Genomic DNA, 128,586 nt, shown 5'->3' on the forward strand with positions numbered 1-128,586 from the left:
TCTGCCCTGCAGGTAGGGCGTTCGAATTGTACCTGCTGCCCCTATTGTATGATCGTAAAAGGCGACTAAATTTAGGATCTGATCTTTTCTCTTCTTCCTAACTGACTTTATCTTTCCTAATGCCTCCCTTGGCACCACCTCTCTTTCGGCCTTGAGTTGAGCGCTCGCCCATGTGAGGAAGGCTCTGGGTTCTGTACCCTGGCCGAGACACACCAAAGTCTATGAAAGTGGTAGTTTCTTCTCCTGCTTAGCGCTCAGCATAACGGGGGTGGGACGACTGGTATACCCGTTGTTAGTATAATGTGACTGGGTGGGGTGTGTTGCTTGGTGTCTTCGGCGGCATGCTTCAGTGATATAGCACTATAAAAAGGGCAACAGTTCCACTATACAAGAAAACACAAAACGAATATACCGCAGTTTTCCCACACACGACCTCGCACAACATACACGCAACACACCGCATACATAAGAGGCCGTCCTTATAAGATCATAGCTGTTAATATGACGTTAATTAATCAAAGTTCAACAATTAATTTTGCATTCCCTCCCTTTCTTTATTCTCATAGATAAGAAACTTTCTTGTATGCCGATAATTTCTGATAAGGAAACGTTCTTTCCACGTTCTTTGATAAAACGTTAACAGTTTTTTTTATTATAAATGCTATTTTATGTAACAATTTAACTTGTTTATCGTCAAATCACAATTCTAACCACATGCCGAAATTTACCTGCTGGCTAGCTTTTGAAGGTTGCTAGTTTGTATGAGAAACAAATATCACTAAATATTACTTCATAGTTGTTTGTCAATCTTACATCGAAATCATAAACTTGGGAATGCTTTTAAGAAATATTGATATTTATAATTCAATGTCATGTGCACACTACAACGTATTGGCAGCTCACACGTAAAATAAATGCAACGGTGTCTGACCGAATTACCCGAATTTCGTCATTTTTGGTCATTTTGAACACAAAGATTGCCGTCTGTATTGTAAATGAAATTGGACGTCTAACAGTCGCTAAAACAGATGTTTAGCTTGAAACCAGACGCAAAAGGCTGTGTGTATTTAAAATCTAAAGATTGATTTATATCTGTGATTATTTTTCAGTTAAATTTAGGATAACAACATAGAATGATCCCTTCATATATAATCCTGCATAGCTTTGAAAATTTCTGAGTTAGTTCCCTCGCGGGTAGGTATCAATCTTTACGTCATTATTTTGTGAGCGTAATTCACGTCGTTTTCTCCGAAAAGTATGACGTTACGCTCGAAAAAAACCCACTTAATGTCACACTCAATACCTACCCGCAATTCTGTAATATGCAAATACAGAATATGTCTATGACAAGACATCAAATCCCGATTTCCCGAACAAACATGGGTAAAGAATAGAGTTTTATGTTACAAAAAGAGAAACAGCTTAATCGATGATAACCTGGTCGGTGTTAAAACAACGTATTAAGATGATAAATCAACTTCAACACAACGGAAACTGATTATTGGCTTAAATAATGCTACTTTTATAACCGATACAAGAAAGATTTCGATGAGAAAGTAGGTTTTATCGTCATTTAATACAAAACATTTTCCATAAGCGCTGTAGGAAGCATAAAAATGAAATAAAAGTAATACATACAAATTGAGATTTCAATGGTCAATAGATGCAATAAGATGCAAATTTGTGTAAAGAAGACGTTTAAAAAACCCAAATAGGGATAGAAACTAATTACTCACGATATGAATATTAAGAATTTAAATAACATGCTTATAATGAAAACAAGAGGCCCATGGGCCTTAACGGTCATCTGACCCATGGCACAAAACAACAAAGTCACAGTATAAAGTAGTGGTAAACAATTAATATAAACAATACAAGGAACTCCTTAGTTGAATATGTAAGTTTCTGAAATAGGTAAATGTCATTTGTTGAACAAACTTGGTTGCCCTTCATCCATATATGGTTGTAACCCATTCAAGGATTAATATAAGGAGTCAGATTTTAAAGCCAAATTTCAGCAAAGCTCCCAGTTTGGACCTCCGCTGTACTATCCCCATGGGTCTTAGCCTGGTCCTTTATAAAATATGATTGTCCTCACCTAAAGTTCCCCCTTCTGAATCAATTAAAACCCCTTAAGACCAATTTTCATTGAGATCTGGAATGAACCCGAACACAGGAAGTGGGCTAGCAGCCATCTTGAAATACCAAAATTTTTACGAAAATGTTTGCATGTTGTTCGGCATCAATTAAAACCCCTATTGACCAATTTTCATTAAGATCAGAGACTGAAACCTTAAAACAGGAAGTGGGCCAGCGGCCATCTTGGAATACAATAATCTTTACGAAAATGTTTGCACGTTGTTCGGCATCAATTAAAACCCCTATAGACCAATTTTCATTGAGATCAGAGAGTGAAACCTGAAAACAGGAAGTGGGCCAGCTAAAATTAAGAAAATTTGCCCTTTTGGGGCCCCACCCCTCAGCCCCTAGGGGTCGGACCAGGTTCATTTATATAAAATATGATTGTCCTTCCACAATGATGTTTAACACCAAATATAAATGAAATCCATCCAAGGATGAAGGAGGAGTAGGATTTTAAAGCTTAAATTAAGAAAATTTGCCCTTTTGGGGCCCCACCCCTCAGCCCCTAGGGGTCGGACAAGGTTCATTTATATAAAATATGATTGTCCTTCCACAATGATGTTTAACACCAAATATAAATGAAATCCATCCAAGGATGAAGGAGGAGTAGGATTTTAAAGCTTAAAATAAGAAAGTTTGCCCTTTTGGTGCCCCACCACTCAGCCCCTAAGGGTCGGACCAGGCTCATTTATATAAAATATGATTGTCCTTGCCCAATGATGTTTCACACTTAATATAAATGAAATCCATCCAAGGATGAAGGAGGAGTAGGATTTTAAAGCTTAAAATAAGATAATTTGCCCTTTTGGGGCCCCACCCCTCAGCCCCTAGGGGTCAGACCTATCTCAAATATATAAAATATGAATGTCCTTACCTAATGATGTTTCACACTAAATATGGATGAAATCCATCCAAGGATGAAAGAGGAGTAGGAATTTAAAGCTAAAATAAGAAAATTTGCCCTTTTGGGGCCCCACTCCTCAGCCCCTAGGGGTCGGACCAGGCTCATTTATATAAAATATGATTGTCCTTCTCCAATGATGTTTCAAACCAAATATGGATGAAATCCATCCAAGGATGAAGGAGGAGTAGGATTTTAAAGCTAAAATTAAGAAAATTTGCCCTTTTGGGGCCCCGCCCCTCTGACCCTTGGGGTCGGACCAGGCTCATTTATATAAAATATTATTGTCCTTCTCCAATGATGTTTCAAACCAAATATGGATGAAATCCATCCAAGGATGAAGGAGGAGTAGGAATTTAAAGCTAAAATAAGAAAATTTGCCCTTTTGGGGCCCCACTCCTCAGCCCCTAGGGGTCGGACCAGGCTCATTTATATAAAATATGATTGTCCTTCCCAATGATGTTTCACACAATGGATGAAATCCATCCAAGGATGAAGGAGGAGTAGGATTTTAAAGCTAAAATTAAGAAAATTTGCCCTTTTGGGGCCCCACCCTCTGCCCTAGGGGTCGGACCAGGCTCATTTATATAAAATATGATTGTCCTTCCCTAATGAAGTTTCACACCAAATATGGATGAAATTCATCCAAGGATGAAGGAGGAGTAGGATTTTAAAGCTAAAATTAAGAAAATTTGCCCTTTTGAGGTCCAGCCCCCCTGACCCTAGGGGTCGGACCAAGCTCATTTATATAAAATATGATTGTCCTTCCCTAATGAAGTTTCACACCAAATATGAATGTAATCCATCCAAGGATGAAGGAGGAGTAGGAATTTAAAGCTAAAATAAGAAAATTTGCCCTTTTGGGGCCCCACCCCTCAGCCCCTAGGGGTCGGACCAGGCTCATTTATATAAAATATGATTGTCCTTTCCTAATTAAAATTTCCACCAAATATGGATGAAATCCATCCAAGGATGAAGGAGGAGTAGGATTTTAAAGCTAAAATTAAGAAAATTTGCCCTTTTGAGGCCCAGCCCCTCTGACCCTAGGGGTCGGACCAAGCTCATTTATATAAAATATGATTGTCCTACCCTAATGATGTTTCACACTAAATATGGATGAAATCCATCCAAGGATGAAGGAGGAGGAGGATTTCAAAGCTTAAAATAAGAAAATTTGCCCTTTTGGTGCCCCACCCCTCAGCCCCTAGGGGTCGGACCAGGCTCATTTATATAAAATATGATTGTCCTTCCCCAATGATGTTTCAAACCAAATATGGATGAAATCCATCAAAGAATGAAGGAGGAGTAGGCTTTTGTATAAATAGTCTTACGCACGACGCAAGGCGGACGGCGCACGGCGCACGACGACGGACGAAACGCGATGACAATAGGTCATCCTGACCTTCGATCAGATGACCTAAAAACAAATATTCTTCTAATGATTGATTGACTTATAGAAGTGTTTTGGTGTAAAAGTCTATGGGACATTTATTTATAACTTGATTTCAAATGAATATATACTTAAACATTTTTTTATCTATCTAATAATGAAAACACCTAGCTTCGATGACTTAGCTATGTTCGATAAAACACCCGGCAATATGTCTTTTATAATTTATAGATTTTGTTTGTTTGTTTGTTTGATTTATTAACGTCCTATTAACAGCTATGGTTATGTAAGTACGGCCTCCCATGTATGCGGTGTGTTGCGTGTATGTTGTGCGAGGTGAGTGTACTGGGAGACTGTGGTATGTTCGTGTTGTGTCTTCTTGTATAGTGGAACTGTTGCCCTTTTTATAGTGCTATATCACTGAAGCATGCCGTCGAAGACACCAAGCAACACACCCCACCCGGTCACATTATATTGACAACGGGCGAACCAGTCGTCCCACTCCCTGTATGCTGAACGCTAAGCAGGAGCAGAAACTACCACTTTTATAGAATTTGGTGTGTCTCGGCCAGGGGACAGAACCCAGAGCCTTCCTCACAGGGGCGAACGCTCAACTCAAGGCCAAAAGTGAGGCGGTGCCAAGGGAGGCATTAGGAAAGATAAAGTCAGTTAGGAATAATCAACGGAATATTTCTATTCATAGATTTGATACTTTAAATGGTAAACTTGGGAGTTCAACACTTCCGACAATTTTGATTACTTACATTTTAAATTTCAAATGTTTCTTAATAATTATTTATAATATATATTTACGTTACTTTGAAAAATTGTACATTGCTCCTTTTACAACGATGTAACTTAAGAACAATTTCGAATATATAGTTAAGAATGTTATCAACCGGAGGATTTCCCTATGAAGTATGGGAAGGGATACATTCTAGTTCAAGACGTGAATGTTGATTCCTATAGTTTCATCGTCAACATAAGCATTACCAAGAGGACAATGATACTATGGAATATCATTTTCTCGGCAAAGTCGAGACCAGCCAAAATCTTACACTGGGGTTGAGATATCCCTGTCCATTTAACAGGTCGGTGTAAGATTCTTATAAGACTGAAGGTCTTAAAGGACACAGTCGGATGTTATAGTAACCACTACCAAACCCACATATTGTATCGAATAAGTGAAAATTGAATGTTATGGAAATAACAGCGCTAATTTTACTTTTGTTTATTTTTTATTCATGTAGTTTACTCTCGAATCTTTCGTCTCCTATCCGCATTTGGGAAGAAATAAATTGTATTTCCGTAAGCGATATTCCGTTTTGGTCGGCTGATTATACTGGATGCTGGTAGGGAGAGTGTATTATTGGAACACCACTCAATAATTTAGTTGTTTTACATTTGTTCCAAAAGGAAGAATGTAAAGGTTAAAAATTCCGACGCTTGAAATATACGATCGACAGCAACTACCAACGCATTATCAAAAGGAATGGGAGTAAATAAATATCAAGTAAAATTACTGTGTTTCCTCCAAATCACTTGAACGTTTACAACTTCGAGATATAATTGAGCTTCTGCCAGATAAATATTTACCTTCATCGGTATCAGAAGACAGTTTGAACCGTTAGGCCATTTAATGAGCTAACTGCAATGCATCATACGCATGGTGAATTTTACCCACAATCCTCCGTATAAATCCAAAATGGCCCAGGAAAACTGCTGTGAGTGAGCAGGACAGAATGTAGAAAATAGGGTTTTATTATATTTTCACGTGTTACCTGTGAAGTGATTAGCACTTCATGGCACGAAGGGATGCGCCCTTATTAATCTTATGGGAAAATCCATCTTCATTAGAAAAAAAGTAACCGGAAGAAAATGGTATCAATTTGAAGCAAATGAACTTTCCACTACATCCAACTACGAATTAACAAGGCTACCAGTATAATGGGTCTCGTAAGGACACATCTGAGGTAATTTGATGGAATTACTTCTAAACAATTGTTTAAAGCGCTTGTTCGCCCATACTTAGAATACACCTTAAGTGAATTGAGTCGCCTTTAAGTGAAAGACCATGGAATAATTGAAAGGTTTCCAAATGCCAACCAGTACAGTAACCTGATACTAGGGACATATTACAAAATATACAGAAATAATCCTACAATACCAGACAATATAAACAAGTGTTCAGAAAATTTCTGTTTTAACAGTTTTTACAAAACAAATATTACATACAGTCATGTACACATTTCCATACTAATCGCGTTGGACGAGTCATTAAGATGTCCAAACCAATTACAACAATCTCTCTATCTGTAGGTCGCAATGTCGAGTACCGTGTGGGCAGTTGTCACCTACTGAACGCTTGTTGGTGGTTTTTTTCTCCAAGCACTTCCACTTTTCTCCACTTTCCATAAATAACCGACACTGTCCATTCCGAAATGAATGCACCTCTTCATTACATCAAAATTGCCACCCACAGCATCCATCTACATTTCATATTTTAATTTACACCTGGCATCCACGCCCATGCGCATGTCTTGTATATACAAATAATTGTTACCACTCTTCATACGATGTATAAATCGTATTATATAATCTTCTTTTGAATGGACAATCATGTACAGGATGTGCCTCTCGACAATCGTATTGTCTTCATCCTCTGGTAGACAGAGGTAATTACTGATGCTGAAAGGCTAGTGTTAACAAGCGACATATATATATCACATAGAGGCATGCTTTTTTTCGTAGAATGTTTATTACATCTTTGTTTGATGTTTTTATATCGGTCATGTTTGGCCTTTTTCTATCGATACTCAACCTTAATATCAATTGTCAATGTGATCAGGGATTACATAATTATATATATTCAACATCCTTATATATGATAATTGAGCCTGAATTATGTGTTAATTTGTTTGCATAATATATGTTATGTTACTTTGATACTTTGGCCTTATTAAAGATGCTCCACCGCCGACAAAGCATAAATGATATTCATCAGTTGAACAATAATTGGTGTTTGATCATGTATATATATGTCTAATTAACACAAAATATAATAATTCGCTCATTGGTTAATCTGTTTAGGTTTCGTTTTATTTTAAACAAATATTAATGCAACTTACACTGTAACTAATTACACATTCTAGGGAGTGTTCCCAGGAAATCCCGGTCTGTGACATTGTTAGTGGAACTGAATAGTATTTTAACCTTCCCATTAATTATCGCGGGCCCAATTATCCCCGATGTACTAATAGGATTATAACAGTGAGCGTCGTAAACTAATTAGATTAACAACCGTTACGAAATACCAACTGGCGTCAGTGTGTTTACCACGGTCGCGATAAGGGTTAATACTATCAATCAGTCGGAATCTATTTTGAAAAATTCATGATTTTAGAACGTACTGCACGTGTGATCTAGCCAATGTGTCGATAAAAAGTCGTGATACCAACACGATCCCTGGTGAATTAAATACCACGGTTTTCCACAAAGGTAACATATTTCAAATAACAATATTTCTAAGCTTAGGTAAAGAAGGCTGTAACACAACCGGAGAAAAACTAACGACCTGCTTTCAGATACTGTAATAGTGGTAGTTTCTACCACTGCTTAGCACTTATCATACAGGAAATGGGACGAAGTGGGACGACTGGTTCGCCCGACTTCAGTACCTGCTGTCCCTGTTGCATGATCGTAAAATGCGACCAAATAAAGGATTTTTTTTCTCTAATTAGTTGAATTCTTCTTACATCTCCCTTGACACCGTCTCACTTTTGGTCTTCATTTGAACGCTCGCCCTTGAAGGCTCTGGGTTCTTTCCCGTTGTCGATTTCCTCATCAGATGTAATTTGTAAAACAAATTTGAGCTATCAATTTCATATATATTTGATCAATAACTTGTTAATTGGTAGCAATGTATGTCACTTCGATCAGACTTCAGTAAATTATTTTACGGTTGTATGGACCAGAATGTGTTTTAATATTTTTATATATATATATTGCACGACGGTTGTATTAATTTCGCGATTTGAATCTATAAATTCGAAGAAAAATGTTCTATTGCAGTTTTTTTTATTGCTTGGTGTCTTCGGCGGCATGCTTCAGTGATATAGCACTATAAAAAGGGCAACAGTTCCACTATACATGAAGACACAACACGAACATACCGCAGTCTCCCAGTACACTCACCTCGCACAACATACACGCAACACACCGCATACATGGGAGGCCGTGCTTACATGACCATAGCTGTTAATAGGACGTTAATAAATCAAACAAACAAACAAACAATTTTTATTAAAACTACTAGGATTTTTATATAAATTTTGCTTGAATAAATGCTTTTTATTAACAATTCATCAATTCATACGGTTAAAAACCACGAAAAAAACTGATATCAGAGTGTGTCAAGGTGATTAATTTTCGTACAAAATAAACATCGCGATATTTAAATCACAGCCAAAATAAAGGATTGACATGATTTTACGCTCTTATTTCTATGTAGATTAAGTCTTTTGTTCAACTGTTTTCAGGTAAGAGAACACGTATAAGATATTCATTGTCTTTAGAATGTATACAATGATATGGAAACAATAATAATTAATATATGTTCGTATACAAATACAATACAGTTAGTTACTGGTTGAACTTACATGTGCTACATAATCAACTCAGAGAAAGACAAATAATGAAGTGGAAAAACGAAAATACATAATATTATTTAAGTACAATGTACATTCTGTTCTGTAATAAAAGCGTAATAAATAATGAAGAGAAGAATGTGAAAAGTTAAAGTTATGTGAAACCTATATTCGTTACAAGGCGTTATAACTTCATTTAGGCTTATTACTCGTTGCATTATCGGAAAAGGCGACTAAATCTGGGATTTTACCTTTTCTCTTCCTTTCTGAAATCAATCACACCGCCTCGCATTAAATCATCCAAAGCGCTTGCCTCTGTGAGGAAGGCTCTGCTTCCTTACTATAGGCCCTGCAGGTAGGGCGTTAGAATAGTACCTGCTGCCCCTATTGCATGATCGTAAAAGGCGACTAAATTTAGGATTTTATCTTTTTTTCTTCCTTTCACCCCTGTGATGAAGGCTGTGGGTTCTGTACCTTGGCCGAGACACACCAAAGTCTATAAAAGTGGTATTTTCTGCCCGTGCTTAGCGCTCAGCAGACATGGAGTGAGACGACTGGGTCGCTCGTTGTCAGTATAATGTGACCGGGTGGGGTGTGTCGCTTGGTGTCTTCGGCGGCATGCTTCAGTGATATAGCACTATAAAAAGGGCAACAGTTCCACTATACAGGAAGACACACAACAATAACATACCGCAGTCTCCCAAAACACGCACCTCGTACTTCACACACGCTACACACTGCATATATGGGGGCCGTCCTTACATGACCATAGCTGTGAAAAGACGTTTAAATAATCAAACAAACAAAAATCTTCTTAACTGACTTTTTCCTTCCTAAAGTCTCCCTTGACACCGCCTCATTTTTTTCCTTTTGTTGAGCGCTCGCTCATGAGAGGTAGGCTCTGGGATCTGACCTTGGTCGAGACATACCAAAGTCTATTAAAGTGGTAGTTTCTACTCCTGCTTAGCGTTAAGCATTCAGGGAGTAGGACGACTTGTTCGCCCGTTGTCAGTATAATTTGACCAGTGATATACAGTCATGGGACATGCGTATTCGTCACTGTTGTTTGATGAAATTCAACCACATTTGGCATACTTATAGAGAATTGTCTACTTTTTCAGCTCATATTTTTTGCATAATTATCCGTTACCTACCTTTTGAAAAAAAAAATCCAGCTTTTTATTACAGAGCAAAACATTTTCGTTGATATTTCAGTGAGAACAAAGAAGGAAATGACGTCATAAAAATTAAGCGTTGCACCAAAATAATGATATTTTGAAAACGAAGCATCGGAAAATTTTGCAATATATTATGAGCTGAAAGTGTAAACAATTATGTATACGTATGCCAAATTTGGTGAAAATCTATATATAAATGAGATCAGAAAATTTCAAAGAAAAAAATAACAAATACATATAAAAGATAGGGTAAAAACAACCATGACGAATACTTTGTCCAATGACTGTGGCACTATACAAAGGGTAACAGTTCAACATACCGCAGTCTCCAAAAACAAGCACCTCGCACTTCACACGCGCTGCACGCTACATACATGGGAGGCCGTCCTTACATGACCAATCAACAAAGTTCAGCTTAAAGGGAGTGGAACGACTGGGTTGAACGTTGTCAGTAGAGTATAACCGGGAAATGTGTGACGTTCGGTGTCTCTGGCGTCAAATACGGTAAAAGTTTCTCTATTGGACGGACATACCGTAGTATCTCATAACATAATTCACACAACACATGCACACATTACAGACCGTTCTTAAATGATGACCTCAGACGTCAAACCGAAATTTACCAACCATGCAGCGAATGTATTAATGATTTATGGTCACAACACCGCTATATATCATTAAATCTGTATGTCCAATGTCAATGATCTACATCACCAAAAAATGTATGATTCAAGGGTATATTTCACTGTCGAGTGGCGGAGTGACAGTACTACCGCGTTACACAGTACTTAACACGACACCGGGAACCATCAATCGATCCGCTATGAAAAGAAACATTCAATTAATTTTCTATAAATTGATCAGGAAGTGATACGATATGAACGGCAATCTAATAACTTTTGCAACTTTTCAAAAGTATCTCGTAATACATATACATTTTCAAAAAGATAACGTTAGGAATGCTGTTCCTGTGATCGCGTACCTATAAATAGATATTTGAACAATAAGATCTTAAATGTCTTTTGTACAGTTAATTCGCTAACAAAGCCAGTGAATTGTAGAAAAAAATAGTTATAGTAAACAATAGTTATTGAAAACAATAGTTATTGAAAACAAGTTATTGTTTTTACGAGTTTACTTTGCTCGCGAAAGAAATAAGTTGGTTTGCAGAAATTACACTAGCGTCATCGTAAAAATGATATTCCCAGTGCATTTATAAACTTCGTGGATCTATGACTTAAATTTTCGGTCTGTGATTATCACAGTCTATCGTAAATGTTTCTGTTCATGGCTAAATACCAAACATGTGCTCGAATTTTATGCGTCATGGTCCACTGAAATGTATCTATCTCGGGGCGTTAACGAAATACTTAACGGACCAACTAATTTACGAACATATTTACACTCAAACAACTTAGCTTCGTTTTAATTAATGAGTTGGTAAATAGTTATAAACATAAACACTGCAACAGATGTGTGCGGCAATATAATAGATAATAAATCAAATGAAACCACATCGCTACCATGTGTGTGTTCTGCGGTGCGTGCACACACGTGCGGTATAGGGCATATGAACAAAGATAACACTATCTTTAAAGCCTGGCAGTGAAGGTGTGTAATCTATACAACATGCCTAGCTGATATTCCCATATTTAAGTGACCAGTTGTTACGAACGGTCGCATCCTTTATTCTCTAATCACAATATTCATCAACGTTATCGCCATTCTCCGTAAACAAAACGGACACCACCTCCCGGCTATCAAATCCGATTAGCAGCAAGTAGGATATACTCAGTCATGGTATGCTAAACACAGTACGCACTGCATCCACTGTCAAACAGTCGGTGGTCAGTGCTAAACTGACCAGTCAGAAGCTGACCAGCAGCAGGGATTCCGAAACTATAGCCGCCAGTTTTCAACACTTGATGCTATTCACAATACGAATATGTAGATATGTGTGTATGTATATATTATTCAAACAGACAAATCGCCACCAGTATATTGGCGTTACAAGCTTTGTAGGGGAAATCACTAGATCTCTCTCTCTCTTATCGCTGTATACGACTTGTATGTATGAGATGCGGCGTTTAGAGGGAAGAGTTCTTGACTTGTGGTGGTCATACAGCCAGTTGAATCAATAGTGAGCTTTTCTATCATGCATCGCTCCTTTTCTAGGACTGAAATTAGCGCCGTAAACAGGGTAACTCTATTCGATTCCAACCTATTGATTTGTTGGTATATATCCATATAGAGGACCTAAGCGAAAAGACAGCGGAACACAGGCCAAACTCAAAAGGCGCGTCCGAAGCGACAAACAAGGCACAACTCTACAGGGCGCGTCCGAATCGACGTTTCTAGAAGATCAACACGGGTTGCTTTTTTTCTTTCTCTCTATCCAACATCCGAAACTTAGTGTTGGAAGTGAGTGTGTACGCCGTAGCTAGCGGGGGAGACCGAGAGAGAACTCATCACTAGTGTAAAATCAATGGCAAATCTTTGTCTAGCTGAGACTGTAGTGCACACATGAAATGGGAAATCTGTTTGCATTTAGTTGTCTATCAAAACTATTTTTCACGCACTATGCAGCCTGTTGAAATACCATCTGACAAATTTTCTGAATTGGAAAGCTTGCACTGAAAGATCAACATGTGCCTCCACATACGCATGCGCAAATGATGCGAGTAATTGAGGGGAATGGAAAGATGGCGGTGACATACAGATTCCTAGCTTACTTTGTATATTCAACATGTGTGATGTGCCGACTAAGCTACAACAGATAGATAGTAGCCAAGTTACAGCTGGCGGAGTCGATGTAAACTCGAATTTCAGTAGGTATGTCGGTTGTCATTGAATTGCCTTGGCTCGCCTGGACATATACCAGTCTGTATAGAGTTTGTGAAGAAACGAAGAAGAAACGTGGAAACGTTCTACTGAAGGAATATATAACCAGAAGTCTGTTCCAAGGACCAGCGCTCGATCATTGTTCTACAACAAGTTGTGTTCGTCATCAAAATAAGTTTTTCTTGTACAAGTTAATTTCCGGAAAGGGATTAAAAAGAATTTCCACACCAGTTTTTCCGTTCGGATAACTGCATGAGTGTCCAAACCAGGTATCACGTCTGCATTTTAATGCTTTTCTTAAATTTTCAACCATTTTTCTCATCTTTTTCTGAACTATGACATTGTGTCATGTTGCAGGCTCGCTATCTGAAAAGCCGAGTTCACCACACAAAGATTCGTATAGCCCTCGCAGTATTCTTACAACCTGTATTGTTCTGCTGATGTTTTTCGTTAACGGGTGTAAAAGTATTCTCCATTCGGGATCCAAATTACACATACACACTTCCGATAAACCGTTTGAGATCAGTAAGAATGGAGATATACCTCCATTCGTTAACCGGTCGCAGTGCCTTTATATCAATTCAAAATTCAGTGAAAATATTTGCAATATTAGTAAACCGTCAATCAGAACGAAGGAATTACGGAATTATCATTTAAAGTTCTGCTCGGATTATACAGTATTTTCGGTGATTCCTAACACGGATATATCCCGGGAGATTGAGGATACTGGGTGTCTTAGTTATCTCCGGAAAATTATACTATTGGATCTGGAGATAGAAAAAATGTATGAGGAATTTAAGCAAATAATGTTTAAGTTTGACTGTTCCCGGACGAAATATTCGGTGAAGTGGACGTGTATTGATTGCGAGGTAAGTACTATCATTGTTTGATTTTATATATATACATGCATGGTTAGTTTACAGGTAAATCGGGGTTTTCTGACACCGCTCGGCACATATATATGTGACAAGTAGTTATATGTGGTGCAGGAAATAGGGGCTATCTAGTAATACAGTCAGTTTAATTATATATTTACCAGGGCTAAAATACTATACTGGTGTGTGTCAGATGAAATGGTCGAGTTAATGGTAGTGAATAACAAATTATCTCTATCTCTAATAATAATGATATAATATTATCTTCTAGACAAACTACCCAACCGCAAAATTCACACATGCAGTTGGTCGCGTTTTCAGAACACGTATACTCGAAGATAATACCAAAATATAGAGAAGTAAGTACGGATGGACACACGTTTATACGTATGTGTGTAAACTAAGAAAAATCTTTACATATGTAAACATGCGTATATGGAACACACATATATGTACATAAATGTTAGACACATGTGTATGTGTCTGTAGGCAAGACAGGCGTGTATGTATGTGCAGGCAAGACACATGACTGCTGTAGACAAGACACATTTGTAAGTCCATGTAGGCTAGACATATGTGTATAAACGCGTCATGTTGAAAAGACACGTGTATGTACCTATAGAAACGTGTTGAAAAGACACATGTATGAACGTGAAAAGAAGACTCGTGTCTATATATAGACACATAAGTCTTTTATTTCAAGATATTCAATATGGAGTTTATGCTATATTTACTGTAATATCACCGTATCACATTGGATGGTATCGGTATATTACACATATACATATATATATGGACACACTTTATATATAGCTATCATTTGCTTCGAATAAAAGAAATATGACGTCATCTCGGCATTGAAATATAGCTATTTATGAAGTAATAACTGGTTCTACGCAAGTTTTTATGTATTTGATTTTAGAAATGTCAGCCGTATGCCGTGTCTATTATTCAAACAGAATCCGACAGACCATTATATTCTGGTACTAACAAATTCAATCTCTTGAGTTTCTGTAACGAAGTGCATCTGAACGCTGTAACATCTGGAGGAAGATGCATTCCTCTTATAGCTACAGCTGAAGTTTTCAAACACTGGCAAACAGCACAAAACCATCACGCACACGTACACACATATACAATCCGCTCATAGAGCACGATTTAACTTCTAAAGTAGCAGGCTGTATCTTAAGTAGGGAGGAAGGAAACCATTTAGCGACCTCTCCTACACATACCTAACACTAGAGACTGTAAACATACGAGGTGCGTCCCTGAATACCTCCCCATCACTTGATAACGACTGGACAGGGATATAGATCGTCTGTCAGCAGATCGATGTGTCTTCAATAATGATGATGATTAAGGAGAGGTTATTTACTTCTGTCAAATATGTTTATATTTTAAAAGGCAATTGTGGGTAAGGAATAAAATGCATTTTAATATTTTTTTTATTATTTTCGTATGAACACAAAAGTAGTGGTGTGATGACGTCATCATTAAACCGTCTGACGTCACGGTTATGTATTGTCTGACTTTCAATGACTGGGTGTTATATTTTATTTATTGCAAACATTATATAGGATGTTTCATGTACAATACTGGATATAAGTATGATGGCTGCCAAAACATTGACTTTGTGACTAAAGTCAATAGAAGTTGTAGTTTCTACTCTGATTAGCGCTGAAGCTCACTTAGTGTAGGACTGATTTCCCCGTTGTCAATATAATGTGACCGGGTGGGGTGTCTTGCTTGGTGTCTTCGGCAGCATCCGTCATTATATAGCACTATAAAAATGCAATAGTTCCACTATACAAGAGAGCACAACACGAATATACTGCAGTCTCCCAAAACACGCACCACACACTACATACACACTACACACCGCATACATGGGAGGCCGTCCTTACATAACCGTGGTTATTAATATAGGACGATGATTTAATCAAACAAATAAACAAACTATTCATTTATAACAAACGGAGAACCATGGGATAGCAGATCTGTGATGACGTCATATAATTTATGACGTATATTGAACATTATTGGCTGTGCTATATTTACTGTCAAAACTTTCTGTGATGCGCAATCTACACCAGCAGACCTTAACTTGCCTACATAACGAACGGCGATTCGACTCAGTGATTAAAGGATGCAGTTTGTTTGTGTCTGAGGGAAATGATGACGTCACAATTGCCCGACGACCATCTCTTTGATCCGTGTTGTTACTAAAAATGCACGAACGGGTTAATCGAGAATCTGTAGTGGAAAATTATTCACAATACTCGTACGTTGTTTCCCCGCCAATTAAAAGAGTACATGCGTGAAGCATTTGCTAATTCTGTATTACGTACCGGAAACTATTGACAGCTCGTGCATGAACAGATTCCATCTCCTCACGAGGGGAGTTCTGATTCGCAGTAATTGTAGCTACGGCCTGGGAAATACTAAGGTATCGGTTTGCCGCTGTTCTTCCTTCACAACTGCGAATTTTGTTGTTAATATTCATACATTCTGCCTGCAAATGCAAGTTCATTATTTTGAAAGGGACCACCAAAAACGTTATTTTATATCGAGATTTATATGTAATAGTTCCAAATGATACCTTTATTTACAATATCGAAAACTCCTCTGTACATCGAGAACCCACTTATGATGGCCACACTACAGAGCCTTGGCAGCGGGAGCACCAAATGTTTGGGATCATATTTTGTTAGACATTCCATTCGTGTGTTTCAACAACACCGACCGACCTTCACATTGCCCACTGTAAGTTCGTGTATATAAAACTTGGAGAGAGCGCTAATGAACATCTAGCCTGGCAGGATGTATGTATACTAAAGGATAGTATTGTACGTTGCAATGTTTATTCACCAGGTGGGCTTTTTGGGCCCAAAGTAAAACCCAGACTTGCCACACGCATCTAGTAACGTCTAGAGAGAAAACTTTGTCTTACGTCATCAACAATGTTAGTTACTACAGGATGTAAAATGCAGTGATGGGAAAAACCTGACTTTTAGAGAGAAAAAACATCGACCATTTTCAAGTACCTAGCAACTACCTCACATTAACCTTGAGCTCACGATAAAAGAACATAATGTATCTTTGTCAATCAAATCACTGGCCAATAGTATCTAGAATATTGAAAAAATCACTAAAATTTGGTTTGATTATTTTGTCTCTACTACATGTACGATCCTAAGATTCAAAATAGGTGGAGATAATCTAGTGGAGAATTTTGCTGAGAAAGTTTTATCAACACCTGAGGGTCTGGTACCCACTCTACTGATATCGATGTAGTCCGATTTCTGACTTCGTGACCTTGGTGGCCAATCGATACACCCCAACACAGGATTTAGTGGTTCAGTTAACCCCTTCAGACAAAATGTCGGAGACGTTAACCAATGGGCCATTGAATGTTGGTCATTAATTTACAGCACCAAATACCAAAGTACATATTATAATTAGCGAATGTATATAAAGTTTCATAATTTAGATTTTATATCTCCGTCTGAAGCAATTCATTTTAATTTGGGGAAAGTAAAGAAATATGAATTTCTAAAATTGTACATGTAGTTTCTGTTAGACAAAACCCATTTATCGGACGCGATATTGATTGCATTGTAGAATCTTTCTATATTTAGGATATTAAAACTCTAAATAAAGCGCAGCTATATATAAGTCTGGCCTCCAAGCTGTCGCATCAAGCAACTTGTGAAATTTAGAGTGGGGGACAATAACGTCCGGTGTATTGTAGATGTTGTAATAAAGCCTCGCCCTACTGGACACTTTGTTTGGTGTTTAGTGGGCTATAAATGGTGAATGGTTCGTGCATTACATCATTGATTTTAACCGAAGGCTGCTGAGCTATGTTTTTTCCAGTAGAATCAGTGGGTCAGCAGAGGCAGGTAGACGTCACAGTTCATTCCAAATTATTGATATATTAAATATATCCTGTATCCTCAGGGCCAAGTGGTTAGGGTGTCTGTTATTCTATCGCTCGCCCTCCACCTATGGGTTGCGATTTTACATAGGTATAGTAAGAAGTCTTCAGTCACTGGTGTAGTTTGGTGAATGTTTTACTGGAACTTTGAATCCATCCAACCAGCAAGACACCTTCTTTATGATCCGACAAGGCTTTACTCACAAGAATCAAAAACCATGTGGAGGGTGACTATTTACCGGTTTTCTATCTCGACCATTAAAACGATTAAAAATGGTTAGTGACACTATGGTAGGTTTATATATATAAGAAAAACTGAAGTAAGTCTCGGAGTCATCTGGCTAAATTAGACAATATGACAATCAAGCAACAACCAAGCAACCAAAACGGCGAACCAGCAACAAACAAACAAGAACTTAACAAACATTATACAATTCTATGTATATTCTGTTCTTCGCCTTTTGTTCTATTGAAAGAAAAATATGCATCATCAGCAGTGAATAAAAGGAAAGTATTACTGCCAAAAGTTGTTTTAAAGGTTCTGTTGGTTTCTAGAATGTCAAAGCTATCAATAAAATCAAGTTGTAAAATGCTATTGTATATATTACATATTTGGTCTATATTTTATGTCTTGTTCAGGTTTCAATATTAGAAGTAGCTAAAGATATCATATGGTAAGTATAACGAGTCTCAAAGGCAAATACAGTATATATAGGAAGTGGTAGCTATTTTGTTGTCTAGAATCTGGGCATATCGGATACTTCTGCAATATAGAACCTCGTGAAGTCTTAATTAATGTTATCATTATGACTTTTTTCTGTTACAGTTTAAAACAAAGACCACTTTGTCGGTAGTTAAATATATTTATACGAAATCAAGAACCACCCATCCAAGGTTTTCTTTTTTTTCTTTATGTGATGATCAATACACCATGGTATTAATTAAAGGGCGACGCTCTCTTGGTGTTTTTTTTGTTCGTAATTTCTGGTGACCGCTGTTAACCTCTAGTATAAATGTACCCCACTATCAACTAGACAAAGTCACGAGACGCTGAGTATACAACCACAAGTTTCATTAGAGATTCTCCATCTCCATATCACTATCTGGTGCTCGAGCCGACATATTTATACAGTTGATGAATAAGAGGAAATCGTTCCGCTATTCAGCCACAGATTCTATAAATGAATGGACACTAAAATCGATTTTTTCTGTATACATGTGAAAGTGGTCCCCAGTGTCAACCTCAGAGATAGTTTGTCAGGAAAACTTAGAAATCAGTGTTTGTAGTCTCCGGGGTCAAACTAGGGGTTTTGTCAGGAAAACTTAGAAATCAGTGTTTGTAGTCTCCGAGGTCAAACTAGGGGTTTTGTCAGAAAACTTAGAAATCAGTGTTTGTAGTCTCCGAGGTCAAATTCAGGGGGTTGTCAGTGAAACTTAGAAATGAGTGTTTGTAGTCTCCGGATCATACTCGGGGTTTTGTCAGGAAAACTTAGAAATCAGTGTTTGTAGTCTCCGAGGTCAAACTAGGGGGTTGTCAGTGAAACTTAGAAATGAGTGTTTGTAGTCTCCGGATCATACTCGGGGGTTGTCAGAGAAACTAAGAAATCAGAGTTTGTAGTCTCCGAGGTCAAACTCAGGGGTTGTCAGGGAAATTTAGAAATCAGAGTTTGTAGTCTCCGAGGTCAAACAAGGGGGTGTGGGGTGTGGGAAGGGTGTCAGGAAAACATAACAATTAGAAATCAGTGTTTGTAGTCTCCGAGGTCAAATTCAGGGGTTGTCAGGAAAACTTAGAAATCAGTGTTTATAGTCTCCGAGGTCAAATTCAGGGTTGTCAGGAAAATTTAGAAATCAGCGTTTGTAGTGTCCGGGATCAAAATAGGGGGTTTGTCAGGAAAATTTCGAAATGAGTGTTTATAGTCTCCGAGGTCAAATTCAGGGATTGTCAGGAAAATTTAGAAATCAGCGTTTGTAGTGTCCGGGATCAAAATAGGGGGTTTGTCAGGAAAACTTCGAAATGAGTGTTTGTAGTCTCCGGATCATACTCGGGGGTTGTCAAAGAAATTAAGAAACCAGATCTTGTAGTCTCCGAGGTCAAACTAGGGGGTGTGGGGTGTGGGGTGTGGGGAGGGTGTCAGGAAAACATAACAGTTAGAAATCAGTGTTTGTAGTCTCCGAGGTCAAACTAGGGGAGGTTGTCAGGAAAACTTGGAAATCAGTGTTTGTAGTGTCCGAGGTCAAACTAGGGGAAGGGGTCAGGAAAACTTAGAAATCAGTGTTTGTATTCTCCGAGGTCAAACTAGGGGAAGGGGGTCAGAAAAACTTAGAAAACGGTGTTTGTAGTGTCCGGGGTCAAACTAGGGGAGGTTGTCAGGAAAACTTAGAAATCAGTGTTTGTAGTCTCCGGGGTCAAACTAGGGGAGGTTGTCAGGAAAACTTGGAAATCAGTGTTTGTAGTGTCCGAGGTCAAACTAGGGGAAGGGGTCAGGAAAACTTAGAAATCAGTGTTTGTATTCTCCGAGGTCAAACTAGGGGAAGGGGGTCAGAAAAACTTAGAAAACGGTGTTTGTAGTCTACGAGGTCAAACTATGGGGGGGGGGGGGGTGTTCAGGAAAACTTAGAAATCAGTATAACAAACTACGAGGTCAAACTATGGGGCGGGGGGGGGGGGGGTTCAGGAAAACTTTGAAATCAGTATACAAACGAGTCAAACTATGGGGGGGGGGGGGTTTGTTCGAAAATAGAAATCAGTATTTGTAGTCTCGTGGTCAACTATGGGGGGGGGGGGTTCAGGAAAACTTAGAAATCAGTATAACAAACTACGAGGTCAAACTATGGGGGGGGGGGGGGTTCAGGAAAACTTAGAAATCAGTATTTGTAGTCTCCGGGTCATACTCGGGGTTTTTCAGGAAAACTAAGAAATAAGTGATTGTATTCTCCGAGGTCAAACTATGGAGGTTATCAGTAAACCTTAGAAATCAGTGTTTTTGTCTCAGAGGTCAAACTAGGGGGGGGGGGGGCAGGAAAACTTAGAAATCAAGTGTTTGATTGTCTCCGAGGTCAAACTCTTAGTTAGTTTGTGATAAAAATAGATTTTAAAGATACAGATACAGGGAGAAACAAGTAATTGGAATGCGAAAAGTGTCGTGCATAAAGAAAATACGAAGTTACGAAATGGCTGAAATGAGAAAAATTATGCAAAAGAAAATAGCTTAACGCAAATAAAAGGTGAAGAAATAATTTTTTTTTAAAGACGTAATCCTATTGTGAATTCCGATTGTTTCCTTGTGTGTGTGTGTGGGGGGGGGATATCTATAGACTCTCCGATCAATGGACGACCATATCACTGTGTGGCTTATCACTAATGCCATCTGTTGCCCTGCGTGTAGTAGTGAGTAGGGATACACATCCCCGAGGGTATGGCATTCATAATCACATAAACCATCTCTCTTCCGTTTGGCGCATTGAATCAGGGTTTGTTTTGTTACTTAGTATATTTATTTGTTTTGTATAATGAGTCAAGTAGGTGAAACGTATAACGGGGTAATTGGGGAAGGTCAGTATGGGTGAAAAGGGCTAATTTATGTCAAATATACATGTAAAGATGTATATCGCTCCCTGAAGGGTTGTTTTGTTTTATTAGATTAAACGTCCTATATTGACAGCTTCCACCATTAAGAGACGACCTGTCTGTTATGTGCGTTTTGGGAGGATGTGCTTCATATAGGCAAAGAGGAGCTCTTGTTTTTTTATAGTGCTATCTCACTGAAGCATGTCGCGTAGAGAACGACACAAATGTACTTTCCCTTGGGATCTTCTGCTGAAACAAAACCAAATGCTGTACAAATAGTATTTACACGTTCAATGATTTCATTTTATTTCATATGTATAAGTAAATATTTCACAAATAACAATATGCACATTATGCATTGTTATCTCAAAAGTGAAAAATCGGTTGTATTTGACGCACAGGAGATAATGTAAACAGAATGAGCTCGAAATGGTTTTAGTTTCATTACAAAAATAATTCGGGAAAAACTCCCACAGTTCATAGTTTTACTAACAGGTATTACAAAACACCAACAAAAATCCTTCATTGTTTTGTAATAAAAGCTAGCTGAATGTAAAATATGTAAAATTATGTTTGATATACGCCAAATGTTGATTTAGAAATATATTTTAAGTGCTCAGTATTGCCAATCTTCGATGATGAAAAACCAGGGTCCATCCTTGAACATAGAAAGGAAAGGGTCGAAAGATGGGGTCATGTATTTGTACAATTTATTGATGGAAACATTCAGAGAAAGGGTCGAAAGATGGGGTCATGTATTTGTACAATTTATTGATGGAAACATTCAGAGAGAGAGAAAGGTGTAACAATTCCCAGGTTCACCATTATACCTACATTTTGGGTCTGTAATTGACTCTCACCGTGAAAGAATAGAAAATCGTCACAAAATTTGGCTTGATATTTTTTTTTGTCTCCGCTACATACGTGTACCTGTTCCTCGGCTATTTCTGATGTGGGATGATCTTGTAATAGAATTCTGCTGAGATGTCTTATCACAAAACTTCTGGTCTGGTCTTGCTCCTGACACAAACGCGCTGATTCAGATGTACTCTATGGTGGAGGTCGTTCGTTATGAATAATTAATTCAGTATCGCCCTACCAATCACATCTGTGACATTTGACACAGATTCTATAACGATAGGTTATCAGTGTTTAGGGAGATACCTGATTTATCTAGCTGTTTCACGATATGGTGGCATTTGTAAAATGTCCCGATAACAAATGGAGTTTTTTTGATTATTTAATTCGTGGATCTTGGAACGTACGCTCGCTCTGCTCAAAATAAAAATATTAATATGTAGTTTGACATACTGAAGCCATGATATTTTATTTAGATTTGTAAGCTTACTAAAACGTATTTGTTCATCCATAATCTTACAAAAATATGTATCTCTAAGCCTTCGTGTTCTTCTGTAAGCCTACAGAAATAGTAGGTCATATGCACGCCTACACAATATTTGTAACTCTGTAAAACTACAAAATTTAGTTGCTCATTCAAATGTAAGCATAAAGAAGTTGTAGGTCATATGCGATCCTCTTTACACTTCATATGTCATATCAATAGTTCATCAATAGGTCAAAGTTACCTTTGTATAAAATAATTGCCAAATTGTGGTCTTTTTGACGACCGAATATCATTTACTTACACTAATACTATTTCTGCAGGCGTCACATTAACAGGTGTGCATGTATAATTTAACAAAGGATCATTGTGTGTTTTTTGATGGCGAGAGTCGGTGGATGCCAAACAATGGGATATAGCTGTAACAATATACGTGTATTATATATCATGTGTATGCAGATGCTGCACGATGTAACAGATGGTTTAACTATAAGTTTACATAGATCGGATTTCTTTCGCACCTAGAACGGTACCTAGAGTTTAGTCGTGTAATGTACAGTCTGAGTTAGTTTAAATGTATATGTGTATTCGGATCGAGCTTCCAGATTGATAGCTGATAAATGCATACTTGTCTTCATCACGTGACCTTGACTTTAGTGTCGGCAGCCTAAGCACCTGCCAAAATAGCTATCACACTAATAAATGTCGATGGTGTGATTTTATCTCATATTTGCCTGCCTCCCTCTCAAAATATATTTTTTCTTAAAAATTAAATAATATTGGCTTTAGGATCACGAAACACCCGTTCCAAAAATCATAGACCTGTTAAAGTCCAAAACCAAAACAGTTTTTATTTTAGACTTAGTCAATCATAGATACCAGTAACCTGTAACGTCATTTTGATTGGATAATAAGCAAAAAACTAAATTAAGATTGTTTCATGATTCAGAAGCCTGATTTTGAGTTTGAACCTAGCCAATCAAAATTGACGATGATTGGCTAAAGCTTAAGATTGTAAACTGTTTAATGGTCTTGTGGCAAACTGTTGCATGGTTTGGACCCAGGAAAGAATCGAATTGCGTGAACTGTAACCAACTGTGTAATGTCTCTGAACCAAACTACAAATGTATAATAATTATGATCCTTTGTAGTCTATAAGTTAGTGCTTAGGTTCAGAGGGACCTGAACAAGTAGGTATGTAAGAGGAAGGACAGCCAATGAACTTCTGTTATTTTCGACCCCGAACAAGAATGTTGCCATGGCAGCTATGACGGCCATTGTGTCAATCATATTTCAGTAGAACACATATTTCAAACTTCTTCTCAAGTTCCAACAGTTAGATTGACCTAAACTTGTCTGGAATTTTTTGAGCAGGTGTTGTTATTTTTATGGGGGTTGGTTCAAAGTCCTAGATTACCAACACAGCCGCCATATTGAAAACAACATATTTTGAATGCCTTACCGCTCAAATTTGCACGATATGATTAGGTATCTTTGCTTTTCATAATTTCAAAACTGTCAATAGCATTGCTAGTACCAGTATAATTGATATGGACGAGGTAGTCAGATGACCGATAACGACCCCAGGCCTCTTGTGAAATGCTAGCCTACAAACTTCCCGAACTTTCAGACGAAGTCGTACAGATGTAGAGCAGAATGTAGCCCAAGAATTTGTTTGAAACTATATAGTTTATGTTTAGTTGATGGTTTACATTTCTGACGGCCATTGAGATATGCTACAGAGGAAATGTGCCGCTTCATTAAATAGGTAGAGATTCTGGCTACGATAACATCGGGTCAAGTTGTGATTAGAAGACACACCGTGTAGCAAGATCCTGGTCAGATTTCAACCATGTGTACGATCTCTGGTCAGAATCACCCCGTGCGTACACGTGAAACGAACTTTGGTCAGATTCACGCCGTGCATAATTGGGTATCGAATCTTGGTCAGGAACACGCCGTCCGAATCACGCCGTGCGTACAAGTGAATCGAACTATAGTCAGAATCACGCAGTACGTACAAGTGTATCGAACTAAGGTCAGAATCACGCCGTGCTTACACTTGTATCGAACTTTGTTCGGTATCACTTTGTGCGTACATGACGTGCGTCGAACTGTACAGTACTGAATATTCATTTTCGTTTGCAATGCATTTGATATGTACATGTATCTTATTGTGAACATCTGTCAACCAAAGATCATACTTCCTTCTTTAAATCATATTATAATGATATTTATTTAGGAGTAGCTTTTTCAGCCAAGGTATATGTAAATAAATTATACATTAATATATGTTCAGTTTATCCAATGTAAATACTTTATATCCTATCTAGACTATTATCCAATGAATGTATAAAATGATAAGTATATCTTATATCAATGCGATTCAATAAATATAGTACATTTTACGTTTAGTACGTAATGAAATGAAATAAATCATTATACTACATGTATACAAACTACATTGTATAAATGAACGCATGTCCAGTCTAAGTATCGACTGATTGGCTACTGAAATTAAATAAAATAAATCATCATACTGCATGTATACAAACTACACTGTATAAATGCACGCGTGTCCAGTCTAAGTATCGACTGATCATGACTATGTGGCTACTACTACATCAGCTGGCGTAATTGTAAGATGACCGGAGCTGGACATCTATTCGCCAGTTGCCGGACACATAATTGATGCTATAAATAACAGGTTTACAAGGATTGTGTCTCCACCCGCTTTATTGATACTTGACAAACAATTCATTAATCGCTAAATAACCATGAAAGCCACGTCTATTCGTATGATGGCGTCTTATTGCCCCCGATAGTCATTGTTCGCTAGGCAATTTACATGGAAATTACTTGTCTTTACCACTGCTAATAAGCCAGCTGCCTGGTCGGCTATAACACCATCGTGTATTACTTGTTCGTTACTGGTAAATGAATAGTAACGGATACAACGCATACGTGGTTCCCTGATAGAAGCTGGTGGCTATAATATTGTAAATCTTAGGAAGATGTAACATATCCCATTTAGAGATAATTGTTTAAAATATATGTTGGATTTATCATTTACCAAAATACAGCGGGTTGTTTGGTGGGTCTGGTGATTAGTACATGTTGTACTTATTGCACAACAAGACAACATATTGTATATATTGTAATTGTCTATCGCATGTATTCCAGAGACCTTTGGGTTCATGGATTGCGTTCTATCCCGCCCCATATATATCGGTCCTCATTCTGAGGAAGTGGATCTATCTGTGGTGGTATATTCTTATGTTTATATTCCAAACAATATAAGAATTAACCAAGAACACAAAGTCAGATTAGCCCAGACTGGTTCGTTTATCAGATTCCATAGAAACTTTGATATGAATGATCTAATTCCTTCTAGTGTGCCTAAAAAGAAGTGTCATGAACACAACCAAATATTAAAGAGAATTAGATGACCGCTAACATGATTACAACGTGAAAACTCAAAATTCGTGACACAGACTGGGAAAGCCAGGCGAACTACTTTTAGCAGAGGATCCACAATATAGACAGGGAAATAACGGACGGCGAGTCACCCGACGTCATCCCTTCTGATTGTATGGATCAATATAAATTTGTGTATAGCGCTTCCTTTCCGACGAGTCGAAGTTGTCGGCAATTTCTATATCTCACACAATGGCAACGAGTAGGGAAGCAAGCAGCGCTGTCCAAAGACGGCATTACTACGAGAGGCGGAAGTTTTTTTCTGATAATACGCGTTGTTTAGCTCTGTCACTGGGGAGCTTGTCAGGGACCTGACGAGTTAGATCATTGTCACTGGGAAGCTTGTCATGAACCTGACGAGTCCAACAGGAGACAATCAGAACATTGTAGGAATATTCTATCGTCTTGATTATTTCTTTTATCCTGAGGTCTATTGGAAAGAAATCTATACATTTATATTGCCTTGCACAAGTAGTAGTCTTTTCGTCCTATATGTACATGTAAAACGAGATCAGGCGTAAAATTTACCATAGGAATTATTGGGGCCGTGCCCAATGTTTCATCAATTCAGGCCGAATTCATCTCAAACATATCAGCATGCGTTTTATCTCAACAATGATCAGAAGAGAGGCATGCTGTTATTGCCAAGTCTTCCCATCGGCTTCGCTAAACAATGGCAGAGGGATGCGATTAGCGTGATTGTGTGTCAGAGACAGGCTGACAGTGCTTTTAACGGGCAAAATTGATGGACAGATTGATTTTGAACGACTTGACATTGCGAGCAACTTCGGGGAATCAAATCGTTGGATATTGGGATTTTAACAGCGTATTCATGTGTGGCCTTATGTTCTACGATAACTAGGTCAATTCCCGACGTTAATCATCCATATAACTGAAACTTGCATGGTCAGGGGAAGTGACGTCTACCAAGTTTCAAAATATACAAATTGCACCCAGATGTGACGTCACATTACCCATGGTTCTGATAGGAAAACTCTTCTTATATGTATGATTGGTTGTGTATTTCCCTGCTTTTGACGTTCACAATGCATTGTTGTTTTGCGATAATAGAACGCAATTAGACTCCAATTATGTAAATCTGTTAGGACTACTGCGTTTCGGCTACTTTGAACCCACAGCTCAAAATTATAGAACAAATGAAAAGCACTAGTCACCTATAGAAAGCTATCCTATTTCATTAGTCGTTAAAGACATTAATTATATACTATCGTGACGATATAACTGGTCCTAATAAATGGAAAGTGTTGTCATATAGAAGATAAAATCAGAGAATAACTTAACACAACATTAACTCATTGACCCCTGATAATCATTGACCTCTGATAATCATTGACCTCTGATAATCATTGACCTCTGATAATCATTGACCCTTGATAATCATTGACTTCTGATAATCATTGACCTCTGATAATCATTGACCCTTGATAATCATTGACCCCTGATAATCATTGACCTCTGATAATCATTGACCCTTGATAATCATTGACCTCTGATAATCATTGACCTCTGATAATCATTGACCCTTGATAATCATTGACCTCTGATAATCATTGACCCTTGATAATCATTGACCTCTGATAATCATTGGCCTCTGATAATCATTGACCTCTGATAATCATTGACCCCTGATAATCAATAATGAACTCTTCTAGCCTTTGAAGTAGTAAAGTTCAAAAATGTGTTCAGGGATCAGTGAGTTAAAATGCTTGTATGGACTGATCCGAACTACGCAGATATTGTTGACCATGGCGTATTTCATGAAAAGTTTGTTGTAAAAGTTTCAATCAAACGTATTCCGTTTCCCCAAATGTTTTTTTTATCAAACTTTGATAAAAAAAAACATTGATGGTATCCCAAGTATCTTTTGTTACATATTCAACACATGCACAGCATACTTCTTAAATATTATCCGGATTAATAGATATACCACTGCATGGTATCCCCAGATGTTCTTAACACACTTTACAACTGTGTGTACGGCAAGTGATTTAACAGTTAAAATAACAACATTCTGTGCTGTAGCCACGCTTTGATGTTATATATCATCTAATGCTCAAGATAATTGATATATTTATATGTAGATTAAGAACACATTAGTCATCATCATTAGTTCAAAAAATAATAAAATTCGTTTTCCGCGTTTTCTTTGAAGTATATGTCATTTATGTGCGGTTAAATACTACGAATACTACTATTAATGGATTGATATCATTTATCGGTGAAATCAGGTAAGCATTATAAACTAAACTCTTATCATCATGATAACAAAATATACAGTTCGTAACAATAAGGATAATTTAGGGGTTTACACTCACACGTACTATCCAAGGCCTTATTTAGGGTTTCAGTGCATGACTGGATGCGGTGTTATTAATTGTCGTTTGAACCGTCTGGATTAGAAATTAGGAAGTTTTACTTATTTTGAACATTGATCTTTTTCTCTCGATATACAACAATTAAGTTGAAATTAATATATTCAAACAAATGAAAAATAGAGTTGGTATGAAAATCCGTACATTGTAAATACAATAATACAAGATAAACAATGTGTGTACATTTGTAAGCTTCGACTGGCAAAAAAGACAGACCAACGTGTTCCTGAAGAGGTCACGTTCATGTTTCCTGGCAACAGGTTTGCGGCCACCCTCGAGAACAAAAGGACACAACGTAATGATATAGGAATCAGTCCATGGGATCAATCATAACCCCCACTTTAGTTTTCAATACAAAAATATGACGAGAGAGAAAAGAAAGAAATCGCCAAGAAGATAGGCCTTTCTTATAATAAATAGACCCAAAGTTCAGACTTCGTATGGTTTAACCCATGGGTTCGATTGAGTGTTTTTGGTATCATTTAAAAACACAATATAAACAAATATTTTTTGTTAGTTTTTCTTCGCGGCTATTGATTGATAAAAATGTTTGAGTATGCAATGATTCTAAACGGTAGGTTTGTTACTGGAAACACAAATATGTATTGCATGGCTTAAAGATGATCACCTGTTCGATGATGGCATGACGCTGAAATTTATAGACCAATTTACATATTTAGGAGATGTTTTAGTTTTTATGAACACGAATGAGATATGTTATCTTAGCAATGGAGAAAGGCTGTGTTTGCCCTATTTTCAAAATGTATATCTATGTACTTATAATGTATCATGTTTATCATCTGCTGTTTTTGGTTACTGTAATACTCAAATTGAAAACTGAAAATATTTTAGGATATTATAAGTTATGGTAAACATGCTATGTTTTTTTGTTTTGTTTTTTAATTTAGCCAATTTCCTCGTTTGTATATGAAAACAATATAACATGATATTTCAGATTTCATATTTCTATATTACACTCACACACACAAACACACGAGTGTAACAAGATATGTAGTGGTTAGATTGTTCGTACTTAGATGTCCTTTGTTGTTGATAGGACGTTAAGCCTCATTAAATAAAACGTTCAGAAACATTTTTCCGTTTGTTCAGATTTGCTTGTGTATCCCGTTGTGTTGATAAAATTAATTTATACACACACACATATATATTCATTTATGTTTTATTCTGAAGTTAAAAACAGATTTGTGAAATTTCACGACAACAAAGGAAAATTAAAAGAAAAATCGATAATAACATCACTAGGAAATGTAAAAATGAAGCGAAATGACAACGTTTATGTATCATGTTGAATTAAATGTCCACAATAGCGTCAGTCGGTAGCATTGAGATTGGTTGATTAATTAGGCTTATCCATGCCAACCCTGATTACCATAACAACGAGTGATGGGGATGATCAGCATGGGCGTTTTAATCACCTAGATTACGGTATGACTTATACATACATCATTATCAAATCAACTTCGTCAACTTCCTACGTGGTACGTGGCTAGGACTCCTTTCTGTGTTTAGGTAATGGCGAGGTTTTAGGTCATTTTATATAACACGATGTTTCTATGGGAGATCAGAGTTCTACAAATTCGTTCGGATCTGAGCGCAGAACACCTTGGACAACTAGAGCAATATGGATTTTCTGTCGCCGAAGATAACATAAAGTATCTAAAATATTCGAATCGGTCATAGCGTAGATAATAATGTTTGATAGCGTAGGTAATAAAGATTAGATTTAGGTTAGAAATATTCATAATATAGTGTCAAACATATTCAATAAAAAGAAAAAAAAGAGACGTCACCAAAGTTATATAAAGGTTGAATTATTTTTGCAACAAATTGATAAAATGCTTAAATGTCTTGTATTCCGCTATAATCGCTAACGTTATATAATAAAAACACTACTACATGTATCTCTAGTCACGTTTTATGATTTTCTGAGCCCTTCGAAATTTCTCCCTAGGTTGAATATTACAGTACTTCCTTTTGCGACTGCTTTATTTTGCGTTTTTATGCCAACGATTTTTCATGGCGATTTAATTTCGCGTTTCACAGAAATACTAATTGTGCGGCTAGTTAATTTCGCAGATCTTAATCAAGTAATATGCTAAAAAAATAATCACATTTTGTAGAGCCACCATGCCTATGAAAAGGAAAACTAAAGAGATGTGTATAACTCGTTAGGCATGGAACACAAAACAAAGGCGACGAGAATAAACGGTTTACAGTTTTACTCTAATCTTATAACAAACCACTGTTTGATGATGCAACCAATGCCAATTAGGCTATGTTAACTGGCTTACCAGATGTTAGGTGTTCAACTTACTGCTATGTCATTATACTCTTGAAATGATGAGTGTAGTGCGGATCTGTATACACTAGTGTACGTTTATAAAATATAAAAAAAACTTTCATTTGCTGCCATTATAACCTAAATTAATGACACTGCATAATTAATTTGCTGAGTAAGCATTAATGATCTTTTTTGCGTTCTAATTAATGTTAATTTGAGCACAGCCTTATCTAGCATCACTGATCATCCCTTTTGTCATGTATTGTATCATATTCAATAACTCTTCTTGTTAATTGCACGTTAACCCTAATGAATCAAGCTAATTTAGTTTCAGGCCAAATTGTGGGCAATTTTCCCTTATTATCGTGAAATTTATGGGTTAGTAGTTGATTGCAATTAAAACAAGAACATACTGCTGTCTCATTGTTAGCATCCATCCAGTGCATACCTGCTGTTGGTATCGTATTTGATGTATGCAATAGCCTTGTTTTGTGAAAACAGTTCATTTACCAATGTAGCTGTAATGATTAGGACTGACTTACAGTTATGTTCCTAAAGAAACAGCCTAATTAGCCTACTTGAGAGTCGGCTGTTGGACAATGGGTTACCATCATTAACTGTTCTTCACAATAGCCTAGTGCCACATGAACACGGCGAACAGTTTCCACACATAAAACAGTTTTAGAAAGAAACCGATGGATTGCAGGCAAATGAAAATATTTTTATGGAAACTTACAGAAAAACAAAAGCGAAACGTGACTAGGTTTTAACCACAAATGCGAGTAAGATGTGTGTTTACCCATTAGTCCTGACGGACATCATGGGGCAGGATTGTTGCATTGGGTCAAAAAGAAATGACATACATCTTTGTGATATTGTGTATCAAAAATAGATATTCAGAAATATACATGATACAAAGAAAGTACCATCGACTCCATTTACTTGGGGCTTTTGTTAAGGGTGGTTTTATTCGAAAGAGTTTTTCACCACCAGTATCTAGAACCGAATGCAGAACAACCAAAAAGCAGAATAAACTAAAAGTGTTACAGTGTACGTTACATAGCATTGATTTAACCAGTGTATTGGTTTACGTGATTTTTACTGAACATAATTTGTATGATCTGTATAGAAACCTTGTTATAGTGTTAGGACAATGAAGTTGAGTTAGCTTTTCACAAGTAACATTTGCTGTTTTGAATAAAAAGCTTTTTCCGCAGCAGAGTAAACATCCGCTGATTTTTTTATTTGAGGCATATTGGTTCATTGTTATTTAACACAAACATCCCTGAAGTTTGGAAATGGAATGTTCTAGTTTTTAATGTGGAAGAGTCCAAATGTTTGTTTAGGGTGAGTGGGTCAAGTAATATCCTGCTCTTAAAACAGTTGCTATATTTAACTGAATCGAAGTAAGATAATTCCATTTTAATTAAAGTGAACTCAATAATACGTACTCCAATACATTAATCTTGATTTCGCTATAACCTAATGAGAAAAATCGATAATAGATGCACAGATGATTTATTTGGAACTAATTCTGACTTTAAAGAATGGATTTCTTTTTTATGGCTGATAGTTCTGTTATGATAATTTATTTAGTGTTTTGAGAATACATCTCATGACAAATATTTTTCTATGTCGAAAACACTGATTGTATAGAACAAAAAATATTCACATTTGTTTCTACAGAGAGTAGATCAGCATTTGTTTAGCTTAACTCTAGTTTAATCAATTTTAAGTTGAAGGTTTAATGTTAATCAATGTTAAGTTTGACGGGTTTTTATATATATATTTATTAGTCAAAACTGTTGCCTGATACAGAAAAGGATATCACAGTTTACCAACAGATTTTGACAACGTCTTAAATATAGCTTTGGCAGAAATAGGTTCGTATTCCACGCATAAGCATGTTTTGAAGCATTTATGCTTGTTGACCCTTTTATTCCCAATTATATATGTTTATGTGTAAATTGTTATAAAACAACCATTCTATTCAATCGTTTTTCAATCTCCAAGTAATAGAAGCACATGTTTTCCTTTATACATTTAAAAGATTGATTTTTTAGGGAGGGGTAGATGTATCGACATAAAATTGGAGCCATGAACACCTAAGTGGAAAACAAAAATGATCAACATACAATCTATGAATACATACTGCATAGTGTAAAGACGAAAGCAAGACTCAAAGAAACTAAAACATAAAGCAAACGGAACGTTCAATTATTGAATAGCAATGCAAATGTTCGTTATCTTGCCTGTTTTCCCCAAAAATTACTGCGGGCTACATAGATTAAACTCTGTAAAATATCATTGTTGACTTCGATCGCTTTAAATTCATGACATATACGTATTATTTGTTTTGACGGAAAGGGGCGTAATTTCACACAGCAGACACGACACGGAAATAAAACAAAAGGAATGTATGTATATTTCATAAGAACAAAGCGGAATTGAAAATTATAGATTTTCACTCTGCAATGAAATTTTAATACTGTATATGTTTATTTAGTTTTTATTTACTGCACCATTCATTTTACAGCTCAGAACAGAAATAACTGTGTAGTTAATTATTTTCAGAGAGAAAAGTTCGCTTATTTGTCTTTGTTGAATCTAATTATAAGAGAGAAAAAATCGCGTATTTTTCTTTGTTGATACTTATTCTCAGAGAGAAAAGTTAGCGTATTTGTCTTTTTCTAACTATTCTAAACTTTAAGGTTATCTTGCTTCTTAATCTTTCCATTTCTTTCTTTTGATGGTTGCTTTTAAAAATCGCGGAAATGAATTTTGCGAAATTTAACCCCACACGAATAAAAACAAATATACAGTATACAGATGTAAAATGCTATAACGGAAACAGTGACATATTCCAAAAGTCTTTCCCATGTTTTCCTACAAAGCAACATGTCTCAACGCTTGCTTTCGTTTTTCCATGGGAAGATACTGAAATGTTTAACTTTTTTCTATGCCTCATTGAACAAAAATACAATAAAACAACATCATGTGTTTGCCTAAAATATAATATTACCTTCAGAATTGTTGTATTAAAGATGCTCCACCGCTAACAAATAGTATTTTTTCACTATCAAAAACAGGAGCAGACGATTTAGTATTTTTCTTCAGTTGCATAAGTTACTTACTTTACACCATTACCACTTTTGAAAAGTTTGAGCTTCTAATTTTACTTCAAGATAAAAATATAAAAAAAATATTAATTGCATCCCGAAAAAAATCCGTGGCACTGTATCCTATATGGAATGAGGTATTGATTGCGCATGATTGCGCATGCACCAAAGGCAAAATAGATTTTTTTATTATTATTTTTTGTGTTAATTAGACATATATATACACTATCAAACACCAATTATTGTTCAAATGATAAATACCATTTATGTTCTGTGGGCGGTGGAGCATCTTTAACATAAGTGTCTTATTCACGATGTTGTCCAAGGTTAATATCATCCAAGTTACAATTAAAAAAGCACAACAATTAAAAACAGAGGAAAAAATAAACTCAAAAGTAAATGGAAGAGAAAACATATTGTAGAGCACAAGTTTGTGTTGCCTTACAAGCGATATAACAATACTGTTATTGTTGTTCTTCACGTAAAACTATGAAAGCCTCATGCTTTGAACATTTGTACCAAGGCTATACAAAAAGACAGTGTGGAAACTGTACAACCATGCTTGCATACACGAGACGGCTATTAATAAGACCATTGATGTACATAGTTAACAATACCCCTTGGTATAAACAACCGATTCGTCAGAAACTTCACCTTTAAATATGGCCCATGAGAATCTCATCCCTGGAAACGAACTTTTCACATATGCTGTAGTATTCATATGTACGTATGTACGTTTGACTGTTAAACCCGTTTATTTCTTTATCTCGAGGTCTGTTGTGACTCTGATTTTACGAATAAAGAAATCTTACTCCATAATGATAGTTACTTGTATTATTCGATAAGAAAGAAAAATGTAATTTTTGAAAAAATACTGATATGATAAATAAACAAAATCAAAACCAAAATGACAGCTGTACGTTAGCAAGATCAAAATAGAAACGATTATAGATTGATATGGCGAATATTGAAAATAGTTTAAAGTAGAATAGAGGTACATTTGTAGATGATAATTTTTTATTAACAATGATCGCATAAATGTCGCAGTCAAACCTGGTTATACTGCAATTTAAATACCAAATATGGAGACAACATTGTTGCAGCTACGATGTCGACTCATAGTCTTCATCATCATACATCTTAACGTTTTGCGTCACGAAAGGCATGGTGATATGAACATTATTTAATGCATCGAATCCCTTGGGAGAAATAGAAATTGGGAGAAATAGAAATAAAGAAAAAATGTGACACTAAAGACGAGGATTATCGGGCGCTCCAAACATTATCATGTCTGGTCTCAAGGAGACGAAGAGGGAATATTTAGGGGTAGGTAGACGAAACATGATGTTAATCAAATTTTAAAGGTTGAGTGATATAACAGGCGATGATAATCGGGGTCTTATAGAGATAAAAAGACGATTATTGCCGAGTTTCAGAGACACGAAGCACAATGATTATTTTGGCTTTATAGAGAGACGTCGGCTTCCATGCCTTAGATAAACCATGAATACTACAGCTGGCTAATCACATCATCACTACATTGCCTCATACTGCACTGTGATGTGTTTAGCGGGTGTTATAACAATACCCTAGCTCTTATTGTCTTCACCAGAAGGAATATGCTATTTCTGTAAAATATAAAAAAACCGATACTGAAGGTCATTCCGACTCGTATCTGATTTAGTTGCCGCCATTATTAAGGAATAGGTGAAGCTGTTTAAGAATTGCATTGACTTCCAGTAACGATAAATTGAACGGGAGAAGACAGCGATCTAAACTCTAAAGTCTAATTTCCACGTATGTCTATTTGCATTGATGTGTTCACTCAGTCTTTCTTCCGGGCATAACTTCTAGTCGAGTCCAATGTTGTACATTGTCAGACTCATGGAAATCGTGGACTGGCTTCATCTTCCTGATTCATTGCGTTTCGGTAGTTCTCCTCAGTAGGGCCTTGCTAGTGGTGGCCGTATGGTCCCGACTTTTACAACAAACTCTGGGTCGCATGTGGGGGTAGTTGTCAGGTACTGATAGCACCTCGGTGGTTTTTCTCCGTATTTTTCATGAATGAAAATGGTTGTTAATATTGTCTGTTGATATAATTATAAGGGTGTATCCTTTTGAGTAGTAACCCTCCCCCAGACAAAATAAACATGCGTAGGATTTTTTTAACCATTTGAAAATTCGAAAATTGCTTTTTATCTATTTCTAGTGAACGAGATTCAAACACCTGTTTGGCGATAATTTCGCTATATTTTTAATTGAAATGCAATGTTTATTTTAAATACAGATAAATTATATATATCATCTCATATATAATGTTTGAGAATATAGTCCGGTGTCTGTGGAGAAAATGAATGAATACCGATTTAGGTTAATTTAGCATTATAGGGGTCGCGGTGGTCGAGGGGTTAAGATGTCCCTACATATCACCACAAGCCCTCCACCTTTGGGATGCGGGTTCGAATCATATGTGGGGCAGTTACCAGGTACTGGCCGCTGGACGGTGGGTTTTCTCCGGGTACTCCGCCTTTCCTCCACCAACAAATCTGGCACGTCCTTACATGACCCTGGCTGTTAATAGGACGTTAAACTAATAAAACCAAAGCATTATACATGATGTGTTGGATAACATGCTTCAGTGAGGTTCCTAGATCATTATAATCACATTAGTTTGTTACATGGATAAGCCAATCATTATGATCATCCATAGTCAATAATTAAAATCGAAATCGCTTTCTATAAATGCCAGGATTAGACAGAAAGTTTCCAATTTGTAAAGCAAATTAGGGGGGTCGAAACAAATGAATTGGAATCATAAAAGACTTAAAGGCAGTAAAATTGAACGAAATATATTCGACTAAGACGTTGGTGAGCAAGATTCAAAAGATTCCAATGAAAGAAATATTACAACTTCTGTTATGAAAATATGTCGGAATATTTCATGTAATAATACATAACCGTATTTATATATACATTTGTACAAACTTGAAATTTTACTACATTCCATAATAAGGAAGTGATCAATATGGGGAAACGATGAAATCTAGGTATTGTAAGAACTCCTACATCAGCATGTATTCACAATGTAATGACTGTTTGCATTCGAGGAGGGGAATGTATAACCATGTGTATGTGATAACATAAGAATACTTCAAGCTCAATGAAATTCAAGCTGATGACAAGAAGCAGGCACCATGTCATATTATATTTGCAACCAAAACAAATGTTGAGACATAGAAGTTGTGACTGAAACCAGAGCTCAGTTTTATATCGCTCCTGAAATTATTAAAGACACTCTAGTCCAATTTTCTCGTTCTGCCAAAGCGTAATACATCGGACGTAAACCCAATTGGACATCTACATACTTTGGTGCGGCCAGAAATGATTACAGTCGGACTCTGTCTAAACAGTGCAGATAAGGACGTCATTGATTTTCCCAACCACAAACACTAACACTTGTATACAACAAGCCATATGGTCATTTAGTACCCAGAAAATAAAGGACATGACAAATTGAGATAGAGTGGGCAATGTGTGGAAGAGGGATGTTTGATTAGTTAGTTTTGTCGATAGGGGTTGGTGGCCAACACTTTACACACGTTAATTATATTGTATTTGCATATTGCAGAGTTATCTGCCCTTGTAGGTAGGTATTGATTGTAACGTCTTGTTTTTGTGAGCGTAACGTCATACGTTTTAGAAAGTTTCGCTCTTAAACAATGACGTCACAATGGATACTCAGCCACATGGGAGGTAACCCTGTTACATACAAAGATAGAATAAAACATGAGAGTTGGTATCTTATACTCCACTTAATGTCGACGTCGGACACGAGCAACAGTAGCAAACCATGATCACGTTAATTTAGAGTGACGTCGACATTATTATTTCTGCCTAGGACAACCACAACAGAGCAGAAAGAACATGTGGATATGATCATATCTAAGTAGATAAATACGCAGGTATTCCATCAAACAATGTCAACATTATAATATTATGGACCAGCCTCCAGGTGGTGCATATAGTGATTCATCAACCTGAGTAAAAGTGATATGACCTAAGACCGTTGAGTTTATTGTCGGCAACATTACCAAAAGAGTTAACATTTGATAATTCAATTTTGCTTGTTACGAGCATTTTCATTAGCTTAATAAATTACTTTATCAGCACATAAAGGAAAAATGGCGTCGCCGTTTGTAACGTTGCTTCTGATTGGCTGAGATGACAGCGTAATGATTTCATAGACAAAAGAGTCCCAAAATGAATTTTGAATGTTGAAGAGATTTTCTTTAGTAAATAAAAATATAAGGATTACTTTTGATATATTTTTATATTATGGAGATATAACACAAAAATATGAGTGTACTCTCATCATAAACCGCTTCGTTGGATTTTTGTGTTATATCTCCATAACATAAAAAATATATTCAAGTTAATCCTTAAAACACCAGCAATATAATCGAGCAGAATCACTCTAACGATGCATATAAGAACACTGTGGCTCAATGCAATGTAAAGTCACTACTCCAGAAACATTAACAATATTTACGTCAAAAGTAAACATCAAGCAACATGGACCGATAAAAACGTTATAACACGGTCATCATGTGGGGTGTACATGTTATGTGTGTCTGGCGACATGTTTCAGAGATATATAGCATTATAAAAAGGATTCCGCTATTACAAGGAGCCAAAACATGAACATACTGCAGTTCCCCAAAACATGCACGCAATCCACACATGCAACACACCGCATACACGATTGCTCGTCCTTAAGTGACACTGCATGGGTCTTAACGTAACGTTAATCTTATCAACTCACTAAATAACCAGCACGTTCTGAATCGAGCTTCGCGTTCGCTTCAACACCAAGACTATGATAACCGTTTAACTGTACAATAAGAACATTATAATACCAATATGACATAATGTTATTGTTCATTAGTAATGACCCTAGCTGTAAATAGGACGTTAACCCTTATACTCCAGAGTAATTTCTATTCGATATCTATGTAGCATGTTAACACATTAGGGCACGTTAAAGAAAAAAGAAGTGGTGAAATTTCTCATAATTTATACAATTGTGATATATCTATATAATTAATTTTTCTTTGTTTTCATACCAAATCTGGCTTTTTGATTGGCCAATATTTTTTTTGCATACCACTATGAAAAAAAAATCCGAGAATGGCGCGAAACCCCGACGTTAACGTGACGTCACAATAGAGACATTGACGTTGCGTATTGATTCGGAAAAAAGAATCCCTTGAAAAAACACTATAATGTTACATTTAAACATACTTCATTTTATCAAATAGAGTATAAAATTAATTATAAGTATTGATGTCACTATTTTTTAATTTTATCGGGTTATGAAAAAAAAGTTGTTTGCAAACTTATGTGAGAATCCGCTACGCGGATTCACACAGTTTGCAAACAATTTTTTTTTCATACCCCGATAAAATTAAAAAATAGTGACATCAATGCTTAAGTACTGTTAATGATATTTTAGCATCTCTGATATATCCTGATATGTCATCTGATATTATTCTATTATGGCCCTTTCCAGAGGCAACTGTTCTGCTATGGTGTTGTCTGGCGAGGTATAGTCCCCGAGTCGAAGACGAGGGGACTATACCTCGCCAGACAACACTATAGGAGAACTGTTCCCGAGGGAAAGGGCCATAATAGATTTAGTACGTCACATGACATTCATTATGACGTCATATATTTGGTCGCGTGCTCATTCCCGGGGGACTATACTTTGGTATAGTTCCCGTAGTCAGGTATAGTCTCCCGTAGTCAAGAAGGACAGGGAACTGTCGCAAAATAGATCATAGCTGTTATCCAATCGCATTCCTAGTAATTATCATGTGATGTACTAAATCCTGATGTGTCATGTAAGACTCTTCACGTGTTTGAAAACATTCCAAATGTTTAAAAATCGGGATTCTCTTAACTTCAGTATTTTATTGATTCGTTGAAATGATGTTTATTCATGAGTTTGGGTTTCATATTTCGACAAATTTGTTGACTGCACATTTTAAATGCCAATAGATCAAACTTAATCACTTTCCTGTACTAAAGGTAATACAGCACAATGTTCATCCGGGCGTTTTACGGCGTCATTATTTTATGGTCATTTAGCGAGACCTAAAACCATGCCCCTAGTTTATGGTATGTACAAACGTTTGTCTGATCTTGATCAATCTGGGTTAGTATATCGATTTACTCGCCGTCCATATGTTCGCCAAGGGTATTCAACTGACTATTTCTCCAATCTGGCTTCCAAATCGCCCTAATACTAACTACATTTGATATCTATTAATGTTGTTGTGTTGAAGTAGTGATCTGACCCGACAGGCTTAAAGGTGAATTAAACCCTGTTATTTAGGTGAACCTTGGCACACAAAATTCTAATAGGACTACTTTATGATCCCATAGAACTACTTAGTGAATTAATACGGTAAAGCAAAAAAGAAACATGGAAACACAAAGCTGTTTTAGTTTATTAACTTCTAACCTTATATCTCTTAATGATTGCTGAATTATCGGGTATTACGCGTTTGTGAAAATAACGTCATATTTTCAGTGAAACGAGGCAGCTTTTGTGAACAAACTAGTTGCGTAACAATGAGTTTTCCCCCTCGTGAGCACATTACACTTCACCTACCAAAGTTGGAATACAATTTGTTTATGTCTCATATCACAGTTTCTAAAATTACTTGTATAAAGCTCAAAGTTATATGTGCCGTAACAGGGCGAACATTTTGATATGTGATTTTTCTTCGTTGATTTATTGAAATCCTTACGGTTTGAATTAAGATGTGAAAATTATTCAAACGATTTCAGATGTCTTATAAACATTAGTTACAACACTGAAATTATGTATTGTAAAATTGTTTTTTATGCCTTAAGTATGTTTAGATGGAAACATGTCTGAGGAAATGACATTATATCTCATTTTTTGTTAGACATATAATACTATAATAGAAAAACAAGATGGTTGTACATTAAATACTAGAGTTCTAGAAGCACGGTAATGTTGACAACTTAACATTATATATTGAATTTGAAAATATGATTTCAATCTAAGACAGGATTTTGATGATCATTATGAGTAATTCTATGGACACCATAATAAATCATGTTTATTGTTAAACGTTCCTTAACAGTTAACCTTAATAGCATGAACGCCATTTTCAATGTTTTCTGTTGGCCAGTTACGGAAGCCGTTATAAAAACGCTAGTTGAAAGTTTGACTTAGCCAATTACAATCGACGTTACAAAAACAAGTCAGGATATTTTGGTTTGGTCGAAGTTTTTTTTTCTGTAGAATGGTCTTGAATTTCACTGCTATTGTTAGAATAAATAATGTCATATTTATTGTCTGTAACATCCATTGATTTATTTTCTTTGTTGATGTAATTTTATCATTTTTATCGTTAGTTTGATGCTCACGTTCACTTTTATACAGAAATCTCGAGCGTTGTTACAAGAGGGGCGTTTTCCTAATGTATTACGGTATTTTATAACAAGGACGTATACCTGGCCTAGATACTAATTAATAAGAATTTTCAATAACTCATCTCCCACGAGGATCTTAATTACAACCTACTGTTCAACATTAGACGCAGAAACTGGTATTCAGTTGTCATCTAATTGATTTTACGTATATACCGTACACCACACGTGTATACGACTGCCTCACAAACACGTGTGTTTCTAACTCACTGAAACATTTGCTTCTATCTCACTTACATATGTGCCACTATATCACTTACACATCCTCATCTATAAATCACGTTGTTGATTTACAAATTTCAGGACTTACTTGTTCCGGTAAAATCCATGATACACGGAACACGTTATTTGCATCTAAACCATAAATATAATGAAAGCTCTAATTTAGAAAGGGGTGCTACTTTCTTAATTTAATTTAATTTCGCTGTTTCTAAAAACCGAAATAGTCTGCAAATCCTAATTCAGCATTTATTGAATAAAGATTTTCGTAGATATGTTATGGATACATACGAGATTGAAGCATAAACAGACAATTCATGCTCGTCCTTGAGGCACATGATCAAGAGATTTAATTAACAACGCGGAATTAAAGATATATATAACAATCGGATCTATGTATGTGATAGAGTCGGGCCGTTCTGCCGCAGATCTTTGAATCCTGTTTCACAGATCTGCCAGTTGGGAGCGCGGGGGTAGTAGGTGTGAGAGTGGTTTTATCTCATTACTCCGCAGACAGTTTATGTAATAGGACGGGAGACTAGATAGCGCTACCTAGACCGAAAAGTCATAAATCCCTGCGATTGTATAGCAAAGCATTAAGGTAAGAACAGGCTACCATCTTCCATTTATATTAAAAGCTGCGCAGATGGTCCCTAGCGACCATTTTGACTGTCGAATGCCGGGAATATGAAATAAACTCTTATGATTGGATATAGCAAAACATTTGATAAGAAGGAGGTGCCACATTACTACTCTCTACTGCTATGTACCGGTGTTTTGGCAGTTGAAAATCGAAAACTTGGTATATCCAGCAGCATTACAACACTATGAGATTCAAAGATTGAAAAGTCAAATGCTGTTCAGATGAAGCATGGGCGGGAATACGGTATTTATTCAACGCCTTTTTAACAGCCGTGGTTATTTAGGAATTGATAGACGTTTATATGAGGAAATATAGGGTACCTGTAGAAAACCAACAGACCTGCATCAGTACCTGACAACTACCTGTAATAAGTTTCGAACTCGTGACCAGAGGTAGGAATGTGGTATTATATATCGGGACATCGTCCGAGTTTTGAATTTATAATGTTAAAATACTAACTTTTCTTGTGGAAACAGAGCTGCATAAACGTCAAAACAAGAAACAATAGAAAAAAATAAAGCCTTCTTACACCAATATACACATATTAATTAATATTGCTGCGCAGATGGTCTCTAACGGTCAATTTGACAGCTGAATGTCGGGAGTATGAAATAAATTCTGTGCAGCAGCATGACGTCACGAACCCATTTTGTCTTCACCAGCGTTCAGACTGGGTTAATTTCTCCGGAAAATCGGATTATGGGTAGTAAATGTAATTTGTAATGCTATCGTAAGGACTGCAGACATTTCTAGGTGTCGCGGAGCGTCTTCTTGTAGGGCGATTTCCCGTTCTATTCACAATTATGGGCATGCATTGAAGAAGACCTGCTCCACTTTTACTCAAATCATAGGGTGCTATTGTAAGGCCAGTTTTCCTGTCTGCTGATCTAAACGCTTTGTTAAAGAAATTTCACGCATATCAACCTTTTCGACCGACGCCGATTACACGCACCAGTTTTACACAGACGGAGCCTTGTCCGTACAATCACTGAATAGTAAGCCTGGCAGGGCCAATGGGCTTTATTCAAATGCACCGCTGTGACGTCAACTGTACTTTCCTGTGACGTCATATGTGCCATTGTTCTGACATCACATGTCACAAGCACCTTAGTTATCATTGATTTGCATATTGTATTGTTATGGTGTCTCGTGCGCCCTTGATCACGTGTGACACATTACAATAATGTCTTTCCTTGGTAATTCCTATGACCTTGTTCGTTTAAAATGTAAGATGATTTTTGTAAATGTGCTAAACATGCCTTTTCATTATATTTCATTTTAATTAGATCTTTATTGGCCGGTAATGCTTCATGCACTTTTTTCTTCTGAATTGCCATTGTCTTTGATGTCGACAATCTAATTCCCGTCCGTCCGTCCGTCCTTCCGTCCGTCCGTCCGTCCGTCCGTCCGTTAACAATTCTTGTTACCGCTATTTCTCTAAAAGTACTGAAGGGATCTTTCTCAAATTTCATATGTAGGTTCCCCTAGGACCCTAGTTGTGCATATTGTATTTTGGGACTGATCGGTCAACAAGATGGCCGCCAGGCAGCCATCTTGGATTTTGATAGTTAAAGTTTGTTACCGCTATTTCTCAGAAAGTACTGAAGGGATCTTTCTCAAATTTCATATGTAGGTTCCCCTAGGACCCTAGTTGTGCATATTGAATTTTGGGACTGATCGGTCAACAAGATGGCCGACCAGCCGCCATCTTGGATTTTGATAGTTAAAGTTTGTTACGGCTAATTTCTCAGAAAGTACTGAAGGGATCTTTCTCAAATTTCATATGTAGGTTCCCCTAGGACCCTAGTTGTGCATATTGTATTTTGGGACTGATCGGTCAACAAGATGGCCGCCAGGCAGCCATCTTGGATTTTGATAGTTAAAGTTTGTTACCGCTATTTCTCAGAAAGTATTGAAGGGATTGTTCTCAAATTTCATATGTAGGTTCCCCTAGGACCCTAGTAGTGCATATTGCATTTTGGGACTGATCAGTCAACAAGATGGCCGCCAGGTAGCCATCTTGGATTTTGATAGTTAAAGTTTGTTACCGCTATTTCTCAGAAAGCACTGAAGGGATCTTTCTCAAATTTCATATGTAGGTTTCCCTAGGACCCCAGTTGTGCATATTGCATTTTGGGACTGATCAGTCAACAAGATGGCCGCCAGGTAGCCATCTTGGATTTTGATAGTTAAAGTTTGTTACCGCTATTTCTCAGAAAGCACTGAAGGGATCTTTCTCAAATTTCATATGTAGGTTCCCCTAGGACCCCAGTTGTGCATATTGCATTTTGGGACTGATCGGTCAACAAAATGGCCGACCGGTAGCCATCTTGGATTTTGATAGTTAAAGTTTGTTACCGCTATTTCTCAGAAAGTATTGAAGGGATTGTTCTCAAATATCATATGTAGGTTCCTCTAGGACCCTAGTTCTGCCTATTGCATTTTGCGACCACCATCTTGGATTTTGATAGTTTAAAGTTTGAAAAGCAGAAAAAAGAAGTGTAAGTTTGAAAAGCAGAGAAAAGATCCCTCTTTCATTTGTCAGACATAGATTAATCTTTGGTGGGCGCCAAGATCCCTCTGGGATCTCTTGTTTCTTCTGAATTCCCATTGTCTTTGATGTCGACAATCTAATTGTTACTTTTTAATCCGACTTGGTTTAAACTGTTTATTATTTGAACTATAAAACTGTCAATAGAAGATGCCTGCTTTGATCATCTTGTGCTGTTGCTCCCTGTTGCCATAACATCAGGCAATATAATATTCTGAAATAAAATCTGTAATTGTCATTTGGACATTTATGCTATTCCTTTGCATCGTGATACTGATATATTGAATAAGACTGACACATATTATGGAATTATTGATTGATGAAGTAGTTTAAAAGAATCTGAATATTGAATTTAGGTCAGTTATAATGTCCTCTTAGTGACATAAACAAAACATAAACGCTATTTTGTTATAAATCTGGCCCATAACCGCAAACCAAGTGGGATCATTAAGGGAATTAATATACACCATAGCGTGACCGTCACTATATAGCTGTTCTCCATACACTCGGTAAGAGATATGTAAACACCAAACAAACGTAGTTATTATTAATTTTCTGCCACTAAGTTAGCGTACGAGTAGTGATTGTTCGTCGTTGTTTCTACGAGCTGTTCAGTGTTTTGAATAGGCATACATCCGTAAATTTACTTTTGACATTTTCCCCTGAATCGATTAAGTATAAAAAGAGGAGTGTTTGTTATAGCCATAGATCACAGTATTATATGTTATAGTAGAGTGCATCACCGTCTCAATCAGACCGACATCAGAAAATGTGGAGCAACATCACACAGTGAGCGGAAGTGACGTCATTGATGCGTGGCTAATCACATTAGTTCCGGTTCTTGCAGTCTCAGTATGGATTTCTACTGTACTAAATATAGACAATGCCTTTGTGAACATAACGTTGACACTAAATAAAATCTGACCCATAGGTATAATTGGCGCTATTAGAAGAGCCACTGTAATAAATAAATTGTATTTTTAGCTTTATTCATTTCTATTTTTATGTTATGGTCATTATATATTAATGTTAATCTAAAAATATATTCTACTGCTGAAACCTTTAAACTAACATTTCCATATTCGTATATGTTTCTTAGGTGTGGTAATCTTAAATATATCCACTGCAATATACAGCTATACACATAAACTATAGTTGATGGCATTCTAGATATTGTATAAAGTATTTACCATTTTTCATTGAAAGCAAAACAAGCACCCATGTATTTTCTGTTAAGTTGACCTTCGGTATTCCGAATATTTCTCTAACCCAGTCCGTTTGGATTGTAAATTTCCTGGATTCTGTTTAATAATCAAATCCAGTCTTTGATATTTTCGTCCGGATGGTGAGGTCTCCGGACTATTGGTGTCCGAATTCTTAAAGATTTATAACGAGAACTTCCAAATTAAATATATGAATAAGATACGATGTAGGACTAAATTATGTTTGTTGTGGTCAAATTGATGACCAACCCATTGTTTCTTGATTTGTCTATCTGGTTCGTGTTTTTTTTTTTATCATAGAGAGTTTTATCGAAGTTTGACAGAATATAATATAATTTCAAATAGTTTAAAACCGGTTTGCTTTGGTAAACGTCCCATTAACAGTTACGGCTGTTTAAGTAAGTGTTCGATTAAGACTTTGATCGAGGCAAATTTTTATAGCAATTCCTAAATATATTTTTAAGACATATGACAATTGAAAAATGCTATAAGGAGAAATGTTATTTAAGATTATCCTATCCTGCCTTGGTAACAATACTCACGGCTTGACTACGTTCTTTACAAAGATTACTATATATTCGGAGCAACGTCTAGTGGAAAGTTGGTGGGTTGAATTGGTTGGTTAGCTGTACGTCTTTTTGACGATCAGGGTCACGTTTGGACGGTCTATCTGCATTGTGTTACGTGTGTGAAGTGCGAGGTGCCTGTTTTGGGAGACTGCAGTATGTTCGTATGACTTCTGGTCATAGTGGAGAAAAGTAAAGCATAAAACCTACACGACAAACAATCGCATCTACAAAAATGTTGATTTTTTTCATCAGAAGCACACGCATCCGTTACTTAGGTCATATAAGACTCAAGCCATGTCGTAGTCACAAGGTAAATTTTGTATACCTAATTATCTTCGTTCAAATTCCCTTCATGCTTTTCTTTTGTATATGCTTTAGACCTTCATGCTTTCCTTTTGTATATGCTTTTGCCTTTGTGGTGTAGCCATACGAGTCAGAATTGCGGTTTTATTATAATGATGGTATTGGTTACTTTGATGCCGACTGTTTTCCTGTTTATATGTCTGCGCGTTTATGGTTCTCCACTAGTTTACTTCACGTTGTTCTCAGTGTCTTTACTGCCCTAACCACATGTTAAATTATTTACCTTGATCCGTATACTATACATTGTCTCAATGAATATGGTTTTGATACCTATTGCATCCAGTGTGTTCCCCTCTGAGTTTTGATTTCACTTGTTATATAAACGGAAACATGTATATGCTGTTAGTAAATAGAGCCACTTATTAAAACGGTACGCTTCAGTGAGATCGCACTAAAAAGTGGGAAATGGTTTCCAATAATGTAAAGAGGCACAACGCGAATATACCGCAGCCTCTCAGCACAGACACACATCGCACTACCTACAGAGGACTTCGTCCATAAATGACCATGTATGTTACGCTAAACTAACCAACCCACAACCAACACATTAAAGAGGCAAGCTGAAAGACGAATTATTTAATACTCCACGCTACTACAATGCCATATATTTGACAAATTAATACGAAAATTAGCGTATTCGTTAATGTTATCTTCAAAATTAAAGGGCTTAGGATTGACATGGTTCTTTTTTTCCAGCTGTTGTGGGTTTTTTTTCATCAGCTGCAAAATTTTCCCAGTTTTAACGGCTTCATGTAGGCATCGTTGACAACTGTCGTGTTTTGATGAGTCATCATTTTTCAGTACTTATATTCCGTCTTACAGAATACGAGACAAATTCACGCTATATTGGGAAATGACATTCTCCCATACTCTCACGCAAAGCCATATATGTTACATTCTTAAGCTTGATGGTGCCATTCTCACCTCAGTTGGTCATTAAATTTAACAAATATAAAATAAAAAAATGAATTTTTTGAAGATTATAAATTATTTTCATTTTTTGTTTTAAATTGCAAAAGAAACAAAAACAATCTCTCTTATATTTAATGTTACAAATAAAATACTGTAGTTATGACCAAGATGAGATAATGGCTTTATCATTATGCTATGCAAATAAACATGTGTGAATTATAGATGTAGACTTCTTTGTTTGCTCAATCTTTTGAATTTCTAGAGTTTGACAATCCCGAAAATTTGATTTTTAAAATAAAATAAAATAAAAACACAACTGCAAGGCAAAAAGAGGTCTACTAATTTGATAAAGTTATATTTCTCAATCAATCAATAGTGATACACTGTTACTGCCCGTTGAACGTCTTGGACGAAAACGTCAGCAGTCATTGCTCTAAGAAATATATAGGACACGACATCAACCTTCACCCCTAGTCAGCAGGGCCGCTCATGTTCCTGCCTTTCTAATCAGCCGACGGCCAATGGCGTCTAACCCGCTGACAATACGGCGGTCAGCATCTACTATCAACGACGCTTAATAGCAGCTTTCGTCGTTTCAACCAAACATGCAACAGTTTTCGTCAAGAAAAATAAGAATAATTCCCGACGAAAAATCGATGACCAGTTACCATATAGCTGGAATTGTAGAGAGCCGATATCACGCCCTGTTCCTGTGTGCAGCTCGCTATTGTGAAATTGATTTCCAGCACTCGGTTGTTAGCGGTTTCATTTCTCACCATATAGATGTTCTTTATCTGCAGGCCTTGTTTTAGTTATGTATAATTCACGTTCGTCAACACACCGAGTGTCGAAGTGGGTTTAATAGACAGTATTCATTGCGGAAATAGGACTAACTAGATTACTTCAGTCGTGATTTACCGCCCGCTGTTCCTCTCCCCCTCACTACCAGGGATGTACTGTTCTAGTTAGCACAGGATATACAAGGCAAACCTGACTGGTGTATCAACAAAGTCAAAAGTACACCCGTACTAAAATAATTTTTAAAAAATTAGAAAGTACTGACTTGTATACATGTACACCCGTACAAAAATAAAGTGAAATCCTTTTTGTCGAAGCATAGAAAGTACGTACTTATGTAAATGCGGTAATAATTATACATAATTGTTGTTATTCACGAGGGATGTAATCTCGTTATATTTAGTCAATTCAATTTCTGCGAAATCAGTAGCTTCACGAATAAAATGAAAGGACAACAAGAAAGAGAACCAGTGCTCTATTTGCTTAAGGATGAAGTACTTAAACCTTCGACTTTATTAGTCACATTATAAAAATAAATGTTCTAATTAATAATGTTAGTCTAGGCTTATTATGTTAGTCAAGGCTTGTTATGTTAAATCTAGGCTTGTTGGGATGTCCTGCCTAGCGATAACCATAAAGGAAATGCGACGACTGGTTCGCCCGTTGTCAGTATAATGTGACCGGGTATGGTGTGTTAGTTGTTGTCTTAGGCGGCATGCTTCAATGAAGAGTTCCACTATACAAGAAGACACAACACGAATATACCACAGTCTCACAGAACCGCACCTCCCACACACAAGACACCGTCTTCATTAGTACCCTTATTGAACATCATTATATTTTTGTGTGCATGAAAAAATCGCGCATTTCGCGAGCAAAAAAAAATTTACAAGAAATAAATACACGACAATTTCAACATGCTGAGTTTTTATCATATGTGTTTTGTAATCCCGGAGATGATGCGATTTTTGGATGTTATAGAATAAAACACTATCGATGTATAGCTTACGAAATCTGTAAAGTTACATAAATGAACTACCGACCGGCAGCCATGTTAAATATGGCGCCCTGCCAGTATGTTCCTGAAGCGCTATTCTTTTTGACAGGTTGTGTAATGGGCAGGATGCTTTCCCAGTCCCAGTCGGGACCGCTAACCAAATAATACCGTATTTCTTTGAGATGGTCATATGTTTTGTGTATTAGAATTAACTCGGGGTTGTCTAAATTTACAATACAAAGAAAAGTTATAAATATGTATGTAAGGATGGGAGTATTGATATAAAATGTACAGAATGGGTATGAAAAGATATCCACGACCGATATCCTGTGTGTATATCGGTCTGATGAAAACCAACATCGTGATATACTAGTCAGATCACTGTCAGGTGTAGTAAAGTCTGTGTGGAAATACTAGCATGTCTAAGTAGGAATGGCTGCCCGAGATACGAATTCGAATACTATTTTCACTTTCAAACACATTCTGAACTTAATAGATGACTATTTCTATAATATAAACAAAATTGCAATTCGCTAAGACAATCATAATATTATGATTACAACCTATGGTTAAAGTATAAACTTAATTTATATTACAACGATTGCGAAAAAAATTATACAACTTCAACAAATCACTTCCGATGACCCGGATCCTGGAAAAGCGCGCGAAAAACTCACGTGATCGGATAGGTGACCCATGACCCTTTTACAGGGATCAAACCCTAGCCGGGTAAATGAAAAGCGAATGCACAAAATTAATTTCCAAGTTCCCTAACCATTTCAATCCTTAACGCAGGCATAGTAGACCGTCCTAATGACCTTAGCTGGTAATTGAACGTTACGCCTATCCCACCAACCAACGTTCTTTCGGAATGAACGGCCAAGCGCAACATCAATCATTTCTAAGCCGTCACAAACACACTGACACCAACATACTACAGTCTCCAAAATTATATGCACACACAAATACGCCCAGCATTGATAGGAAGTTTTAAGTGACTCCCCTTCCGTGTGTGACGATAACCGATACAAACAAACTGTCTGATTGTATTTCCCAACAGCAGGCCGAGATATGTTGTGCAGAAAAATCAAGGTCATAACTGTGTTTTTTTTCTGTTTTGAATCCACGTGCTAATATGTTTTAGTTCCCAAAAGTGAAATACAAACACGATAGACACGTTCAGCAAGAAAGTGTTTCTTTAAGATGATCGATTGTAATGAAACCTTTTGCGGGACCAATTTGCATACCCTGTATTGATTATAAGCATCTGAATAAGTTTACTAATCTCTGAAAACTTTATATATATATTGTCTTGTTTATGGTTGCCTTTGCTAACCGAGAGGTTTCAACAATGAAAAGCATGGCCTTATCGTGATATTAACACTAACATTACAAAATTATGTTAAACTGTTCAGCTTATTATATTCTTTATTTCTTCACTTTCAACTTGCGAGCAATTTTAGACATTGTTTTAACCGAACACATACGTTCTTTATACACGTAGTTGTATTTAGCTCTAACAGTCATTTGTTGTGTATATTTTGCCTGATGTAAGTACCATTTTTGCCCTAAACAATTGGACAGTGGTTTAAAGATTAAATCGTTATGGTGTTCTACAACACTCGTTTTTCTTACCACCGACCTATTTCTAGGCTGCTCATGCATTTATCAGCTAATGAGAACTGAAAGTTCATCTAATTAAGTGATTAAGTCTATCGCCTTATAACTACTTTGGCCTGGGTCCCATAGTAAAAGTTCAACACTTAAGTATTCATCCAAAAACTGTGGAAATGAAATGGAAAAGCGAACATGTAGCGAGAGAAAACGGAGTGTTGATGTGAAAAATACAAACCAGAACTGACAATAAGAAAACGGGTGGTGTGAACACATATACACGGTGTTAAGACGTTATCTTGACAGTACGATAATGGCCTCATGAGAATTGGCACATGAATAGACAATGGAAGGTGATTACAAAGTGTTACACGTCATTAGTGAATGAATCCAAGTCTAGGGTTGTTTTTTCGAGTTTGACGTGCAGCCAGTTAAAAGGTCGTGTCAGATAGGCCTCAGATATTGTTTTGTTAATGGTGATTACACTTTTGGAAGGCTGTGGTATGGATTTGTCCTTCTAGAACAGTGGATTTTATTTTATTTTCTATCTTTCTGTTTTCATAGATCACCATGACATCTATCTACTATAACATTACATCAACATTTAGTGTTTCCCAATGCCACGGCACAAAGTCGATCGTCAAACTTCTCTACATTCTTCTTTTTATATACAACTTTGAAACCTCTGTAAAGCAGTTAGAAGAACGCTTCCATTGTTGACAATTATTTGTTCAATATAGTGTTGTGAGCGAAACTCTTGTCGTTTCCTCGGGAAAGTATATATACTACACTCTAGGACAAATGACTTTGTAATTTTTTTTGTTGAAATTGAAATGTATAAAAAAACAAATAGCACAGCTATCTGTATTTCTTTTCAAAACTACTTAACTTTTTATTCATAGTATAAAACATATCAATGGTTATCGATTTTATCAATGAAGTGGATTTTGATAGTCACTGTGTCTGAACTTCACTCGTAATTCTGCAGGATTATTAATTGCTTTTGTCACAATACTTACCCGCAGTCTGTCTGGCCTATTTGTCGTGATAGAACCGTTTTCCTTGTACTTTTCCTTCCTCCGTTTAAAAGCTTAAAAGTTTTTGGGGTTTTTTCATATAACAACATGATTTGACAAATTTTCATTACAAGTGTAGCAGAAAAACAGAACTATGTCATCAGCATTTTTGGGATTATATCTTTTTTTATAAATATCAAGACTTATTTCTGGTGATATTGTTATTAATAAAATTATTGGCTTGACATATTTATGAAGGCAAAACCAATTATTCACTCAAACATGGATTGTATACAACGAGATTTCATACGGTTCTTGGTCTTGCCTCTCTGTGACTCTTTCGACACAGAGGTGAAGGGATTTTGATAAATGTGAACACTTTAACCCTTTCATCCTTAGTTCACTTGACTTTAAGCATATAAAATTAATTGTGTTTGTGAATTATAATTTGTAATTTTTCATTTATGCCTCTGCTTTGTCGATTTTGTGTCGGTCTTCCTCAATTTACAGACAAAATGCCCTGCAGGAAGGGCGTTATAATTACACCTGCTGCGCCTTTGCATGATCGTAAAAGGCGACTTAATTTAGGATATTTATTTCTTTTTCCTTACATCTCCCTTGACACTGCCTCAGTTTTAGCCTTCGGTCGAGCGCTCGTCCCTTCGTGCTTGGCTTTGGGTTTTGTTCCCTGGCCGAGACATGCCATAGTCTATAAAAGTGGTAGTTTATGTTCTTCCTTTCCGTTCAGCATAAAGAGAGTGGAACGACTGGTTTGACCGTTGTCAGTATAATTTGACCGGATGAGGTGTGCTTCAGTGGGTTAGCACTATAATAAGAGCAAGAAGACACAACACGAATATACCTTAATCTCCAAGTAACCGTACTTCACACACGCAACCCCACATACACGGGAGGACGTCCTTAATGCCTCTTCGTGTTCTGGTCAAAGTGTGTTCATCAAATGTTCTTAGTTTCCTTTTTAGAACAAATATCTTTCTCATGAGAAGTCATATTCAGGTATGCCTTCATCTTTAGGATAATAAATATATGATCTTAGATCCCATACATTTATATTGGTATTCCCACTGGGTCGTGGTTTCTTAGTGTGTACTTAGGAATGCCACGGTAACATGTGTCGTAGGATGCACCAAACCGATGTGTAAAACGTGCCTTGCAATTTCATGGGTACTTGATGTTCTGTAACAATCCGGATCTTATATGTCCCGACTTTATTATTAGTACATGCACGTACCAATTTCCCCTACATTCTTGCACATCCAGTAAGCATGGTTTTGGTATCATGTTTCAATACATCGTATGTTTATATATATCGTTGCTGTGTTTTAAGGTGGAAAAGTACACTCATGTACATGTGTTTGTGGAATGTTATGAAACTTTGATAAAAGACACTCCCTAAGATACATTAAAAGTTGTACCGCATCCCGAGTGACGTTAAAATTGCTAATGGTTCGCAGTAATCTTTAGCCATCTTAATGAATAGTTATAATCAACAACATCAGTTCATATCAAACAGTAATCAGATAAGCATGTCGACCATTTGGATGGAGATATCGGGTTAGTTGTGAAATTAAATTTGACTGTAACTGTATCCCACTGTGGCTACTAATGTAATGTTTCGTTTGATTTCAAGCAAAACGTCTTCTGAAGATTAATGTCTAGTTAATACTAGAATACGTAAACGCCGTCTTCAATTTTTCAGAACATTCCAGAAATTCACAGGCATTTAGTACATTTTAAGTGTATAATCAATATCTTTATCGACGATAACTTAGTAGTGAGTTGTCTTCATCGACACGATAACCTAGTGAATTGTCTCCATCGACACGATAACTTAGTGAATTGTCTCCATCGACACGATAACTTAGTGAAATGTCTCCATCGACACGATAACTTAGTGAAATGTCTCCATCGACACGATAACTTAGTGAATTGTCTCCATCGACACGATAACTTAGTGAATTGTCTCCATCGACATGATAACCTATTGAATTGTCTCCATCGACACGATAACTTAGTGAATTGTCTCCATCGACACGATAACTTAGTGAATTGTCTCCATCAACACGATAACTTAGTGAATTGTCTCCATCAACACGATAACTTAGTGAATTGTCTCCATCGACACGATAACTTAGTGAAATGTCTCCATCGACACGATAACTTAGTGAATTGTCTCCATCGACACGATAACTTAGTGAGTTGTCTCCATCGACACGATAACTTAGTGAATTGTCTCCATCGACACTATAACTTAGTGAATTGTCTCCATCGACACGATAACTAACATTTTTTGTCTCCATCGACACGATAACTTAGTGAATTGTCTCCATCGACACGATAACCTATTGAATTGTCTCCATCGACACGATAACTTAGTGAATTGTCTCCATCGACACGATAACTTAGTGAATTGTCTCCATCGACACGATAACTTAGTGAATTGTCTCCATCGACACGATAACTTAGTGAATTGTCTCCATCGACACGATAACTTAGTGAATTGTCTCCATCGACACGATAACTTAGTGAATTGTCTCCATCGACACGATAACTTAGTGAATTGTCTCCATCGACACGATAACTTAGTGAATTGTCTCCATCGACACGATAACTTAGTGAATTGTCTCCATCGACACGATAACTTAGTGAATTGTCTCCATCGACACGATAACTTAGTGAGTTGTCTCCATCGACATAACGTGTTTCCGTGTTAAAACATATCTCTTTTAGATATAAAACATCTCTCTCTCTCACAGAATTTTTATAAATTTAAATTTAATCTATTTTACATCGAATGCGACTAAGTGAATGGACAATGACCTAACCTCTTCACCACCTAATCACCATAGAATTATCCGCGATACTCCATCTAGTATTTCTAGCGAAATAGTCCATATTGTTTATTTCAGTACTGTCCAAAATGTATATTATTATTTCAAAATATGTTTGCTTATATAACTAGCAGTCTTCCATAAACGAAAATTAAACTAAAAATATATATGAAAAAATCTTTATCCGTTTAAAGTACGTTTTAAAGAATCTTGACATTTCCTTGAGCCGTTTACAGAGGTGAAAGTGGATCGAAAGAACGACAACTCTGGTCGAGATGATAAGACACATGAGCGAAACGAACACTTATCCAGTCATTCCTACCCCTGGGGCCGTGTACATCCAATAAAAAATTCCCTTACAATCTTTTACTAAACTTCCCTGATAGTTAATACTGTAGCTCATTATTTCAAACATCTGTTTATTATGATGCCTGCGGAGATGTACCGGTACATAATGAACTTACTAGAAGCCCCATGACCGCTTTGGAGCTAAAACCTCAGTAGGTCATACTATTTCGATCATGTGATGAGCATTACTGGCGTCTTCAGAACCTGGCTACTCAGACTGACGCTTAGATACACGGATATTCTTTCTTTAAGAGTAACATGACTTCTCTGATTTTGATTTCTACGACTCTGTTTCTAATTTTCTAAAATTAAAGTGTACAGAATAGAGGAAGGAGGTCCAAAAAGAAAACACAACTGATCCGTATTCTGAATTAAGACCGCCACGCTAAAACAATCTGCAATCTGTTAGTAGTCTTGATTAACTTTATATCAATTTTGTCCGCTTGGAATCAAGATGGAGACTACGTAAATCCATTGTTTAGGATTATAATAAAACCACTAAACTCATTCACCCCCGAACACATTTATGCTCTTCTAAACCGAAGACTCGAACAATCCATTATGATTTTCAGAGATGAATTAACAGGTCATAAGCACTGGTAATTTCCCGTGGAGTCTTTCTCTTCAGACTAGAGGTAGTGTTGATGCTTGGTATCGGACCACCGACTAGTTTATGCTAGAGGAAAACTTATTTTTTATTTATAATAATATCCAAGGTGGTAATAAAGGACGGACTCCGATTTGTGCAATGTGCTGCAGTGTGTGAATGTGTCTGTATGTTTTGGGAGGCTGCGGTATATTTGTAATAAATTCGAAATAAACACTTCTCAAATCCATGCTTTGTACGTGAATAGTTGGAGTATAATTGACACAAACAGTTTAAGGCAAACAACACTAAACATCAATTTGGTAACAAATAGTATTTTGAAAGTATCTCGTATTTCTGGCCAAAGGTCACTCTGTGATCCAGCCTTTCAAAACGGATATAGCTATGTATAGAATAACAATGAGCGGTATAAAACGAAATTCATTCAGTTGAAATCTTATTTAATAACTCTGTGAGTTAAGTTATACCCACGTGATAGAACAGTACTAAACACCAGGATTTATGTAAGCTCCCCGTATGATTATGACTTCGACCTTTGACGTCGGAGATCATCAGGGCTCTATCACTGATACAATCCGATGTTAAATCTCAGTTGTAGAGTAAACCTGTCAGATTTTAGATGTAGTAGACTAGTACTACTTTATATAATGTAAATTACCCATAATGCCGTTGTATATGGTACACAAAAATACCTAATCTTGATTTGTCACTCGTGTAGACCCTCCATATCCTCCACAAAACATATACGTAGCGTTAATATCCTTTGATCAGTGGGAGAGCCTACAACGTGGTAATATCATGATAGCTGTGTGTAGCGTAATCTTACTATCAAGATGATATATCTATATCAACATATCAATTTTTCATTGAAATTAAAACCAAAATATGATATTATCACTTGTGGAAATATTTGACGGATTATAATCAAAATTGGCCAAATATCCCAAAAACCGCCTATTAAGTACACCTGGTTACTGGTAAATAGGGAAGTGGTCATACTGCTTTGATTTAGATAGTTTTGTCTACGGTCTATACATTATAATGCACCATGTCTAACATACATATAATATTAAAAATATATAGGAAAACAATAAGTTTCAACGTCACAAGAAAAAACAAAGGTGTTCACTATTACCTCCTGAATTTAAGTCACTGTTAACCAAAACTATGTATACAGAACGGACATTTTGTCTCAAAACTTCTTTGTCCGGTTCAACTTAATATGGGTGTCAAGGGGATAATCTCAAAACCGATTCTTAAAATATGATACTTCATTATTATTTCTTCTCAATTTAATGTTTTTTGTCAGAGACGTTCTATTTGTATTACGTTCTCATTTAGTCCAGAATGCATGAATTTGTGTTTGAGTAATTAATTCGTTTAAATGATGACATTTTTCGTATAGATTAAGCGTGGGTTTTTTGGTTTTACGGGGTATGTATAACGAAAAAGGGACGTTGAATGTAGGGATATGTGACACATGTATAAGGTTACATTCGTCCTAGATTTAATAGAACATAGTAGATATAAATGATAAATGAAACGTTTGTGGATATTCCGTGTTAAAACGAAATGACAGAGCCAGTGCAGACATATTTCTGTTGTGTTACATACTGTCCCGAAATAGTCGCTGGTTATCAAATAGACCTAATGGATCGATTGAAAAAACACGCGATAAACATGCATTTAAAATCAAATCATAGTTTATTATCACAATGAAATATTTATCGTCTTGTAGATACCGACATTTTGATTTTGTACTCGAAAATGATGGAGCATGATGGGAACTTTTGAAATGTATTTTTGAAGGAAGTAATGTGTGTGGTTTTTCATGGCGTCACATATTTGTGTATTTGCACGGCCTCTCATGGTGTAATTACTGTTTGTCTTACATACAACTCCGATCGTGGTAAAACGATTGGCATTAATGGTGGATTTATCTTAACTCAGTCACACCCTACGATTTTGCAATGGACTGTGCCTCCTTTACAGTAGGAAGAGTCGAAGATTGTTTTCGGGATAAATCTGAAATAGAAGGACGTGAAAACCAGTCACGTTCTACCAATAGATAACGCCCAGACTCTTTTATACATGTATCGCCATAGAAACCGTCCATGTACCCATGCGCAAAGATAGGAATGATATTGAAATGCCATAGACATTACAAATAGCGATGATTAAGGCAATTCCCGCCTTAATTCTAAAGCCTGTTGTTTGTACCTTCCTTTACCAATACCATCACCTATATATTATTTAAGATTTGAATCTAAGAACGTTAGGTCGATGTGATGTCCATTGTTTTATTTTGCGTTAGTGATGCTTACTTAAAATGTGTCTAGTTACACAACAGTGGATGACCAGACCTTATTAGTCCATAAATTAGTCGATTACAAACAGAGCTAAATGACCGCGATATAACAGAGGACACACCATGTTACTATACAACAAGTCCATATCGATTCTGCGCAGGCAGGTCTTGGTTAAGCACTAGTTAATGAATGCTTCGTTCTAATTATCCTCTCAAAAGTTCGACAATGACACTCCACCCAAACACAACATAATCCCGTGTCAGAGCTGGCATCTCATTCAGTTTAAAGATTGCAATTGAAATTGAAGACACGGCTCTTGTGTTTCAATTCCTGTTAGCTTCACAGCTCCATTATGACTCCAAAAACAATCCCCAATGCAGGCCAATTGAGGTGTACACCAATAATATATCTCTACCTTTTTAAATGACACGTAACTACCATGTGATATCGCCATCTGATATCAACGTGGTGTTAAAAATTCCTTTTTTAATGCTCATGAAGTTATTTTACTTTTCATTGGAGATAAGTTACCTAGGTTCCCTGAAAAAATATAAGTATCTTCATGCTGCTGATTCTGATGTGAGACAGGGTAATTTCACCCGAGGGGCAGGATTTTTGACGAGTGTGCAACCGATTGGAATCGAGCGTGTCACTTCTGTATTAGATGCAATGCTTTTGTCTTGGTACATGTATCTAGGAAAAGAAGAAACATATCCCAGTTGAATTTCTATACTAATAAATCAGAGATAATGAAAAATGAAATGTTTATACTCAAAAATTGATAAGTGGGAACAAAATCTTGCTGAACACCATATGGTGAGAAGCATCGGTTCGCAATTTTACATAGTCGAATGGCTGAATGTAGTTTAAGCAAGATTTTTAATGAAAATGACTAACATTTTCCACATTAAGACCTGTTGTTAAACTGAATGTCGCAAACTCATGTTTTCTACTGAAAATTTATTGAATCTTACTTTTAATTTTGCCAACATTTACCATTAGAGATTGCCTTCCCTCATGAACTATCAAAAAACAGAAAAAATGCGTCACTGTTTCAAATGACATTTACTATGCAATTCTAAGAGGCTAATGATTTGCTAGTCTGAATTAATACTTCACCTCCTTTCTGTGCTTTAAACGTTATTCAGTGTGGTCTTTGTTTCAGTTACAATAATACCAAATAAACATTTTGATGTACTTGCAGGCCAATATAAATTATAGAGGATCACCTTCTCCATAGCTCTACCGTTAGAACACTCTGGGCGTTTACAGCAGATATCTCTTTACAATTATTCATTGTGTTGGAGTTTGAGTCGCCCAGGTCCGCTATGTCGGTTGGAGATTTCCTAACTAGTGTTATAGAAAATCGATTAGTTGTAAGTTTTGTCTATGGACTAATATGATAAATCTGCGCTCCATTTTTAGTCTTATCTCCACCAACATGCGAGGAAATGTAGCCACAAACACGCATTCCATAGACAGACACGAGAGTAATGTAAACCATGAAATAGCATATATGGAATTTTCTTTTGTAAATGATGGATTTCGGAAGTTGAATACTCAACTGTATTGATATAATCATCCGATTTTAAAATTACAAACATACTTGTCTTCTTTGTTTTTTAACGTATATACAATCCTCAGTTGTTTTAATTTATTTGATATTTCAAATTGCAATAATAAATAGAACATGTTTATAATGTAAAAGCTCTATAATATAAAAACTTACTTAAATGACAAAATGAGTTAAGTTTCTTCTTTATGTATGTATCTTTAGGGATATAATGTGTTTAGTCTACTTTATACATGTACATGGCTTCCACACGTCTGTGTTCTTTTATACACTGATAACTTCCCCGTGTGAGTGACATCCGAGTCCCAATGGCTCCCTCTAGTGGGGTATGTCTTATAATATATACAGGTGTCTCCCCCCCCCCCCCCCCCGTGTGAATGACGTCATTGACCCAGTGGCTCCCTCAAGCGGGAGCTCTGTTATATATCGGTGTCTCCCCTCCTTGTGAACGACGTCAGTCTCCCACTGGCTCTCTCTCTAGCGGGGCTTCTTCTGTATACCGATGGCTCCGCGCGTGAACGACGTCAGTATTCCCGCTCTGTTTCGCTGTGATATGTTGACACCAGTACATGGAGGCTCCAGTCAATCTTAGAGTCGATTTGTCTGTAACGAGACACAAGCGTGACAGCGGCTATACCACGTAGCGTTCCCGCCGGAACTTTTATTCGTCGTATGACTTAAATAAAGATGAATTATCCACGCATTTGTTTAGAATTGTGTATGTTAATAGTCTCATGCCATTTGTATAAGGCAGAGCTATACACAGTTGTTGATGACGTTGTACTACAACACATATCTTAGAGATCCGAGATAGCGTCACGGTTATAATGCTATTTGACTTGCCGCTTTTTACATTGTGTTGAACAACAGCTAGTATAAAACAAGACTCTCACAGTACATGTGCTGTAAATGTGATGTCAGACTATGATATGGATATGTTTAGTGGTAGAGGACCTAATAGAAGGGGATTTTAAAGTGCTATCTCACAGAAACGTCCTGCCGAAGAGGTTCATCAGACATATTGCCACATCACACACATTTCGAAACGACAATAAAGAGAAATAAAGCTTCAATATACCACATGGTTACATTTACCACTGTTCAACTTCCATTGTCGCTTCTTGATCTACTTTGTAGATATATTTAACCTAGCTGGCAGCTTTGCTTATGAAACATATTTCTTGTCAAAGTTATGCATTCAGCTTAATGCCTTGGAATTTCAAAAAAGTGCATTTATTATGAAAAAGACGCGATATTAAAAAAAATCCTGATAGTCATTTGCCATATCAATGATTTTAATGATATTATTTCAATTGATAAGGGAACTTTTCACAATTTGATTTTGACTAACTTTTTCTAATGTAATTTTTTTTCGAAATAGGAATCCATATCAAAGTCGAAAAGATAAAACTTGTAAAGTAGTTTGCGTCCTTGTGAACAATTGACATATTCAACGCTTCACAATGTCAATGTTGGTGTTCCTTAAACTAGCATAAACTTTACAGGGTCATTCTGCTTTATTCATTTTTGTCGCAGAATTCAAAATACTTCAACTTCTCTTAAATGTAAAAATAAGAAAGCAAAAGCACACATTTTCTAAATGACTGTAAAGCATTATTTTGCCATTTTTTTTAATATGGAAAATTACAAATAGAGACAATTACTTTTGAAAAACATTAAAAATCATTAAATAATCTGATTACGGTTGAAAATTTACCGGGGAATATTCTTAAGATTTTATTTATAAATTATGGCAATATAACCATCTATACAATGTACATTAACAAAGCAGCAACAAAAGAAAAAAAAATTCAAATGAAAGGCATACGTGTACTATAACTTTTATTTTACACAGTTAAATACATTAAATTTTTTATATTCCAGTGTGCAATTGTTACAGGAAACAAAATAATTTGATTTGTCAGAGGGAAAGCCGAACGGAAAGCAGCACTGCTATGTAGGTACAAATAAGGGTTATTTACCATATATAGATTCAATTGTATTAAGATCGGTAGGTGATTTATCAGAGGTTTGTATATATGTTTTGGGAATAGATATTGTTTTACCATATATAGGCGAGAGGTAATTTCGAATAAAGACATCATATGTAAGTCATATAAGATTTTATAATGCAATTGATCATCGGTTGCAAATCAAATATGGCGGCTCGCTCCACTTCGGACAGCATCACTATCCTGTCAACGATATATGCCGGTAGTCGTTCCACCTCAGTTATCTCAATTTTTATTCGAAATGGACATTATTGATATATTATCAAATTGAAAAAAAACCAACATAATTTAAAAAAATATATAAAGGTGTCATTGTTATATTTCAAATGAAACTGCAGCTATCACATTCAACAATCGGAACAATATCTTCGGTCATCCTGACTACCGTAGATACCCAACTTAGCAACCATTGCCGTTTTAAATTTGACGTAAAAGTATACTTATTTATGTAAATATAAAGATTGAACGCGCCACATTGAATATGTCTGTATCCCATTGCATTCATACCACCTTTAACGCAATCAAAACACTGTTCAATCTCTATGTATGTACACAAATGATATTTTCATTATATTGACGTTGAATTTTCTTTATCCGTGCATTTAAAACCAGAGGGTTATTATTATGTAATAATGTTAATTAAAACCTATGGGGAGGTTTTAACGAGAATTAACACTACACTTGCTTGATATTTATAGCCAATGGTAGTTTTTGGGTAGATTTAATTGTACGTTTGCTTTACATAAACAATTAAAGGGCAGTTTTAGTGAGATTTATAAGACCTGTCGGCGTTATGTCGAGAAGGGAGTTGGTTTTACTGAAATGTCTAATCAATGACACTAACACATTCTCTTGATCATACTTAAACTTGATGACATATTTAATTGTACAGTGCCGGCCCCCGTGATACCGCCGATCAATACTGGTCATAAGAACTGAAAGTGAGCACCCGAACGGTCACGTGGCCTTCCGAAGATACAGAAGGTTCAACTCTAGTTTATTTTCAATTACATTTCTTTAAATTATCAGAAACGTAACCCCCTGGGAGGAATTAAATGCAGAATGTGAAAAAAACAATCCCCACGAACTCAAAGGTTTTTATAAGTTCATAGAATATCTCGCGTAGTAGTTTGGGAATAAACGCGAGTCTGCGTTTAGCATACAGATAGAAGTTTGTCGAGGGTTGCTGACAGCTTGGCTCTCCCTTTACGGCGCGATCGATGAGGAAGTCCTCCTGTCTGTGTGTATGCATAAGAAGACGTGATCGTGGCATGGAACGAGTTTGTCAAATCGTAAACTAATCCTATCCGCCATTACAGTTGTACAGTAATTAAATGGGAGAACGGCGGGTTTTGTAGAGCAGGTAACCTTCTCACAGGCTACACGGGGGCCGACAGAGGTCAACTGACAATCAGTTGTACACATGCAACAGCAGATAAGATCGATGTACATAGTAATGACATTGTGTAAATGTACTATCAGACACTGTGCATGTTGGCTGTCTATGTCCACTTTAAGATTCATCCATCTCCTTTCGCTATTTTGAACCATATTCAACAGGCTGTTGCAGTATTTCTGGGGGTTTTATTTATTCATTTATTAGTATTTCTTTTACCGGTTTTATACACAGAATAATCAAGACGTACTATAAAACATCTATAGCAAAGATTTAATTTATTTCACATGATATAAAGGCATGATCGTGTCTGTTTCGTCATTTTTTAAAGAAATAAGTCAAACAGTTATGTGTTTTGAATTTAAACAGCAGAAAAATCCGAGTTGTACTCTGGATCCTGAACGAAAAAGCAGACAATGCCTGAAACTGTTGCTCTCCAATTATCTCAATCACAGTTGTTTGAATGTCAATGTTAGTGGTGCGTTCGACTCATAAAACGGATGTATGCCAAGGCGCGTTGGTATCAATCACACACCAATTAATAGAGGAGGCTGCGACCTTACTCGTCGCTGTTCAGTACATCGCCGTTGCGCTGTTTAATGTGAATCTTCATTTGTTTGGGTGTCGTATGGTTGTTGTCGTTTACTTCGCCATTTCCGGTCGTTATGTGATAATAAAATTAGTTGAATAACTGCAGCAGAGGTTAGAAAAAAATCGAATGATGTTGACAGCTTATGTGTAGGAAACCCATCATTCGCTCGCGCTTACAAACCTCAATGAAATACAGTCCGTATCGGTGTCACAATGACATCACTGTTATTCACAAATAACATTAGCTCTTGGGAGCTATTATCGCCACAAACAAAAGTATATATGTATTGTTAACAACACAAAGATTTTATTAAAATGTGAAAAATCAAAAGATATAGGTTTGTACATATATCACAGATATTTAACATGAACACATGAATTTGCACAAACACTGTATTACTAAAGGTAGGGGTTAAAACACTATCAAATAAGTGTGATGTGTATATATGCTAATATAGCAAAAAGTAAAAATTGACAGATTATACACTAATTTAGTGTGAGTTGAAGCATGGTAATTTGAGACAAAGTGTCATAAATATAGACTAAAGATAAACGAGAACACGTAAACATGACAAAGTGTTTGCATATAGTATGTACACAAGCTGCATGATACAGAATAGTTAAGAACACAGGATAAAAGAAATATATACGTATAGGAAAATTACAAGACAGCAAATCATGACACGAGCGGTTATTGTGCAAAAGACAGACAAATGGCACACTGACAAATTTGGCCGTCCCAGGTGTGGATCAGTCTTTTCAACTCCGAAAAGTTTTCAACTCTTCGGAATTCATTTGGAAGACTGTTCCACACCCGAGCGGCCTCAAAAGAAAATGATTTATGACCATAATTAACCGTGGCAGTTCTTTTGATGTCTGCTTTTCTGTCTTGTCTGAAATTATAAAAAGATGATTGTTTGAATGTTATCAAGTCCTGGACATATTAAAAATATGTTTAAATGTTGAGGTGCAGTCCTGGTATATAAATCTCAAGGCACGTTCCTTAATCTTTTCCATTTTCCTTATACTTTTCATGCTGCTGAAGTGCCATACAAGAGGACATTGATTTAAAATTGAGATTATAAAGCAGTGGTAAATAACACTTCTACCTTTCATAGTCAGATAAGAGCCAATGCGTTTTAGTACAGAGAGTTGTTGTGATGCCTTTCTACAAATTTCAGAAATATGAGTGTCAAAATTTAGTATAGAACATGTACATGGTACCTATGTCATACTTGTTTGGTCTGATGTCTAATTAGATGTCTTCGGGGTCATTAAAGGGCATGTTTAGTAGGTGGATAGCCAGAGGAAACACCATCATTAAGCCATGGCAACTGTCACACATGTTTCAAACTCGCGAACCAGAGGTGGAGGGCTTGTGGTAATATATCGAATCATCATAACTCTCGGACGCTGACATTACTGTCTCTTGTCCCAAGAATACATTCGTCCGCCACCACTTAATTTGCTGTGTGTTATGTTGTCTCGTTTGTGTTAAAGGTTATATACCTGTACCATGTCCGGGACAGGGTGGTAAAGCTTTTCGTGTCAGTTCTAACTGTGATCAGGCTTTTCAAAATGTCATGACTGGTTGCATCACTGGTATTAGTATATTTCTATATATAGATGACTACCTGTAAATTCTGACATCTAGGTATAACTGATTAAAAATTATATTCATTGACTTTTTTTTTTTATAAAAAAAAAGTATTCCGAGTCCAATCATTAGTGCTTTACCTTCATTCTGTCATTTGGTTATATACGGCATTGTGCTGAAATAGGTCTACATTTACAGCAACATATTTTGAAATCTGATCCAACGCTTGTTGGCAATGTCATAAAGTTTGTATAATGAGAACCAGAGAGCGAGGCGATCAATGTTCTTAAAGAGTGATGCATCAACGTCCCAAACGTATTTCAAAAATAGAGATAGATATCATTTTGTATAATCCATTACATTACGGTAATGAGAACGGGCATTCATTGAGGTTTTAATTCTAGCTGGCATTGCCAGTAGTGAGTGGTACAGAACCGTGTTGCGTTATGACACCACCCCTTCGCTATACTTCTGCTTTTATGCAAGCAATCTCCAGTACTTTACCATAATCTCTCATTTATAGATGTATACACAATGCGGGTCGATGATAAACCCACATCGGTGTGAAAGCTTACACCTTTTTGTTGAAAATACGTAGCATGGATCTGAGTCTATCGTGATGTGCCGGGTGACTTTTTGTATCCCCTGGGTGTTATTGGATCTAATCTAGTTTAAGCCAGCTTGTCTATCGCATTACATCTCTTTCACTGATAAAAGAGACATTGTTTCACTCCTACTACTGGTAGCTTCAAAACAATCACCAAGCTATAGGATGTCTAAGATCAAACAAGCTTGACTAAGTGTAATCCAACTTATAATTATTTTCTCTTGCTAATAAATTTCGGGAATGTTAAAAAACGCGAAAGTAAATACCTTAAAAATGTTTCAAATGGAGGTCAGGTGAATTAAAACCAAGAGTGTTTCTATCGCGGAACCATGTGAAAACGTGATATTATGTCGCCGCGGTGTACGGTGTGCCAAATTGACAGCGTAAGTTATTAAAATCACATAAACTATAGTTGTGTATCTCTGTATGTACAGTACGGTAGCATTACAAGGAATAATCAAACAATCAACATGAGGAATAGTCTGTTAAACCTGCCATATACTATAATTCTTTATCTATATATTAGGCATTAGTACATCACGTGACAGAATACTGGATTCTGATTGGCTACACACATGAATACTATTTGCAATAGTGCCCGGGCAAGCGGGCACTATTGAAGTGGCGCGAAATTGAACGTGAATGAATTGTGACGTTACCATTACATGACGTCATTATAACGTTGCGCTTCGACCAAGACGTCAAGATGGCGGACAGGCTGTTTTGTGCGGGGATGGAAGCAAATCTTGCTTTTCTACAGAAGACTGTTCACTAATGTTCTATATTGATCTACTTTTAATTTTCATGAAGCTGAATCCCGTTTTTATAGAATCCCATATCTCTGCCACAATTTATATATTGTACTTTTAATGTAACAACGTGGTGTGGAAATGAAGATAGCGTTGTGAGGTAGGCCTACCGCTTGACGTGCTTCTCAAAGTTTGCGATGATATGAAAAACGGTCTCATGTCAGGGTGATGTACTAAACCCATTATGGCCTGGTTGAGAGGGCACTATTGCCTCATAGTATTTTCTCATGATGGGATAGTGACCTCGCCTTCGTCTCGGGCACTATTCCATCCCTCGACAATACTATGAGGCAATAGTGCCCTCTCAACCAGGCCATAATAGATAAATAATTAAACCTGCCTATATTATAAATTTTTATTTATATATTAGGCAATAAAGCCTTATAGTATAGACAGGTTTAGCGGGCTACGTGAAGAACTAAACAACAAGAGATAATAAATATGTACAAAAAGAAAATTGGTTCTTCCTTTGAAGATATAGTGGATAGTATTAAGTCCAATTTAATCGTAGGAAATGAAACAAGGTAAAAAAACAAGGTTATTATTTTTATTTTTCTCCTCTAGGTTGATATACATTGGGGTTGACTTTTACATGTTACGGTTATTGGCCCCGTATACAGTCTTTAAGCCGACTCATATCGGTACATATCCAGTTTCCGCATTTGGACAGAAAGGTCGATTAATTTGGTTGGAAGTCCATGTGTTTACCACAGTCTCTCACAAACCTCCGACATCTTGGCCAATGAGTGGTTCCGCGTTGAATTGTCCATATTGTTCGTCAGTCTGGTCAGTATACAGTTACATCTCTGGCCGTCGTCGCCTCCAATCAATAGAACTGACCATCAACCCGGCCTAAGGGTCCAAAATCATCTTCTATAGAACTGGTGATTGTGTTAAGATGTCGATATTGTGTATAGTAAACTGTACGTATTGGTAGGTATTTAGAGAGCTTTATTAGAACGGTGAGTTATAACTCAAATGATTGGCAATAGATACACATATAGATACTTGCACCCAGAAAATATTAAAAAAAAATTCTTGTCTTCATGAGTGGACAATTAAAAATAATACACATGTAGATACATGCATTAAAAATACTTCATGATTTCTACATTTTGTCTGGGGAAAGGGATAATGAAGATATTTAAATGTTACCTTTCTTCTACACAAGATATCGAAAAATATTGATATATTTTATTATGATATTATTAACGCATTAAGAGTCTTTTTCATTGTGATTGTGTATATATTATAGGTACTCGTAGCTGTCCCTTTAACGTATAATTTAGTCCTCTGTACGTCTATATGGAACATATCTTAAACCTCTTGCAAACATTCAAAGATTCAATTTTGTGTGAAATCAATTTCACAGAAATATTTCCTTCCTCCGAGGCAGACTTTTTATTAACATCTAAGGTATTTCCTGACTTCCATTCAGTCTTCACTGTGTGCAGTACGTTACATTTGCCATTTGTGCAAATGTTTTGGGAGGCTGCGGTATACGATATCTAGGAAAAGAACATCCTGTCAAGTCAAACTACTGATAATAGGGGGACTTTCGACAAAAAGACATATTTAAACTTTATAAGCATATGGATTTTACCATGACAACTTATTTCAAGAGATAGTTTGTCATAAATGATGCTACCGTATTTTTTTTATTGAAATTTTATAAGTACTAATTAAGAACACAATCTATTAATAACACATTGGTAATAATACAGCTGTAACCCTACTTCAGAATCAATTATGTTTTTAGTTCTAGGGTTTCCAATTCTACTTCCAAAATCAATTCCTAATTACTTCCTCCATGTTTCAAGGTGACAAACCGGTTTAGGAAAGTGCATGCGAATCCGGTTTCGAAAATTCCGTAAAACTAATATATATTACGTATTGCATGCTAGGCAGACCAAGATACAACTGCTTCCTCTCGGCGAAAACAATTAATTCTCTAGGTAATTTCAGAAATCGGATATTATTCACAGAGAGAAAAAAGTGCAATTTGTAAAATAGAGATTACTGTAAAATTTCGAACTGATTTTCATTGAAAATGTAATGAGGATATTGATTTTTTTTCCTGAGTTCTATTTTATTCGCTGTTTTGTATCGTACTAAGTATATATATTAATTTAGTGGTCCTCGAAAATTTACGTATTTTGAGAACGTTATATTATGAAGATTAATCTTTGTGAGCATTGTATTGCTAAGCGACATTTTGATTTCTATCATGACAAGCTTAATGGTTTTCGTATCCCCGTAACTTTTCTCGCTTTGATTACGTTACATTACCCATATTAATCTATAATATTTAGTTATTTGATATAATTGATAAAGGAGACCATTCTTTTGCTACCTATCTTTTCCGTCTTATAGGATCTCAATTTCAATATTTGTAACTTTTTTTATATCATTCTTGCCTTCTTTATGGTATGACACCATTATTTCTTCTGTGTGATTTTTTTTATTTGGTTTCGTAATCAAGATTTTCAAAACACTAGTTCTATCTGAGAACAAATATATGCGTACGGCCTACTATACCTTTCGGCAGCTTTAGCAGTTATATGCACCATGAGCAGTTATATGCACTAATTGTAGTTCTGAGGACGACACCATGATCGGTCTTAAAGTCTTTTTAGAAGTAACATTGCAGCTAGTTCTACTTCAGTGCTTTCATCATACATGTAGCAACTCAAATTTCATACCTTTTTACAATTTCAAAAGATATCATTGACACGTTGATACGTCACAAAGACATATCGTTTATACCTGACATTTACCGACAAAGAAAAGTGGGTTGACTAATGTTACACATTGTGGATTGATAATTCGAAAAAAGACATTCACTGCTTTTATCAGAATCGTTATACATAGTCGTTATTCAAATACCCCATTTTAATTCACTGCTGGTAGGAAATTCCTTATTAGAATCTCCTATTCTTAATATCGAATCCTCAACGGCTAGTGTCCTAGAATATGGGTACGTATGGATTGGGCTTGGCATGCTTGAAAAGATCGAAATTTGGGTTGCCTGTTGTCAGTAAGGATGAAGTTTAATCTGCTGAAGTACGAATTTAAGGGTTGTATTCGTTGTTCTACCACAAGAAGACGAAGCTAAAACACATTCCATCCCACACGTGTACTTAAACACAGTCGGTAGACAATTATTTCGTTTAAAAAAATCACAAAACTTTTCGGTTGGTTGTACTGCATTTAGGAGCCCCTAATGAACCTATCCTATTGTAAAGTACTACAAAAACGTTGTACCTTTCTTAAAAGATGCTCTCTGTAGCAATATTCTCCCTATTAACATTTAAAATCTTTGGATACAATTTCAAAAAAGAACCAGAATCACCGTTGTTGAAATTCAATTTTTTCGGTGTCGTTTCGGAATACTATGATTATATGTGGGCGCTTTGAACTATTCTTTGCTTAAAATAATTACCCCGTGACATTTCCCCGGCATCACATTTCAGGAATCCGAATATGAAAGCATTGCTTTAGTCAGAAATGTGGAAGAGAAGTCATTTTATTATTCTCAATCCATAGATTAAACTACTGTTATCTCAGTGCTTATTTGCAATACGCTTTAAACAGGCTTTGTACTAACGGAAAGTGTTACTGTAAAATAATTGATTACTTTTGCGTTTTCACTTTGTCATAAATACATTAAGGTTTAGGGGATATGTTTTAATAATCTTGGATATATCTACCGAAGCGCATCGCAAGGTTTGTCTATTCAACGTGATGTGGTTCTAGTGCACATTATTTTAGGCTTCCGCCGTGAAAAAGTCCCCATCGCATCACTCCTCGCCTTGTCGCGTCTCATCTTGATGACATACGTTAAAGGGCTTTGACACATGTTAATGAGTTTGTTCATAAAATTGTTAAAACTTCCGGTTGTAGATACAATGTGACTCTTTTAAAAATATACCAGCATTGGATTAAAAAAAATACATCGGCTTTGGAATTGCGGAAAGAAAAAAAACATTGATTTATTAATGATAAGATAAATGAAATATTGAAAAGATTTTTTGTTTTTGTGTTATGTCTTCTCCACATACACTTTCATGTATAATAGTACACTGTATTTTTGATTTTGCGTTTTTCCAAGTTTCCAAGCTAAAGGGTCGAGTTTAATGATAGATTAACCAGTCATTGGCAAGGAACGCTCCATCTAACCAATGACATCATCAATACACTGTAACAGTTGTACGTTAATATAGCATTGATTATCTCTTTTCAAATGTGAGCAAAGTGCAATTACCGTTGATCTGATTCTTACAAAACTTTGACAAAATATATATCTTAATATACGTCATGGCGATTTCGTGGGAAATTGTTATGGTCATGAAAACGATATGAGTCATATGAAGAAACGGATTAAATGTGAATATGTTCACAGCCGAATCAAGAAGTTTCAATACCGTTAAAATGTTATTTACACAAATCAATACCGCTAAAATATTATATACACAAATCAAAATCGCGAAAATATTTAACATTTGTCACCGTCTGACATACATTCGTTGGTAACGGTATCTAAAACGTTGGCCACAAACTGCCTCGATCTCCAATTGTGTGACAAAAGTGGAACATTTAAGGCCCTACCAAGGACAAATGCAGCTGTTTGAGCTTGAATCGCCTTCCACCCTTGCGGCACATGTGCTCTTTGTAGCGGATATTTTCTATGGAAATGGACGTCTAGAGATAAAATATAGTCTGTTGTCCTATACGATAGTACAGATGGCCTTCTGATCGGATCTGCGCCATTCCAAAGGAAAGACGAAACCTTTCAAGGACACTGGATGCTCGCCATGGAGCTGTTTACAGTAGATTGTATGTGGACCTTAAGACCATTGATTCCTGATGTCACACTTCTACTTGATATATCCACGAGGTCATTGAGCCAAGTGCCATGCAATTTAACGTCTTGTCCTCAACTTACTGTACCGCTGGTATTTTACGCGAGGGATTAAATCTCGTTATATATCCACGTGCAGGTGTCTTGTATACTTACTCTATTGTTTTTATGCTAAAAAGGTGACAAATTTCGATATATCCCTGAGTCGTTGAGGCAAATGTCTTGTAATTGTTGTACATGTATTGTATACAACCTAAAAGACGTGTTAAATCTCGTTTTATCTAACAGAGTAAGTGTCATCCTCATCATCAGTCATGAAAATGGAATATATGTACAGTATGTTATTTGATATCTAACAAATTATGACATATAGTTATATTTATATATTGTTTCCAGATATACATAGAATATATGGTTAATTTGTCAAAACAATAGTTTAATTTCGGTGTAAGCACTAGGAAAGCGGAGATGAAGATGATACATTTATTTCTATTAATCCACATACTCCCATACAAATTTTGTCATCCTCCGTTTGATGGGCTTTATAAACGGTAGCGTACATTCATCAATATAACGGTGTTTTCATCGTTCCAATATCTGGACACTGCTGATACAATAGTCAGTAAGCGGTATCTCCAGTACTAAATATTTTAGAGACTATCATACAGGTAACCCAGTGTTAGATATTGTGTGTTCAACATCTCAAGAGATAGTCCAGCTGTTCACCTCGTCAATGTGTGTCAGTTAGGAGCTGCCAATGTCCTCGGCGGTATAAAAACCATACACTGAAGTATATTACGTCCGTGAAATGACAATATTATTAAACCATAGCCGTAGCGGCAGTCCCATGGGTCAGTTTGTGTCGAGACGAGCAGTTTATTATCAATGTTAACGCCAGTTTTAGTAGGTTTTTAATTTCACACCGTAGCAAATGTGTGCAATAAAATTATCGATCAATCGACGTGGATGTGGCGCAGTGGTAGAAGGCGCAGCTAGGTTTGGCTAGGCGATTGGGTGCTTAGATCGTGAGTTCGAAACCCGGATAGGGCACGAGTGAATAAATTATCATGCTTTGTTAAATTGTGTTTCTTTGATATATAACAAATATATAGGATACTTTGGCCAAGAATTACATAAATAATAACAAATATATGGGATACTTTGGCATAGAGTTACTATAAAAAGTGGAAGATCATTTCGAAATAGAACTGTAGGACTTTATCAAATAATGACCACATGGTTCTTTTACCGGATAATCCAATATTAATTCCCTGTCAAAGTTGGAAACGTCCTAAATTGATCAATGAATTATTTTCATATATGGCAATAGGAAATCTGTGTAAAATCTGTGTTACAATACTGAAGACCTTCTAGGTGGTTTAGGCACTAGTTGTTAATAAAACAAGCAACATAAATAGACACATTAGCTTAGACCAAAATGTTATTGTTTAATACGATGGGCAAAAATGAATGGGGGAGGAGTTGTTTAAGATACTAGTAAAATATGAAATATTAATTTTGGGTCATAAACCGAATTATTATTTAGTTTAAATCATGGTTCTTATTTTTCGTCAATCTGAAACTTCCATATCGTTACAACAACGGATATGATTTAGCTACGTACTAAAGGTATATTCCGAGATTATACCCACAGCATTAGAAATTCATATCGAACACAACAAATGTATGAAATATCCAATACAATGTATGGAAGCTCCTAACATACATTGGCTTATAGGTTGAAAATGTGGTATACATAGAGTGATATAATATCACATTGGTCGGCCACAATATTATGGATACCTTAAATATCTAATTAAATATCTCAAATCTAAATTTTGGATGGTCAACATGAACTGAACTAATTCATGCCTAGAGGACCATTCCGAAAATCAAAATTGTTTTCCATTATGGTTAATGCATTGCATGAAATATGAGATAAATTGCAGTTATTGGCACTAATGTGTGACATCAATGACAAACTGTATCGTGGAAAATGCATTTTCTGAATACATGAGATGCGATTTTAATAGTTTTGAAATATATTTTAATGAGATAGAAGAACAGATAAGGAAACTCTATAAGACAGCTTGGTCCTGACTAGTCTAACTACCTTATATATGGCTACATGCAAGTATTGACTCTGGCCGCCAGCAAGTAATCATGTTGACCCATGGTCGACAACACTTCAATGCACTTAATGTCCGAGGAAAGCTGCTCGATATCAGACCTAGAGCGAACTCGTATAGGGATCAATCCGCAGTCAATAACCGTTAATGTGACCAGTTTTTGGTATTCAAAACAATTTTTGGTCATTATTCATAAATTGATGATACATTTAATGCTTTTCACACAGGATAACACCATTCAAATTACAACATGTCTTATTTACATCGGAATTCACCACATTGTATACACGAGTATGCCCACTCTTCATAAATTGACGATACATTAGTGTAATTTGGGACCACAAGAAATAGGTCTTAAGAAGCAAGTATTCTTTTTACAGTAGTTGGTACTAAGAGAGATTTTACTGTACTATGAATCACCAACTTATACATTTATATAGACGCACGATAAAGTGCAGTGCAGTTACAAACAAACTTATATTCTGAACTCTGATTGTTCGATGAAGAATACCAATCTCTTCTACACTACTCTTCGATGAAGAATACCAATGATTAAATATCCTATCCGCCCTTGAAAGGAAAATATGATAAAAAAAATGATTTCATAGAAAAAGGAGTCTTTCCGTAAATTGGGAGTTTTGAAGACATTATTTATAGTAGCTTGATTATATGTTAATATAAAATTATCATGGCTAAAACAAACCAAAAAACCTTTCAAAAGTGTCTTTATTTGGTGTATCCTTGACACGCGTCTTAATTGGTGTAACCTTCATACGTGTCTTTATTTGGTGTATTCTTGACACGTGATTTCATTGGTGTATTTTTGACACGTGACATTATTTAGTGTATCTTTTACACGTGTCTTTATTGATGTATCCTTGACACGTGTCTTTATTTGTGTATCCTTGACACGTGACATTATTTGGTGTATCCTTGACACGTGTCTTTATTGGTGTATCCTTGACACGTGACATTATTTGGTGTATCCTTGACACGTGTCTTTATTGGTGTATCCTTGACACGTGTCTTTATTTTGTGTATCCATGACACGTGACATTATTTGGTGTATCCTTGACACGTGTCTTTATCAATGTATTTTTGAAACATGCCTTTAGTGGTGTATTCTTTGCACCAATCCTTACTGGCACGCACTTAAATACCGTTATTATATGGCCTGATCTTATTAATGCTCTAACATGCCCGCCCTCTCAGGTCCATTCTACGTAAAAAAACAAAGCAAAACTTTTTACACTACAATAAACAAACACACACGACCTATTGATTGAATGCTATTTACTATTTGGTTTTCCCCATTGCTTTAACCAACACTCTTTGTCCTAATTCATCCTACATTATCAATACTCCTTAGTTATTAGATATAACACATACACGGTGTATTCCGACATTGACTTGTATGCTGGAGAGACTACAGCTCGCCCTATAGAAACTGTGGAATTTTAAAGCCAATGTAAACTAAACAGAGATATTTGTGTGTTACACACAAAAGATGGTGCAGGCATCAAAGCCAGAAACAGGAGTCTGTAACACAACAAGGAGCCCCTCGGGAACCAAACTGCTAAACCCCAACTCCAACCAATTACTAAGCATGCTTAGCATGCATAGAATAAACGCCAAAGTAATTAATACATTCACAGGATGTAGTTATGTCCTGTCTTTTATTGTAGAATTTATATCAACCATTACTGTGTGTAGTACGGAACGTGAGGGCTGCCTAACGCTGTTATATAGAAATATATGATGAATCACATTTGCCTGGGAATATATTTATCCGCTGAACACACATAATAAAGCTTTGTGTTTTGCGAATTGAAATGATCAGTTTAATGCTCACAAACTATTGGATAAACTCCATTAACGTATACTGAACGCTTCGTCTCGGAACACGTTTAAAATCCGTTATCTTCCCTAAGAATTGGTTAGTTTTTAACTGATGGTTAAGTGAAAGGATAAGCAATCATCATTTAAGGAAATGATTTATGCTTTCCTTGCCTTTTTCAAAAATATGAAACCGTGTGGTGTGGTGTTTTATGTTTATATATATATATATATATATATAGTATCTACAATACTATTCGGCAAAAACAGACATCATTTTCTGTCTATAAGTCTTTACTGCTGCAATATTGTTGCTAACGAGCTCTAAATTATCTGGTTGCAATATCGTAGTACTAAAGTCTTCTAGACAGAAAAAAGACGTCGTATGTGCATAGAGACTCTTGCATAAGTGCGGTTGGTTATAGTGCAAAAGACTTGAAGACAAAATTGGTAGATATAACTAAAATGCATTGATTTCTTAATTTAAAAAAAAATCACCAGATTGCACAAAAGGCACTGAAACACCTTTAGGATAAGAAAGTGGCGAACAGCTGCTTGGTCCAATAACTCGACTGTGATGCATACAGGAAATAACAGCTTCACGCTGGAAATGTTTACGTCTGTACATGCAGCAGGAGAAAACATTCAATAACACGACTAGGGAATCTCTAAATGTATTTCGCCGTTTATTTTAGTGATAAACCCCAAGGTTATGTTGTTTGTTACCAAATATGGCGTCCAGACAGTTTCTGTATTTGGTGTACAACAGGTGTTTGCATTGTAACAGGGGAGACATCGTTATCGGCCAATCCAGACGACCTTGATGTACATCAGTCTATAAATGGAAGAAATGTACATATATCGGCTTGATATTTAGACAGGCTTCTAATGAGACCTTTATTTCTATCCATATAAATCCATAAAACACTTCAATTGCCAAACGCTCTTCTTCTAGCACTAACTCATGCTTTTTGGCTATATCGTGACATCATGGTTTTGCCACTCGTTATGTACAATGTACCATTACAAAAGGGAAATTACACTTTAAACGCGCCATATATACATGTCTTTCATATAATAGCCGTATTGTCCATAAAATGCCATAGCTGTTACTGTTACAAGAACGCTCAAAATAAATGGAACCCCTTGATATTTGTTGTCATGTAAAATAGGATGCAATGTATCAGTATATGCCAAGTAAATCCTTCATTATTAGTCTTAAGCTGCATTACTAATAATGCAAGACCTAAGTCCATTGTTATCAACATTACTTATCCTAAAATAATTTTTCTTCAGTTGAAGATATGACATGTATGACAGCATACCACTAGTTACGGAACAATTCCTTAATATTGGATGTTTACTTCTTCAATGGATTTCCATAGAGATAATTCATTTTTTTTCTTCAGTTGAAGATATGACATGTATGACAGCATACCACTAGTTACGGAACAATTCCTTAATATTGGATGTTTACTTCTTCAATGGTTTTCCATAGAGATAATTCAAATAATTTTTCTTCAGTTGAAGATATGACATGTATGACAGCATACCACTAGTTACGGAACAATTCTTTAATATTGGATGTTTACTTCTTCAATGGTTTTCTATGGGGATAATTCAAATAATTTTTCTTCAGTTGAAGATATGGCATGTGTGACAGCATACCAATAGTTACGGAACAATTCCTTAATATTGGATGTTTACTTCTTCAATGGTTTTCCATAGAGATAATTCAATTTTTTTTCTTCAGTTGAAGATATGACATGTATGACAGCATACCACTAGTTACGGAACAATTCCTTAATATTGGATGTTTACTTCTTCAATGGTTTTCTATGGAGATTTTCCAGAAACTTTAACTTCCTCTTGGTTGCCATGTTGAATATTCTTTACCTTCTCCTAACAGCTAAGTTACTTTTACGTCAAGGAATCTATTTGATTTAGCCTGGTGTCTAGCTTAACTTCCCGAAGGGCAAGTGATGTCCGGTCATCCGTCCGTCCGGCGTCCACTTGTCAACAACTTCTAAAATGTCCCTAAGTAACCAAAGGGCTACAAAGTCAGTTATGTTTTTCAAATGAATGACCTTGACCTTTAATTAAGCACCCAGATTCAGAAAGGCTTAAACCTTTAAACACCTTCTTGTCAGTAACTAATAGGACTGATATAGGGATGAGACGATGGCGTACCGATTTTTTTTAAACATACAAGCATTGATTCACAAAGTTCTTTAGATCTGATTTTATCAAATAGCAAGCGGTGGCGGTACGGGCCCATTGCGCTCTTGTTTAATGATTGCTTATATTTTTTCTTGTGGATTGTACAACATCCTGGCATTGTAATCGTAGGTCTAGGATTCCAGACATGCCTGTCTGAACCAGTGGCTAACTAGGCCATCATTAGATACCAGTATACACTATTTTTTGTGCAGACACATCTTATAACTTGCGTGCAGCAGCACCAGACTAAACAATGGATACTAGTCTAGACTTTCATTATCCAAATTCCATGTCTCTTGACATTTGATTTTGTCTCTCGGTGTTTAGTGCTTTCCTTTACTTTATCTAAGATCAGAAAAGAAGGCAGATTTCAAATAAGATTTTCATTCTTGTAGTCAAGTGTCTTTCCTTGGTATTTAAGATAGAAGCAACAATGTAACCATTCTCAAATCAGATTTTGTGTTTAATGTCAGACCCGACATGGATTTTCGACTGGTCGTTTCTATCAAGGTGTTGTATCTCCTGACTGCAATGAATGACAGACGCTTCGCGTACGATCCAGCGGAGAGCGTGATCATCTGATAGCCATCGATTATGAATACACACACAACATACACAGTGTCCGGGTGTATCGATCAAATATAATTTACTGGGCAGTTTTATTAGTCCTACCCGAACAATGACATATCTAATGACGTAATGACAAGCTATTGACGTCATTTTATGAATGAATGCAATCCCTTATGGTGTCTGTAGTATATGTAGTAAATCTTGTCTCGGTTTAGAAAGCAGGAATCCAGTCGTGACGGATCACGTGTGTAGGCATGACTTATAAGTATTGATCGTTGAAGTTAGTAACCTGTGAACCTAGCCTGTAGAAGTTGATTTCCGTCTGTAAAACAAATGATGTGTGCCTACTGATCTAAAAGTAGCATTTATAGTTACCGCCTACACAGTCAAACGAAAGGAGTTAAAAGTACACAAATATAGCATTTATAGTTACCGCATACACGATCAACCGAAAGGAGTTAAAAGTATACAAATATAGCAGTTATAGTTACAGCCTACACAATCAATCGAAAGGAGTTAAAAGTATGCAAATATAGCAAATATAGTTACCACATGCACAATTCAACAAAACGAGTTAAAAGTATGAAAATATAGCATTTATAGTTACCGCCTACGCAATCAAACGAAAGGAGTTCAAAGTATGCAAATATTGCATTTATAGTTACCGCCTACACAATCAAACGAAAGAATTTAAAAAGTATACAAATATAGCAGTTATAGTTACAGCCTACACAATCAAACGAAAGGAGTTAAAAGTATGCAAATATTGCATTTATAGTTACCGCCTACACAATCAAACGAAAGGAGTTAAAAGTATACAAATATTGCATTTATAGTTACCGCCTACAGAATCAAACGAAAGGAGTTAAAAGTATACAAATATTGCATTTATAGTTACTGCCTACACAATCAAACGAAAGGAGTTAAAAGTATACAAATATTGCATTTATAGTTACCGCCTACACAATCAAACGAAAGGAGTTAAAAGTATACAAATATTGCATATATAGTTACCGCCTACACAAGCAAACGAAAGGAGTTAAAAGTATACAAATATTGCATTTATAGTTACCGCCTACACAATCAAACGAAAGGAGTTAAAAGTATACAAATATTGCATTTATAGTTACTGCCTACACAATCAAACGAAAGGAGTTAAAAGTATACAAATATTGCATATATAGTTACCGCCTACACAATCAAACGAAAGGAGTTAAAAGTATACAAATATTGCATTTATAGTTACCGCCTACATAAGCAAACGAAAGGACATGAAGGTATACAATTATAACCTGTATAATTATACAAATATATCGTTTCATACCATACAAATATTACATTTATATTTACCGCCTACACAATCAAAGGAGAGGCGTTGAAGATTTGCAAATACATTATTTATTGTTGCATAAATATAACATTTATAGTTACCGCCTGCATAATCAAACGAAAGGAACTAAAAGTATACAAATATAACATTTATAGTTACCGCCTGCATAATCAAACGAAAGGAACTAAAAGTATACAACTATAACATTTATAGTTACCGCCTACATAATCAAATGAAAGGAACTAAAAGTATACAAATATAACATTTATAGTTACCGCCTACACAAGCAAATGAAAGGAGTTACAACTTACATAATTAAACAAAAGGAGCTGAAGATATACAAATTATAGTTACACAAATATATTATTTATAGCTACCGACTACACCATTATAGAAAAGGGGCTGAAGGTAGAAATATTAGCATTGATACTTATTGTTTACACAATAAAAGGAAAAGAGATGAAGGTTATTTAAGCATTAAACTATCTTCCTATGTCATCTATATAGACCATAGATACCATAGGAAGATTGTTTAATGCTTATATTTACATAATCAACTCATTTTAGTGTCTCTGCATTAACATTGTTTAAGCTAGACCAGGATAACCGTTTATTAACGACGTTTGAATCCACAAGATGGAACAGCCATTTTGACAGTGATCAGTTGACGTCACCACGTCAACATTAGTGACGTCATAATGGTTACGTTTTGGGTGTCAATTATACCTTCATATACTTCACTTCTTGGTTAGTTTATAGTCAGAAGTGGACAAGGTAAATGTAAATATAATGTAAGAACATTGTATAGTAACGGTCCCAGCCTTACACTGACAGAAAAAAGTAAATATATTTATAAATATAGAATTGATTAAGTACATTAGTAAAGGAATACACACACACTTACACGACGTCATCAATTCATATACATGCAAAAGGGAATGACGATAGAAACGAAATATACCACTTTATAATTCGCCATTGTTCTATAAAGTGGGTTTAGATGGCAAACCTGTCAAGCCCGTATTGGCAGTCGTGCTAGGTTTATATTGGTCAACTGTGGGAGAAAACGTTGTGCTTCAGTTTTACGTGTGATTTCTTGAAGCACGTCTTGGAGACTCGAAGCCTCTTCTAATAAAATTTCATGTGAAATTAACACTCGTCTCGTATCCAATGCCTGTACAAAGCGTCATACAAATATTTGTTTTTTGGTTAGAAACCTGAAGCCTTGATTATATGACCATAGCAACACGCCACACGAGGAAGACTCATCATTAGAAATGAAATGTCATTGTCGTAAATATAACAAACTTTGGTGCGGAATATCAACGAGGAGCGAGTCTCTTATATTTTATTGTTACTTCTGAATTTCATGAGAATCTGATAATGTCAAACACTCAACAATCACGTTAAGACATTAGATGGCTTTCTTGGTGTGATGATAAACGTTACCTTCATAGAAATGTTATACTCCCCTTAATACGGATTCTCGCACCAATACTTATTATCGTAAGAGAAAAACTTAACTTTCCATTTTAAACGGACTTTCGCACCAATAGTAAGTTTCATGTGGAAAATACGTATCTCTCCATTTTATACGGACTCTCACAACAAAACTTATTTTCATATGAGGAAAACTTACCTCTCCATTTTATACGGACTCGCACCAATAGTAAGTTTCATGTGGAAAATACGTATCTCTCCATTTTATACGGAATATCACACCAATACTAACTTTCATCAAAGAAATACATAACTCTCCATTTCACACGGAATACCACACCAACACTTACTTTCTCCAGAGAAATACATAAATCTCCATTTTACATGGAATATCACTCCAATACTAACTTTCATCAAAGAAATACAGAACTCCATTTTATACGGAATATCACACCAATACTAACTAGACCAGAGAAATATTAAAGTTAACTTTCCATTTTAATACGGAATATCACACCAACACTTACTTTCATCAGAGAAATATTAAAGTTAACTCTCCATTTTAATACGGAATACCACACCAACACTTACTTTCATCAGAGAAATATTAAAGTTAACTCTCCATGTTTTATACGGAATATCACACCAATACTAACTTTCATCAGAGAAATACATAACTCTCCATTTTTATACGGAATATCACACCAACACTTACTTTCATCAGAGATATACATAACTCTCCATTTTATACGAAATATCACACCAATACTAACTTTCATCAAAGAAATACATAACCCCATTTTATACGGAATATCACACCAATACTAACTTTCATCAGAGAAATACATAACTCTCCATTTTTATACGGAATATCACACCAACACTTACTTTCATCAGAGATATACATAACTCTCCATTTTATACGGAATATCACACCAATACTAACTTTCATCAAAGAAATACATAACCCCATTTTATACGGAATATCACACCAATACTAACTTTCACCAGAGAAATATTAAAGTTAACTCTCCATTTTAATACGGAATATCACACCAACACTTACTTTCATCAGAGAAATATTAAAGTTAACTCTCCATTGTAATACGGAATATCACACCAATACTAACTTTCATCAAAGAAATACAGAACTCCATTTTATACGGAATATCACACCAATACTAACTTTCACCAGAGAAATATTAAAGTTAACTCTCCATTTTAATACGGAATATCACACCAACACTTACTTTCATCAGAGAAATATTAAAGTTAACTCTCCATTTTTATACGGAATATCACACCAATACTAACTTTCACCAGAGAAATATTAAAGTTAACTCTCCATTTTATACGGAATATCACACCAACACTTACTTTCATCAGAGAAAATATTACAGTTAAATCTCCATTTTTATACGGAATATCACACCAATACTAACTTTCATCAGAGAAATATTAAAGTTAACTCTCCATTTTTATACGGAATATCATACCAACACTCACTTTCATTAGAGAAATACGTAATTCTCCATTTTTATACGGACTATTGCAAAGAAACAAATCTCAACCAGGGAAAAACTTAACTTCTCATTTTATATTCGTGTGAATCTACTCATCTTAAAGTCGAATAATTTTCGACGTCATATTTTACGCGTTTGATCATCGTATTATTCATTGAAAATTTCACATATGGTTTTTATTTCGATGTCTAATACACTCATCACGAAACAGGAACGTGCTACTCCGCTAGGGTAACAAAGGATAGTTATTATCTACCAAGCAATCTAACATGTTCTTCTGAAAGATTATTTTGTTTACGGACATTTTCTGACATTAAACTGTTTACAAGAATGAGTGCACGACTTGTTACATGATTTAGGACTTTTTAAAAGTCAACAGTATCACTGCGTTGTGTGTAGATATGAACGTTCAAGTTAAGACACCTACATAGCCTGATTTACAAGATTGTTTTCATCCTAGTGCAGCACAAACATATTCAAAGTTTGTTATCGTGTGCATACCATTAACTACTATGAAAAATGGAGCACAGGTCTTTTGTTAAGTGATATCAACCTGGCCTCAAGATCGTTAACACCAGTCTTGTGTTTAAACTTAGCCAATCAAATATGACATTACAGACATTTACAACATATCTAATTGGCTAAGTCTAAACTGAAGTCTGAGATCGGTTCTTGATCCTGGAGCCTGGGGTCACATTTCACATAGAAATACTATGATAATGGATCCTTACCTGATCCATTTTGAGAATAAAGCTTATTTTATTGTCTGTTAGGTCTAGCTTTGCCCTGGTCTGATCCATTTTGAGGTTCGAATAAAATCCAAGATAAATACTCTCCGATATGGTTACTCTGTTTCATGTCCTGAGACTCGACGTTATTCGCTGAAATTCAAAAGAAATATTTTACATAATGTATAGCTATTATATTATCACCGTCTTCAATATCACGGGGGGGGGGGGGGGGGGGGGGGGGTTGACAGTTCAAAGAAAACGGATGTTGTCATACATAGTTTATTTGGTATTGGTGTTGGTATTACGTAACAGTCATGCGATTTTTTTCCAGAAAATACGAAATTTGAAAAATTATTGAATAACAGGGATATTTACTATTAAACAAACTATAACATAGTTTTTTTATAGTAAATATCCCGGCTTTTTTTATTCAATATAAAACTTTATATTTATAGTAAATATCCCGATATTAAAATAATTTTTCAAAACTCGTATTTTCTGAAAAAGAAATAGATAAATAACTCACGACTGTTAGGTATATTCATCAGGCCATCCACCAAATACAAATAACGTATGACAACATCCATTTTCATTGAACTGGCCCCCTGTGTTCAATACTTGTCCATTTCTTTGTTTATGTTATAATTCAGGCTTTGTTTGGGGGGGGGTGTTCAAATTGCATATAAAACGTATATATGCTCAATATAATATTAATTACTTCCACACTGAACTTTTTATGCTGATGCTTTCAGTAATTCAATTTTGTTGTTCTTTTTCAGATTGCGTATAGAAAGTGGCTATGCTCATTACATATAGACTACTACCACACATGTTATTATGATAGAGACACACCCGTGCCGCCCTGTCCTAACACGTGTGGTGAGGTCGAGCGGAAGTGCCCATTTTTTCGTCCAAATACGTCCTACGCTCAAGCAGGAGACCCAAGCTTTATATGCAAAGGTGAGTCCACAATTTCAGTTTGCATTGGCGAAGAGCATAAGGAAGTTTAACGGTTAGTATCGAAAATTTAATGAGTAATAAATTGGTTTGCATTGACGAAGAGAAGGTTAACGGTTTGTATCGAATTTTCATTGAGTAATTGATCGGTTTCTTTCTGTGATATGACGTAGAAATCAGTACCGCATATTATAGTCTAACTAGATACTGTAAAAGTGGGATTATTCACAAGGTATTTATCTTCGCTTATTTCGTTATAGCTGAATTTCTGTAGCCATATCCACGGCCGAACATATCAACAAGTTCAAATATCTTTATACGAAGATTTTGACTATATATCTACAGCGTGAAAAAATATCACATTATGAACAGTTTGAAAACTGATTGAGCGAACAGATATACGAAAATATGAACTTTTACACTGATATAAAGTACTCTTTTGACCTAGAGTTAGATAGTGGGTTCGTCAGTTAAACAGTGATAGCTTATTACTCCGGAACGCCACGTTCTAGTACCTCTGTACTTACAATGAATACCAGTACAAATGATTCTGTTTTTGTTGTTATGCTGGTTTTCTCTTTTGCTGTATTACATTATCTTTGCTAGCCGAAGGCTTTGATCTGCCCACTAAAGTCGTTGATGGATCGTGACTCTGGGCTACCAAAGATGATAGATTATGAATAAATATTTTGTGTTTTTTAGTTCACATAAGCCGAATGCAGGTTCATGTGGGCTGTTGTTATGGGATGGGCATCATCCTTTGTCTATCGTGCTATGTCCGCTTTATCATCTACAGTTCATCGACATTTGATTTTACTTATTAGTCTATTACTCATTCAAAACACTAAACTTTGGATTGGTCAGTTTGGTTAAACAGTCAGGGTCATTTAAGGACGTACCGGCTAAATGAGGCACCGAAAAGCCGCAATACCTCTTGAAAAATCATCGATCTATTGTCGGTATAGGACATCATAACCTTTAGTACAGTGTAAAATGTTTAAATAATTCAAAAAACTCGAATTAAAATTGTAATCAACTTTATTTGATTTGTATAATGTTTGTTCAGAGCGATGCTATTTTTTACATTATCTTTTTTTGTGTCTAATCCGAACTTAAACGTTGGACTTAATACACGCTTTAATCGTAGACTTCGTGACATCGAACCTAGAGTAGGTTTCCATGCTAACAATGAATAACTGCATCTCCGTAATATTATATGTTTATGTCAGATACATGTCATTGACTACTATGTAAATATCGCCGCAATGATACAATACTTCTTCCTATTATGATGCTTCTTATTTCGTTTTTAATTAATGGCGCTGTTGCCATGGTAACGTGAATGTTATATGTTTATATTGCTGCTCTACTTGTCGCTATGGGCGTCAACGTCGATCTCATGTTACTGTACCGTGAGAGTCGTTATTGATTGCATCAAATATCAAACAAAGATTTATTCCCCTTTATTGTTAACACGAGTTTGACTTTTTGTTCTCTGATAAAAATTCCTGGGATCATTCACGTATTACATCTATCGGTAGCATTGGGATGGTTTCTATTTATATGATTGTACTTAATCTGGAGCTTTAGTCACCAAATGATAATGCATTCATTTTTTTATAAAGATTTTCAAAGCATACATGATATTTAGACATAACATCACCAATAACACACACATTCATACAAATCTAACTTTTTTTTCCTAATTCTATTTTCTCAAGGACATTCATGGTTATCTCTTGTACAATCTTTCAGACTGAATGAGAACCAACATATATGCTTTAAAAGTAAATGTAAAGAAAAGAGATACATTGGGGTAGGGGTTGGGAGTAAAGGGAGAGTAGGGGGGGGGGGGCAGAGGAATTTGGAGATCACTAAAGCCATATATTGTATAATTATCAATATTTTGAATTGACCAAAGCTTAAAGCAGAGATACGCGAACATCTTGTACATGTAAAACAAAAATAAGGATAGATAATTTTATAATAGTGTTTTTCTAATATAGTAATTTATTATACAAATGTCATGTACCTCATATCTGTTAGACAAGCGGGAAAGAGAAAGGTCAGGACTAGGTGAGGTCAAACTTAACCAATTTAACCACTTAAACAGGTTTTTTTCAAATTTACTTTAATGTATCCATATAACATCATAAAATATTTAAAACTGACAATACAAGTTGAAATTTTTTTTGTTCAGTTAAAAAAATTCAAACTATTCAGAATATGATATATTATCTTTTAAACTCGATTGAATGCTTTTTAATACGTATTGTCAACTTTAACGAGGCAGCGACGTAAAAATTTGGTCTTTCGATATGTAGAATTCAAACAGAAAGGTATTCATCTGGACCAAAATATTATTTAGAACAACACTTGATTTAATTTAAAAACAAAACAATATTTACCAGCAAAGATGTTTTATATGTCGCAATAATCTTCGCATTTATCATTCCTGTGCGTAATTCATAAAAAGTTTATCTTTGGCCATTTGTGACTTTGCTGATCTTAAAAATAAATTAGACAGAAAATGATGATTATGTGTAAGTTGGTCAATACTCATCCATACGTTTTTAATTTTTTCCTGTGTTCTAACTGATACTTCGATAAATGTAATTGATAAAAATTGTGTTGTGTGCGTTTTCCATCAAATTTGTCAATAGTTGTCAAAAAGTTAAAATACCAATTGTACAAGTTTGCCTGATTGTCCCTAGATGAACCCATGGGGTTTGAGAGAAGGGATCAAAATAGGTGAAAATGACTAAAATTTCAAACTACAGCTCTTAAATATACGGGACAAAGAAGTAATGCTAACCGTGTGAAATCGATTTATTATTATAATAATGTTATTAACAACCGATCCATCTATTTAGTTATGTGATGTAAAAAAAACCAAGAAAAAACAACGTTAACAACATGTGTCTTCATGTAGTAATCTTCATATCAACATATAATACAAATATATCCGATAGAAGGGAGGTCACTCGCGAGAAATACACTCACAATCGGATGCTGAATTATGTTCCCTTTATATGTCAACTATTCAAAATTGGAAAAGTTTATGTTTATTATCATTTATCTGATCGTCTATATATTACGTTTATACATTATCGTATCATTCGTTAAAGATGCTCCACCCCCGACAGAGCATATACATTATCGTATCATTCGTTAAAGATGCTCCACCTCCGACAGAGCATATACATTATCGTATCATTCGTTAAAGATGCTCCACCCCCGACAGAGCATATACATTATCGTATCATTCGTTAAAGATGCTCCACCCCCGACAGAGCATAAATGGCGTCTTTATATTACGTTTATATATTATCGTATCATTCGTTAAAGATGCTCCACCCCCGACAGAGCATAAATGGCGTCTTTATATTACGTTTATATATTATCGTATCATTCGTTAAAGATGCTCCATCTCCGACAGAGCATAAATGGCGTCTTTATATTACGTTTATATATTATCGTATCATTCGTTAAAGATGCTCCACCCCCGACAGAGCATAAATGGCGTCTTTATATTACGTTTATACATTATCGTATCATTCGTTAAAGATGCTCCACCTCCGACAGAGCATAAATGGCATCTTTATATTACGTTTATACATTATCGTATCATTCGCTAAAGATGCTCCACCCCCGACAGAGCATAAATGGCATTCATCATTTGAACAATAGTTGGTCTTTAATCGTGTTAATATATGTCTAATTAACACAAAAAATATAATAAAATAATTCATTTTGCCTGTGGTGCATACGCAATCAGTATTTCATTCCATATAGGATATAGTCACACAGAAATTTTTGGGATGCAATTAGTTAATTTTTAACTTAATGTAAAATAAGAAGCTCAAAATTTCCAATGGTGGTAATGGTGTAAAGTAAGTAACTTTTGTAACTGAAGAAAAATACTAAATCGTTTGCTCCTGTTTTTGACAGTGAAAAATACTTACAAGTAAACAATCATCGTTTTGATATCGAAATTTATCATGTTTTTTTGATATATCAAACAAATGTTTTATTATAAGACATGAGACATTAATTGATGTTTTATTTCGTGGTTCGGAACTTTTACAAGTACTTCGTGGGTGAAGATGTTGACATAACAGACAGTAACGGTCATAACAGATAAACCAAATATCTATGTTTTATATATTCGTGGTTCAATACCAATCACAAAAACAATGAAAGTTTCTGCGCAAAGAACATTTCCTTTCCATTTGTTACAATGTACTAGTATACAGTATATTATATAGTTCCACCAGGCACATATATACATAGAGATTGGAAACTCCTTCTTTGCAGACAGGAAGCGGAACCTCCGGTTTATAGGCATTTTCCCTTCGCTAACTACTTTTAAGTGTATTCTTTTAAACATGATATTTTTGCATCAATACAAAGTTCAAACATTAAATAATGGTTTGATGTGACCAGTTTTCAGATTCATGATATTTAATATGATTTTTGAAAGCATAAAAATCGGCAATTTTAACTATTTTTCGAAAATCGGACATTTTGTTTTATTAATATATAAGCTAAAATATTATTTTCTACCCAAAATCGTATTCAAACCATCTGAAAAAATTACTGTATCTAAACGTTTATCTAAAAACCCGAAAGCACATACAGAGGTACATCTGCCGATCGTAAAAATGGCGGAGTTGCCAATCTCTATGTTTATATGCTTCTATTACCACCGTACTGGTAGGTATCCATTGTGATGTCATTGTTTTGGGAGCAAAACTCATGTCGTTTTCTCTGAAAACTGTTACGTTTCTCTCAAAATCATATACGTCAATGCCTACCATTAGGGGAGATAACTATGTGATATGCAAATACAGAATAGCTCACAATGATTAGTATTGAAATTGATACCTATTTTTGTTTATTTTTCAGACCGTGATATTTACAGGGATGATTCCTACAGTTGCTATAGCGACTGTCACCTACGAGCTAATGACTGTGAATTTCCGTGCAAATCGGAGGCCACCTCACCATCAACTATCATAAACGAATCTACCGATTCTACCCAAACTACAACAGAAAGCAATTCAAGCCAGCGACTTGCGCTTCTACAAACACCCAATTTAGTGACCATTGTATTATATATTTTGAACTTGTGTATAGTGAGAACGTTGTTACAATATCTGTCTATAGGTTGGACATAGATAGTGACATGTATATAGTGTACAGTATTTCTACCCATAATGCACCATTACTAATGTGAATCAGATAGATAGATGTGAGAAGTTTTTTTGCCGGAAGTTAGTCCTAAAACTTATATCATTCAAACATCGTGAGCCACGAAGATGGGTATTTTGATATCATATAGCAATTATTATGTGGATACTTTGTTGTTTACTGGAAACAGGAATGCCATATGCTTTCATCAAAATGCCAGAAAAATGGCATGTTGTATTGTCATCAAGTTATTGTGATACACGTAAGGATTATACGTTGTCACAATCGTAACCATAGCAACCAATATGGCGGAAATGAAGAGGCCATGGATTTACCTGAACAACCGTGTTACCGTACATAAACCGCAGATTTGTTCCAAAAATTGGATGATAAGATTCTGAACTTTTTTTTACATTTTTGATTACCAGAAAGTCACTGAAAGGAAAAAAGTCGAGAGTTCATTGTCAATCCTCTTTGGAATCCCATGTAAGATAACTGCTACAAACGTTGGTATATCAGTACTTCCATATACATTCAGGGATCCGCCTATATTTAACCCAATACGATGCATATTTTATCATCATTAAGTTATTAGCTATGAACTAAATCTCTGTTGTTTTTGCTTTGCTTAGATTTCCTAGATTTATATTTTATTATGTTCAGTTTGGCATTGCTTCATAAACTGCCTCATCTTACATGCACTGAGGATGATTTGTAAATTTAAATACCTTCAGCAAGGTGAAAGTATTTGTAAAGTGAATATTAGTACCAGTTTGTGTACATGCCTACCTCCAAACTCAAAAGTATCCATGAACATTATTAACTTCTTTTCGCGTTTTCATGCCTAACGACTTTAAAATATCGCGAATTACAGTCATTTGTTTCTTCGTTATCAATGGTCAGAATAATGGGAATAATTCATGTACCACGTGATACCCGATAACGTTTGTGCGGTTCTAATGTACCTAGGTAATGGAATGTTGTACGATGACATCCTGCGCTAACGTCGCTTCAGCGGGAAGATGATAAAAATTACGTTCTATCATCATTGAAGGTGTAAGTACCGCACAAATGTTATCGGGTATCACGTGGTACGAGACTTATTCCCATTTCGTGACCATTAATTTTCGCTGAATCTTAATATTTGTGTATTACGTGAAATTTGATTGCCTGCGAATATATGTTGGTTAACACTATCTCATACATACTTACATAAAGTACCCCGACCTGTGTCCCTTTACACTATTTCATACATACTTACGTAAAGTAACCCAACCTCTGTCCCTTTACACTATCTCATACATACTTACGTAAAGTACCCCAACCTCTGTCCCTTTACACTATCTCATACATACTTACGTAAAGTACCCCAACCTCTGTCCCTTTACACTATCTCATACATACTTACGTAAAGTACCCCAACCTCTGTCCCTATACACTATCTCATACATACTTACATAAAGTACCCCAACCTCTGTCCCTTTACACTATCTCATACATACTTACGTAAAGTACACCAACCTGTGTCCCTTTACACTATCTCATACATACTTACGTAAAGTACCCCAACCTGTGTCCCTTTACACTATCTCATACATACTTACGTAAAGTACCCCAACATCTGTCCCTTTACACTATCTCATACATACTTACGTTGTGAAGTACCCCAACATCTGTCCCTTTACACTATCTCATACATACTTATGTATAGTACCCCAACCTGTGTCCCTTTACACTATCTCATACATACTTACGTACAGTACCCCAATCTGTGTCCTTTTACACTATCTCATACATACTTACGTACAGTACCCCAACATGTGTCCCTTTACACTATCTCATACATACTTACGTATAGTCCCCCAACCTGTGTCCCTTTACACTATCTCATACATACTTACGTAAAGTACCCCAACCTCTGTCCCTTTACACTATCTCATACATACTTACGTACAGTACCCCAACCTGTGTCCCTTTACACTATCTCATACATACTTATGTATAGTACCCCAACCTGTGTCCCTTTACACTATCTCATACATACTTACGTAAAGTACCCCAACCTCTGTCCCTTTACACTATCTCATACATACTTACGTAAAGTACCCCAACCTGTGTCCCTTTACACTATCTCATACATACTTACGTAAAGTACCCCAACCTCTGTCCCTTTACACTATCTCATACATACTTACGTAAAGTACCCCAACCTGTGTCCCTTTACACTATCTCATACATACTTATGTATAGTACCCCAACCTGTGTCCCTTTACACTATCTCATACATACTTACGTAAAGTACCCCAACCTGTGTCCCTTTACACTATCTCATACATACTTACGTAAAGTACCCCAACCTGTGTCCCTTTACACTATCTCATACATACTTATGTACAGTACCCCAACCTGTGTCCCTTTACACTATCTCATACATACTTACGTAAAGTACCCCAACATCTGTCCCTTTACACTATCTCATACATACTTACGTAAAGTACCCAAACCTGTGTCCCTTTACACTATCTCATACATACTTACGTAAAGTACCCCAACATCTGTCCCTTGACACTATCTCATACATACTTACGTAAAGTACCCCAACCTGTGTCCCTTTACACTATCTCATACATACTTACGTACAGTACCCCAACCTCTGTCCCTTTACACTATCTCATACATACTTATGTATAGTACCCCAACCTGTGTCCCTTTACACTATCTCATACATACTTACGTAAAGTACCCCAACCTCTGTCCCTTTACACTATCTCATACATAATTACGTACAGTACCCCAACCTGTGTCCCTTTACACTATCTCATACATACTTACGTAAAGTACCCCAACCTGTGTCCCTTTACACTATCTCATACATACTTACGTAAAGTACCCCAACATCTGTCCCTTTACACTATCTCATACATACTTACGTAAAGTACCCCAACCTGTGTCCCTTTACACTATCTCATACATACTTACGTACAGTACCCCAACCTCTGTCCCTTTACACTATCTCATACATACTTATGTATAGTACCCCGACCTGTGTCCCTTTACACTATCTCATACATACTTACGTAAAGTACCCCAACCTCTGTCCCTTTACACTATCTCATACATAATTACGTACAGTACCCCAACCTGTGTCCCTTTACACTATCTCATAATACTTACGTACAGTACCCCAACCTGTGTCCCTTTATCTCATAATACTTACGTACAGTACCCCAACCTGTGTCCCTTTACACTATCTCATACATACTTACGTATAGTACCCCAACCTGTGTCCCTTTACACTATCTCATACATACTTACGTACAGTACCCCAACATGTGTCCCTTTACACTATCTCATACATACTTATGTACAGTACCCCAACCTCTGTCCCTTTACACTATCTCATACATACTTACGTATAGTACCCCAACCTGTGTCCCTTTACACTATCTCATACATACTTATGTATAGTACCCCAACCTGTGTCCCTTTACACTATCTCATACATACTTACGTACAGTACCCCAATCTGTGTCCTTTTACACTATCTCATACATACTTACGTATAGTACCCCAACATGTGTCCCTTTACACTATCTCATACATACTTACGTATAGTCCCCCAACCTGTGTCCCTTTACACTATCTCATACATACTTACGTACAGTACCCCAATCTGTGTCCTTTTACACTATCTCATACATACTTACGTACAGTACCCCAACATGTGTCCCTTTACACTATCTCATACATACTTACGTATAGTCCCCCAACCTGTGTCCCTTTACACTATCTCATACATACTTAAGTATAGTACCCCAACCTCTGTCCCTTTACACTATCTCATACTTACTTACGTATAGTACCCCAACCTCTGTCCCTTTACACTATCTCATACATACTTATGTACAGTACCCCAACATGTGTCCCTTTACACTATCTCATACATACTTACGTACAGTACACCAACATCTGTCCCTTTACACTATCTCATACATACTTACGTATAGTACCCCAACCTGTGTCCCTTTACACTATCTCATATATACTTACGTACAGTACCCCAACCTGTGTCCCTTTACACTATTTCATACATACTTACGTATAGTCCCCCAACCTGTGTCCCTTTACACTATCTCATACATACTTACGTATAGTTCCCCAACCTGTGTCCCTTTACACTATCTCATACATACTTACGTACAGTACACCAACATCTGTCCCTTTACACTATCTCATACATACTTACGTAAAGTACCCCAACATGTGTCCCTTTACACTATCTCATACATACTTAAGTATAATACCCCAACCTGTGTCCCTTAGGTATGCTATGATATGATATAAGAAATATCTGCAGCACTCATCAGCATTGTATACATATAGTGTTATCGCATGTCCACACTATAAAAACGAAAGCCATACAAAAAATATTTGTGTTTACGCTAATTCTGCAGTATATAGAGTAGGTTCTTATCCAAAAGCTCTTTATGAGTTAATCATCGACAAAGCAAGTAAAGAAAATAACAACAAAAATAGTTTTGTTTTGCACAAAATCAGGATTTTGTAAACAGATTTTGTCAAACAGGATACCAATGATACTCGAGGAATCAAATCAGTCCATAATATACATCATGTTTTAATATTAAGACGGAGTCTCAATTGCAGGTCTTATATCGTCAAAAATGAGGACCTTCCTTTCGACCTTTTTTTTGTTGTTTTATTTTATTATACTCTGGAACTATTTTTGACATAATAATTAACATATCATAGATAACAGAAAACTCCATCGGGCTCCAAATAACTACGAACTGTTACATATATGCAGATTATCTTAAAATGTAAAATCTTGTAAGCTCTTCTTTTCAGGATGACGAAGAAGTGCATCTTTTAATTCCTCTTTTTTAAAATTTCACTCAATAACATTAAATGCAGGTTGCCCTTATGATATTTTTCGTAAACATGTACTAATTTTGATAGCTTTACGTTAGCACATGTTTGTAGACTTTCAAATTACAAAACTGATGAATCCTTCTGTCATCGTTTGACCTTTTTGCTCATATACTGTAAACCACCTTATTCTCGTGAGATGCAACTTTTCGCGTTATTTCGCGAATTAGCTCGGAAGCGAATTCAAAAGTTTCTCGAAAAAATGGTATAACAAGTATTCCGTCTTTGCATATTACAGAGTTAGCTCCCTTGCGAGAAGGTATGGATTGTTACGTCATTATTTTATGAGCACAATTCGCGTCGTTTTCTCCGAAAAATATGATGTTACGCTTGCAAACACATGATGTCACAATCAATACCTACCCACTGGGGAATATTACTCTGTAATATACAAATAAGAGCCCTTGGTCACGAATACTCCTTTTTATATATTCGCAAATGTATAAGAGGCGAAATACATACATCCACTGAAATAAGGTGTTTTACTATGGTTGGAAAATTTGATTTGTTTTCAAATGTATTTAGTAAGATTTAATAATTATGTTAATCGCTAGTATATGTGTGTGATAATTTATATGTGTAAAATAGATATTTATGTTTTAATAACTTTTTTAACTATCTGGGTGTGATATGAATAGTGATTAAGAGAAAACATTAATTTAACAAGACATTTTAATGAGTACAGAGACTACATGTACATCTAGATACCGATATCGGATTGTTTCACGCCGTCCTCACACAACAGATACTAATACACTGTATAGATATCACCTTAACTGATTATTTTGACTTTGTATATTAAAGAGTTAGCTCCCTTGCGGGAAGGTATCGATTGTTATTATATTGTGAGCGCAATTCACGTCGTTTGCTCCAAAAAGAATGACGTTAAGCTCACAAACACATGACGTCACAATCAATACCTACCCGCAAGGGCAGATAAATCTGCAATATGCAAATACAGAATAACTCTGATGAGCCCTGTAAATCAATTTTCTCTTCGCAGCTACTTAATTCGCGATCTCAAATTTAAAACAAGCTCTCTGGAGAGATTCGTTTTAGTTTGAGTTATTTCACTGTAGAGGGAAAGATGAGTTTAAATGGTGTCCTTTTCAATTGTAATTGAAATCGAATTTTTTTCAATTGTAATTTTTTTTTTTTTTTTTTTTTTTTTTTTTTTGCAAGAAAGTTGGTTTACAGTGTCAAACAGATTTATTTTGTTCAAGATATTATGTAAAAGATCTTACCATTCTCTGGCCTTTAAATGAGAAATAGCATTTCACAAAATTTCTTATCCCTCTCCTCATTTTCAATTAGATTTGCGTCTTACGTTACAGTGTTACAATCAATACATTTCTAATGTACAACTGCTAATATATAAGCATTGCATTCTGTTGACATTTATATAAGTATCAATGTTTATAGTTTCGTTTTCATGAACAAGCAAACAAACAATTGGCGTCATATTATTTATTGTTATACGTAGCTAGCTCAAACATATGTAAATTATACCACTGTGTATCATTCTAATTGATCATAGTTACCTCCCTTTGAATCACTGCGTCAGTACTGACGGAGTAAAACAAAGGGAAGTAATACTGATAAATTCAGAATGACTGTATATATACGTACAATGTAGATGTGCATATATTATAATATCTTCCGGGAGAATGTGGGAGAGACAAAAATGGACGACCCACTTTTGGAGTGTCTTGTCTGTGTATGTAGTTTATAAGTTTAACAGTTGTTGATGTTTTGTCTTCAAAGGACAGGAAGAGGTGTTTGAAATTAACGACTGTTGACAGATGTGTTCAAAGAAGATAGATAATGAATGAATGCGCATGCGTGGTTTTATATATTAATTCAAACTACAAAACTCGTGTTATTTATACATTAACATGGAAGACATTGTGTGTAGGCAAACAAGTGAGTAGTGGTGTTCGAAGACTGAAGTATAATTAATACGTGTTTTGTTTTAATTCCATAAAATCTTATCAGTTTAACAGTTTAATCTCAGATTCTTAAATTTCGATAAGATTGAGTTTTTTCGTATAAAAGTGGCGTAACTGCGGTAATAAAAGAGGTATCGTTATGGAAATGATATCCGAAGAATTTTAGGGATATAGAGATTCATTTAATGGGTTTACTATAGATGAAAACGGATAATAATGTAGCATAAAATAGCCGTCGAATGGCTCCACGGCACCCACTGTTAACATGTACGGCCCTTTCGTCCATTTCGATGTAGGCGTATACGAAATAAATCGACGATCGAAGTCAAATTTGAGCTTTAAATGTCATTGTATACTTGTATTTTTACATAGCAATAGTTTAAAGATGCTCCACCGCTGACAAATGGTATTTTTTCACTATAAAAAACTTGAGTAGACGATTTAGTATTTTCTCTCCAGTTACAAAAGTTACTTACTTTACACCATTACCACCATTGAAAAGTTTGAGCTTATAATTTTACTACAAGTTTAAAATATGAATAATAATTAATTGCATCCCGAAAAAATTCCGTGACACTATATCCTATATGGAATAAAGTACTGATTGCGCATGCACCAAAGCCGAAATAAATTATTTTATATTATTTTTTGTGTTCATTAGGCATATATATACACGATTAAACACCAATTATTGTTCAAATGATTAACATCATTTATGCTCTGTCGGCGGTGGAGCATCTTTAAATAACAAAACACAGTAACTAGGGTTTCAGAGGGCTAAACCCGAATTTTGTGCAAAAATGGGGTCGTGTACCAAATGGGGTCGTGTACCAAACGGGGTCGTGTACCAAATGGGGTAGGGTCACGTTAGCGTCCAGATATCTCGATGTCTATGGGTTACTATCACTTTTGTCATTTCTCCATCCCTGGATAATAGATGTTCTGTGTACGGCAACATATGAAATAGATGGGACGGGTTCGTTTGGTAATTTGTGACATAACTGTAGACGGTATTGGCTTTGGAGTTGGGCTCTGAACCATATGCATTGTCATTCTGGTATCTGCTGTCCCGTGACTGAGAAGGATACCTTCAGTTTTAATATGACATAGTCCTACGTGTAGTTTTGACGACAGTGATAAAACTCCTGAAGTATGGAGGATGGCGTCCGCGGTATGTCCTTCAGATAAAGAGACTGTTTAATTTTAGATGGTTAAATATAAGTAGTTTTTTAGGACTCATATTTTAGTATTACCTCTGCGATATTTTTAACTAAACCTTTTTGATTCCATAAAACCACCAGACCCGAACTGAGGTCATTATCATCAACACCCATCTAAACGGGACGGGCTTATGTCATATTCCACTTGTCCACAACAGTGTTATTCTGTATTTGCATATTACAGGGTTATCTATCCTTGCGGGTAGGTATTGATTATGACGTCATTTGTTTGCGAGCGTAACTTCATACATTTCGGAGAAAACGACGTGAATTGCGCTCACAAAATAATGACGTAACAATCGATACCTACCCAAAGGGAGCTAACTCTGTAATATGCAAAGACGGAATAGAATTTGTTCTGCAATACTGATGGGTCACTAATGCAATGTTGACCCCGTGTTTCTAAAATCATAAACGCAGTGGCGTAAAATACTAAAATACCTCCGTTTGACTTTGTTTATGCATGTAAAAATATAAAAGTTTCCATCTTTTATTTATTGCACTCTTAAAAACAAGCTACAAATACAGAGGACATATGTATCATTCACCTGATCGAACTCAAGGACAAATATTGGAATATTGTTTTCCTTTTGTGTTTGTAAAGGAACACATGAACATGGACATATTTATGGGTTTACCATAAACCAATACCATAGTCTCATAACTGATGTTATTCAGCGAGAAATTATTGATTTGACACAAAACTAGCAGCAATGGACATTATCTATTCTCCTATATACACAAGAAGAAATGGTAAATCCAAAACAGCCTATTGTTGACCTAATTCTGTAAGAGAATGCAAATTTTTGGATAACCGACTTTTAACAAATTAAATCGATAAAATGACGAATTTACACTCACTTGAAAACAGTTGTCATAGAAACCATCATAGATGCACTGATTTGTTACATCAAAAAGTAGCTAAAAGTCTTTGAACAGAAAAAGATATTTCAAAATCTAAAATAGGTTATTTGACATTTCCACACGAAAAGCGCTAAAACAAATTTACCTCTACAGTTAGGTTACCATTAAGATATTTAGGTTTAAAGTTTACGGCGAAATCGTGGGTTTGTTTTCTAGATTCCTTTGTATATATAATAGAATGATAGCGAGGAATGAAATATGATCTGAATCCTACTATAGCATGCGTGAGATCATTGTAACCTATACACATAGTGTGTTTGACGTGTTTTACTAAAGCAAGTATGAGATTCTATTTCTCATACTACAGGCATGTGTATGGTTGTCACCATTCTCTACCTGAATATTTGCCAAAAGATTTAAATGTCTTGTTTGGCCTTTTGTGTAGAGACTGTTAATAAAAATAATGTTAAATGTGATATGTTTGTTTGAAAATATATACAAGTTTAATAAAACTAAAACGTTTTTGTTTTATTTTGAATGCTTTGATAATAATTACATTGTTGCTTTGAAAACTGACAGGTTGGCGGATGGATGGATCCACACTAAGCACGATACATTTCTTCGTATACAATCCCAGGATTTCAAAATAAGTATTTAAAACGTGGACGCATCATATCTTTGTTTCGTTTAACGTTTAACAGTTATGGTCATTTAATGACGTGCCAGTATAAGCAGTAATGAAAGCCTGAGTAATCGGAGAAAAATCACCGACATGTGGTCTGCACCCGGCAATTGTCCAGGCTATGGGTTTATGATCTTGCTGTCCAGATGTGGATGAATAATGAGAAGATATTCATTACAATTTGCAGTAACAATAGGACAAAAAGCAGCTCGCAAATTCACACATTTTAATGCTGAAAATCTGTCGAAGTTTCTGTTTAAATGTGGTATAGATATTTGGGACTGAAAGGCAGATTGGTAGCTTCAAGACGTATTCCGTCTTTGCATATTACAGGGTTAGCTCCCTTGCGGAGAGGCTTCGATTGTTTACGTCTTTTCCCCCTAAACGTATGACGTTACGCTCGCAAACACAGGACGTCACAAGCAATACCTACCGGCAAGGGGAAATAACTCTGTAATATGCAAATAGGGTATACCCCAAACCACAAAGCGTGAAGACTTGTATTTGGTTTCAATGGGGTTTTATAGCATTGGAACACAGGCATTGCACATCAATAATTTGATAATCGGATATAATTCCTAGATAATTAAAATCTCAATTTCCGGATATCTCAAGGGTTACGTGACTACATGACCGAAAGATGACCGAGAGACCCTTAGGCTAATACATGGTATGACCAACATACACCTGGTCCTGCAATAAACATGGTTAATCTATTAAATAAAATTTCTAAATTTGAACATTTCCATATTATGTCACATGATCAATTTTACTTTGAGAAGATAGTTTACTTTAAAAAAATAATGTGTTAAAACTACATTCTACATTTCGAAAAATTCCGACGTCAAAATATGCTGCAAAGATCCAACGCAGAAAGCCATTCAGCTCCGTCGTCCTCTGACGTCACGCCACTGTTTCTGTCGAATTATCACACAATGGATTTCCTTTCGGCACAGCCATTGAAAATCGACCCTTGAAGTCAAGTTGTATATCAGACGGATTATGTCTTGACATAGAATATGAAAAATTGTATGTTTCGAGTCGTTGGGAATCTGAAATTGTGCAACATACAGTTTGGACAGTAAAGCGTATCATAAAAACGAATGGTATATGAAACTACGCTCAAGCTAGAAAATTGTATGTCCAAAATAATTAGTACATATTACAAAACAAACGCCATTTGAAAGTTTGGTTTGTCAAAGACGTTTGAAAGTTCAAGAATGACGTCACGTTGACAGCTTAGCATAAAACGACAGAGGCGGACTTAAGGCCAAGCTTTTTTTCCAAAAGTTCATAGCGTTGAATATTATATAATAAGAAACTATTCTGAGGCCTGGAAACATGAAAATAGTGTAATTCAAGCATTAGCTCAAGGAGGATAGAACGGCAGAAGGATTTGGACTATTCAAACACGTACGTTACGTGGAAAGAGTACTCAGAATAAGATCATATCCCTAATCGCAAGTTCAAATACTTGGTAAAAGAAAATTGTTTATGAATATGAACACAGTTTATGGCAATATAATATTAAGTTCAAAGTAGCATATGAATATTCTGTATTTGCACATTACAGAGTTATCTGCCTTTGCGGGTAGGTATTGATTTTGACATGGTGTTTGCGAGCGTAACGTCATACTTTTCGGCGAAAACAACGTGAATTGCGCTCATAAAATAATGACGTAACAATCGATACCTACCCGCAAGGGAGCTAACTCTGTAATATGCAAAGACGGAATATTATACAAAGAGATTACACAAAAACAAGACAACGGAAAATAAAAACAGATGACTAATGAAACATGTTTCTGTTAATTAGGGATGACGTTACCATTTCGTATGGAATATGTTTCTTCACACATTCGCTGTCTACAGTAGTGGATACCAAAACGCAGAACTGTTCAAAATAAAATTTGGAATTTGTAACTGCTCAATGTAGGAAACAAAACTGTCTACACACCGTGTTTTGTTTTTCATTAACTTGAAAGATAAATGTTTAATGCATTTTATTTTTTCATATTATTTTTGTTAAATGCGAACCGTTGGAGTTTTTTCTATGAATTTTATAGTACTGCCAGAATTCTTTTAAGCTCTTTTTTGCAGGTGTAAAATTAACACCTATACATCGTAAGTACCTTGTAATTCTCAAAATGTCGAAACCTTTTGGTGGTATGTATCATACTGTATGAAAAGCTATTCTTGATTCGTCAGTGTGAAAATTACGGAAGTTTATACCATATGAAAATCTGTGAACTTTAGTTATTATATCACCTGTATCAACTGTTAGGAAGTAGATTTGATATACCACACACCCTAGACACATACATTGTACAAGGGTGGACACATACAGGGGAGATACAGGGGTAGACACATACAGGGATAGACACGTACGGGGGTAGACACATAGAGGAGTAGACACATACAGGGGAGATACAGGGGTAGACACATACAGGGGTAGACACGTACGGGGGTAGACACATACAGGGATAGACACATACAGGGGTAGACACATACAGGGGTAGACACATACAGGGGTAGACACGTACGGGGGTAGACACATACAGGGGTAGACACATACAGGGGTAGACACATACAGGGGTAGACACATACAGGGGTAGACACGTACGGGGGTAGACACATACAGGGGTAGACACATACAGTAGACACATACAGGGGTAGACACATACAGGGGTAGACACATACAGGGGTACACGTACAGGGGTAGACACATACGTGGGGTAGACACATACAGGGGTAGACACACATACAGGGGTAGACACATACAGGGGTAGACACATACAGGGGTAGACACATACAGGGGTAGACACATACAGGGGTAGACACGTACGGGGGTAGACACATACAGGGGTAGACACATACAGGGGTAGACACATACAGGGGTAGACACATACAGGGGTAGACACGTACGGGGTAGACACAGGGGTAGACACATAAGGGGTAGACACATACAGGGTAGACACATACGGGGTAGACACATACATAACACATACGGGGTAGACACATACAGGGTAGACACTAGGGGTAGCACATACAGTATAGACACATACAGGGGTAGACACATACAGGGGTAGACACATACAGGGGTAGACACATACAGGGGTAGACACATACAGGGGTAGACACATACAGGGGGTAGACACATACAGGGGTACAGACACATACAGGGGTAGACACATACAGGGGTAGACACATACGGGTAGTAGACACATACAGGGGTAGGGGTAGACACATACAGGGGTAGACACATACAGGGTAATAGACACATACAGGGTAGACACATACAGGGGTAGACACGTACGGGGGTAGACACATACAGGGGTAGACACATACAGGGGTAGACACATACAGGGGTAGACACATACATACAGGGGTAGACACACATACACAGGGTAGACACATACAGGGGTAGACACATACGGGGTAGACACATACAGGGGTAGACACATACAGGGGTAGACACTACAGGGGTAGACACATACAGGGGTAGACACATACAGGGGTAGACACATACGGGGGTAGACATATACAGGGGTAGACACATACGGGGGTAGACACATACAGGGGTAGACACATACAGGGGTAGACACATACAGGGGTAGACACACATACAGGGGTAGACACATACAGGGGTAGACACATACAGGGGGTAGACACATACAGGGTAGACACATACAGGGGTAGACACATACAGGGGTAGACACATACAGGGGTAGACACATACGGGGGTAGACACATACAGGGGTAGACACATACAGGGGTAGACACATACAGGGGTAGACACATACAGGGGTAGACACATACAGGGGTAGACACATACAGGGGTAGACACATACAGGGGTAGACACATACAGGGGTAGACACATACAGGGGTAGACACATACAGTAATAGACACATACAGGGGTAGACACATACAGGGGTAGACACATACAGGGGTAGACACATACGGGGGTAGACACATACAGTAATAGACACATACAGGGGTAGACACATTACAGGGGTAGACACATTACAGGGGTAGACACATACAAGGGTAGACACATACAGGGGTAGACACATACAGGGGTAGACACATACAGGGGTAGACACATACGGGGGTAGACACATACAGGGGTAGACACATACAGGGGTAGACACATACAGGGGTAGACACATACAGGGGTAGACACATACAGGGGTAGACACATACAGGGGTAGACACATACAGGGGTAGACACATACAAGGGTAGACACATACAGGGGTAGACACATACAGGGGTAGACACATACAGGGGTAGACACATACAGGGGTAGACACATACAGGGGTACACACATACAGGGGTAGACACATACAGGGTAGACACATTACAGGGGTAGACACATACAGGGGTAGACACATACGGGGGTAGACACATACAGGGGTAGACACATACAGGGGTAGACACATACAGTAATAGACACATACAGGGGTAGTACATTCACAGTAAGGGGTAGAACACATACAAGGGTAGACACATACAGGGGGTAGACACATACAGGGGTAGACACATACAGGGGTAGACACATACATAAATAGACACATACAGGGGTAGACACATACAGGGGTAGACACATACAGGGGTAGACACATACAGTAATAGACACATACGGGGGTAGACACATACAGGGGTAGACACATACAGGGTAGACACATACAGGGGTAGACACATACGGGGGTAGGACACATACAGTAATAGACACATACAGGGGGTAGACACATACAGGGGTAGACACATACAGGGGTAGACACATACAGTAGAACACATACGGGGGTAGACACATACAGGGGTAGACACATACAGGGTAGACACATACAGGGGTAGACACATACAGGGGGTAGACACATACAGGGGTAGACACATACAGGGGTAGACACATACAGGGGGTAGACACATACAGTGGGTAGACACATACAGGGTAGACACATACAGGGGTAGACACATACGGGGGTAGACACATTACAGGGGTAGACACATACAGGGTTAGACACCTGTTGTAGACACATACAGGGGTAGACACATAAACAGGGGTAGACAGCATACGGGGGGTATAGACACATACAAGGTAGACACATACGGGGTAGACACATACACGGGGGTAGACACATAACAGGGGTAGACACATACAGGGGGAACTAAAATGTAGACACCATGAACAGGTAGACACATACAGGGGGTAGAACACATACCGATAGGTATTTACCCTGGTCATACTTATAATGTTCAACCGCACATTAATAAATTCACCTCTTGCTGAAATATCTATTGTGATCAACACGAACAATAAACAACCATCAATTTTACTAATGACATAACGTTTTTAATCAATGACTTCGAAATCTAATATATTGTAAATACTACAAAAAATTGCACGTATACATATCCATTATGTAGATTAATATGATAACATGATGCACCCTATTTATGATATTAACAATGTCACTATAATATGAAAACTCCTTAAACGTGAAATACAGCTGTACTTTATGACATGATTAGATTTGTAAATTTATGTAAAAAAAAAAAACCATGCAAATTCTTATATTCTCTAATGAAATATTCTGATTGACTATAAGATTTGAAAATTTTTAAACAAACAATACAATAACAGGATTATTGTCAATGTTTTACACTAAATCGAAATCTGGCTTAAATGATATAACAGTTATTATCTATTAATTTTAACCATAAGAGTAAGAATATATACATTACCAATTAACAAATGTATCCATAATATAACTGTATAAAACGTTTGTACGTTATTCAGATTTTTTCTTGGGTGTGTTTATTAATTGAATCAGTTAGGTAACATCTTCTCTGCTGCCGTTGATTTTGAAATTATAAAGTCAAGAAGATGAAGGAATGGAGCAACAAGTTCATATATTTGACAACAACCAAGTGTAGCATTAAACACTTTTGACAATTTTTTTAAAATCAAACGTGCTATTCTTGGGTGATCTAGTCAAAGCTCTCTTGATCAAGAGTCTTAGGCTGTGGAAAACAGTATGTTTTTGTTACTGCTGTAAAATGGAGGCTTCTTATTTTATGTTCATTTGGTCTACAAGTTTTTATACCTGTACCAATCTACTGAACTGTTAATAAGAACATGTGATCTTTGGAGGAAAATGCAAGATTTTCGTTTTCTGTTCTACCATACTTCATATAACTTCGGCCTTTTAGCAGAGTAGGGTAATCATGACCCATATTGTTATCAATTTTTTTCACATATTCGACTGATCTTTGATAAATGTGCGTCTTAAGCGCCTTTAAGTAACAGATATTACATTCTTTTTTAAGAATGCAAGAAAAATATTCAAACCTGCGTCTGCCTGGCAAGCATTCCATTTGGGCCGAAATATCATATCTACTTGTGAAAGTTACATTGCTGAGGAATAGTTTTTTTTTCTTTATCAAAAACAGTAGCAGACAAGTATTTTTCTTCAGTTACAAAATAGAATTAAATTAATCTATTACCACCATTGAAAAATTTGAGCTTCTTATTTTACTACAAGATAGATATATTAAAAATAATTAATTGTGTCCAGAAAAAATCCTTGGTACTATATGGAATAAAATACTGATTGTGCATCCACCAAAAACAAAGCAATTTCTTTTATATTTTTTTGTGCTGATTAGACATGAGTAAACACCAATTAGTTCAAACCCTGAGTTTTGTTTATGCTCTGTCGGCAGTGGAACATCATCAAATGAAATGCCCATGGAAGATTCCATTAATCTTATCATTTGGTAAAAAATCCATTTATCATAATCATAATACTTTCTTTTCATCCCCAACAATAGTATGCAATTGCTGATATAATGTCATGATACTTCAGCAATTACATCTATATATATATATATATATATATAACATGATGTTACAGTAAGAATGTCATGCTATTGCTGTGTTATCGCCTTGACATTTTTACAATGATACAAAAATATCTTAATAACGATGATGACAATACAATAACATTAAAACACTGTTATAACAAACATGCTTTCAAATAATGCATGGTTCTAACATGGTATTTCTAGTTACTCCTTTGGCAAGAAAAATACAATTGTTCATCCTGGAAATGAGACAAGAGAATCTCTGAAATGTAAGTTGTAAAGCACTGGGCTTTCTGGATGTTTGACAACCACAGAATCTACACGAGGATTGAGAGATCTCCTGTCTTTTCTCAATTGGGTTCACTGGTTATATTTCTCTAGCCTCTTTTACCACATTATGTGTCCAAGTTTGACTTGTCAGTACTGCTCAGCAAATATAATGTACAGTAAAACACGCTTATAAGTAATCTGTGGAGATCTAGAGAATTACTTCACTATATATACATAGTTCTCTATAGAGATCTATAGAATTACTTCGCTATATATATAAGCAAAGTTCTCTGGAGATCTAGAGAATTACTTTGCTATATAAACCTAGTTCTCTGGAAATCTAGAGAATTACTTCGCTATATAAACATAGTTCTCTGGAGATCTAGAGAATTACTTCGCTATACAAATATTGTTCTCTGGAGATCTGGAGAATTACTTCGCTATATAAACATACAGAGACCGGACAGAAGTATTCGGACAAAATGGCCGCCGTAACGTCATGTGTACATCTCGCTAGGAAAATAAAACTCTTTATAAAAATTATATGTGCTTTGATACTGACCTAATATTTGGTGATCTGACCCTTGGACTTTCGTACTTCCTTCAGACGATCGGGAATCGATTGGTATAAACCTTGAATGTATTCTACATCAATGCCTTGCCAGATGATTTGTATTGCGTCAAAAAGTTCTGCTTGATTAGTGATGTTGTTGACCACTGTTTTTAGTCGTATTTTAAGTTTTAACCACACATTTTCGATGATATTTCAGGATCAGGACTTTGTGGGGGCCATTCTAAAACGGGAATACCATGGTTTGTAAAATATTCAGACACAACACGAGCCTTGTGAACCGGAGCATTGTCCTGTTGAAAAATATAGTTTTGGTTTGCGAAGTGTCTCGCTAAAACTGGCCACAAATTCTCTTCCAAAATTTCAATATATTTTAGTGAATTGATGGTTCCATTTACACTGCAAACAGTACCAACTCCATGATGGGTAATACACCCCCAAATCATCACGGAAAGTTTCCGGTGTGACCGCGGACAGATGCAGGCTGGCCGGTATGCCTCATCTTTTCGCCTCCATATAAAAATTCTGTTGTCATTACCGATCACGATTTGACTTTCATCAGAAAAAATAACATCTTTCCAATAGTTTTCTACAGTCAGATTTCTTTTATCAAAGCAAAATGTCACACGTTTCCTCAAATTGACTTCACGCACGACCATGGTTTTCTTCACTACCCTTCTTACGGTATCCCTGATTTTTTAAATTCCGGTCAATCGTTTTACTACTAACCTGTACATCATTTACAGTGTTCCTGTAGTCATTTAATTCGGCTGTTACTTCATCCAACGTTTTTCTCCTATTTCCACACACAAATTTTAAGAGCCTTCTCTGGTCCCGATCTGTCAAATATGGCGCCCTTCCACATCGATGTGTATTTTCTATGTTTCCTCGTCTCACATATCGTTTCCAAATATCAGAAATTGTAGATTTTGGTATGCCTAACCTATCTGCAACAATTGTTTGTTTTATCCCACCTTCTATCATCGCTACGACCGGTTTTCTTAAGCCTGATGTCACTTCTTTACCACGACGACCCATGTTATTTCCATGAATTCCTGCGATTCCGTCAGCAGACGACGTAATTTATTTTTACCGCCACAACATTACGCATGACGTCATCTTTCCGATGACGTATACGATGACGCGAACCAAGCCGCCAAACTGGATTTAACCGATTTTGACGCGCCGCGCGAAATTTAGCGGTATATATCACGACTCGTTTGTCCGAATACTTCTGTCTGGTCTCTGTAGTTCTTTGGAGATCTAGAGAATTACTTCGCCATATAAGCAAAGTTCTCTGGAGATCTAGAGAATTACTTCGCTATATAAACCTAGTTCTATGGAGATCTAGATAATTACTTCGCCATATAATCAAAGTTCTCTGGAGATGTAGAGAATTACTTTGCTATATAAACCTAGTTCTATGGAGATCTAGAGAATTACTTCGCCAGCCATATAAGCAAAGTTCTCTGGAGATGTAGAGAATTACTTTGCTATATAAACCTAGTTCTCCTGAGATCTTGAGAATGACTTCACTATATAAACATAGTTCTCTGGAGATCCTGAGAATGACTTCGCTATATAAACATAGTTCTCCTGAGATCTTGAGAATGACTTCGCTATATAAACATGGTTCTCTGGAGATCCTGAGAATGACTTCGCTATATAAACATAGTTCTCTGGAGATCTAGAGAATTATAATTACTTCGCTATATAAGCAAAATTCTCTGGAGATCTAGAGAATTACTTTGCTATATAAACATAGTTCTCTGGAGATTTCTTCGCTATATACATTGTAAACATAGTTCGTTTTACATGTCTTGCAAACAATTTGTAGAATCTTTCACGGATCATATCCAAGAGTAACAGAAAAAACTATAACAATTAAGATACCAAATTGAACCATCCCCATACAATATTATCACAACAAGGATACCAGGTATCTCCTAATGATAAGATCATGACATACTTTGCTGTCTCTCATGAGGCAGTCTTATATCTCATAATATCTTTTATACAGAGAAGATTTTAAGAAGTGATACAATTTTTTTATCAATGGGAGGAAACTGTACATACAATTGGAAAGGTCAAGGTTCATTGGGAGTCAGGACTATCTACAAGGAATTGCTGAGATAGGCTGTCAAGTTTCTGCATGAACGTCGCCTCCTCTTCCTTTGTCGACCGGGTCCAGGCAAGTGGTAAATGGGTGGAGACTGGCTTTCTGTCTGTATAAACAAAGATACAATATTTAATTCAACTTAATACAATACTGTAAACAAAGATACAATGTAATTTGATTCATCATACAATAATTTAAAGATGCTCCACCGCCGACAGAGCATAAATGATATTCATCATTTGAACAATAATTGGTGTTAAATCGTGTATATAACAGTCTAATTAACACAAAAAATAACATAAAATAATTTATTTTGCCTTTGGTGCATGCACATTCAGTACTTCATTCCATATAGGATATAGTGGTACGGAATTTTTTCGATATGCAATTAATTGTTTTTTATATTTCTAACCTGAAGTTAAATTAGAAGCTCAAACTTTTCAATGGTGGTAATGGTGTAAAATAAGTAACTTTTGTAACTGAAGAAAAATACTAAATCGTCTGTTCCTGTTTTTGATAGTGAAAAAATACCATTTGTCAGCGGTGGAGCATCTTTAAAAAAAGATACAATGTAATTTAATTCAACTTAATACAATACTGTAAACAAAGATACAATGTAATTCGATTCAACTTAATACAATACTGTAAACAAAGATACAATGAAATTTGATTCAACTTAAATACAATACTGTAAACAAAGATACAATGTAATTTGATTCAACTTAAATACAATACTGTAAACAAAGATACAATGTAATTTGATTCAACTTAATACAATACTGTAAACAAAGATACAATGAAATTTGATTCAACTTAAATACAATACTGTAAGTCACTTTAGTCATCTATCTTTTTTTTCTGCTATTTACTTTCACAAATTTTTATGATTTCACAAATGATACCTGTCCACAAGGGAGGTAACTCTGTAATATACAAACACAGAATAAGAGTATCTCATTTTGCCATATGAGTGAAGGACAACTTTGATACCAATGTGCTATACTGTCAAATTTTGATAAATACCGTCAGACTTAAAGTACATGTTTAATCAAGGTTTGACATCCTGAAAGTATTTATCCTGAGTATTTAGTAGATAGAAGAACTAACCTTGGAAGAAAAGGCCACTATCTAAGGTGGTGACAGACTCTGCTAACGCCAGCCAGACCAGGGTATCAGCACCTTCTTCAGCTGTCCGTAGTCGATTTTTCATCTTTTCATAAAAGTCAGGCATAGCACTTCTTACAGCTAAAACAACAGACACAATTCATTTTCCTCTGAACTTCTGCACAATACATTCCTTAGACTTAAAAGGTGTAATATAGTATACAGTGTAGGTTATCTAAACCGGATCCTGTACAAACCGGAAACTTGTCCATACCGATCAAATAGTGTGGTCCTGGCATATCTATTCATAAATTATAGTACCTAAAACATGTATAATCCGGAACCTGTCTACTCTGAAAACAAGACTTAATTATCTTGGTAATTTTACTCAATCTACTTTTCTTTGCAAAATTAACTTAGGCAAACTGGCAACAATGGGGGTTGGTAAATTAAATTTAGATTATGTTAGAAATGGTGGATATTGCTGATTTAATAATCACAAATTTACTTGATATTTTCACTGCTGAGTGTAAAGCAACACTATTGATGATGGGATGGAATTGTAGCTCTGACATCTGCTGTCTGTCATTCAGAACTATGTAATCGCAGCTAACATGAAAAGATTATATTCTCTACAAACCGGACACAGGTATAAACTGAACAAATGGACTGGTCTCATTAACATCTGGTTTAGACAAGTTATACTGTATACAAATATAGGTAATGGGTACATTTTATCATAGATTTTCATCATAACCACTTGTTATAGCCTTTGTCTTTAGCCAACATCATTGTTTCTTGAAAATCATCATCTATCACAAATTGATATGATTTAGTAAAGTCCTCCCACATAAGAGTCTAGTACATTGTATATTGGATAACATAAAATGTTCATTGTGTAGAAACCTTTATTTGTTTCCATGGTTGCTGGTAAATACATATTGACTTTATTTAAAGTAGATTAATTTTGTGGGATGAACGTTTTGAAGATCCTCTTAAACTTTGATACTAATCTGCGGGGACAAAATTTGTGTGTTCATGCATTTGTCAGTTTCAAACATTAATAAGCTACACTTAAACTCTACACATTATTTCCATTTTAATTGTGGGTATTTATGTTCACGGAAATTCACACAAATAAAGCAAAATTCAATCCCCCATGGAAAAAAAAAATGAAAGAATGTGCCCATGCACGAACATGTCATCTGATACTGTATCTAGGGCTTACCTGGTGTATCGGCCCAGCCCGGATGCATACAGGAGAAATGGATGTTTGGGTACATTTTGGCATAGTTCTCTGTCATAACCACCTGTTGACGTTTGTTTTGAGCATATGCCATTGTTCCATCAAATGGGTTCATCTTTTCAAACTGTAGATCTGTACCATTCAGTTTCTGTACTAGCATTCCTCCCGATGTAACTGTTATCTGACAAAAAACAATACCGTATACAAACTGTCTTTCGTGGCTACTAAATTTCACGATTTGTATTCCATATCAAGTTTGGGAAGATTAACATTCGCAAATTTAAAATCGAATTGAAATCCATATCAAAATAAATTATGAAGATAATAATTCCTGGAGATAAATTTTCGCTAATTTGCATGGATTCGTGAAAGTAAATTGCAAGTGAAAGAAAGTTGGTTTAAAGAATTTATAAAGGAAATAGAAGATGTACATTTTTGTAAATAAGCAATACCATAATTACGCAACCATACCATATCCGTTGTGAATTATCCCCTTTATTAGTCATTAGGATAGGTTTAGTTTCTTTTATACATCCTTGAAGATAAATTATCATAATTTCATTGATTCATGCAGTAATTAATATCTTAACAAGAATTCACAATCTACACTTGAAATTTCAACATTTTTGACCAATTGATCTTTATATGGGCATAAGGTGGTGTAGTTATACTCCTAACAGCAGAAGCTTGGGTCTAAAATTTGTTAACAAATTTTGAACAAGAGGCCCAGAGGACCTGTTTTGCTCACTTGGTAATTGTAATGCCAAGAAATGTTCTGAATACAGGATCATTGTTTCTTTTCTGAAGGAATTTAACAATTTACCTCTAATTTCCCTATTGGGACCCATTCTTCCTGCTCCAAGGGGTCAGAGCCAAAATTTATACAAACTCAGGTTAAATTCCATACAGAACTCTATGATTAGTAACGATACCTCGATCTATTTCCCTCTTTGGCACCGCCCCTTCTGCCCTCGGGGGGAGAGAGCCAAAATTTATACAAACTCTATTCCCCTTCCTTCAAGGATGTTTCTGGCCAAATTTGGTTACATTCCATACATAACTCTATGACTAGTAGCGATTTAAAGAATTTACCTCTATTTCCCTTATTGGGCCACGCCCCTCCTGCCCCCTTGGGGTCAGAGCCAAAATTTATACAAACTCTGTTCCCCTTCCTCCAAGGATGTTTCTGGCCATATTTGGTTACATTCCATACAGAACTCTATGACTAGTAGCAATTTAAAGGAAATGTTGACGGACGGATGGATGACGGACGCTGCACCATGACATAAGCTCACTGGCGCTTCGGGCCAGGTGAGCTAAAAATTGTGAATATAACAACTTACCACCCTTGATTTCTCTTGTTTAGACAGCAGTGGTATCAGGGCAGATGTTAGCATGTGTACACCTGTAATCAACATAACAACAGGTAGAATATTTAAATTGTTTATAAATCAACACCTGTAATTAATACAATACTGATCAACAGGTATAATATATGAATTGGGCAGGAGCAGACAATTTAGTATTTATCTTCAGTTACAAAAGTTATTTACTTTACACCATTAACACCATTGAAAAATTTGAACTTCTAATCTTACTTCAAGATAAAAATATTAAAAATAATTAATTGCACCCCGAAAAAATTCTGTGGCACTATGTCTTATATGGAATGCAGTACTGATTAGGCAGGCACCGAAAGCAAATTAAATTATTTCAAATTATTTTTTGTGTTAATTAGACATACATGAAACACCAATGTTCAAATGAAGGGTATAATTTATGATCTGTCGACGGTGGAGCATCTTTAATATAATTTTTATATTGCATAATGTTGTTATACGTATGCCTAGGCCTGTTACATCAAGTACAATGTCATTAAAAATACATAACCTTATTCCATCTCCTTTGTGTATTCATCATCAGATATACATTATTCCATAAGATGGACTTGATTTAGAAAACATCTTAATTCTACACTACATTGTATTCCAATGAACCTAGGCCGTTTTCGATTATGTGGTTTTACTGGTTGGACCTAGTAGTTCGTTTATTAATTAAAGACGGACCTGGTGATGTTATACTGTTTTCCTACGAGCCTTGGTAAAGCCCTCACAGGCCTGTATCAAAAACTGCAGGTCCGTCAGGATTTATACTTGAAATAATGACTTCAACTAACAGTCGAACCAGTTGTTCCGAATAAACGAAAACGGCCCTAGTGACCCTACCGAGTGTATTGGTGGAGAAATTCCTTTCGAGTCCGTCTTCTGAACATACAGTCCTTGTATTCACCATACAACCAGCATTGTTTATCTGAAGAAGTCACAGAAAGCAAATTATATCTTAGGCCATAAAAATAAACACAATGTCTGTTTAGGTTTACATAGCCAAAGAAATAGAGTCGATAGGTCGGGATGGGTTTTTTTTTTCTTTCACTCTAAAATAATAGCCGGACCCAGAGTCTGAGGTGGAAATCTCGACTTTCTAAAAATTTCCTTGAAAAGTGGGAAAAAAAATTAGGGTCAGGGGTAAAAATTAGGGTTGGTCGGGTAACCCTAAACAGACATATTATTTTTTTTGGCCTGATATAAAATGATAATATCTTAGATCAACACTGTATATATATCATATCCATGAAGTAGTCATGAATCTAATGTAAGAGTTATTTCCCTTTGGCTGTGGGTCGCAGTCTTCATCAGAAAGTATTTTTCGCAATGCTGATAGTATCTTGATGACAGAAGGTTTGTTTGTTTGTTTGTTTGATTAATTAACGTCCTATTAACAGCTATGGTCATGTAAGGACGGCCTCCCATGTATGCGGTGTGTTGCGTGTATGATGTGCGAGGTGCGTGTTTCGGGAGACTGCGGTATATTCATGTTGTGTCTTCTTGTATAGTGGAACTTTTGCCCTTTTTATAGTGCTATATCACTGGAGCATGCCGCCGAAGACACAAAGCAACACACCCCACCCGGTCACATAATACTGACAACGGGCGAACCAGTCGTCCCACTCCCTTTTTGCTGAGCACTAAGCAGAAGCAGAAACTACCACTTTATAGACTTTGGTGTGTCTCGGCCAGGGGACAGAAACCAGAGCCTTCCTCACAGGGGCGAACGCTCAACTCAAGGTCAAAAGTGAGGCGGTGCCAAGGGAGGCATTAGGAAGGATGAATTCAGTTAGGAAGAATAGAAAAGATAAGATCCTAAATTTAGTCGCCTTTTACGATCATGCAATAGGGGCAGCAGGTACAATTCTAACACCCTACCTGACAGAAGGTACCTTAACCTCGGCCTTGTTGGACATATAGTCCTGGCATCTTCAAAATGATATTAGTTATTACATGTACATGTCCTGCATTTGATCCGGCAATTTGACAATGATCAACTTAACTAATGGAAAATTAAACGCTAACATGTCATGTACATTGTATGATTAAATCAATACGGTTGGGGAATATTTACCAAGACATTGAGTGGTTTCCCTGACGATATAAAGTTCTGAGCAAATCTTGTAACATCTCTTGGCTTTGACATATCCAATATGTGTAGTTTGATATTCTAAAAATAGAGAAAAAACATTCAAACTGAATTAAAAAACAATTCTTCCAGCATGAAACTAGAAGATTTTTTTAATATTTATCCAATTTGTAAACATGGTTAATGTTCAGATTCTAGCTAACCAACCACTTCATGGTGAAAAGAAACAATAGAAGGAATGTCTTTTATTACTTATATTTGCTCTTCCACTTATACTACAAAGTTGGACTAAATTGAGTCAAACTCAACAGGGTTTCCTTTCCTCCTTTGAAATTTAAATAGCTATGTCTGAAAATTTATACACCAAAGTAACTGTACATTTAATTATCATCTATTATCACTTTACAAAATAATCAGGTTAAATAAGATATTTCAACTAGATGTGAAATTTGAGACAAAGTCCAATAGTACTTTCTGAGAAAGAGCGGTAACAAACTTTATCTATCAAAAACAAAGATGGCCGCTGGTCCGCCATCTTGTTAGCTGATCAGTCCCAAAATGCAATATGCACAACAAGGGTCCTAGGGGAACCTAGAGATGAAATTTGAGACAGATCCCTTTAGTGCTTTTTGAGAAATAGCGGTAACAAACTTTAACTATCAAAATCCAAGATAGCCGCCGGTCGGCCATCTTGTTGACTAATCAGTCCCAAAATGCAATATGCACAACTAGGGTCCTAGGGGAACATAGAGATGAAATTTGAGACAGATCCCTTCAGTACTTTCTCAGAAATAGCGGTAACAAACTTTAACTATCAAAATCCAAGATGGCTGTCTGTTGACCGATCAGTCCCAAAATGCAATATGCACAACTAGGTTCCTAGGGGAACCTACAGATGAAATTTGAAAAAGATCCCTTAGGTACTTTTTGAGAAATAGCTGTAACAAGAATTGTTAACAGACGGACGGAAGAACAGACGGATGGACGGACAGAAGGACAGACGGGCCACGGACCACGGATGAACACAATATACTCCTATCACAAAAGAAAAATTTCTCTCAGTATCATGCTGTGGCACCAACCATATGTGGTCCTAAATCTGAGTAATGAGCATGATCATTTTGAATATTTTATTGCATAAAGCATAGCATTATATCAATTGAACTAATGTACTGAATTTCCAAAAATTTCTATCCTATAAACCTGATTTTGCGACTCTTCCTCCACCGCCTGACGAGCTTCTGCTCCACGCTTTGGATCCCGACATACCATGTGAACAGTCCCTCCTGAAAAACAAATTTAATTTGATAAATTATGACTTAAACTGGGAATAAAAGTTTGATTCAAGTCATAAATAAAAGATGCTATAAAGTTTTTAATGAAGTAATGTATGCAATCGAGTTCCTTATGGAAATATCCTATATATAAAGAAAACCTGTCTATAAATAAAGGATACTTTGGCCTTGCCCCTTGAGTGTGCCCTTTATACACAGGTTTGATTGTACAATGTAAGCACAATTTCATAGTAAGTGTAAGTAATTCACATTACAATAATTTGATTAAGGGTCACGCCATCCTTGACATTCCATCATTATATCCATGTCTGGGTTATATATCATAACAAAACTAAAGGCTCTCTGTGCGACAACAGATGAGACAGGTAGTTTGGTCTCATGATGTACTGTACCCAGGAATAAATATACAGCACTGTATGTATGGCTTTGAAGTTGGGTTTCACTCTCTGTAAGTCTTTGCATGCAGGCCTGTAATTGGTCATTGTTCTTATATCATCTCAGGTGCCTTCAGTTTTACTATGACATAGTCCAAGGGTGGATATAAATAATGACAGTGATAGTAACCCCCTAGAATATCGAGGATGACGTCATACTTTAATGTTTCATTCTTTAATATCTTTCTAATAAAATTAACAAGAGATGATTTTCATAAGGTATAAACCTTTTTTACCGATATGGCCATAGGAGTAAACCACCCTTTTCCATTATGCGAGTTCTGATCTTTCAGATGTTCCATATTCGCTGTAATTAGCGCCCCCTTCCCTTAGAGGCGCCCCTCCCCTCTTCTGGAGCAGAAGTTGAAACTATACAAATGCCTCCATCTAATGAATTTATTTTATGCTTAATTTCGGTATTGTATCCCATAAATATATGAACTTTGGAGTCTTTCATTTGTGAATCCCAGTCGTTATAATGTGTCTCAAAGCAAGCTTAAGGCCTGTGAGAGATAAATGTGCCATGAGTATGGAAAGATTTAATATATATGATTGTGTTTTTACAGAAGTTTTTCGTCCACAAGTTATATTTTGGTTCCCTAATAAGCGCCCCCTTTTTTGTTATGAAATATAACAATAATAATGGGCACTAATTACAGTGAATACGGTAATACTTAGTTTCCTTCATTTCACTCTGTCAGTACCTACGAAGTTAAACAAAGGGGAATAACTCAGGGATAGTTCAGCATAAATACCGGTATCTGCTCTAACCCAAGCCAATGACTTATTTACAAGTATCCTGACATAGATCAGTGGTGGTACATTCTTAGTGATACTCAGTATCCATCTATCCTATTATATTGTTCAGCCTATCCCATACTAATGACATATCTAGTGATGATACCTTTTTTAGCATTGACTATATCAGTATCCATCTATTCCAATATGCTGCCTATCCCATACTATTTTGAAGATGCTCCACCAAAAACAGAGCATAAATTTTTAAATGATACTCATCATTGAACAATAACTTATATGTGTCTAATTAACACAAAATAACATATGAAATAATTCATTTTGCTTTTGGTGCATTTGCAATCAGTACTTCATTCCATATTGAGATAGCGCAAGGGAGTTTTTTGGGACGCAATAACTTATTTTTAATATTTTCATATTAAAGTAAAATAAAAAAAAAACTTAAACTTTTCAATTGGTTATATATGGTGTACAATAAGTAACTTTTGTAACTGATGAAAAATACTGATTTGTCTGTTCCTGTTTTTGATAGCAAAAAAAAAAAAATTGTCACAACTTTGTCAGCAGTGGAGCATCTTAATTAGCTATAGCCGGCAGTCATCGACCTGTCCATACTAATAACATATCTAACTTTAGCAGTGGTACCTTTTTTAGCTATAGCCAGGGCAGTACATCGACCTATCCCATACTAATAACATATCTAACTTTAGCAGTGGTACCTTTTTTAGCTATAGCCAGGGCAGTACATCGACCTATCCCATACAAATAACATATCTAACTTTAGCAGTGGTACCTTTTTTAGCTATAGCCAGGGCAGTACATCGACCTATCCCATACAAATAACATATCTAACTTTAGTGGTGGTACCTTTTTTAGCTATAGCCAGGGCAGTACATCGACCTATCCCATACTAATAACATATCTAACTTTAGTGGTGGTACCTTTTTTAGCTATAGCCAGGGCTATAGCCAGGGCAGTACATCGACCTATCCCATACTAATAACATATCTAACTTTAGTGGTGGTACCTTTTTTAGCTATAGCCAGGGCAGTACATCGACCTATCCCATACAAATAACATATCTAACTTTAGTGGTGGTACCTTTTTTAGCTATAGCCAGGGCAGTACATCGACCTATCCCATACAAAATAACATATCTAACTTTAGTGGTGGTACCTTTTTTAGCTATAGCCAGGGCAGTACATCGACCTATCCCATACTAATAACATATCTAACTTTAGTGGTGGTACCTTTTTTAGCTATAGCCAGGGCAGTACATCGACCTATCCCATACAAATAACATATCTAACTTTAGTGGTGGTACCTTTTTTAGCTATAGCCAGGGCAGTACATCGACCTATCCCATACAAATAACATATCTAACTTTAGTGGTGGTACCTTTTTTAGCTATAGCCAGGGCAGTACATCGACCTATCCCATACAAATAACATATCTAACTTTAGTGGTGGTACCTTTTTTAGCTATAGCCAGGGCAGTACATCGACCTATCCCATACAAATAACATATCTAACTTTAGTGGTGGTACCTTTTTTAGCTATAGCCAGGGCAGTACATCGACCTATCCCATACAAATAACATATCTAACTTTAGTGGTGGTACCCTTTTAGCTATAGCCAGGGCAGTACATCACCCTATCCCATACAAATAACATATCTAACTTTAGTGGTGGTACCCTTTTAGCTATAGCCAGGGCAGTACATCGACCTATCCCATACTAATAACATATCTAACTTTAGTGGTGGTACCTTTTTTAGCTATAGCCAGGGCAGTACATCGACCTATCCCATACAAATAACATATCTAACTTTAGTGGTGGTCACCTTTTTTAGCTATAGCCAGGGCAGTACATCGACCTATCCCATACTAATAACATATCTAACTTTATGTGCTGGTGTACCTTTTTTAGCTATAGCCAGGGCAGTACATCGACCTATCCCATACTAATAACATATCTAACTTTAGTGGTGGTACCTTTTTTTAGCTATAGCCAGGGCAGTACATCGACCTATCCCATACTAATAACATATCTAACTTTAGCAGTGGTACCTTTTTTAGCTATAGCCAGGGCAGTACATCGACCTATCCCATACTAATAACATATCTAACTTTAGTGGTGGTACCTTTTTTAGCTATAGCCAGGGCAGTACATCGACCTATCCCATACTAATAACATATCTAACTTTAGCAGTGGTACCTTTTTTAGCTATAGCCAGGGCAGTACATCAACCTATCCCATACTAATAACATATCTAACTTTAGTGGTGGTACCTTTTTTAGCTATAGCCAGGGCAGTACATCAACCTATCCCATACTAATAACATATCTAACTTTAGTGGTGGTACCTTTTTTAGCTATAGCCAGGGCAGTACATCAACCTATCCCATACTAATAACATATCTAACTTTAGTGGTGGTACCTTTTTTAGCTATAGCCAGGGCAGTACATCGACCTATCCCATACTAATAACATATCTAACTTTAGTGGTGGTACCTTTTTTAGCTATAGCCAGGGCAGTACATCAACCTATCCCATACAATAACATATCTAACTTTAGTGGTGGTACCTTTTTTAGCTATAGCCAGGGCAGTACATCGACCTATCCCATACAAATAACATATCTAACTTTAGTGGTGGTACCTTTTTTAGCTATAGCCAGGGCAGTACATCGACCTATCCCATACTAATAACATATCTAACTTTAGTGGTGGTACCTTTTTTAGCTATAGCCAGGGCAGTACATCGACCTATCCCATACTACATAATAACATATCTAACTTTAGCAGTGGTACCCTTTTAGCTATAGCCAGGGCAGTACATCAACCTATCTCATAGTAATAACATATCTAACTTTAGTGGTGGTACCTTTTTTAGCTATAGCCAGGGCAGTACATCGACCTATCCCATACTAATAACATATCTAACTTTAGCAGTGGTACCTTTTTTAGCTATAGCCAGGGCAGTACATCGACCTATCCCATACTAATAACATATCTAACTTTAGTGGTGGTACCTTTTTTAGCTATAGCCAGGGCAGTACATCGACCTATCCCATACTAATAACATATCTAACTTTAGTGGTGGTACCTTTTTTAGCTATAGCCAGGGCAGTACATCGACCTATCCCATACTAATAACATATCTAACTTTAGTGGTGGTACCTTTTTTAGCTATAGCCAGGGCAGTACATCAACCTATCCCATACTAATAACATATCTAACTTTAGTGGTGGTACCTTTTTTAGCTATAGCCAGGGCAGTACATCGACCTATCCCATACTAATGACATATCTAACTTTAGTGGTGGTACCTTTTTTAGCTATAGCCAGGGCAGTACATCGACCTATCCATACTAATAACATATCTAACTTTAGCAGTGGTACCTTTTTTAGCTATAGCCAGGGCAGTACATCGACCTATCCCATACTAATAACATATCTAACTTTAGTGGTGGTACCTTTTTTAGCTATAGCCAGGGCAGTACATCGACCTATCCCATACTAATAACATATCTAACTTTAGTGGTGGTACCTTTTTAGCTATAGCCAGGGCAGTACATCGACCTATCCCATACTAATAACATATCTAACTTTAGTGGTGGTACCTTTTTTAGCTATAGCCAGGGCAGTACATCGACCTATCCCATACTAATAACATATCTAACTTAAAGCCAGAGCAGTAGTGACCTATTTTTAGCACTAGCATATCAACCTCCCTCTGACATAAAAAGTACCTTTTTTTTTAGCTATAGCCAAGAGAAATCAACATTAAAGTGGTGGTACCATATTTTTAGCTTAGCCAGGTGCAGAACCTATCCCTTATACGCTAATAACATATCTAACTTTAGTGGTGGGTACCTTTTTTAGCTATAGCCATGGCAGTACATCAGTGGATCATAACATATCCATGTGCTTAAAGGTATGTCAAGTTTTAGGGATCTTTAGCCTTTGACCTCAAGACATAACCTGATGTCGCACTATCCACAACTTTCCAACATTATCCAGAACTATTAGAAATCAAGGTCCTTTTTAATGATCTTCAAACCTATACAGATATCCCTAAACATACAGATATTGCACATCAAACTCCCCAACTCATTATATTCAAAAACAATTAGCCTTCAGCCATCCTCAGTTTTTAGGGTTTTGAGTCATCTGATAATATGGCAAAGCTTTTTTATACAGATATGCAGACATGTTCATCATTCTTCAGATGTCCACACGGCCAAGATATACCATTCAGACTGGCCTATGACAGAGATAACCATTCAGCACACCACTATGGTCCAGATATGCATTCAGACATCCCTATGGTTTTCCAGATATTCCTTCAGACATCCCCTTTATTCCAGCCATTCAGTACATCCAATTCAACACAAAACCCTACGGTATGGTCCAGATATACATTCAGACATCCCATACTCCAGATACAGCATTCAGACATCCCTATGGTCCAGATATCTATTTAAGACAACCCAACAGTCCAGATATCCATTCAGATAACCTTATATTCCAAAATATCCATTCAGACATCCCTCTTTTCCAGATATACATTCAGACAACCCTACTTTTTTGGTCAAGATATACATTCAGATATCCCTATGGTCTCGGATCAATCCATTCATTCAGACATTCCTATGGTCCAGATATCCATTCAGACAGCTCTACATTCCACATATATACATTCAGACATCCCTTCTGTCCAAGACTACATTCTAACATCCCAACGGTCCAGATACCAATTGAGACAACCCTACAGATATCCCAGATATTACCATTCAGACACGCCATTTTTGGTCCAGATACCCATCAGATCCGTTCATTCAGACATCCCTATGGTTAGGAATATCCTATGGACATCACTATGGTCCAGATATCCATTCAGACATCCCTATGGTCCACCCCTATGTCCAGATTCCAGATATTCCTTCAGACATCCCTATGTTCCAGATATCCATTCAAACATCCCTACGGTCCAGATACTCCATTCAGACAACCCTACGGTCCAGATATACATTCAGACATCCCTATGGTCCAGATATACATTCAGACATCCCCATGGTCCAGATATTCATTCAGACAACCCCTATGTCAAGATATATTAGACATCCAGATATCCAGATATTCCTTCAGACATCCCTTATGTTCCAGATATTCCTTCAGACATCCCTGTGTTCAAGATATCCATTCAAACATCCCTACGGTCCAGATACCCATTCAGACAACCCTACTGTCAAGATATCCATTCAGATATCCATATGGTCCGGATATCCATTCAGACATCCCTATGTTCCAGATATCCATTCAGACAGCTCTACATTCCAGATATCCATTCAAACATCCCTTCAGTCCAGATATACATTCAAACATCCCTACAAACCAGATACCCATTCAGACAACCCTAGCCTACGGTCCAGATATACATTCAGACATCCCTATGGTCTAGATATCCGTTCAGACATCCATATGGTCCTGATTATCCATTCAGACATCCCTAAGGTCCAGATATCCATTCAGACAGCTCTATGTTCCAGATATCCATTAAGACATCCCTTTTGTCCAGATATCCATTCAGACAGCTCTATGTTCCAGAAATCCATTAAGACATCCCTTTTGTCCAGATATACATTCAGACAACCCTTATGTCAAGATATCTATTCGGACATCCTGATGGCCCAGATATCAATTCAGATATCCCTTGTGTCCAGATATCCATACAGACAACCCTATGGTCTAGATATTCATTCAGACATCACTATGGTCAAGATATCCATATGGTCCAGAAATCTAAGTCTTTCAAACATCCCCGACCACAAGAAATTCTTTTTTTCCTGACAACTTTCAACCCTGATCAGATGTCAATTTAATTTTAAGGATTCAATGCAAGTTTTCTTTAACATGGAAAATCGTCAATGGAGTCTATCAGGAGTTCATCCGCACCCTTCAGATATTCCTCTAGCCCTGATATCCATTCAGATAACCCTATGGTCCAGATATCCCTTCAGATATCCTGATGTTTTAGATAACACTATGTTCCATATACCTACATGTATATGTCTTCTTATCATCCCCAACCTAAGGAACATTCTTTATTTCCTGGCAACTTTCAATCTTGATATATCAACGTGACTTGTAGACATCAATTTTTATGGATTCAACCTCTAGAACTCCTTCATGTGGCCATGGAAAATCAACAACAGGGACTACATTACCTGGTAATATTCCTTGAAGATTTCCATCTCTCCATCTCAATTTGGATATACATAATTAACTCCCATGACACTGATAGCTGTGTGCAAAGGAAATAAATCTAAAAGGGATATCAAGGCGGCCCATTATAGAACCTCACAGACAAATGCCAATTTAATGAGCTGTACTGTTATTGATTAAGACAAGCCATATAGATACTCGAGTCACTAGAGATTTAATCAACACAACCATACATCTCAGCTCAGGATTGTATCTCTGTATCTATGTAGATAAAGGGCGTATGTCTTCGTCAATGTAAATTTTTTATGTATCTGCTTCAGTTTATATGTGTACATATACCATACATAGGGATTATTCAAATGAATCACCAATTACCAAGAAAAGAATGCATACAAAATATTGATTTTTTTGGGGTTTTTTTTGTGTATAACAGTCTGCAGATCTCAAGTAATATTTAATACATTTGTATGTACTAAAGCATTTGGGAATAAGAGTTTTTGCACCTGTTAATTGTTGCTGAATATACTATATGTATACATTTGATTACCTGGTATTTATTCCAAGTAGATGAAATATTGATGTAGAAACTGTTATGTAATTCATTATCTATAACTTAGGTAACTGGTTAATAAGTTTTATTGGGATAGCTCAAATTAACATTATATCTGTAAGAAACAGTGCTTCTTGTATTGGTGATACACATGTATTCAATACAAAATCAAAGACAAAAATATCTATTTCATTATAAGATGCCTCATCAGGTACCAAAACCTCAGGGTGGAAGAATACAGGAAACCCCAAACCAATTGCAATTGGTGTTAACATGGAAAAATGACTCAATTCCATGAATTTTTGGTTTATAAGATATATATTGTTATGTGACATAGTTGTACATTAATGTATTGAAACCTGCCTTATATATAGTGACCATACACTTCCGTGTTAAGATTATGGCCATCTGATTAATAATGTCCACTGATAACACAATTTGACCTGTGTATAAAGACCACTTTTTCCTTGTTCTGTGGATGACCTGTATTGACAGGTTTGACAGTACTTACATTTTCTGATACTTTAATCTTCTTACATTTTGTTGTGGTTTTGACAAATTTGTTGACATTTATTGATACTTATTTAATCTTATAGTTGTAGGCTAAATTCAAGTACTCTACTTCATATAATTAACTTACATTATATATAATAATAAAAATACTGTAAGAGATATCTTCATAATTCCAATTGTTCTGAAATCAGAACGATTTTTTAAGTGTTCCAACAAAATTAATGTAGTGTAACTTACTTACTTTTGGAGAAAATCGTCTTTTTGTGTCCCTATTTCCCTGATGCAAATTTTCACTTGGAAGGTCTTTATCACTACGGTGTTTGTTCACGTTGAAAACAAGCGTTCTGACGCCCTTCGCGGGTTAAGTTCATTTTACAATTTAAAATCAACAAAAGGAGCGGAATAATATCAATAAACAATGCATTTTCAGCTCTAATATCGACATTAGTCGGGCACAAAACCCGATATCGATAATAATAAAATTTCCTGTAATAGTTGCAATAGGAAAATATTACGATGTCAGTAAATGAATGTTTAATTTCTTTCGTTTGATTCAATTTCTAAATTTGTTGACTTGATCCCCAACATTCCAGTGACGTCACTTTCAGTATGAGTGAATGAAACGGCAGTCAGTCCCGCCAAACATTAACGTCACAATTACCGGAATGACGTCGCTTACATAATTCCCACGGTAGTAAAAAGGAGTACACACTCATTCGGTTTAGTGAATACAACTTTTCTTGATCACCAAAGAAGCTTTTCGCTTTGAGCGAAATCGTGTAAATAACAGACAAATTTCCTTTCGTTTTGAATACCATCTTCTGTATGTATAATGAAAACGTTACAGGATAAACAGAATACCGGTCACTATCTTACAATACAAGTTTTATTTTGGTGTCGACAGGGAAAACAGAGATGACTCTGCAAAACCTCCTCATCTCATTCATCGCAAAAACGATAGCAGCATCGATATTAAATTATAGCAAAATAAAAATGTCCAACGTTGGAAATATTGCAAGTACATTCATTATTTACATAAACCAGTAATTAGAATAATCATTTATTTCATCTAGACTAAATAATTTGCGAATCCCATACACCGCCTGCAAGGAGACGACCTTGACCTATCGCTAGCCACGATGCTCTCGATCGTGGTCTTATATTATGTAACTTTTCATGGGATATCAAATCTAGATATATCTGTTTTCGACAGTTAAATTTCTATGAATATGTGTAAAACAAGCAGTCTCAATTAAATGCTATTCCGAGACCGTAAAATGCAATCTTGATTTCCTCAGTCAAAACACAGGGGCACGCAAATTATGACAGAAACGTTTACTAGTAATTTGATACGTAAATTATGACAGAAACGTTTACTAGTAATTTGAAAGTATGTCATTTTAAAGTATTGGAGACCTTTTGATATGCACATGTATATATCATGATGTTTCAAGTGGCTGCCCGTATTATTTTTTGTGAAAAATGAATTATATATATTTGTATGTTATAAAATTTGGTTAGCTTTTTTATTGTCATTATTGTTATATACACTGTATGTGATATTTAAACAAAAACACATATTTTACCTAAGAAGCCAATTCCATATATAATGTAAGTATCGGTTAGCTTGTAATAATAATAATAATAATAATAATATATTTTATTAACGTGTCACACATTTTTACACAACATTTACAATTAAAAAAAAAAAATTCTTCAATAGTAAAAATGCCTAGCCATTAATTGGATTACGAGACACGAATGTACTAAAATTATGAACAATATATGTGGATAAAACAACATTATCAGTTAAAGTTATAATAAGTCAAAAATTACTATAATAGAGATCGCCTTCTCATCGCTAAAAAGATATATTTAGCAAGACTAATTTGTAAAACATCACAATTCATTAAAAAGATAAGTTGATTATCAGAAGACATACTTTCAAAATGTTCACATAAAACAGTTTCTCTATCAATTATGTAAGTTTTCCTTAAATCACAATACGCTTTACATTTATGACCATGTGCAGCAAAGTTTTGAAAACTCGACAATTATTACCTCGAAATATATTTATACATTATGTATCTAATTCAATCCCACTTAGATCAATTAAACTACTCATATTCTCCTTTTAATTACATACATAACACTGAATTAAATCTATGGTATCACAAAGGAAGCTAACATCTTGTCATTAAAATCCACATGTATACTGTATAAATATTACCGATATACAAAATGTACCTGATTTTGAATGGAACATCTAGACCCCTAGCTGTTTTACCAATGTTCCTGATAAGTTTATAAAGGAATTCTTTTAACTTAATCATTAAAATTCTTTAAAGGAAAGCATTAATAGAAGAATAATTTAAGGTTACTTTAACTGTAAAGGTTACCCCATATTTGTGCTCACTTTTAATTCTTTGAAAACATATTTAACTTTATTTTTTTTCATGGGTTATAATCCTTTGGGTCAAATTTAACAAGTAATATCACAATCAGGCACATTAAGATTCTCAGGGAAAATTAATTTATTTCCGTTGCAATTTTATCATCAAACTTAATTTGTGTTTTTATGCATGTAAATACATGCTAACTGCATGATTTTTCAAGGTAATTTAATTTTTATATCTTAGAGTCATGATTCCACTATAGTATATAGAGATTGAACAATGCTTAAATTGCATTATATCTCTATCCTATTCCATTCATACCACCTTTAACAGAATCAAAACACTATTCAATCTCTGGTTTACTTTCTTGAAACAAAAGTGATTATACAATGTAATAAAAACAATTTTGCATTATAAATAAATTGCAAAATATGAAAAAAGTAATTGTATGCGGATATAAAGTTATTGAATTTGATTAACGTACCAGTCAGAGTGGAAAAATATTCAACATGAGCTTATATATATACATATAGTAGATATGTATATACATAGCCACAGTAGTCAACAAGAATTTCTCTCTATTCATGTACACCTGTAGATATTCAAGAAGAACTTACTTGGTGTATTCCTTCAGTCCCTTCATGAACCAAATCGCATTTCTGAAGAACGACATGTCTGGTGTGGGATTCCCTGAACTCACAATCCTGTACTTAACAACCTAAAGTAAAAGTGCGAATGTTCGTTAAGAATTAACAGTGATGTGCACTATACAATGATTACTCATAATAAAATGCTCTTAAAACATATAACATCGGTATACTAGATATTCTGACAATTCTCTTATTCTGTGTAATATAAGCATATAATGATATTACTTTCAAAAATTAAAAAAAAAAGAATTAGACTCTACTAAAATGTATTTAAAATGTATTTATTTTAATCATATAAATTCTAAATGCAGTTACATGTATTCTATAATTATAACTTCACATAGACAAATTTTACATGTCTATTTGTCATTAGAATTAGAAAATTGCCTGACTTCAAATCCATATTGAGTCTAATACGATT

At 36.0% G+C, this 128,586-nt stretch overlaps 2 protein-coding genes across 2 annotated transcripts; one reads left to right on the top strand and one right to left on the bottom strand.

Moving 5' to 3' along the window:
• The first annotated feature begins 12,653 nt into the window (after nucleotides 1-12,653).
• On the top strand, nucleotides 12,654-96,128 carry LOC138307268 (NALCN channel auxiliary factor 1-like). Its single transcript, XM_069247914.1, has 3 exons — nucleotides 12,654-13,967; nucleotides 84,661-84,841; nucleotides 89,747-96,128. The coding sequence occupies exons 1-3, from the start codon at nucleotides 13,434-13,436 to the stop codon at nucleotides 90,016-90,018; spliced, it is 987 nt and encodes a 328-aa protein (XP_069104015.1). The 5' UTR covers nucleotides 12,654-13,433; the 3' UTR covers nucleotides 90,019-96,128.
• Nucleotides 96,129-105,247: 9,119 nt separating this feature from the next.
• On the bottom strand, nucleotides 105,248-118,510 carry LOC138306877 (dehydrogenase/reductase SDR family member 12-like). The gene is made up of 8 exons (XM_069247389.1): nucleotides 118,476-118,510; nucleotides 116,549-116,631; nucleotides 115,331-115,426; nucleotides 114,097-114,181; nucleotides 113,215-113,276; nucleotides 111,854-112,052; nucleotides 110,629-110,766; nucleotides 105,248-109,627 (listed from the first exon to the last, which is right to left on the bottom strand). Exons 2-8 carry the CDS (start codon nucleotides 116,615-116,617, stop codon nucleotides 109,497-109,499), a joined length of 780 nt encoding a protein of 259 aa, XP_069103490.1. The 5' UTR covers nucleotides 116,618-116,631; nucleotides 118,476-118,510; the 3' UTR covers nucleotides 105,248-109,496.
• Nucleotides 118,511-128,586: the final 10,076 nt, after the last annotated feature.

This window comes from Argopecten irradians, chromosome 14 (genome assembly GCF_041381155.1).
Source record: "Argopecten irradians isolate NY chromosome 14, Ai_NY, whole genome shotgun sequence".
Classification (NCBI taxonomy): domain Eukaryota; kingdom Metazoa; phylum Mollusca; class Bivalvia; order Pectinida; family Pectinidae; genus Argopecten; species Argopecten irradians.

Bases quoted from the DNA above. Each gene is read 5' to 3' on its own strand.
- LOC138307268 (XM_069247914.1), top strand. From the start codon at position 13,434: ATGACATTGTGTCATGTTGCAGGCTCGCTATCTGAAAAGCCGAGTTCA. The intron at 13,968-84,660 runs GTAAGTACTATC...GTTCTTTTTCAG, and splicing joins GGACGTGTATTGATTGCGAG to ATTGCGTATAGAAAGTGGCT. The intron at 84,842-89,746 runs GTGAGTCCACAA...TTTATTTTTCAG, and splicing joins CCCAAGCTTTATATGCAAAG to ACCGTGATATTTACAGGGAT.
- LOC138306877 (XM_069247389.1), bottom strand. From the start codon at position 116,617: ATGGTATGTCGGGATCCAAAGCGTGGAGCAGAAGCTCGTCAGGCGGTG. The intron at 113,277-114,096 runs GTAGGGTCACTA...TGTTGATTACAG, and splicing joins TTTCTCCACCAATACACTCG to GTGTACACATGCTAACATCT. The intron at 112,053-113,214 runs GTAAGTTGTTAT...GTTTTTTGTCAG, and splicing joins AACAAGAGAAATCAAGGGTG to ATAACAGTTACATCGGGAGG.